The sequence below is a fragment of the Manacus vitellinus genome, unplaced genomic scaffold, assembly GCF_001715985.3.
Source record: "Manacus vitellinus isolate BGI_N305 unplaced genomic scaffold, ASM171598v3 scaffold_11_pilon, whole genome shotgun sequence".
In the NCBI taxonomy this organism is placed as follows: Eukaryota; Metazoa; Chordata; class Aves; order Passeriformes; family Pipridae; genus Manacus; species Manacus vitellinus.
The window spans coordinates 17,822,720-17,966,898 of NW_021938895.1; the positions used below are offsets into that span (position 1 = coordinate 17,822,720).

Sequence of the window (144,179 nt, forward strand, 5' to 3'; positions counted from 1 at the left end):
GCCCTACTCTCTCTCTCCAGCAGCCTGTGATGAGCAGGGAGAGGTGCTGGGAGCTGTACTCTTCTCTTCTCCCCCTCTTCTTCCTCAAGGCTTCATTTAACTGCCTAGAGGGCTGCTCCCATCTGTTCGCTCTACAACAGCACCAGTGGGCAGGGAGGCTGAGGGGAGCAGGCAGGGAGAGAGGGGAGTTTGTAGTAGCAGAGGCATTGCCTGTGTGAGCTTGTTCACCTGCATGGGAAAAGAGGGACTCACGGTCCTTGTTACAGCTCTACATCCTATTTACAGGACGGAGGACATCTCTGATGCCAAGCCTACTGGCTCTCAACACTGTTTCCACTCTCTGGGCTATATCTGAAGCAGATCAACTTTTATAGTCATGCCCAGAGCACCCAGTTCTGCAGAAGGCGGCAGCTCCTTGCTGCATGGGAAACCTCTGACACCCTGATTCCCTCATTCCCTCCCCACCACCTCTATCACTCCCACATTTCTTCATGCCAAATTCATGACCCTTATTAAGCACTTAAGGTAGTGTCCTTCCTAGAACTCTGATGCTTCATATTCGTATGGCTGGATTGTAACTTGTCCAGACTCATGATTTATGCAGAGGCAACATGGACATCTGTGAAGTACTGGGGCCTTCACACATAAGGCAGATGATTGTGGGAATGGCCTGGCATAGATGGAGTGAGTTAAGCTGGCAGAAGGTTTCTCTGCTTGTATGATTGATTGTGATGAGTGGAAAAGGTGCAATTCTATAATTAAGAAGGCAATGTTTTCTTCCAGGATAGGGTACGTTTCACTTAGGGAGGCTTTAGGGCAGAGCTAACTAGGAAAGATGGTGTGAGCAAAACCTTATAGTTAAAGTCATCAAAATGCTTGGATATGCCAGTACTTCAGGCTATTTTTAAATGATCCTGAAGGAGTTACTAATATCTAACTCCAATGTCTACTCTCCAAACTAGGCTATAGAGTTATTTCCCTGTTACGGTCTGTCAGATGTTTCATTATTTGATGCCATATGCAGCAGTTTGTTGAGAAAATACTGAGAAAAGCATTTAGAAAGACTTCTAGACTGCTGGTTGCATCAATGGGATGTGGTGATCAGAGTTCACATTTCCCTACACAGAGAAAAGGGATGAAACTGTTTTTCCTTGATTTACATTAGAGGTCTGACAAATTGCTTCTGATACACAGGACTAATATCTTTCCCTGCATTTTGTGCAGTTCCTGATCCCAAAAAGGAGGTTCTGAGAGGTCCATCTCGATGAGAGCTTGTTACTGTGATAGGCCTACTTGGTGGACTTGGAGGTGATGTAAATGTGAAGCTGTACAACAGTGCTGTACTTTTTCAGTTGTGCCCAAGGAGGCATTTAGGTTGCCCAGAATATTTAGACTCATTCTGTAATGCAGTGGACATGAATAGTTTGAATGTGCCTGAAAAAAAGGCTGATGTCGATGAATTAGTTTTACATAATCACTTAGACTGGACCCTTAAAATCCTTACAATGATTGGTATACTTACAGGGCTGGCCGTGAGCACAAAACTGAGTTTGTCACAAATCTTGTCTCTATCTGGAACAGAAGTGCTCCATTTCACTGAGATTTACTGTGCACGTTCATCCCTTGTATTAGCTGCAAAAGACTGTTTTCAATGCGATACTGCTGTTGTTTCTTCAAAATCTGTGGCAGTTGTTCTGCCATTCACTTTCTTAGTAGTGTTGTTGATAAAACCTCTCCTAGTGCCTTCCCTAATCTGGGCAGTTTAATGTCACATTGTCCTAGACCCTCCAAAGTGAAGACAGTCTCATCCTCTCATGTTATGACAGTGAGATGATGCTGAGAGATTTAGGGCATGAGAGCCAGGACATAAAAAGGTGCCGGACTCTGCATTTTGGTGCAGACATATTCAGACTCTGGTCCTTCTTGGTTACTTATGCAGCTGTTTTAATGTAAAAGGCGCAAGAGCACCAGGATCAGGAATAAAAAACAACATGGTTGATTCTTGCTTGGCTGTGGGCCGCAGTCACTGCAGGCAGTGGTGTTTCTTGTCATCTCTCTGATCTAAAGTTTGCAATCTTCTCAGCAGAGAAGCCCAGTTGCTGCCCAGTGCATCTGTCTTGATTTACAAGTGAAGCCAAAATGCAGCAGCAACACAGTGTGCTGTGTAGGATTAGGCTTATACTGAGCTTTGCCATGCTGGTTTTACTTCAGCTTTAATTCACACCATCTTCTCCACTGACTGCTGTGAGTTCCTCTGGCATCCCATACTGGGTCAGCAGTGTGGTGAATTGAGCTCATCACTGCAAAGTTGGTGCAATGATTAGAGCAGCAGCTATATCTGTTATTTCCTTACACGGCTCTCAGAGCTCTTCTCTGCCATGTCCTTTCACAGCAACTTCTCTTGCTGCGTCAGGTTTGCGGTAAGCGATATTGCTAATCTCCCAAGCTGGGGCCCTGCATGCAGGATGCTTCCTCCTTGCTGACAGCTTGCCTGTGAGCGACTCCGTGCTGCAGACCTTGAAAAAAAAATTAGAAAACCCAGAAAAGATAAATGTTGCCCTTCCTCCTTTGTCTGTGCGTGAAAGTGAGCATGTGGGATTCTGCCTCTGCTACCACACAAAAGAGCCTTTCTCCCTGCTCGTCCCCAGGGTGAGTTTTTTCACTGATCCCACTGTTCTTCCCTCTGGATACCATTCAAAGGACAAAATGGAGTAAATAAATGTCCTCTGCTCTTCAGAGAGGTCATTGCATTTTACATAAAACACACTGACCCTTTAAAACTATAACCAATTCATCAAAATCATTATTCTCTGTAACATTGGGGTTTTCTTCTGCATTTGAATAGCATTAACAATACTTAGAGAGTATTATATACTACCATACACGTGCATTATCTTTCTTCCTAAATACATATAAAATACCCTTGAACCTAAACTAGAGTAGCTGCTGTATCAGCAAATGCTTGTGCTTAGCTCACCTGCTTGTGGCAGCATAGTCTTACTGGTGAAATGTTGTACCCGGGTGAGTTAATGGAGAATAGGTATTTTTTTACTGTAATGAGATCCAGTTTCATCTGTGGGATTGAGTGGCATTATTTTGCATGGAAATTAAGCATGTGTCTGTGCCACATTGGTATCATATTTTCAAACAAGCACAGAAAGAGAAATAACTCATGAAGAAAATCTCATTTAATGACTGGTAGATATATTAAAAATGTGCCTTTTCTTGAGGACTTTGCTCTAACAGGTTAGAACTGAATAAAATGCCTTAGCTTTACCTTTCTTCTCTTTCAGAATGACTTTGAAAATGTATAGGAAATTGCAGGACAGACTTGAAGAAACCGATTGCAATGTTGTCAAAGGGAGATAACACGAAGATGGCAAATAGTAAAACATAGGTGGACAGGAAGGTGCACCAACAAGAGGAACGTGAAGTCTCTTAACTAGAGACCGTAATATATCCAAAACTGTAACAAATGGTGTGAATATTTTGGTAGATGCAGATCTTGGGTTTGCTAGCTCAGGTTATGACTACGGTTATTCAGTTTTCAGGGGAACTCACCTGAAGCTGTCTTGTGTCATACATGACATTCCAGGTGAGCAGCAAGTAACTCATTTGCCCCATTTGGCCCTGTAGGTGCCCAAAGTGAGCTCAGACTGTTGATCTGAAAGACTTTGGATTGTGAATTTTCTTCCCTGAGACCACCAGAACAAAGTTATTAGTCTCCTAGACATAACAAAAGGCTATTTTTCTACCATCCCGTTCCCAGACTGTTTAGGCAATGTGATACTTGAAATAATCTTTATTGTTTGTTTGTTTGCTTTGATTTTGTTTTGGGGGTTTGTGCATTTGTTTTTATTTTGTTGTTGGTTTTTTGTTTGCTTTTCAATTTCTTAATGCCGTATAATCTATTTTATCTCAGTTTCCTGGACAAGACCCTGGACACTTTCTATGTGCCTGGTTTAGCCATTTGGTCTTTTCATGTTTGTTCCTATCTTGTAGTAACAAGTGTACCAGTTTCCTCCTGTTTCCTCCATGTATTTTACCTTCTGCGTCACCCACATGGAGGCTGAGCGTGTCTTTTCTCCCATATGCCATGGCTGGCAATAAAAATGAGCTTCATGACAACAAGGAGGACTTCACTCTTTGGAAGTGCTTTATTACACAAAGTGTCCCAGCGTGCATCTTTTTCTGGGAATGGAGTCATGCTCTGATTAGATATCGCAAAAAGCAAGGGACCTGCAGTATGGCATGAAAACTGTGGGCTATTCCTAAGCAGAGTAAAACTCAGGGTATTCCCCTCACACCTTGATCAAAAGTAATGAATGACACTAAATATTTCTCTTGTGGATGTGAAATTAAATATGAAATGGAGGTAGGGAGCAGCTGACCAGGTGTCAGAATCCCACCAAGACCCTCAAGATGGTATTGGAAAACAAAGAACATTAGGTCACTCTCTGAGTCTGTTGTGTACCAAAGAGAAATTTACCATTTAGGTAAAAGTCTGAAAAACAGCATTATTTGTAAAATGAGGATTAGTTGAACTTCTTTTGTTATCATGGGTGAGACCATCTGAAATACTGCCCCTACTTTCAGGCATTGTCCTTGACTGGAAATGTGGACACACTGGAGAGAGCTGAGTTTTAGGAAATGAAGAATTTCAGAGCACTGGCTATGTTTGATTTAGAAAATGAAATTCTAAGTGGGGAACATGAAAAGTCTTTCATTAGTCTTATTAAAGAAAACAATCAGTTGATCTCCTTGTTCCTTTAAGAAGTGCAAGAAGAAATCAGATTAATTTTTGCTTACTCTGCAGCTAAAAATATTCAGGCTGGATACTGTGAAAAATTTGTTAAGGTAGTAATAATCCTTTTAGTCTACCTGAAGTTGCACAACATCCTCATTTCTTCATTATTTTATTACTAAAAATCTCAATACCTGAAACACATTACTCTGTATTTGGTAAGTTTTTCAAGCATCTTCAGTACTATTGAGTAATTTCAGGATAAATTGAACAGAGATTACATGTTTCTAACAATATATGCTTCTAATTATGTTGAAAGCACTGTCTGAGAGCTTATTGGCTTACCCACTCACATATAATCTTATGTTGAGCTTTGGAGAGAGCTAAGCATGCTGTAGTCTAATAAAGTACAGGAGAAAAGTAACTTGGAAAATTAAAAACTCTCAAAGAGGATAACATAAACATGGAAAATAATTGATTGATATAATGATTAATGAAAGGATTGTGAGGAGAAAGAAAAGTTGATGGCATGTGAGACAGTGACCTTGGCAAAACAAGGCGTGCAGGTGACATAGGAATATCTGACATAAAGCTGTAAAAGAGCCATGTGAAAGGGGGAGAGTGGGCAGATTGAAAGCAGTGGCAGATGAAGCGTAGGAGGCAGCAAAGAAAAGCTGCCACATACATGAGGATGAAGTAATGGATCTCCTTCCCCCTTCCTTATATTACTGAATGGGAGGAGGGTCTGGTTTGAAAGCACTGTAGAGAGAAGGCATTCTTTAGAATGGACCTACTCTGCATAGCTCCTGAAGAAGACTTGCTTGTCATCAGAAACTAATGGCTCTCCCATGCCTGTCTGTTCAGAAGCACTTTCCTATTTTGGTCACCACACATATTCAGTGTTATCTGGAGCTCATGTTCCTTCTCCTGTGCCAGCCTGCATGAACATAGAAAAGTCTTGTCCGTTTTAGTTTCTTTGCTCCAGTTAAACCCTGAATTTACACTTTAATGATTCCATTCCTTCATTTTAATTTTGTCAGTTCTCTTATGGCATGCTGTTCTCTCCTGCTACAATTACAGGCTTCCAAGATTGTTGGTGACTGTGCCATAATATGCACAAGCTGCTCCACCTCTGTACTGTTCCTGTGGTACTTATCTCTCACCCTACCTTCACTCCAATATTGCTTAGCAGTTTTTCATTCTCAGCAACTGCTCCCTTTTTAAGTCTACCAGGTTCTGTACTTACCAGCTCTCTCTCTCTCTCTCTCTCTCGATATATGTACTAAAAAAATGAACAGGGTTATGGCTGCCATGGTTGATCCCTAGAACTACCAGCATGACTATGTCTGCACTATAAAGCTATCTTAGCTAGCAGAGCAGGAAGATTGCACTCAAACCTCCATAGGCAATAGTGCCTTGCTCAGGCTGAATCCTGACTGTACTCAGGTTTTTGTTTGGGAAAGTGCCATGTGTTCTAGTCCAAAAGAGTATCAAGGGGCATTCAAATACTATTATGAGTGAATTATCATGCTTAGGAATCTCCTGTTAGATTAAGTATCCAATGTGTTCCGCCTTCAGAAGTTGCCCTCGGAGAAGGCTGGCTCTCCAGGGTCTGATCCAGGTAGACATAAACATGATAACAACTCAGCCAGCCTTGGCTTGGCTGTTACCCATTTTGGCATGAACAAGTCCAGGTTGTCTTCACCCAGCATGGTTGGTACCCATCACTGCACTTGTGCAGAGCTGATATGAAAAATTATTTTCCCAAATCTTGTAAACATCAGGAGCCTGATTTTTCATTAGAACAGAAACAGACCATAGAGTTGACAGAAATTTGCGTGGGACAGTTTGTGGCAATGTCTAACTATGATGTGGCTAACCTTTCCTGGAATAATTGACTTCAAAGTTTATGTTTCTCTTTCCTGAGATTTACCATGTTAGTAACCTCCCACCACATATTTTTTTAACTTTCAAACTAACTTTTGAATATTTTGCAATTAACACTTTCTGGCTTATCTTTGTAACTCTAGGCTTATACATCTAATCTAAAACCTGAAATTTTGTCACTTCAGCAGTGGGAAACTCCCAGAGAAGAGTGAAATGGTTTCAGTTAGATGCTTGTACAGTTGTTTTACAAATCTGATGAATCTGAGAGAAAAGTTCATGTTTTTATTCATAAGGCTATGTGTTGTTAAACACAAAACTAAGAAAAAGTGTCTCATATGAGAAGTAGATGCAGGGGCCTTTTTGCACACCTCTGAGACCTCTGCAACTTTGGCACCTATATCTGAACTGCTTACTCTAGGAGGACACATTTTAGTCGGCTGCTTTGGAATAGGATGAATTGTATTTGTGCAGTGACTTTCTCCACTGACAGTAAAGACAGTCCATGGTAAGGAGTTCAGGTACAAATGTAGGAATAAGCTATATAATAGCAGTCTGCATTCACATTGTAGGACGACTGTATACATGATGGTAAATCATCAGCTGAGAATTAACTTTGAATGGATTAAATGAGAAACAGTTGTGCATAAAGGTGAATAAAAATCAGAAAAATGTCCTAAATCAGTGATTATGTCTTTAGCTGTGAAGTGTAGAGATTTTTGTTTCTTGACCCTTTTTCTTATTAAATATGTGAAGAACAACATTTTCTATGGGTGTCTCTATGAACCAGAAAATGGGCAGGGAAGCTGATGCATTTCTGTGAGAGGCTGAATGCTCAGCAGACCGAGACAGAACTGAAAGGTCTCTGATGACTGTAGATTTTTGGAAATATATTTTCCTGAGGGATGATGGGATTACTGTTGTCTAGACCAACGGGTAGGAAACACATGATGCTACTTGTTTCGCATGATTTTGTGCTTGCTATCCTCTGTGAATAGGTGTAGCCATAGTTCTATGTAGTTAGACGCAGATGTGAAAAGTCTTCTGAATTTTTTTGGTGGAATGCAGGAAACTATTTTTCTTCTTTCTTGTAAGGATGTTGGATTAGGTAGCCAAGATTTTGAGGGATTGAGAGTCTGTGCTTGTCTTCTGGTGTAGATGCTAGGAGAATTCAAGTATACTTATGAAGTAAATTACAAATTCAGCTCGAGCTCTTAAACTCGGTTGTGGTTCTGATATTTCTGACCACTTTTTGCTCTTATTATAATTTTCTTCTGGAAATGCAGCTTTTCAGGGTAAACACGGCATTGTGAGCTGAGCATTTCTTGCCTTGGGGCCCCATCTAGTGGGTAATGGCTTCTACTGAGCAGCACCAAGAGCAACTTTTTGTTGCTGAGAAATGAAAAGCCGGAAAAGGAGCTGATATGAAAATTCATTACAGAGTTTAGTAAACACAAATGAAATAACTGTGTTCGTTCTTCTCCTGATGTCATTTTTGTTACTTTCTCTCTACAAAACATCCATTTCTTCTCTGTATCCCTGCATTTCTTGTTTTAATGGAATGGCTGTATTATTTCACTGAGTATGCAGCAGTCACTGGTATATGATACAAGGATATCAGTATTCCTCTATGAAGTTATCCATAAGGTAAGAGGCTTCTTAGGTAAACTTGAAAGTAGGAAGCATTGCAGCCAAACTAAAAGGTCTGTCTGTCAGAGCAAAACATTTAAAATCTGTATTTTGTCTTCACAGACTGCTTATATTCCAGATGTTAAAAGTAATCATGCTCAGACAGGAACTGTTTGCTATATGTATGTATTAGGAAAAGAAAACGTCTCGATAAATGGAAAAAAGGTTTTATGGCTATATCCAAGTTATTTTTACAAAAGACATTTTTCTAGTCCTTCTGTCAAGTGAATTTAGCAAGCCAAATTTGGATTTCAACTGCACTTAAGTCATCCAGTGTAACCCGAGGGAGTAAGATGGATAGCTAGACAGAATATATGGACCCAGCTGTTTAATAATTTGCTTTTTTGAAATAAAAAGAAAAAGAAAGAAGGAAATAACTAAACTATCTTGTAAGGATAAAGCTGTTTTCTCTGGCAAATGAATTGTACAGAACTAGCTGTTTTGAAGACAGTGTCTGTAACATAGATGGTAATTTTTCAATTTAAGATGAACCCTGATGAAAGCACTTTCTGAAGATTTTCTGTGCTATCTATATCTTCAGAGAGGATCCTAAGGGATAGAGACTGGATACTCCTAAATTTGTGTAGCGGAGTTATTTTGCAAAAAAAGTTATTTTATAAAGGATAGGTTGATTATTTTCATTAAGCTGCATAGCAGGGTTATTTAAAAACTCTGCATGAAACTCCCAAGGTAGAGATATTGAAAGACAAATGAAAGTCTGGCTGAAATGAAAAGTGCATTGTTGAGAAAAAAGCCTTTTTAAACTTTGACTGTTAACCTTGCGTACCTCTTTGCCTTAGATTTTTTCTTTTTTTTTTTTTCTCCTTTTAAATTTAGTATGTGTGTTGGGAAAAGACAAGTGAAGTTGCCTTTCCACATCATGAAAATCTGATTCTTCAGTTTACTGTTTATAAAGGAGGAAGAGTTTTAAAAGATGAGTGTGTGTGTGTTTCAATATAGAAGAATGATCAACAAATAATTTTTCTTTTTTTTTTCTTATTGTCATGATATCTACTTATATTATTTTCTATCAGTTTTCAGCCTTTCTTATTTGTTCTTTAGCCTCTGTAGCTGGCATCCCTTTTGCAACACACATCTCTCTATTTGATAGCCCATGCTGGTTTTATGCTGTCTCAGGCGTCATGTAGAGTAGGCAAGATCTTTAGCTCTGCAAATCCTGGAGAAGTTCTAAATTTTTTCCGCCATCACTGTGTTTCTCAGCCTGTCAGAACTAAAATAGTCTCTGAAATAAATGATTGTGGAAAAAATTACTTACAGAATAAATGATCTGAAACACAGTGCTGGAGTTACAGCACGTGGAATGGTCTCTTAAGTCCCATTACAGTGACCAACAACTGACCTAGCTCAGCCCCCCAGGAAGGCGTGAAGGTCTGACACAGGTGAAGGCTGATCAGGTTTTTAGGAAATAGATCATATTTGTGAGAGAAACTTTGTGTACAGATATATTCCACTCTAGACTAGATAGCAAATGCCTTTTTAACTATGATTTCTGAGTTTTAGAAAAAGTCCTTGTACTGAAACAGTACTGACACTAGTAACAAATAGAAGTCCTTCTCTTGCCTGTATTGAGTGTCACATCCCAGGTTTGTCCTATAAGTTCTGCTAGTCAAACTATTTCCATTTGATATTTCACTATTCATGTTTTAGAGACATTAGGCATGGGGTTAAAAACAGTCATTTGGAGAGGGAAGATTTAATCCCTTTTTATTCCATGCAGAAGTTAATACCAAAGAGGAGGAGTTGCAGTGGAGAAGCAGAGCCTCATGCCCCCTAAACAGCACAGGGACGAGGGCATGGGCAGGCGCAGGGCACAGTGCTAAATCTTGAGCTGCCTGGCCAAGGGCCACGTCTGTCTCTGGCTCAGAGGGCAGGCTGGGTCTGAGGATACCTTTGGAAAATGGTCTAATGCTTCTTTCATGCTGAGCAAGATCTTCTGACCTTGGTCTCAGGCTTGGTGAACCACCAGCAATAACAGCTACAAGGATGGTGGGAGCAGCCTCACATCCACCTGCTCTCCTGGGATGCACCTGCCCTCTCATCTATTCCTCAAATTACATAGGACAGGTGGGGCTGTACACCCATGGCTGATCTGCTGTCCTGCACTTTCCCAGTGTGAAAGGGAAGGCAGAAGCTTAGCCTAAGGATTCATAAACAATGTAAATACATCTTCATCATGGCCTGAAAGTCCTCCTTGGACCTGAGAAACCTTTCCATATCCACATATCCAATTCGATATCCCCATATTCAATTCCATATCCATGGATGTACTTATCTGAAGGCAATTTCTGTTCAGTGCAGGTTAATATTTCATATACTATAAATATGATATTTAATATGAATTTTGATATTTATTAAATATATTGCAGCATGAAGTTTAAATAATTTGCAATATTGAATTAATACTCACTCAAACTTGTCTATTTGAAACTGGAGTTTGTGAGTTATAATGTATTGCAGAAGTTGAATGAGGCTTTAAAGTAAAATCCTGCATCTTAATGGGTTGGTTGTATAAGTGCAAATACACTAAAATGGAAACCTCACTCTATTATTTTTGATTCCTTACTCATAAAAGGCTATATTCTGTGGTATAAGGAAGATAATAGACATTTCCCCATCAATCCAGTTTCACTAATGGCCAACACTGTGAAATGTGTTTGAAGAGAAGTCAGAGGTATAGAGGAGGCTTTTACCAACTTTCCTTTCCAAATCTGATTTTGGAGTTAATAAGAGACTCCCCCTGCCCTGCCCTACCCATGGCCCCCCAAGGCCCGTCTACAGGTCACCACATCCCTGGGCACCTTTAAGCAGAGCCTGGCTCTGTCTTCTTTGCACCCTCCCTTCGGGTGTTTATACACATTCATACAATCCCCTGAGATTTCTTTTCTCCAAGATGAACAGCCAAGCTCTCTCATCCTCTCCTGGTATATCAGTTGCCCTAATCTCTTAATTATCATCATTGCATCCCAGTGTAAATGCTTATGTATGCAAATTTTAATAATGCACAAAAAAATTATTTCAAGGATGGTAAATGAAATGCTAGTTAGTAATCTTGTAAATGGTGGCCAGAATTATTAAGTCAGGAGACTTCCTTGAATGTTTAAAGAAATCTGAGGTGATTCTAAATATTATCAATTTTAAACAATTTTTTTCAGGCAGACCTGTCTTTGGACAGTTACTATTTAAATTATTTCCTGGAGGAAGTTTTTGATCTTTGGTGTTGATCTTTAGCTGTAATTTTTCTACCTAGAAAGATGTAATCACATTTGGTTCCTCTTCTGATCTCTTTTATACACAATGATTTATCTTTTCTCCTTACTTGGTTGCTGTTCCCTAGTCTTTTCTTTCAACAGATTGCATTCAACAAGAAAATGTTCATTAGCTTCTGGAATGCAAATCAATTCTTCGACTTTTTTCTCTTAAAGATCAGTGGTGCATATTTTGTAAGTATTGTCTTAACATAAGAATGACTTTATTAGAGCAGGCCTTGAGGTACATTTAGTGTCTTCGCCAAATGGCAAATAGCAGGTCCCTAGGAAAGTTTTAAAACACTAAGCAAGTGTATATGTTGTGCTGCTCCCCAGAGTAGTTTCCATCCTTTTGCCCAAATTCAGGTCATGATTAGCAATGAGAATAAGTTACATGTTACCCTGCTTGTTATGTGTCTGTGGGTGGTAAGAGATGGTGGCATTGTTTCCTGCTTGTCGTCTCATCCCCTGGGCTGGCACTAGTAATGGCACATCTGGACATCTCCCTTTTCTTTCTTCTTGAAAATTGTTAAGGGGGGCATGGGTTGAAGGGGGAGGAATAGCAAAAAGTAATAATGAACAAGGCACACCGCAAATCAGAAGTCCAACTATTGAGACAGCTGCTCTATATTACCTGAGACTAGAGCTTTAATGGACTATTTCCATGTGGTTCTCTTGAGGCACAATTGTTTCCCAGAGCATGTGACACATGAGGAAATTTCTGTCATACTTCCTTTGGAAAGGGAGTGACACTACTCATATGTGTCTCTTCTGTTATTAGAGGGATACATGTGTAGTGGTCTGTTCTCTTTTCAGTGCCATATTTTTTAAAAATTGCAAATGGAGGCAGTATTTCTGTTCCAGGTGTATCATACATGAATTTAAAGTGTGTGATTGATCAAAGATGCACAGAAAAGCAGACACTGTTTTTTGTTGCCCATCTGAACTCACCAAGTCCAGAAGAGAGCTCTTACTTTCCCTTCAACAGGCCTCTGTTTGCTGGCTCCTTTCATGATTCCTGCAAAGACATAACCTTCCAATTTGTCAGGCAGCCTCTTCACCAGCAGCTATCACAATCAACTGTATACTCTGTACACCTTTATACTAATTCTACCAAAGATTAAACAGGAAAAAACATCTAGAAAGTATATTTGTCTTCTTGTAGGCACACAGCTGAAGTTCAAGTTGAAGCTTTTATATTACAGTATAGGAATGCAATGCAGGTTGCTCAATCAACATTTCCCAGAAAACTTCTGCAGAGATCATAATCCTAAGGTGTCTCTTTGGTAAGGTGCCTCTTTCTACACACTCCCTCTTCCTGGAAGATTCATTTTTTTGTAACAGAATCACAGAATCACAGAACAGGTAGAGTTGGAAGAGACCACTGTGGTGGTCTTGTCCAACCTCCCTGCTCAAGCAGGGTCATCCTAGAGCACATTGCAGAAGATTGTGTCAGACAGTTTTTCAATATCTCCTGTGAGGGAGACTCCACAACCTCTCTAGGTAACCTGTTCATGTGCATGATCACCTGCACAGTAAAGAGGTTTTTCCTCATTTTTAGGTGGAAATTCCTGTGCATCATTTTCTGTCTGTTGCTTCTTGTCATATTGCTTGGCACCACCAAGAAGAGCCTGTCCTCTTGGCACCCTGCCTACAGATACTTACAGGCATTGATCAAGTCCCTTCTCAGTCATCTCTTCTTCAGGCTATACAGGCCCAGCTCCCTCAGCCTTTCCTCACATGAGATGTTCCAGGCACTTAATCATTTTCATAGCCCTCTGCTGGACTTGTTCCAGGATCATCATGTCTCTGTTGTACTGAGGAGCCCAGAACTGGACACAGCACTCCAGATGAAGCCTCACCAGGGCTGAGCAGAGGCACAGGACCACCTCCCTCGACTTGCTGGAAATGCTCTTCCAAATGCATCCCAGGATTCTATTGACCCTCTGGACCAGAAGGGCACACTGCTGGCAAGTTCACATTGCTGCTATCATGTGAATGACTGCATTGAAAGTAATGATAGGCAAATTTCAACTCTAGAAAAAAACACCACAATTCTTTTACACTAAATATAATAAAGAGTTGGAGAAAAGTACAAGGGCACACTGCTGGTAACGCATCACTGCAAATTACTTCTTTCATTTCTTAATGTTTATCATGACCTATGTCTAACCCTCATCTCTGACTGACTATCCACTTTTATGTCAACACATAGTGCCAATTTCCTTGTTACTTCATTGCCTATTTGCAAGATTTTCTTAGCAATCACTCTCTTTTCTCCCAAATCTGGAAAATTACAATTATATAAACATCTAAAAACTAAACCTGTTTTATTTCTTTGGTTTTTCTACCTTCGTCACAGAAGTCCTGACTGCTTTGTGCTAGCAGGCTGCACCAACAGCACACAGTCAGAAAACAATATTCTATCAATTGCAGTGCAATTGCACTGGGAAGGTGAAGTTTGAGGGTTAGTGTGTGAGCATCTTCTGAGGAAGAAAATATGGTGGTTGATGAAATCTAAGAAGCCAGCAAGAACTACTACATGGAAGGTAAAGATAGGCAAATTTTAACTCTAGAAAAAAGGCATATTTTTTTACACTAAATATAATTAAGAGTTGGAGAAACATACAAGCAATAGGTAAGGATTAATTCCTGAATATGTCCAAATTAAGACAGATTTCCTTTTACAGTACAACTACTTCAGCCAGCTGGCATTTTGACCACATATTTTATCAAATACATGGTGTCACTGCACAAAAGTAGCCAACATGACTGAATAGACTGTGAGGTATAAATAAGGCAATGATTATTATGATTCTACTGGCTTCAAACTATATGTTTCCACTCAAGAGTTCCCATGCGTTGGGAACACTAAGCAGCTGATTTCAGTCCCCTTTTCAGGAGGGAACAACGATCTGTCACTCCCTGAAGTGTCCTAAGCAACCCCAATGGTTGCTGTGGTGTTACAATGCTGTTTTTGTCCTGTCGTAAATGCCGAGACATCTTGACGACCACACTCAGCTCAAGATTTTTTCCTCTCCTGTGGTGCTGTAGTATTTGTGTCACTTGAGAAACACTGCCAGTGGATGGGATTGGGTACAAGTGTAATCAGAAAGGCCACGGAGGCAGGGAGGGAGGACAGCTGTCCTAAGCATTCAAAGCTTTACATTCTGTGCCGCTCTGATATCTAAATATCTTGACGTGAGCCTCAAGATATTTATTAAGCTGGATGACAGCCTGCTTTGGTCTTGCAGCATTCTGAATCTGCCTAGCTGTTATTTAGAATATATTACAGAAGAATCCAGAATGGTACCTAATGCTACCTTATTGCAATAGAAAATCAGGATAAAAGAAACAGGCTCTATACTGTCTATGGTGTAAAAATATTACTGCTATCTCAAGCTATCTCTGTATCTGGAACACTTAACTTCCCCAAATAACATTTAAGAGTAACTGAAAAATTGTTTGATTCATATATCAGTAAGGTAGGAATCAAAGTATATATACATATATATGTAAGTTTTTCAGTCAGCAATGTAAATATTACCTTGTGATTAAAATACAGTTGCAGAGGAATACTCAGCAGGCACAGTATGTGAGACAAGACATAGGCTAGATGAATAATGAAAAAAATAAAAAGAACAAAATACGAATAACTTGTCTAAGTTGCATTTCAATATGAAGAGTGTTTGTGTGGGGAATCCTACAGTCTTTATTTGGGGAAAAGCACCTTTTGAAATCAAAAGAGTCTTTGACGCTCTAACATATACATCAAGGATGCTAGTGGGTGACTGATTTAGTGACAACTGAATGCCAAAGAGAGAGAAGGGTAAATAATCAGTTAAATGGCATGGATAAAGAATTCAGCAAAACCTCCCCATCAGGAACACTGGCAGCCATGCAGTAACTAGGAAGCAGTAGCAGGAATGGAGAGAACTGGTAACATCCAAATGTAGCTTGATTTGAAGGACCAGAATGTGGACCATGGACAGAAACAGCAGTTGGAGATTGGGATGAAATAATCAGGTAGGTCTCTTCAGTCTGTCTTTTGTAATGAAATATTGCTTTGTTTTATGCAGTATGGCATTGCTCTTGAAGACCTAGAGAAGAAACTATAGAGCAGTTGGAGAAGAATCAGGGTGGTTCATTAACATTTCTGGTTAACAGTTTTTATCTTGTTCTTACCAAATATGAAAATCTATTAAAACAATGCAAATTTGGGGCCTCCCTGAGATCATCAGTCTTAGCACACTTTTTATTATATCTACCTATAGTAAACTAATTCCTTTTGCTTATATCAACCAAAGAATCAAAGTTATCCAGCAGTACTGAGGAACAAGAATTAAGAGGTCCAGCTGACATAACTCCTAAAGAAAATTGTGCCTGTGCTGCATTTGCAGTAGTTTTTGCCCATTTACAGTGAAATCTTGTCAGATCTCTGCTGTGTCACTCCTTGAAGCTGTTGTGTATATAAGTCATTTGGCCCCGAAATCAAAAAATATAATTTTTCTAATGAGATTTACCTGCTTCCAGAAATAGAGTAAAAGTTCATTAGTCTAGAGTACAGTAATGATCATATATGTCAGACAGTATATCATTTGTGGCATGGGCCATACGCATCACAGCTATGTGCTTTCAGTGACATGAACTGTTGGATATGCCATACAAAGTTCAATGACCTTTAATAGTGGGATATGCCTGAAACCGATACCATTTGATGTTTTTACAGCAGCTCTCACATTAGACTCATCATGCAGGTGATCTGCAGTGTGATCTGTTAAGTATTCCTTTCCTTCTCCTTTTCCCTTGTGAAACAAGAGCAGATAATTTCCACATTATCTGTGTGAGGATATGTAGAGTGTGACATTTTTTTTTCTATAAGATTGTCTGACTGAGGTCCATGTTAAATGATGATAAGGAAAAGGAGAGAGATAAACACAGACACAAAAAATGTGACTGACTATTGATAATGAATTCACTAACCAGAAACAAACTTGTTTAGTGGTACTAATTGATAACCATAGTGGAGTGTGCGAATGTGTATTCCATCAAGATGATCTGATTGAGAAGCAACTAAAATCAGGTTGATAAGAAAGGGTAAAGGCAACAAACATACAAAGACACAGACCTGACAAACAATGATGGAGACTATGAGAAGAAACAAACCTTGCCAGTCACACTAATCGATGGGCAATTCTAGAAAAAACTAACTCGGACTTTGAAGTTGCTGAGATTTCACCTAGAGGTGTGAATGAAGACCCTGAATGCTGGACCAAAGGTGTGGGAATTGGTAGATCTGCATAAAGTGGTGAAGAAATATTTAGGGGAAGAAGTCAGGACCAAAGAGAAGTTCAGACAGAGGGAGCTATAAAAAATCATGTGTAAAACCGAGCCAGTCAGCACACAGCCCTGTGCCTGATCACCGCAGTCTGTCCTGTCTTCTTTTAAACCTTTCTTAACTATCTCTCTGTGTAATGTCACCCTTCATCCCATGTGTGTGAGTGCTGCATGGACTGACTACAATTTACTGGGGGGATTGCAAGAGTTGACTGGGTGCCAGCTACTGGAGTCAGACTGGGGGTGTAGGTGCCCCTACACTACATGAAGGTATTTGGGGGGAACCCACAGGTGTGGGGTGCCTCTGAGATGAGTGTATGAGTGTGTGCATTTGTTTGCAGTAAGCACTGACCTAGAACAGAGAGAGATTAGGCAACCAGACAGCAAATGGGTGTGTGCTTATGAACCTGGAGAATGTTGAGTGTGTACTTTCACTACACCGACATTCAGTTTCTGCCAGTCAAGAAGAGAAGGGGACAGAACCAGAGTCAATAGACACAAACTGAAACACAGAGGTTTTGAACATCAAAAAATATTTTTTTTTAACTATGTGGAGGGCCAAAAACTGTCACAGTTTGTCCAGAGAGCTTGTGCAGTTACTGTCGTGGTTTAACCCCAGCCAGCAACCAAGCCCCACACAGCTACTTGCTCACTCCCCCACCAGTAGGACTGGGAGAGAATCAGAAGGCTAAAAGCTAGAAAACTTGTGGGTTGAGATTAAGAGAGTTTAATAGGGAAAGCAAAAGCTGCGCACACAAACAAAGCAAAACAAGGAATTAGTTCACTGCTTCCCATGTGCAGGCAGGTGTTCAGCCATCTCCAGGAGAGCAGGGCCCCATCACGCGTAACTGTTACTTGGGAAGACAAACATCATCACTCCAGATGTCCCGCCTTTCCTTCTTCTTCCTCCCACTTTATATACTGACCACAAGGTTGTATGGTCTGGAAGATCCTTTTGGTCATTTTGGGTCACCTGTCCCAGCTGTGTCTCCTCCCATCCTCCCATGAACCCCCAACTTCCTTGCCAGCATGACAGTAAAAAAAGCAGAAAATGCCTTGGCTCTGTGTAAACCCTGCTCAACAATAACAAAAACATCTCTATATTATCAACTCTGTGTTCAGCACAAATCCAAAATACAACCACATGCCAGCCACTGTGAAGAAAATTAACTCTACCCCAGCCAAAACCAGCACAAGTCTCTGTCCCTGGAGATATTCAAAAGCCATCTGGACATGGTCCTGGACAAACAGCTCTAGGTGGCCTTGCTTGAGAGGGTGGGCTGGATAAGGCCTTCAGAGGTCCCTTCCAACCTCAAACATTCTGTGATTCTGTGCCTTAGTTGTCTGTGTTTGTCTGGTGTGAGTCCTGTATGTAAATGCTGTTATAAGCAGTTACCCCCACAGCCAACAGTTACTAAAATATGAAGACATTAAAATAGGCTTTGGATGGTGCTACTCAATGATGGACTCAGGACTGTAGCTGTTTTGCCTGCATTTCCCAGGGTGGTGAAGCCTGTGGACCACACCACTGCAGTGTAAGTAGTTCCTGTCTCTGCCTTCTTATAGGTTGTGGTTCTCTCAAGATCTAATCTGTTGTTGATGACATTGGGGTTAGTTGCAGAGATAACTGGTGTGAAACAAGGCTGTGTTCTCGCACCAACCCTATTCACAGTCTTTTTCAGCACGATGCTCCAAAGGGCCACTGCAGACCTCGATGATCAGGATGGTATCTACATCTGATACCGTACTGACGGAAGCCTTTTCAGCCTAAGGTGACTGAAGGCCCACACCAAGACCTTAAACCATCTTGTCCGGGAGCTGCTTTATGCTGATGATGCCGCCCTTGTCGCCCACACAGAAGCAGCTCTGCAGCGTTTAACATCCTGCTTTGCAGATGCTGCTGAGCTCTTTGGGCTGGAAGTCAGCTTAAAGGAGACAGAAGTTCTCCATCAACCGGCACCTTAGGAAGTCTTCCATCATCCCCATATCACCATTGGCCAATCAGAGCTCAAATCAGTCCAGCAGTTTAATTACCTAGGTAGCCTCATCTCCTCGCACAGTAAGATTGACGGAGAGAGAGACAACAGGTTAGCAAAGGCATATAGTGCTTTTGGAAAGCTTCATAAAAGAGTTTGGTGAAATACACACTTGAAGAAAAGTACAAAGATCAGTGTTTACAAAGCCATTGTGCTGTCTACTCTCTTATATGGATCCAAATCATGGGTCATCTACTGCCACCACCTGCATCTCCTAGAACACTTCCATCAACACTGTCTCTGTACAATCCTAAACATCCACTGGTCAGATTATGTGACCAATACATCTGTTCTAGAACAAGCAGCTGTCACAAGTATTGAGGCCATGTTGCTGAGAACACAGCTGCGATGGGCAGGGCATGTCTCCAGGATGAAGGACCACCGCCTCCCTAAGATCTTGCTTTATGGTGAACTTGCCACCGGCTGCTGCATGAGAGGAGCCCCGAAGAGAAGATTCAAGGACTCCCTGAAACAACATCTCAGCCTTGGCCATATTGGTCAACATAACTGGTCTACTCTGGCCTCCAATTGGGAGGTCTGGAGACACACCATCTATAACACTGCTGCTTCCTTTGAGAACGCACGCAGGATCACTCTAGAGAAGAAAAGACAATGCAAAAAGAATCATGCCTTGCTGAATATACCACCTAAGGAGTCTTTCTGCTGTGCCTTTTGCAACTGGACGTGCCTATTTTGTATTGGCCTTTTAGCCACCAGCATGCTTGTAACAATCGTGGGTAGAGCCCTCCTCAAATCTTCATTCATGAAGCCTAGCTATGAACTGTTGCTGTAGCAGGTATCTGCAGAGTGTATTGTGTGACACTGGAATAAATATACCAGGCTAAGGCAAGCATCTTTATGGTCCTTGTCTTTGCACTTGGTTGAAAAACAGATCTTATTGTAAAGGTAAGTGAAGAGATGCCACTAAGCTGATATACAGCCAGTATATATCCCTATGGCACGGTTTGTCTAATTAACTCAGCAAACTGCAGTAAGTGCTGCTGTTTTCATTAAGGTTTATCAGAAACACGTCCAAAAGATTTGATAGAATTACAACCCTTCCAATATTTAAAATCTGAGCTGTACCTTCATGTCACTGGCCAGACTGTAATTTGCTTAGCTCATCCTAAAATTTAGCAAAATATATTTAGCTAAAACATATTTAGCCATTCCCACTGGCTGAAACCCTAATTTTAAATAGAGTATCGCTGTCAGCTCATTACCAGCTCTAGAGTATTTTGTTTGGACTGCCGTCCAAAGCAATGGAGAATATACTCATCTCCACTTGCAATAACTCACGAAAGAAATTGTTGAAACATTCTGCTCCATCAGGCAACCACGTATTTTCTCTTTGCAGCTCAGCAACCCTCTGTCAACTTTTTAGAGAGACATTAAATCAAGCAGGATATGAATCCGAGCTTTTCTTAATCAGTAAAACCTTACCACTGACTCTGATGTGCTCCAGGGGGGGTCCTTGGACAACAGGATGACACATTACTGTTTAGATATCTTAAAAATAATTGACTCACTGTAACTCAGTCTGTGTTTGCCTTCTTAGACATAAATAAGGATACTTACTAAGATATTCACTTTATCTTATGTCGCAGGGGAAAAAATCCCAACATTTTTTATACTCAGGTATTTTAGTATTTGTCCAAAGGCTTGTGCTGAAGTGTTTGATGTCCTGGAAACAGTGCAGTCTAGCTCTGTCAAATTTCTGGTTGAAAATCCTTGTCTGGCTGTTTAAAATAGCTTCTAGCAAGTGTAAGTGTGTTTTTTGGTTTTGTTGTGGGGTTTTCTGTTGGGTTTTTTTGTGATTTTTTTTTTTCTTTTCCCCACAGCTGCTGTTGTCCTCTCTCTTTGGAGCTGCACAGTGTTCTCTTAGTTGCAAGTGTTTTCTTCTCCTTCTCCTCCAAATGACTTTGCTCTTCTCTGATCTGATCTCCACACGGCCTAGCCTCATTTCTGGGAAGGGTAGTTTTAGCTTTTGGCAGTTTTCAGCTGCATGTGGCTAGCTTTAAAATACTTGCAAGTTGGGTAGTGAAAAAGAAAATCAGGAAGCTTTAACAGAGGAAGAAAAAATACATCAAGAAAAAATAAAAATAAGCAGATAGAAGGAGGTAGAGAGAGAAGTGCTTAAGCTTCTTAGGAGTTCGTTATGCGTTTGTTCTCTCTGTGTCTGAAAGAGGCAGTAAGGTGTGTTTTACCTTGAGGATTTGTGCTCAGCTGCATGAACACATTTACAGTGCTGTCAGCAGTCAAGTGCATCTGTTACTGCTTTCTTGTTAGCTAATCTTCATAAGCAGATGCACTGCCTCCAAAACTGTTTTTAATTGTTTCTTTCAGGTGGTGGTATTCTCTTCTGAATGAGACTCATTCAATGTGGTTTGTATACGGAACCCATACTTGATAAACCCAAACTTCTGACCAAAGGCACTAACTCAGGAAAGAGCATGATTTATTTTTTGTGTGATTGAATTTGCATTCATTGCTTTGTCTTTCATTTGTAATGCCAAGAGAGATGCTAGGACTCAGGTAGCTGGGAAGGAAATCCAAGAGACTGCTCTTTGATCACCAGTGCACAGTATCCATTTTTCCAGCATAGCTTTAGAAACCTCACAATAGGGCTTTGTGAATAATTAGGGCTACCACGGAGATGAGGAACTTCATTGCTAGTTACCAATCTTTTACTTTATAGGAAACTATAAATATGCAACAAGCATTTGAAGAAATCAATAGCTAATATATTAACAAAGCTGGAATTTAGAAGCTGCCATACAAAGATGCATTGGGTTTTCTTGGAACAGGAGAAAGCTAAAAGTACAAGGCCACTATTAAGGCACCCTTACAGGCTAAAAAGTACCTCTTCTAACATCATTGCATTTCATTTCATTTTATGTTTTGCTGTTTAATCCAGTAACTAAAAAGCTAATACATCTTTTTTCTGATTTCTAGTTCAGTTCTTTTTCTTCCCCTTTGCAGGAGTAGTTGAGCCATTACTTACACCTGTATCAGCTAAACAACCCACATCAAGGGACAGGTATAACATAAAGAAGTAACTCTAAAATAACACATTCACAAAGGGATTTTAGCACATGCTCGATTTGAAGTGCTTGAATAATTCTTCTGATATTCTGCTAAAACTCTATTTTAAAAAACACCTCAAGGAATAACTTCTGTTTGGGAAGTGGAGGGATCAGGGGAAGGTGCCTTCTATGTTTGGGAGGAAGTTTGTTTGAGAACATAATGCAAATTATTTAATTATTAGAATGTTGGATAATTTTTGGTGCTCTGCTGCCTAAATTTCACCACCAATGAATAACAAAATATTTAAGTTTTCCTTTCTATCCTGTTTTGTGAATATCTATGAAGAGAAGAATAATTTATTTATTGACTTACCTGGAGACAACCTGAGACTGGCCCCAGTTCTTGCCTATGTCATATTTCCCACAACCCTCAGGATGCACTTTCACATCTTTGTCATCCAACCACACCTTGAAGAAAGAACTTAAAATATAGGAGAGCTCAAGTGTAAAGACAAACAGAACAGGCTGTAGAAGACTCCATTTCTTTAGAGATAATAAATATAGAACAAGAAATTAAATGCAGAGTGTAATGAGAACTTTAATGTTTTCCTGAAAACTGACCTTTTACCTCCCCCTGGAAAATGCAGTAGGAGAGAAGAGATGGAGCTGGGTAAGTAAAGTGAGTTTGCTCTGGATTATTACCTGCTAATTACTTTGACAGCTGCTTCTGAAGCAACATCTACATTTAGGGCATATGCCCTCATTCCACTGTGTCTGTCTCTGTAGATGTAATTCTGTCAAACTGAGTTATAATTCAAGAGCTATGGGAGGAAGAGAGAAATCTATTTCAAGCAAATGGTAGTCCTAGACAATACAAAGGTAGGAAAGATCCTTACCAGAGCTCCTTAGGGAACTTGGATGAATACTGCAGATGAGATAAGATTCAGTTATTTAAATGCTTTGCTACCTCTTGCACTGCTTCCCATAAATGAATATAAAAGAAGAAAGCATGACTTAAAAAGAACATTGTTCACGTATCAAAGTTTTCCATACCACTGGAAGAGATTGTCATTTAGTGACTTTGGCCTTGATCCCATTCCTATATAAGTAAATTGAAAATAGATCTTGTTATTTTCAAGTCATTTTAAGATCAATTAATTCCCTACCTTTTGTATATTGCTGACTCATTGACTATTTGAGTCATTATGGACCATCAGGAGGTGGGATTAGGTCTCGCATATAGACAGGTTTTCCCAGACATGTTGTCCTATTTCCAGATAGAATAAGAGGAATATCATTAATTATTCACACTTGCCACAAGGCCTTGTCAACCTTTTTACCTTTCCTTCCCTTCCTCCATATGGGTGCAATCCCCGTGGGGTTGTCTACCACCAGAATGGGAAAGAATGACTGAACCCAAACCTATCAGCTCTTCAGAGCCAGTGCTGCTACTCCGTTGTATCTGGACATGTCAGAAACACCACAGCAGTGCCTTGTAGCTTCTGGATAGAAATCTAGGAGCCCTACAGGCAGCAAACATCCATTTTAGTTGGTAATAATCAGGAAACATCAGGGACCATCAAGGTCTCACAGAATTGAACGCTTTGGCTATGTTTTTTTTCTCTGTTTGTTTATGCCTCTATGCATATTATTTCTTCCTGCTTTACTTACAAAACACAGAAAAATGTCTCTCAGGTTGACTGGTGACATTATAGAGATGGAAATATTAGGTTTTTTTATACTACTACTAGGCCTTCATATATTGCAGTTATATTCTCAAATTCATTGAGTTCTTGAGGAAGCAGTGGGGAGGCTCATTTTACAGCCTGAAGCACTAAGGGGATTTCATGTCTCTACTAATAATATTCTAGAGTTTACATCTCCTCACTGGTCTTCTAAGTTATTGATTATTTTAAAACTTCAAACATTTCTAAGTAAAAAATTTAAACTGTTTTCTGACATTAGGTTGTTTCCCATGTCCTTGGTGTTGCTGGGAAAAGAAACCCCAGTTTTAATATAAACAACTGTTTTTCAAGGAATGACACTTGTCTTTTACTAAAATACAGTATAAAACTGTGTAAAGGCTAGTGCTTTTCTTCTGCTTTTATACCACACCCTTACTGCCTATTAGGCTGACCCCAGTTTTGGGAGAATCATTTGGTTAGTTCTAAATATAGAACTGCATCGGCCCTTAAATGGGAGTGAAGGGGCAGTAGCCTTTAGAGAGGGGAATTATTTTTGTTTTCCTCAGGCAGAGTTTACTAGGCTGGGAAAGGCTGGTCTTCCTCTCTGCTTTGCAGTTTTTCTATATCCCTTGGTAAGTCCATTTTCAAACTAGGGTTTTCTTGTTCAGAACAAATGGGAGTGCTTGTAGGAGGGTGTTGGGTGCTTTTCTGTAAAAAAAAATAAATTAACTTCCTTAGGAAACAAGAAAAAAGCAGGACATAGATTGATTCATGAAAAGAAAAACAAAAAAATAAAGTAGAATTTTGTTCTGTTCATAGTCACCTTTATTTTATTGTGTCTTAACATTTCTTCTTTTTCTTGCTGCATATAAAGAACTACATTACAGAAATCTATAGCTCTATTTGAATATGTACTTTTCCAATTGCACAAATATTGGCAGTGCCACTTTCTTATGGGCTTATACTGTATGTTTTATCTAAAGTCTGTGTGTAAATAATTAAGTATAAAATCCTATAGTAGCTGGCAAAACTATTTGGCATGCTGAAGAGTAGAATGTAGCTAGGACAAAAAGAAATCTACTTCTGTTTTTTGTCTGCCATGCTTTCAAGTACATGCTTCCAGAAGATGTATTTCTGGTGTCCCTGTTGCTCTAGACTATGTGATGTGTTCTTTGCCATATGTTAATTCCAGCTAAATGGCACTGATAGAGTCCTGGGAAATCATATTCATCCTCTTGAAATTATGTCTGTGTGTTGATAATGGCTATGAGTCAACGAAAGTATCATAATGAAGGATACTGAATGTTGGGATGATGGGAAGTGACTTTCACCATCTCACTGTTCAACAGTCTTTGCTGTCCAGTTGGAGGGATGTAATACATTTGCCAAGTGAAGGGAAATTTTCAAACTTTATGAGAACATGTTGGAACTCTGTACATTTGGAATGTTAGAGTGGCAAGGTTTCTAGTCAATGTGGACAAATTCAACTTCATTTAATTTCCAGTCTAGTATGATCATGAATTCATAAAATATCATCCATATTAGTATCCTTTTTGGGATATATACTGTTTAGTTTCTAGTAGGGTTGTGGAAAGAAAGTCAGATTGGAAGCTTCCACTCCTTTCCTTCATGAGAGTAATAGAAAAGCCAGAATTACTTTTTTTTTTAGACTTACAAAAATGCAGGAACTGGTCCTCCCCTTCACAACGACCTTGCTGGAGGGAAGGGTACCCATGACTCTGCCTTCTTCCTACCTGCCAAAGAGCAAAGGTCTCTCATCAAGGGTTGGGGATATGACCATGACCATGACCATGACCATGACCGCCCATAGTATATTTCAAAATACTTCCACACTAACTGTTCTGGCTAGAGGGTGAAGCAAACCATTCAGGGATTATTACAAGGTTAAAGTGTGCATTCTAACTAATCATAGACATGCTATAGCATTACATTGATGAATCTACCTGTATGTCATTGAAAACAGTATCAATTGATGTTGTGAAATGTCAAAAGTCTACTCATTCAAGACATGAAATTATTAAGAATAGACACATCTATGATAGCTGGTATCATCAGCTGCTGGAAAATGTTACTTTGCTGGATATTCAGATGACTAGAAATAGAGGATAGAACTCTGTCTTTAGGTTTAATAACAAAAGTAATGCATGCACTTCTGGGGATGATTTGAACCAGGTTAAACTTGTTGTCCATGATTTCTGTTTTAAAACCAATTTTTGAAATGAGGAAAATACTATTCCCATACAAAGGAGGTGTGATCAGTAAAACATAAGACCAACTATGACATAGCTAAACACATCAGAAAAGAAAAAACAAGAAGCCTTAAAGCTTGCTAAGTAATGTCTGGAATTTGGTAGTTTTTAAACAAATGAGAATTCCATATGCTTTTTTTTTAAAAAAAGAATTTGATAAGCATTTGTATTCTGTTATCAAAAAAGTTAAATTGAATTCTTATGCAGAATGAAAAAGGTCTTCAGTGGGAAGGACAGAAACATCTTACAATAACTGTATATTTGAGTGGGTTTTTAAGTTCATCTTTTCTCATGCACAGAACATAAATTTCTATGTAAGATCTAAATATACACACATGTACAGAGATAAAAGACTGGAGAGACATATTGGAATTTTAGAAGTTTATTATCAAAAGGGAGAAGATTTTACCAGATCCTTTACATCCCATTCTATTTAGACTGCAGTATCTATGAGCTGCATAATGATTCATGATGGTTTTACAAGATTTCCGCCAAAGTCAGTTTCTGTGGGAAAATGCTACTGTGCTATTAAATCTACAATTTCTACAACATATATATATAATAAACTGGAAAGGATCATGTATTTTTTGAGGCAATACAGTAGTTCTTGAAACTGGTCATTAGGGGCAACCAATGAATAGAAGGTGTGGGTTTTTTGGTTGTTTTTTTTTTCGTCTTTCATTTTGGTATGTAAGTGATATGGTTTTAAATATATTTTTATGAGTTAAATATCATGGGCTTTAATGTACCACAGAAGTATAAGCTGGCAAAACATGGTTTCCTAAAAACACTTAGCCTTGAACAATGTAGAGAACAACAAGCAGAACTACAGACGGGTTGCGGAAACAATGCCTAAGTCATGGGAAAAACAAGACAACCCCTCCAGTAAGTACAAATGGCCAAAGGTGTTTAAGAAAGATGAGATACAGAGGAGTATCAAGAATGAGGATGTGCATGTAGGAGCAGGATGTACTGACCTTTCAGCTGGAATGAGGAGGATAGACTACATGAGGTCATGCAAGAACTCGTGAATTGTTTTTGGCTCTTCTGCAGATGGCCAAGAACAGAGATGAGCAAAGAAAGTGCATGTCGTATGTTATAGCATTGACAGGTCAGGCCAAGAAAGTACATGTTGCATGGTGCATTGCTCAGGGCAGGAGCCTGCTGAATCTGGGAATGCAAGTTGTCTATCTATGGTGAGCACAACCAGGTTCTTCCTATGGTATTTGTCAACCCATCCATCAATTTAGTTGGTGGTGTGCGTCCTCTCTGAGGCTGTGTAAATGATCATGCTAGAATTTACTACTTGTCCTTTAAATCTTAAATTAACTCACTTATCAAGCTAACAATGTTTATATCAGACCGTTGGCTCCTCTGCCCAAGAATGTGGCCCCTTGTCATGTGTCCTAGATTATTGCTTTCTATTCAGATCAGTATTACTGTGTCACGAAACTATGCGTATCCTGTCCTGGGAACTCTGCCTTTTACTCACAGTCCAGTATAAATTGTTATATATGTGCTACTAAGCATGAGGAATCGTATACTTATGTAAATAATCTGAATAACCTAACCTGTGTTTTCTATCATTAATTCTTAAGCACATTTTGGCTGACGTAATATTTTTCTTTGGGTTTAATAGTCTTCTGAGTGGTTTATAGAGCACACAGATTGGTGCACTTTAGGTCCTTCTGATGTCAGAACGAGACACTAAATGTTTCAGGACCATGTTGTCCTGTAACTCCAGGTCTTTTTCTTAAAATCCAGAGTTGTTAATAGAATCTACATGGAAGAAATTTAAGGATTTTTTGTAACACGTAGGCTATATATTTTAGCTAGGTCTCTGTAATTCTTGCAGTAGAACTTGGTCAATAACACATGAGATTTGCTTTTTCATTTGTTATAATTATTCAGATAATTAATTTATTTTTCTCTGGACCAATTTATGTAATTTTTTTGTTATTGAATTCTCCATTTTACACTGGGATGTTTTTCCCCCTAGTGCCTCTGCCAGACCACTACCTGCATCTTGCTTTTGAGACAGTTCCACCAACTGACGTGCCAGTATAACTAGGTCTTCAAGCACCGTCAGTAACAAAATTTTGGTTCACCTAAATCAATAAATTCAGTGCAGATTAGCTGTCATCTGCATAGCATGTTCTCTAACTGACTAAATATTAAAATACATTTCAAACATCTCATATAAATGTGTACCAGTGAAAAACTGGGAAAACAGTAAAAATATTATTCCTAGGAATAAAATAGACAGTTCTTTCATCAGGAACTCAATACCTGGTATCCTGCTTTTATAGTGGGACTGTAATTTTGCTCTTCTGATACTTGTCTGTGCAGCACTATTAAGTATTAAATACATACTTTGGAAGCATCATTGTAATTAACTGATGATTATTATTACATTTGGAATTGTTGCCAGGCAGCTCCCCTCTGTGTTAACCGAAGGCAAAATGAATCTGGTTCCTAACAAGCTCAGTTAATTACTTGTATGGAAGCTGAGCATGCATGACTAGCCTTGTTTCTATACTAAGGTGTTTGGATAAATGTGCAAAACATCTGAATCCAAATTTTGAGAAGTCCTGGGTGCTGACGAATAGACAAAGATATGATAATTAAAATGTAAGTTTTACATTTAATGGAAAAAGCTGAACTGTAAATGACAAAGATGTTTTCTCCTATCTCAAAGATGAAAACAACTCAGACTGTGATCTATCCAGATAAATGAGCATTGTTCTGCAATCCTTATACACTGAATCTCAGTGCAAGTTATACATTGCATGTTGATAAATTCACAGAATTATTTAACTTACCACATGTAGACATGTAAACATATAAACATGAGGGGCTCTTAACAGTGGAGTCAGCTTAATCTATGGGTTTGCCCTTTGCACCTTCATTTTGGCAAAAAGGCTAATTAAAAATAAAAAAGAAGGAACATGATACCATTAATTGTCTGGTTAATACGTGAACTAGGGAGGAAACAAAATGTCATATACACAGTAGCCACATGGTCAGATAGCAGGAAGAAGACCAGCATTTGATATCTGCAGGTGTAGCATCACATGATGTACAGATATCAAAACTAGGAGAAGCCAAGGCTGCTCGTGAGTCTATGCAACTCCGCTCATGTAACTAAGACATTGTGTTCTATAATGAGTTAATAGTTCTATGAGAGGTCTATGTCAGCTCAGCATTGTATGAGAGCACTTAACTAAGCTAGCGTCAATGTGATGTGCTGCACTAACTTGGGTCATGTTAACTTTCTTATTTCTCTAGAAATGTGTCAATATATTTCTTTAATGCCCCATAGTGATGTTGTAAACCTTTTTCATTTTTGTCTTGCAGTGTCTGGTGTTTTGTCTAAAGCTCTCATTCCCGAACGTGTCATTTGTCATTTTCATATCTCTTGAAAAAAGGGTTGAAAAGGTAATTATAAGTTATGCAGAAGATGCAGCTATGAGGTGATAAATTCTAAACATCCCTTTGATCTCAGAACTTTATAAGACAACATGCTTCTGTTATTAAGCATGTCTACTGTCTTCTCCTTACTTTTTCTTCAAAATGCAAAACTAGCTGATGTGAGAACATCAAAACTTGCGAGCATCTGACTCTATCCTTGACTACCTGAAAGTAACAGTCAGAGTTGAAGCTTATTACACTACTTGATCAATGACTAGCATTTCCTTTTCTTGGTAAATACTCTATGCTGGAAATACAGTATATACTGGTATTTTACCTTGTTAAATATTGTATCTAAATGAGTATCTAAATTTCTATTCAAATCCCTTTGAGCTTTCATTTTATATACATCATGAAACCACCTATTCATGTGTCTTTTTGTTACAAATGTGGACTTTTGGTGTGGGTATGAGGCAGGTTTTTCTTGGCAGGGTCCACGTATGGGCAGGGCCAGGCTGTGGGGACCTGGAGACTGGCCCTTCTGCATCATTACTGGGACAGGAGCTGATGGCCTAGGGTGCTGACATGGAGTCCTGGGCTGTGGGCAGGGTGGGAGGAGCCCTAGAGGAGGCTGGGCAGGGACAGTCAGGTCCATTGCTGTCCCCAGGACCCTGACACACTCTTAACATGGCCCCTGGGTGAGCTGGTGTTGCTTTGCTTCACTTGATGTGGGTACACATGGGTGGATCCTAGGCCATGCCTCCTCCACCTGTGCCCTGGCTACTGGAGCAGAGCTGGCAGTCTGCACCCTACAGGGAAGCATAGCAATGGGGACACTCCCTTTGGCTTTTAGTAGGAAATTAGATTTTACTGCAGTAATTTCCCAGACTAAATCTTCAGGATTGGGCTGAAGCTGGTTCATAGATTTTATAGAAAGAACTTGCTTCAGTTGTGGCTGAAGTGTAGCTGCCTCATGGGGTAGATATTGGCTGTTCAGTTGGGATCCTTCAACACTGATTGGACCAAATGGCCCAAGAGTAAAGACCCCCCTATTCAAGTCAGACTGTAGTTTCACAAGCTGGCATCAACTCAGGATATGGTTAGTGAAATTCCCCACTTTTGCAAGAAGTTGTCATCATATTTCTAATGAACACAAAGGGATGTAGGCACCTCCATGTTCTTTTAATGACATTGTTGGGAATCTGCTTAACTCTAACTCAGTGGGAAACATGCTCTTCTCACCTACACTGCTTCTTAGGAGCACCCTGAATGTTCCTGAGTACCTTCTGTCCAAATATTGATCAAACTATGCCATGCTTTGGAGAAAGTCCACAAAAAGGCAACAAGAATGATTGGTGGTCCAGAAAAAATATCACAAGACAAAAGATTGCATGAGAAATCTTTGTTGAGTTTAAACAAAAGAGATGAAAGCAGATGTAAAAAAAATCTTCAACAGGCTGCTGCAAAAGGGGGTGAACACAGTCTATTTTTGTTGTCATGGTGAATTGTTCAAGAGATAATGAGCATAAATTGCAAGAATGAAAAAAGTAAAATGTTTGAAGAGCAGAGAACTGAAATGCCTAACTATGCCCAAAAAACTGTCAAATTTCCATCCCTGTAAATTTCTATGTAGGTGTTAAATGACATCTGCAAAGAAGGGGAAAAACGATCTGACAAAATATCTTCTATTGCTGTCATCTATGATTCCATAGCTCACACTGTATGACTGATAAGATACAGCTCGAGGTACCCATGTGTACCATTGATGACTCTACTTGTCACAAATTGATGCAATTTTGTACATTTGTACATGTTCACACACTTCTACATATCAAAAAATGTCGAGCCAAAATGTCTGAAATATATGGATGAATGTGTGCATGGTTGAATATATGGCTAATTTCACTCTCTGCAGGAATTACTGGTTGTAACGCACTGAAATATGTCTTCAGTAGCAGTACCATTTTACCAGAGGAGGCACAAGCACTTTGATCAGTCCTATCGCAGCATTCAGACAAGATATGTACTTGAGGAATACGCAGCAAGAAAGTAAGTACCATGTATTTAAGCCTAGACAGGTTTCTATTTTGGGTAGTTAGTTCTTAGAATCAAGATACTTACCTTTCCCCTTCACCTACAAAAACTGTGATTTATTCAGAACAAGTTTTCCAGTTCCTTCCATTGGGATGCTCTTTATCTAGAGTCTCCCATCAACATAACTAAACTTTCTTATATGTTGTAACATAGCTACACAGACCTTTTAGCTTAGAATCTGTCTTGTTTGCTATCTCCAAATTGAAAATTCTTCCTTTTAGGCTCAAATTAAAGCTCTGACTTCAGAAAAATTGCCATGAAATCACAGAAACAGTTTTTTAACCATTCTTCCGTATGACATGATGATATTTCTTCATCTGAAGCTGTCTATTCCTAGTTATAGTTTTTGTCATTCAATTTCTTTTTTTAAACTTAAATGAAGGCTTAACCCTTGTCATGTGAAATCTTAGAGTTTTAGCCACTAAATAAACATTCTTTGTATTTCAGAGCCTGGGACTTTTTATCTTGGTTTCTTCAGAATCAATGTTCTCCCTCCTCAGTAATTAAGATGCCTATCTAGCTGTCTAGCTTGTCCAGCTTCCCTTATGAAAGAGTTTATGGAAGAGGTTTTGTGAAGTATAAAAAGGCATGACTATTTAGAAACAGACAATGCTATGGGAATTCTTCGTGATTAGTGTATTAGACAGGCTTGTACCTTCATGGTCCACTGAAGTGCACCTGAATGATTGAAGACTGAGATAAGTATAAATTTAATAGAATGAAATAGAACTCCTAATGATCCCAAGTGACAGATGTTGAGCAGTAAGCTCTTGAAGGAATAGTGAGAATCAGCACCTAGTGCAGTCAGTGAGGATGCAAATGTTTCTCACCGAACAGTGCTCAGTCATGGTATTCAGCTCATTCAGCTCAAAGTAATTTCTTTGACTTCTGTGTGTTCATTTTTTACCTGAATTGCTGGGTTATAACAAAGTTTTTTATATTTGAAGGGCTGCTTCCAGACAGGCTGCTTATTATGAATCATCTGGCTTGGGCAAAACAACGTGTAGACTCTGTGCCAGGAGGGCACGCACTTTGGCGCATGAAGCAATGCAAGAATCCAGGAAAAGGTAAAGCTCTGTTGGTCAAATCTGACCCGTGTAGTGGCTCTGGTCCCATTTAGAACTGCTTTTTTGTCAGGCCTCTTTTCACAGCTGACGGGACTGGAGGTTTCTCTATCGCTGTTCTTCATTAATCTGTTTTGGCTGGAACACTAAATGGCTGAGTGTCACTTTCAATCTCATATTTCTACCCAGAGTTGTTCCCCTAATCCCTACTCTGACCCTTGAAAACAGCTTTAAAACAAAAATAAATTAGAATCCACCTGGTATCCAAAACTCATTTTGGACAGAGCTACTCTACTATTCCTAAATCTCTAATTTAGATCAATTTAAACTGTTTGAGTCTTTTCCTTAATATCAAGAGGGCTTACTGTCATATCTCAGTTACAGCCCTGATATGAAGTGCCATAGGAAATGTGTTGATGACAATATTCCTGTTAGTGAATTTGACCATTTCTGCTCTGCTATGCTCTACAGTGACTGCACCAAAGACACAAAGAATTTATACTACAAGAAAGAATTCTGCCTTGTTTGTAGAAAATATGTTGTGAAAATCATATACGTCCATATGGTTCTGGTACTTTGATTGTTTTGAAATATATAACCTCAAAACAGAATGTTTTAGGAAAATCAAATATTTCTAAATAACAGACAAATAATATGTTGATCTACTGCTCACTGAATTTCATGGAAATTTTCTTATTTGGGTAATACTTTCAAAGTCTTGCCATATGTTGACTATGTTGATAGACATGTTAGAAATATCTGATATTCAGTACCTTCTTTTGTCCTCTTGGAAAAGAAAAGAGTAGCACAGGCTGTTTACTGAATCAGCATGAGCAAAGGAGATTGAGGCTAGCTCCTCCTAAAAACATTTATGAGTTAGGGTTCTTTTTACTAATTCTGAAGAATCTACGGAGTTAGGTTTTCAGGGAACAACCCACAATTTTTTTGCAAATGTTGTATTTTCCTGGTAATTTCTATAGTACTTTCTGCTCATCCTTGTTCAAGGACAGCTTTTTTCGCATGCAGCAGTTCATCAAATCCTTGTGAAAGCCTTGGTCTGTATCTTTCAGGTGAGGTCAGCTGATACAGCCATGGAGCTAGCAGAGCTGCCAGGTTCTAAAGCTAAGGGTACAACGTAAGCAAGGCACAACTTTTACCAGGTGTGAACAGGCACAGAATATGCCTTTACTCCTCTACCCTCTTGTGTCCATGGGAAGGAAAATTAGGAATCAGAAGGAGGCCAGGCAGGTTCTTGATCTTGATTACCAGAGAACTGAGACTATGGGATACTATGTCAGTGTGACCACAGCAGATTTCAAGTTCTGTAGCTGTGGCACCACAAATATAGGGGGAAAGAAAATGAAGAAAATTCATATTAATTTCAGATATTCGTTATTAGGATAGGCAGATAGATGCTAAGAATAATTCCTACATTAGATTTTATCCTCCTAATATGATTTCAGAGCCCTCAGTTGCTTACTATGCGCTAGTGACAAACTTAAAGCTTCATATTGGTTACTCTTACCTGATTTTTTTCTTGTCCTACAGGAGTCATGAGCAAAAGTCTCATTCAAGTGATGAGAAAAGAATCCGTTTTGCCAGTGAGTTGTCTGCTTTGGAAAAAGAGATTCACACAGCCAGGCACCGTGCTAGAGAACATCTGGATAAGCTTGCTGTTCAAAGGATGGTACCTGTTGAATCTTTTTGTTCCTGTCCAAACATAATTATAAGATATACTGAAATTTAGGCCTGTGCTTCACAGATGAGTAGTGATTTAGTATCTTTTTGTGGATTTAAGATTAGATCTTCTACCCCATTTGAGTGTGGTGCCAGATGCTTCTTTTATTTTCCTGTGTTTAATAGGTAGAAGAAAATATGGCACTGGAAAGACATATTTTAGAAGAAAGTATAAGTCGAGCACCTGAAATCCTAGTGCGCCTGAGGTCTCATACTGTCTGGGAAAAGATGTCTGTGAGCCTTTGCTTCACTGTACAAGGATTTCCAGCCCCTGTTGTACAATGGTAAGAGACTGGCCTTTCCTAGCCCTCTAAAAATGTTGCTAAGCTTTTTTCATTTGAAAGTTATGCCATAACTGATAAGTGTCACATGCATAATGGCTATGTTAAATCCCCTTTATAATCCTCAAAGATGTGCTGGATTGTAGCGGTTGATACTGCATGTGAAGGATTAGGAGGACAACGTGCTGAATGGCCCTGTGCAATGTGAGAAGCAAACTCAAGTATTTCAGAAGGCAGACAGTGGAAGGCATTCCAGTCTTTCTGGTCATTGAGTTCTCTGATGATGAAGTATCAAATGACAAAATACAAAGAGCTCACAGGCTGCTTGCTAAGCCTGGATAATTGTGCACAGCACCATTGTTGTCATCTATGGTCACTTTGTGTTAACTTCTGTTGAGGAGGACATAAAGGTAGTATCCTTGCAGCTACCATCCTCTCCAGACAAGTGCTGTCCTATGTATGTGAGAGCTGCAGGCAGAGTTCTGTTGCTGCTCACCTTATTGGTGCTGAAGTGCTGTGCTGTAATCCAAGAAAAAGTTTGCTTCCCATCTTGTGTCAGGGCTAGCGGACTCGAAATTCAAGTCACATGCCATCTTCCCTCTGCTCCTCTGCTCTTCTAGACCGGGTGCACGTCTTCTCTTTCCACTTCCTTGCTGCAATGATAGTCCCCCTTTGCCTTCATGGGCCAATATGTATCTATCCATACATCCTGGAAAATACTCTGTGCAAGTAGATAAGATTCATAGGGAGGGTTCAGATGATAGTAAATGATATCTGGATCCAAAGATCTACCAAATGAATGAATAGTTGCTGGTATTTATGAGTTTTATTTTTTCTTTGATTGTCAGGTACAAAAATGAGGAATTGATTACTCCTGCAAGTGATCCAACAAAGTACAGAATTGAAAGCAAATATGGAGTACATGTGTTGCATATAAACAGGTAAATCTTTCTGGGGACACAACAGGTTTTTTATGCTCTACACAAAATATTTTATATCAAATACAATTAAAAATTCACATAAAGACTGAAAGAGAATTGTTAAGTTCAACACTTCTCTGTTGGTACTCACGTTTAGGCTAGAGAAGGTTCACTGAGTAGCTGAATATTAGATTATGACAATGAAACTAAAAATTAGATATTTGTATTCATTAACGGCAGCAACCTAGAAGATACAAAAGAAGAGGCAAGTAGCTGAAAGTAGGTGAAAGAAAAAAAGTTCCTTTTTTTAATTAGAATTATATCTTAGCATGTTCTTGTCAAGATGAAACTTTTTAAGGCAAACAAAATTATTGCTGGTCAGGTCAGGGGTACACAGTTGTATTTGTTTTACTATTCTGTTTACTTTTTTTATCTCTTTTTTTTTCTTCCAAAAAGTAAGGAAGTGTAATTTTTTAAAAAGTTATAATGGAATTAATTTTATTTTTTTCAAAATGTTAACCTTGTGATATAGAACATGCCTGGGTAGAACAGCTTCCCCAAATTAATCCCATGCTTTCCTAAACAATTGAAATATTGCATGCTACATGTGAGTTGGTGCAAACTTTTTAAAAAAATATAAAAACCCAAAGAAAAATGAGGATATTACTATGGTATTTAAAAAGAAAATTAATATCTAGAGCAGAGACACAACCCCCTCCTTTTAATTTCTCCAGAACTTGAGCATCAGCTGTCCTGAAACAGCTTGAATATTTGTGGCTAACACTTGGCTGGCCAAACATTTAATCTTCTACCCTGTCTCCATCTGTCAACAGTGGAAGCAGCCATGAGTACAGCTTTGCGGTATTAGTTCAGAAAATAAGTGCATCATTCCTTCTGTTTTTGGGAAAGACTACTTGCCTTTGTCATCCTGCAGCCAAGTCCAGCCCAACTGTCAACCTCTTCATAGCTCAGGATGGGAGAAACATATCCATGTACAGAACCTGTCAGAAAGAATCACTATGTTGTTGCTTCCTAAGGGATACTTCTTAGAGACTCAGTCTTCTACCCCCAGGCTATGGCTAACTTGCTAACTGCTCTCTGCATACATGAAATGTGTCAACATTGTTGATTCTTCTCACCAACATTACTTTTGAAGATAAGAATAAGAGAAGATAAAAACAAATTGTCCTCTAGCAATCCTCTCCATTTCAGCAGGGAAAATGGAAAACACTCTCTTTTGTCTGGATATGTGTGAGTGCCAATCAGGAGATGAAGCTTTGGTCATTTCCTGATGGTGAGTGACTGTGACTGTTTGTGTCCCTTGGTTAGTATCCATAAGGAACTGCTTGGTAAGTCCAGATGCCATTATGTAGGTTCCTTTGTGACATTCTGGGAGGCAATAGCTTTTAGAAGAAATGAGAATTAGGGGTGATGGTTCTTTCTGTAACCATCAGGCTGAAGAGTACTAATGGCTTCCATCCTCTTGGTGCTTTTTATCTCTTTTCTCTGCTGGTTATCAATCATGTAGACACTATCGACAGTCAGCTTTGGAAGTATTCAGACCTAGCTATATTTTAGACATGTTCAGACATAGCACAGAGTCACTTCAAGTTCCCACATGCACCCATCATCAACCTCTGCTTAGTAATCCCAGACCCAGTATTCATGCAGACCCCTTCATATTCAGCCAAGCTCCCATCTTCAGAGACTCTTGCTTCATTTCTCTTTCATTCTGTCTGGCAGTGTGGTCTTTTTGTCACCTAAAGATTCCTGGCTGCTCTCCTCCAGGTTTCCCTTCTCCACTTAAAAGAATACCGGGGGATTGTTTTGTAGAGTTTATTAACTGAAATTTTCTAATGTAAATTTTTTTATTTATTGATATTTTATTGTATTTCAAAACTTGACCATCAGCTGTAATTTCTGTGTCAAAAAGACAAAATGAACATACAGGAAAGGGAAGAACATTTTGTTAGTGCATAATTAACATTAAGTGTATCTTGTATTGAAAACAGTGGATGTATAGGTAGTGGTTAAAATATATAAATTATTAATGTTTTTATATTAGTCTTTATCAATTAACTCTGGATCTTCTGTAAAAATCTTCATGCACTTATATTTTTTATTTTATGAATAATTTGCTCTTCTAAGAGGTGGAACCATTGGGATTTTCTTCCTATCCACGTCTGTGCTCTTCTCAGCTGTTCATACTAAATTGCTGAGCTGCATGACATCTGATCCACAGCCGCTCAGAACAGCCTTGGAATTTCTTGGCTACCTTTCTAGCACTTCAGCAAAGCTCAGGGAGTGAACTTTTTCCTTCTTATGCAAGTGTGATATTTATTCCAAAGAGTATTCCCTGATCCCAGTGGAAACATTCTTGAGGCACTGAAACCTTAACGTCACCTTGTTGTCTCAAAGTAGTAACAGGACACTATTTCATCCCACACTGTTTGCAGTCCTCCAGGGCCTATATGCCTATACATTAACCAGATAATTTTAATTTCTCTGTCTCATATTTTTATCATACTCTGTGCTCAATTTACCACATTTTCTGCATGCATTCAGTGCTATTATTATCATACAGTGTCTCTTTTTTGCTCCTTCTAGACTTGTTCAAAGGGGAGTTTGAGCTCAAGATGTCCCCCGAGTGGTAAAGAAAAGAGTTTTGGAGTTTAATTCTATTTTTGCACATCTCATAATTGTAGAAGAAATGACATGCATTGCGGTAGTGGTTCATCCTATCTTTCATCTCACATCTGATAGGTGATTAGGAGGAGACCGTGAAGAATCCTTGGACGGAAAGCTACTGGTAGTTGAAATGATTCATACATATCTGAGACTTCTCTATCCCACATAATTTAAGTATGGAGAAGCATATAATAAAAGAAAAGAGTAGTAGTCAAGATGAGAATGATCCGTTGTTTTATGGCATAGCTGAAAAATATTTTCTGCCTTAGTGTATATCTTAATAATTAAAAATCATAGCCTTTTAAAGTTCTTAGTTGCTGATACTTGCTTAGGACAGGTTTGGGCTTTTTTTTGTTTCTTTGTTTACTGTGATGCCTTCTTAAATCAATCACTTAGTCTTACTCAACTGTGAACGACTATGACTGTTTCCTGCTATATTGGCTGGCACACAGAGGGGAGAGCAGTATGCTCCTGCCTGGAGGTATTCCTGATCCCCACCCCTCACTGAGCAGGAGGGTGAGCTGAGCTGGACGGTAGAAGGAGCAGGGAAGGACATGACTTTTCAGAGCACTTTCAATGTGATATGGTTTCACAGTCTCATATATACAGGCATCAAGGTTTGTCAATATTTTGTCTTTTATTAGGGCCCGCTTCCTTTCCTGTTTAATAAAGGCACAGCTGAAGCAGCGCATATAATTGCAGCAGAAAATGTTTGTGGCTGCATCAGCAGAACTGTGTGGCAGAGCCAGCAGAGTGCAGTGTAACACCTGCTGGCAGCAGGCAGAGCCAGCCCTCAGACTCCAGTCCTCAGCACCACCAGAACTGCTTCAAAAAGAAAAGCTTAAAAATTGAATGAACCTTCTCTTCTAACTATTGTCATTTAACAAATGACACTGTGCGGTCAGTACAGTGCTATTTTAGTTTGATTAGGCACAAAAGGCTTGGGATGATTTAATCTGGAGAGGGAGAGAGCTAGGCTTGCCCTTTCTCCTGCTGGAGGTGGAAGCAGAATAGAGCAGAGACGCTGCAGCAAAGGCAGTCCCCCGGCGCGGCCAGCAGAGCCTTTGAACTGTGCAGAGTTGATGGGTGATTAACTGCAGCTCCGTGGGTTTTGCAGGTATGCAGTAGAAGTGAGTGTATAGGCAGCAGGAATGGCGTTCTGTTCTTTCCTTGCTGAAACGCAAACAGCCCCCAGATAAAATGGTCTGTGACCTGCTGTCCTGTCAGTCACTGCCCCCTACAAGCTGCAGTTGTTGGGAGCTTGAGGAAGTGGCTGCCTCATAACAAAGGTCCCGTCTTCCCCAAATACAAAATCCAAACAAAAAGAATCAGTCAGATTCAGCACATATGATGGCAATTCTGTAGAGTATATCAACATTTTGATGTCGTATAGCTTTAACATTGAAAATTTTGCCATTTGGATTCAAAGGAAGCATTTTTAACTCTACGATTTACTGCATACTGCCTCCTGTTCTTGACATGCACTAAATTGCGTTCTAATTCAAGCAAAAACGCTATTTCATCTTAACTCCCATGTTTAAATCTACACTAGGCAAATGGATGAATATATGCATTTTAAATAGATGTATCTGCCTGGGGAATATTACCCACATAAACATTAGCACTTCAGAACCACATGTGGATTCAGAGCAATTTAATTTTCACAAAAAGTATTAGCGTCTTGGGACAGATACAGCTCTAGACTCACACTTCATGCTACCTAAATTACTCTATGCATATTTTATCTGACCTTTGTAAAGGTTGGAAAACACGTTCTCTATCATGATGCAAGAGTAACTGTTAGAGAGACCACACCTTGCCTCCCCGTGCTCCAAATGTAGTTTCTACCTGGTCTTGACTCAATGCACTTTACAGTGCAATTTAGGAAATCTAGGGGGTTTATCATATAGGGAAATGGAAAATTTCTAGGATAATCCTCAATCTGAGCATTATCTGGCACAAAAGGAAAATCAGAACTTTATTTAAGTTACCATCCTGTCCAACTTTCTTCAGAGTGGGCACTAAACAAAAGTACTGTCTAGCTCTTACCCACAAACCCCCTTCCAATATAGGATTTAAAGGCATTTCAGTAAGTACTAGGCTAAGATGGTTTATGTCTTTCCTGGAGTGTCAGGTGAGTGATGATAGCAAAGAATTGTAAATTGCTTTCAAAGCAGTAACGTCTAGAAAATGGGTAGTGTTGTTACGACCTCTTAAATAGCAGAAAGTGCTTGACTTGTATGTTCATCATAACTGTAAGTACCTCATTTCTCTTTATAAAAAAACATGGACGTTGTAAGAGTGTGGTCAGATATTTGGTCAGTAACTTCTTTCTTATGTTCTCCCTGAGCAAATTAATTATAATTCTATCACTAACTTTTGTCAAATATTTCCTTTCAGATATTGAGTTTCTTTGGGTTAAAGATGTAACCCTTTTGTGAATCTCCTGTCTGTTCTAGAGATATTTAGGGGCATATTTTTTTTCTTTACCTTGGACACATCACAAACAGAAAGATCTCATGAAGAGATGTATTTTGCTGTTCCTTATGAGAGCAAATATATGGGGAGGGGATTAAGATGAGCAGAGATATATATCCATTTGAAAAGTAAGTCAAGTATCTGCCATTCTGCTTCTCTGTTTTAGGGAGACAACTTTTCAGTTATTATGCCTTTAAATTTCTGACACTTTGAGTGGTCTAGCATAGTCTGGGATCTCATGTTAGTTCATAATACCTGTTTTTCTAGTTTCTGGATTATTTTTATGACACCTTTTTTAACAATAATTTGCTTTTTAGATCCTAAATCCTGTGTAATTCTTACAGAAATGAGTTTTTTTATCAGTTGTTTTGATGGAAAATGAAGCCAACACTGAGAGCAGATGATGGTTGGTTTAAAGTGAAATTTAGTCAGTGCTAATCTCGGTCAAGCTATGTTGATTTTCTGTCTGTTGTCAATACTCTATGGCAACAACAAAATGTTAAGGAGTAGTTAATTTGGACTTGACAGAAGCAAATGCTTTGTTTATGTGAGGGAATGTTCTAATACAGCAATGATGGTGTAAAGTTCATCACTCAGTTATGATATGGGTGCTCTGTGCTATCTAATTCATTTACAGCCCAGGGATGGATCAGCACCTCATCAGCAAACACAAGAGGACACGTAGGTGGTAGGAAGACAGTGGGCACCTCCATAGGTCTTTAGCAGGATGGTGAGTGGGCTGAAGGGCAGGAAGCCTTTATAGGGCATTTATCTGGGGAGAAGGCCTGCAGAGCATGCTATAACCTGCCACCAGTGCCTAGGAAATGCACTCCTGGGCTCTGCCTGACAGAGTAAATCCTCTGCCACAGTGACCTACTGGCATGGGATAGACTACTTCTCTCATCCTTCAGGACAGGGCTGTTAGACATCCAGACTGCTTTCTGGAAAAGTTCCCTTACTATCTCCTGAGCTGTGTGTGGGAATCCTTTTGGCGAGCTGGAGCACACCAAGGCATGCCAAGGGCTGTTCTGACACATCAACGCTAGCGTGATCACGATCCGGTTTCTGGGGATGAATGATCTAATGCTGTTTAATTTGCTAATACATAATATATGTTATTAAATATACTATGGACTATATAGTATATTTATACATTATTTATTGTATATTCTATATATAGATCCTTAAACAGGGATATAGTGCAGAGTGATGACAATGTCTTACAGTTCTGAAACAGTTAATTCTGCAAGGCCCTGCTTGTAAGAAATGTTTGATCTGCTTCATTCGCTATTAACTTGGTATACTATAGCAAGACATTTTAGTGGGCTGTGGTAAATTCATGACCTATGTACATTTCAGTATAGAGACATTATAACATGCCTTAGGAAAAAAGCCTTGCTGCAGTTTTACATTGGTTTTTGGTATTTTTATTACACAAGTGTTAAATAGTGTGAAACTGGGATAGAAAAAAAATGTTCTTCTTTTAAAAAGTTAGTGCAAAGAAGTGCTGTCAAGTCTGACAGCTTTCAAACAAGTCCAGAATCAGTTAAGCTGTGAGCAGGTATTGTATATATTAAAAATTCTTCATAAAAACAAAAAAATAAAGAAAAAGTTAAATAACATCTAGCCCAGAGAGTGGTACTGAATGAGGTTACATCCAACTGGCATCTGGTCACAAGTGGTGTTGCCCAGTACTGGGGCCAGTTCTGTTTGGTATCTTTTTCAGTGACCTGGACAAGGGGATCAAGGGCACCCCCATTCAGTTTGCAGATGACACCAAGTTGGGTGGGAGTGTTGATCTGCTGGAGGGTAGGAAGATTCTGCAGACAATCTGGACAGGCTGGATCAATGGGTAGAGGTCAATTGTATGAGGTTCAGCAAGACCAAGTACCAGGTTCCTGTCTGTGGGTCACAACAACCCCATGCAGAGCTACAGGCTGGGGGAAGAGTGGCTGGAAAGCTGCCTGGCAGAAAAGGGCCTGGGAACACTGGTTGACAGGTGGCTGAAGGTGAGCCAGCAGTGTGCCCACGTGGCCAAGACAGCCAATGACATCCTGGCCTGTACTCCTGTACTTGGCACTGGTAATGCTGCACCTTGAAACCTTTGTCCAGTTCTGGGCTCCTCACTACAAGAAAGACATTGAGGTGCTGGAGCAGGTCCCGAGAAGGGCAATGGAGCTGGTGAAGGGTCTGGAGCACAAGTCTGATGAGGAGCTGTTGAGGGAGCTGGAGTTGTTTAGCCTGGAGAAAAGGTGGCTCAGGGGAGATGGTATCACTCTCTACAACTATGTGAAAGGAGATTGTAGCCAGGTGTGGGTCAGTTTCTTTTCCCAAGTAACAAGTGACAGAATGAGATGAAATGGCCTCAAGTTGCACCAGAGGAGGTTTGGTGTAGCTGTTAGGAAAAATTTCTTCACCAAAAAGGCTGCCAAACAGGTTTCCCAAGTGGAGTCACCATCCCTGGAAGTGTTCAAAAAATGTGTAGATATGGCCCATGAGGACATGGTTTAGTGGTCTAACATGGTGGTAGTGCTAGGTTATAGGTTGTGCTTGATGATCTAAGAGATCTTTTCTAACCTTAATCATTCTATGATTTCAATTCCTTTAAATTGATTTTCAGACTTACTATGCCTATCTGAACTGTAGTATGGATTCCTACCCAGCTGCAGGCTTTTTGGTAATGTGACCTAATCTTAGGCCTAACCACTAGGTCTTTGATAACTAATTGTGTCATAAACTTTGTATTTTATTGCTTTATTTTGTGAGATATGTGGCTGAAGGGTTGCCTTGAGGAGGAGCTGTTAGACCAGTAAATTTAGAGAGATAAATCTCAATGTAATAGCACTTCAATCAAGTTGTGTTTAAGGCATCACAGTATAGGTAGTATAATTTTTATTACATGATCCTGTCCAGAACATATGCAAGAATGCATATATTGGTGTCTGATGTGCCTGTTACAGGCACTACATACTCTAAAATTGACATCTTATTATGCAATTTACATAAAACACCTTTACATATTCCTTCTCCCGCACCTGGGGTATATGACCTCTTAGAAGACAAATGCAACCAGAATTTCATCCCTTTCATCTGGCAGTTGCCAAGAAGACACAAATTTGCTCTTCCGAGGGCAAGCTAAGTGCATGCATGCACAATATTGTGTCTCATAATTGAAAATTTTTGAGTGGCCTCCATCATATGTACTACTAAATAAACTGTTCCTGATGGACTCCATTTTAAATAAGAAAAGAACTGGGGCATCAAAGTTTGTACCTATATCTTAACATCTGGCCATATATCTGCTAATGTAACATCCTCTTCAAGGAAGGATGTAGTAAGTGAGACAATCAATCACTGGGTCCTAGTTTACATGAAGTAACTATTTTTTGCTTTGTATTTGTTTATGTTGTCCTTGCACAGTAAAGGTTTTGTTTTTTTTTCTGGCTAAAAAAATATAACAAACCAGATCATTTATGCACATAATTTTGGTCAGTGTTCCTGTTATTTTATCATTTCCATTGGACTAAGAGATATGAGAGACACAAAAAATACCAGTATCTGCCATCTGGGAACAGCCATAGAAGGAGGAATTTCTGCAAGCATCACATGTACTTTTCTTCCATGTGTCTTTCTTAAAATATGTGGCAGAAGGGCAAGATGGATTAAGGAAGAATGTTACACACAGAAAGGGAATAGCCAGAGTGGCATTCTCCAACTATCTCCTTTTGATCATTCTCTAAAGGTCATTTTCAGTTTGCTCAAGTTAATGCAGCCTGCACACTAAGCTGTGATAAAACTGCAGTTAAGAAGAGTAGCGGCTTTCTGATTGTCTTTCATCAGTGTCTTGCACTGTGTGACACTCACAGAGAGCTTTGTACACTTTCCTTACCGGTAAAGAGCTTTATACACTTTCCTTATATTGACCTAGCTTGGCTTGTAGTATCAATCATTCAGAGAATTTTTATTTGCTTAAATAGACATCTGGTTTCCTCCTTCCCTTTTTCAGAGCTGACTTTGATGATTCTGCTACCTATTCAGCAGTTGCAACAAATGTCCACGGTCAGGCATCAACTAATTGTGCTGTGATTGTGCGAAGTAAGTCCTACTTCATAATTAAAACAATAAAGGAATATAATGCTCATACCATTGAATGTTTATTGTATGTTTATTTATAGGGTTCAGAGAGGATGAAGAGCCTCACCCTGCTGCGATAATGCCCTTCCATTGTAAGCCTTTTTTTCTATTTGCTTAGACAATTTATGTACTCTTTTCAGAGTAAGGTTTTACAGATGAGAAAACTGGATATAACTTACTTCTTCTGACTTTGCCTTCTAAGCTTTCAGTTATATTAGGAGCTATTGCATGATGCTCTTGCATTTCTAGATGAGCATTGAGTCAACAGAAAGCTCCACCTACTGTTCAGATCTGACAGTAATCTCTTTGTGCCAAGTACAATTTACTTTTACTCAAGTGTGTTTTAATTTTCTCATTCATAGTGCCCCTCTCATATGAAGTTTGCTTCACCCACATTGATGTCGAGTTTCTGGAGAAATTTGGAGTCACCTTTGCAACTGAAGGTGAAACACTGACCTTGAAGTGTTCTATGTTGGTCACTCCAGAGCTGAAAAGACTACGACCTCGTGTTGAGTGGTATAGAGATGGTAAGTTAGTACATTGAATAGAAGCTACCCATAAAATGCTGGAGGAGTCACTGAGGACACAGGTCAAGCTTAGAACATCATATTCTAAGAATTAAGTTTAGAATAGAGCAAACAAATATGTCTAGCTAGAATTTATATATGTGCATTTTCAATTAAGTGACCAGGTCAACATTTCCTTGAGCATACATTTACAGCAACAGGGGGTAACCTCATATTATCTGAAAATACCAATATTTATCATATTTACTGACTAGGTGGAGATCCAAACTCAGTTCTCAGATTTGACTATGATTTATAGTAGAATACTCTGACCACTGAGCAGAAGGGTACTCATAGGGCAGTAAATTGCAGTCTGAAGTACTGAGTAAGGTTATGGGTCTCCACTTCCATCTTGCTCCAGTGTTTATTGTGAGTTTTTTATTAAAATCACATTAATATATAGTTAGGGAATACTTATAGAAGTCAGGCCTGATACACATGCTGTTTATGTGCCATGTTGGTAGGTTGCTTTCCTTGCCTCTGGTCAGTGAAAAACGATGTTACACCAAGTGAAACAGTCTTACCAGGAAGTGCTGAAAATAACGTCACTAAGCGTATTGTATGCTCGGGTGGATGGTACACAAACCCTGCATGAGTAATGTTTGTTCACTGCACCAGAAAAGGGTTTTAAAACATAAAACTAGCTACTTGGAGTTTAATGGATAGCAGCCTGTTGTAGATATTTAGCTTACTGCTTTTCACCATCTCTATGTAGGATTCTACAATAATTATTCTGTCTGAGGATTTAAGGAAAGATGTGGTTATTTGTGAATCATAGAATCAGCTGGGTTGGAAAAGACCTCTGAAATCATCAAGTCCAAACCTTGATCCAACACTGCTGTGGTTACTAGACCATGGCACTAAGTGCCATGTCCAGTCTCATCTTAAAAACCTCCAGGGATGGTAAATCCACCACTGTCTCACCAAATGGTGAGACTTTTTCCCAAAGGGACCACATTGGAAAATGATGGCCTGCCAAGACTGATATTTGGACTGTGATGAATAAACTAAGAAGTGACAGTAAGATTAGTAAGACAAGAAAAGACAAGAGAATTCAAGATTAGGAAAATCAGAAAAAGGATGCTTTTGTTCCTGCTTATTATGCCTTTTGTTTCATGTCCATTATAGTTTTACCTAGATTCACATGTGAACCTTCAGGAAGCAAACTGCTACTTACTCTTCCATTCCTATTTATCTATCTCTGTGGATACTTCACTGTGATGGAACTATTAAATATCAGTAAAAAAAATATATAAAATAATAAAAATGAATTTTTTTTTGGCTGGTGAATAACCTAAAATCTAAGGCTCATACTTGAATCCAAATTCTGTTCCCATTGAAGTGTACAGGGATTTCACTGTACATTTTAGGATATTTAATCACTACGAATAATCACTCACCTCACTGTGAGATGAGCCATCATTTTCAAGGGTATCTTTACTTTGTCTCCTACTGGGTGCAGTTTCTCAAGGTACCAAGCCTCTCAAATTTTGGGTTTGAAACTGCAGCTCTGAAGAACTGCTAATTTTCAAGGGATACCAAATATTGTTCCACTTTTCATCAAACATGGATTTTTCTTGCACTATGGATAGGTGAGCAAAACCTTCTGGCCCTTTATCTTTGCGTCTTCATAATGCCAAGGTAATTCCCTCTTGATATGTAAAAATATTACATGCTTTGTTTTCCCCCTTCTTTGCAGTCTCATGAAAACCTGAGATGAAAACTTGGTCTGTTTAAAGCCAATAGGTTTTCATCCCATTGTTCTACATCTCGTTATGTTACATGAAATTAGGCATTACAAAAAAGCTTAGATTTGTCCTTCATTACATGTGCATGGATCACAATATTTCAAAGAGGTGTACAGGTGTATTGACTGGCAGAACTTGTTCCCAAACACAGAAGGAATTCACGCACTATGAACCTTTGTTATATGCTACAGTTCCCTGTGTTGAGTTTCTTGAGAGCTGGAGACAATGTATACATGTAAGCAATGAGAAGGTTAATAATTTGTTTAATATCATGTGGCTTTAGGCATTTTGGTTCTTTTGAGAGACAATATTTAATTCTACTCTTGCATTAAGACAAACTGTATTTTTTCTGTATTTTTCAGTTAGTGTTAATCAAATAATAGCAGCTAAAGTCCTGAGATGGATATGAATGGTTTACTTCTAATAGTTATACACAGGAGAAATATGTGTTTATCTAGCATAAATAAGCTTCACGCTAGTGAGCCTTATTGGGGGTGTCTACTAGACTCCTAGGGACATATAAGTCGGCTGAATCAAACCCTCTAAAGTGATTTGGGATTTGACAAACATGAATATGATGTCTGTTATTCATGGCTCAGTTAGAACAATTTAAGATACTGAAACTAAGTCAAAATAATACTTCAGGAACTTTAATCTAGATATGAGTTCAGACATTAGCAGGAACTTTCTGTTATTGATCTCTATTGTAATATAAACACTATAAAGCTATATGCGCTAGCATTCTGCAGCCATTTATTCTGCAATCTAGAATAAAACAATTGACTTCAGAGGGAAAAAAGAAGTTTCAGTATATAGTAGTTCACCACTCATTGTATGAACTTTCATCAGAGTAATGTACTAGGGAAATTATCTCTTGTACTGAAAACCACATATCAGGCTTGAGACCCACTGCCTCTATGGATTAGTAGTCTCCTGCAGATCTGTCCTTTGGTAAATTCTGGGAGAAGTAACAGAGCACAACACATAAATAGACAGTGAATTTCAGTGCAGTAGTATTATTGTGAGGTCAGGTGTATGAATACTTTCTATTAGAACTTCTAAATATGCTTGTAGCCTCCAAAATTTATTGTCTTCCTAGAAAGTCATTCCTCCAGACTGTATTAAAAAAAAGAGAGCATCTACTGAGTTCTGGTGGGTCTTTGGCCTTATGTGAGGGAGGGAAGTTTTTCTGCTCTTACCAAACACAACTGCCTCCTCAGTTTCTGGTCTCAGGTACACATAAAGCACAGAAATGGATGATTCTGACCTTAATAGACATTACAGGCTTGCTTACAATTTCCTTACATTCAAACCAGGGTGGCTACCATTCCACTCAAGTTTGCAGTCTAAATAAGTGACCTGCTTTTCAGAAGTGCTTTTCAGTTTTTTTCTTCAGGGTTTTCCACAGAGCTCATGCATTGGTTAAAGGTTCTAGGGGAAGATCCTTTCTAATTTGGTTTAAAATATTTCATGTCTCTCTACACAAAGTCTAAGTACCATTGTGACATGCATGACAGAAAGGGGACACTCAAATTTTCTAGGTAAGGATCTCATGTTTAAGAATCTCATGGGAAGGAACGTGATTGAATTTACTTTGTGTGCTTCTCATAAAACAAACACATGCTTAGATGATTATGCAACTTACTGTTGTAAGTTTTAGCAGTGTGTCTTCCAGATACTTTATTATCTGAATATGTGCCATTTTTTATACCTTCTGATGCAGTTCAGTGTTAGTAGGTGGAAAAACTGATTCCTCTGCAATTGTTTGAGTGTCTGCTCCAAAATGTATTTAAGCAATAGAATAATAGGCATTCATAGATATTCAGCTCTTTTATATACAGTTCTCCTGCATCGATTACAATAAATTACTGTGTAATAGGTCTTAGGGAGTTAAAAATCAAAAATAATCCAATTAGTTATTAAAAAGCATGATGTGAGAAAGTCTCTTGGCGAACATAAAATTTTCTGTTCATTCTTTTGCTCTGGTTTCACTAAGCAATCAGATTAATTTGCATTAATCATGGGTCACCACCTCTCACCTTTGAGAGATTTAAATTTAATGTTATTCACTGCTCAACAGGCATGACTTCAAATTTTAAGTTTGGTATGTATTTATAACAGTCTTCAGATCAAACTGGAATCTAGTCTTTAAATTTGGAGGAAGAAATTGAATAATCTGACATCTGACCTGAACAGGAAGCCAAACTTATTAAAAATGAGACAAAGTACCACCCTGCATTCATTATAGGGTATGGCAGGTTTTCATGTTGTTGTTTCTAAATGTGGATAATATTTTTCTCTCTCAGTGTATTAAAAATTATAGTGATGGGAATTATGCTGTTGGCACTGCATGGGGTAGTCTTATGCCTCATGTTCTCTAAAGTTCATTGATCAAATAAGTTTAGAGAGATGTAACTTACTCTCTGTAAGAGTGTCAAAGCCCTATCACTGAATCAAACTGGCATAAATGTTAGTTTGTGTCCCTGATTAGCAGAGGACTGCACTAGGACGTAGGCTGTTCTGGCAGCACAGCAACGTGCCTGATGGGTCTTCTCTTCCAGACGTGCTGATAAAGGACTCCAAGTGGACAAAGCTGTATTTTGGAGAAGGCCAGGCAGCTCTTTCCTTTACTCATCTCAACAAAGATGATGAAGGTTTATACACCCTGCGCTTGGTTACAAGAGGTGGAGTCAGTGAATGCAGTGCATACCTGTTCGTAAAAGGTAAACTTTTAATCTGCTTCTTGAGGAGAAATGAAAAAGAACAGTATAAAGGTTAGTTTTATTAAACAATTCTGTGTAATGACTGAAGTACAAAAGAAATACATCTCTGTGGTATTTCATAGTCATTTGTATATAGTAGTCTGTACTAGAAAAAAAGAGTCACCTTACATGAATGGGGAACTTCAAGAGGAACATGCCCCTGAGGACATTTTACTTCCTTAGGAATGGGAAAAACCATTCTTGTGAAGAAACAACTTGTTTCTTTTCCTGCCATCTCCTTTTCTGGTAGGAAATAAACATCTTTGCATAACATCAGTGCTCACTGTGATGATTTTAGCTTTAGTGATTGGAAACTGGGAATGGGCATGTTGGGCATTCTCATACCCTGTGCCTGGCCTTAGGGGTATGTGCAGGAGAAAGCAAAAGAACTATTCCCACCACTATACTAGTTACAGTCATGTCAATAATGAGAGAAAAGAAGCAAAGTTAGAAATTAGCTCACTGACAAATACGGGTTTCACAAGGGGACATGGATAAAAGGAGATAAATCTATTAAAACATAATAAAGGTCAGAATTTTCCATCCTGTTTGCAAGCACAGCTCCAGTGAAGTGAGAATGAGCCTCCACATGGATCTGTGAGCAGAACTTAGTGTTCACTTTCATATTTTTTCACTGAAAGATGAAAATATCTCTGGTTGAGCAGCTCTTTCCTCTTTGATGGTGGCAAACTGGAACAGCCCAACTTGAGCCATTGTAACCACTGTAGCTGTATTAATTTTAGATCTTATTTTTCTTGGAAGTGCCATCCAGACTTGTGTGGGGTCGAGGGGCATGAATGTTTTATTCAGGATGTTGAGATCCAGCTTCCTCACAGGACTAGTGCAAGAGCTTCATCAGCTTTGCAGTGTGTCTTGAAGAAGCCACTCTTCTAAAGCTTTCTATTTTGAAGTTACCTTCTAAGAAACACAGTACCCTGGTGAAAAAAGACCCACTAATATATAATAACTTTCTTAAAAGTTTTTGTTGTAGTGATGGGTCAATTTTAGGTACCTCTATTGTCCATTTTATATTGTGTTTGATCCCTTTGCATGCACAGGTCCCTGGCCTTGAGCTATGTCCTCTGGAGTCTCTAGTGTTCTCTGTTGGCCATTCTTTTGACTTTTTTCATGTATGTTGTGATTTAATACTGACCACAAACCGCTTCACAAATAATTGTGATTAGACTTCAAAAATTTAGACTACATACAGGGTGTTTTTTTGTTATAGAAACCTTTTTTTGAAGGGAGAGAACTTTACCTGTTAGCATTTTCATTAGGAGTTGCGGGTCCACTTCAGTCAACATCTTTCAAAATGAAGCCACAGAAGGGTATCTTAAAAGTGGAAGATTGATTACTTATGCATGTTGGTATTGTAAACTATAAACAAAAATTATCATTTCAAAATGTCCCAGGAGTTTGCAAATTTTTTATTCTTTAAGAGAGTTATTTTCCTCAGCTACATGTTCTTTACTGAGGACCTTGGTCTCTTCAGTAACACACTGAGCCACAGCTTTCCGTGTGTCAGAGCATCAAAAACACGTGTGGGTTAGGATTTTAATTCTCATGAAATGTTATAGGTGTTTGATGCCTAAACAGCTTTTCTGTCCTCAAAAATATCCCTGAACATTTTTGTCTATCTGAGTATATATACATTATGGTCCTGAACTATTATTGCAGTGAACTAGTATGTCATGAAATCTTTGGGCTTCCATTTGTATAAACAAATAGCACAATGAAATGGAAATCTTCCCTTTGCCTTTATGATGTGTTTCAGAGAAGTCAGGGTCAAAACTGATTTTTTTGTTTTTGTTTTTTTTTGTCCAGATGCCGATGCATTGATCGCAGGAGCACCAGGGGCACCGATGGATGTTAAGTGCCATGATGCTAACAGAGACTATGTAATTGTTACCTGGAAACCACCGAACACAACCAGTGAGAGCCCAGTCATTGGATATTTTGTTGACAAGTATGTAAACATTAGGATTTATTTAATTTTGTTAGTTGCCAGAAACATGTGTACGCTGAAGAGAAAAAAATTACCATTATATCCTTCAATGCATGTGTTCTTTAGATATATTTTTGCAGATCCTTGGCACTGGAACTCAGTTACACACTGTGTTAAATTATTACATTGTTTCCCAGCAAACTTTTAGGCCAGATGATCTAATGCTTTCCCAGGCAATTCTGGGCACAGTCCAGGAGTTAGCAGGGGCCAGAGGCCATTACAAGTAATCATTTGCAGGCAGACACATTTTATCAGACACTTAAAATGTTCAATAGTATGGATGTGGGTGAATCAGGGAATGAGCCCTGACAGTATTTAATTTATAGAAGCTAGAATCCATGGGCATCTTGAATTAAATTTAGTCTCTTTAATCTGTATACTGCAAAAGCTGAAACCTAGGAGTTATTACATTATCTTTTTATTTCTATCTTAAATGTAGTACATCAGGAGCTCAAGGCCTGGGCTCCCAGAAGCTGATAGTTTAAATCAAAATGACAGTCTTCTCTCCTTCAGTCAGCTTTGCACTTTGCTGGGGTTTCAGCTCAGTGTGGGCACTGGGCAACAGGGGATCCAAACGCTGTTTTGCATGTCTCTTCCACTGAGGTGCATGCTTACTCCTTGTAGCCAGAGCAGAACATCTGACCCTTATGTCTGAAAACGTCAGCAAAAACATTGTTGAAATTATTCCATAATGTATACTACTCAAAGAAACATTTGCAGCCCATTGCTATTTGTTACCCTGCTAATTTGGTATAGTTCAGTGGTAACTGTCTGGAATTGCTGGAAAATGTTGGTTTATAAGTGGCAGCCAGTATGAGGAAATTAACTTGAGACCTGGGGACTCTACCATCTATATCCAATTTGTGTAATGCATAGATTATAAGAGTATTTCACCTATTTTTTTATGATTTAGTCAGATATGTCTTTTGACATGTTGCTTGGATTACTGTAGTGCCAAGGAACCTTTGATCATGACCCTTTTTTTTCCTGGTACTGTCAGGTGTTAGTCTTCTACACCAAAGTTTATAGTAGTAGGACACAAACCATATATGTACACACAAAGAAGCCAGTATAAGGACATCACTCTGCTTCTTGATGACTCTATGCTCTGTGGCCCAGTTATTTTGGGAGGAAAAGGCATGAAGAGGTTTGCTTGATAATATGACAAGGAAGAGATGGAAAAGATTAGGTGAATGTTGCAATTTCAGTATGTTCTGTGGAGATGCATGTTAAAAATAAAAGCCATTAATTTATTGCTTTTAGAACAAGGAAGAGAAGAAAACAGAAGGGAAGCAGAACGATTTGAAAAGACCAAAAACTGTGGAAGAAAAATGACCTCTGCATTATGAAAAAATAAGAAAAGGGTGGGAACTGATTGTCTGATCAGACAAGAGTGTAAAAAGTGTGTGACTTTCATTAATGAGGTTTATGGTTTAGTTTCTCAACTTACTGAGGATGACTTCTGTGGTGTAGGATGGTGCCTATTTATTGTGAGATGATACTGATAAATTCTGCCTTCTGCTATTCCAAGATGTGAAGTAGGTTTGGAAAACTGGGTCCAGTGCAATGATGCTCCTGTAAAAATCTGCAAGTATCCCGTGACTGGTCTTTACGAAGGACGGTCTTACATATTCCGTGTGAGAGCAGTGAACAGTGCTGGCATTAGCAGGCCTTCTCGAGCCTCTGAACCAGTTGCAGCACTTGACCCCGCTGATCTGGAGAGAACACAAAGTAGGTTATGCAAGGCTAAACAGATGCCGAATATTTGATCTTCATTTTTTTATATTTATTTAAGATTCTGTTTGCTTAGTTAACCTAAGGATAGAGTTTATTTCTTCCTTTGATTGAATATCTTTTTACAGACTGCAAAGTAGCCTTATGAGAGCCTCTCCATGAATAGAGTAAGCCGGCTTGCTCTGGGGAGTAGTTTTATTGATTTAGCCTTGTCCTAAAGGCCTATGCAGATTCTGTATATCACACCTTCTGTTTTGTGTGTTCCTTTTACTCAGAGGGGAATTAAAGTAGTTATGAAGACTTCAGAGCATTCCCACCATGTTTCCTGTGAAATCTGAGTTGAATATGCACTGTTTCCTTTATGTACGCTTTATGTATGTGTGTGTGCTTTCCTTTTCACATAACACAAGTCCAGCTCATGATACAATTTTTTACTAATCTGTCCCAGAATAAAACTGTCTACTGTTCCTATGAGTCTTGCTTTTTAGCACATCTTTAAATAGTACGGTCTTATCATGCTCTGTTTTCCTATGAAGGTTAATAAATCAATGTACAACTTTGAGTTTACTCCATCTGGAGAAAGATTTAAAAACGACAGTATAGAAAAGGAAGTTTACAGGCTTTTGAACAGATGGTGAACAGTAACTTGCAGAATTTGTAAATATATTGAACTAGTTCAGGAAACTAATTGAATATTTTGATTAACAGCTATTCATGTGGATGAAGGGCGAAAGATTGTGATCAGTAAGGATGACCTTGAAGGTACGTAGCATTTCTACAATTTCAATCCATCTGTTTATGCTCCAGGATTTTAGCATTATAATTAGAAACATAGCTTGAAAAAAATCCATCTAGTGAGCTAAGTCTTTATATTAATAAATAAAGACAGATATTCTGGCTTGCAAGGCTGAGAGAACACAAATAAAAGGTGAGGCTTGGAAGGACAGAGAACATCACACTCTCAACATCACAACTTTTATTATGTTTTGGCAGCATGTCCTCACCTTTTTGCTTTGACTAATGCTAAGATGAATTTAAAAGCATTTGATTGCCCAAATTTCCCTTCTTTGTATCCTTGTGGCAGCTAAATATAGGATTTTTTAGACTGATTTTGATGATCTGAGCAAGTTATTGCCATTTTCATAAAAACTTATGCATTGTTTAATTAATTCTTTAATTCTTTAATTAATATAGTTATCTGAATGCAAAGGTTGTTCTTAAGGTTAAGGTTATAGGTTAAATACTCTTCTTATTCAGGAGAACTGGAGACATCTCTGCCAACTTTTGAGATAAAGTCTGAATTTCTTCTGATTTTAGTTGTTTCCCTATGTGATGATTTGTCTTTTTAGGCTTGAATAATTATCTTCTTTATACTTAAACTGTCAAAAATGTTAACTATAATGGCTCAGCAGTAAAGAAAGAGTCTGTCTGCTCTCTTCCACAGAGGTTATAAAGGTTATAAAGCTGTAACTACAATAATAACATAGTAAAAGAGAAACCACCTGAGAACAGGTGTAGTTTTAAGGAGAATCAGACATTGAATGCTTTCCCCAGTACATGGAGAGGACAGATGAAGTTTCTCTATTTTTACAATGACACCCTAAATGATATGAGATGGGTATTATAGGATCAGAACCAAATTATAGGATCAGATTACAACTGTCTTAGTTCTTTGGCTTCACAGAATGTCCTCCTGCTCTCAGGATCACCTGAGAGTGATCAGAGGTAGTAAACGGTCAGTCTGGTGTAGGCATAAATAATAACAGTTGGATTTCTGTAGCATGAATGTGCGTATTTAATAAAGGAGTATGAATATTCAAATACCGCTGCTAATATAGATAATTACTTTCATCTGCAAGATTTGAGAGTATTTCTGAAAGAATGATCTCATAGATTACAAATGGTTTCACTATTTAGTGCAGGATGATGTTCTGTTCTGAGAGAGCACGCTGCGCCATCACGTTATATCATTACAAAGTATGGTAGCTTTGTTTTTTTCAAGGACGGAAGAAAATGTGTTGAGATTTAGTTATGTAAAACCACTTGGAAATCTTTTGACTTTATACTGTGAAGGATTATTGTAATTTTCTTGGCTGCATGTTAGCAATTTTGTCTTAAACTCAGCTGATTCATGTGCCTTTCTGAAAGAAAAAATATAGTTGTAGGAAATCAAATATAGAAAGCATTGACAGAAATAAATTTTCACTGAATAGGTCAGTTTGCTTTAAAAAAAGTCTGGTTTTGATTGGGAAATGTATATGATGAAATAACATCATAGAATCATAGAATCATAGAATCATAAAATGAACTGGGTTGGAAGGGACCTCCGAGATTGTCAAGTCCAACTCTTCATCCACTACCACCGTGTTTCCCAGACCATGGCACTGATGTCACATCCGGTCTCATCTTGGAAACCTGCAGGGACAGAGAATCCACCACCTCCCTGGGCAGCCCATTGCAATGCCTGATTACCTTCTCTGTAAAGAATTTCTTCCTAATGCCTAACCTAAACCTCCCCTGGCAGAGCTTAAGACCATACCCTCTTGTCTTGCTGATAGTTGCCTGGGAGAAGAGACCACCCCCCACCCGGCTACAACCTCCTTTCAGGGAGTTGTAGAGAGTGATGAGGTCTCCCCTGAGCCTCCTCTTCTCCAGGCTAAACAACCCCAGCCCTCAGCCTCTCCTCATAGGACTTGTACTCGAGTCCCTTCACCAGCCTCGTTGCTCTTCTCTGGACCTGCTCCAGCACCTCAATATCCTTCCTGAACTGAGGGACCCAGAACTGGACACAGTACTCCAGCTGTGGTCTCACCAGCGCTGAGTACAGGGGAAGAATCACCTCCCTGGACCTGCTGCCACACTGTTCCTGATCCAGGCCAGGATGCCATTGGCCTTCTGGGCCACCTGGGCACATGGCTGGCTCACGTCCAGCTTCCTGTCGATCCAAACTCCCAGGTCCCTCTATGCCTGGTTGCTCTCCAGCCACTCTGTGCCCAGCCTGTAGCACTGCATGGGGTTGTTGTGGCCAAAGTGCAGGACCTGGCACTTGGCCTTGTTGAACCTCATCCTGTTGGAATCGGTCCAAGTCTCCAGGCTGTCCAGGTCCCTCTGCAGAGCCCTCCTGCCTTCCAGCTGATCGACACTCCCCCCCAACTTAGTGTTATCTGCAAATTTGCTAATGGTGTACATTTTGAGCCTGATTCATTCTACAGATGTTTATAAACTGTTAAAAAATTACTTTCACAATTTAGAGGTTATTATTAAAACATTTTTTCTCTTTTTTAATGCCAAATCTTGAGCATTTAAAGGGTATATGCTCTTTGCTAGCCTGAGAATTAGAAAAATGTACCTTCAAAGAACAAAACTTTTTGCTTTCTCTGTCACAAACCATAAAAATAAAATATTTTGAGGTGTCTGCTGAGTTGCTATTTCTGACCTGTTACCAAGAGGAAGCTTCTTCAGGGCTGTATAGCTATGCCTGTGTAGTGGTCCTTCACAGGTCTGAGCCCCTCCTATCTAGTGCTGTTTCACCATTGTAATTCCTTCGATTATGGAATTGACTTTTTCTCACAGTGCGGTGGGTGAGCGGGACCACAAAGGACCATGCAGAATTCCTCCTGCCTGGCCCAGGGCAGACAAGTTCTGTCTGACATTCCCAGTAACCCTGCAGAGTGAGTGGGAAGACGAGTCTGATTAGACCACATTACCTGTTGGAACCACCAGAGGGCTGGTGACATATTTTTATGTCTCTGATTTCATAGATTTTACAAGTGCTTTAGACTATACAACTGGTAATACCACCATGTTACAGGATACATCGCTAATAGGTTCTGCTCCTTTTTCTAATTTCCTCTTTGTTTTAAAAGTGTTTTTCTCCTTATAGTTCTTCTCTTCTAGATATTTTTTCTATTCTAATTTCTGATAATAACACTTTGGATTTTTGTTTTTGATCCAAAAATCTGGTGTTTGCATATAGGGAGTAGGTTTTTTACCAGAAAATCAAAGTAATTCAGTTTTGATCAAAGAAAAAAGTGTGACAAATGCACAGATTTTCAGGGGGCATATTTAACTTTTATTGGAAAAGTAACTAGCTGTTAATACTGGAGTTATTATTTATCAAAATTTAATCAAAGTGGTCAAGTGAACTGCACAGATGGTATCACAGGCCCTAATATCTGAGCATTGCACTGCAGAGCAGGAGTTCAGAAAGATAGCTGTGGCATGAAGTGCTGACCCTGGGGGTTAATCTGCTGTTTAACACTTGCTTCATTTCTTACTCTTACAGGGCATGTTCAGATTCCAAGCCCTCCCACCAATGTACATGCTTCAGAAATCAGCAAAACATATGTTGTACTCAGTTGGGATCCACCTGTTCCCCGTGGCAGGGAGCCACTCACGTATTTCATTGAGAAGGTACTGTACTGTGCAGTGGCATTCTGCTGTAAGGTGCTTCATTGCTGTGTGCAATTACATTCAACCCATTTTCAGAACTGCAGAATGAACAATAAAACTAACACTTTCTGTGGCTTTTCAGGATTTGGAAATGGGATATTAGACAAGCATGGATAATCAAATATCTTATGGCATGATTTAATGAGCATTGAAATTCAAGGTCCAGGGAAAAGGATGCCCCTGTGCTATTTGCTTACTGTTGTCTAAAATGGGAACAAACTAATAGTGTAAGGTAGCAGTTTAAAAAAAATGGAAAAGAAACATCTTAAGTTTCTTACAGGCAAGATTGTAAGTTTTCAGTCAGTCTGTATTAAAAGAAAGTTGGCAGAGCAAGGAATAAAAGTGATTCCTAATTTGATCTTCACTTTGAATTGAAAGGGGACTTTCATGATCACAGTAGGAGAGGTTTGTTCTTCACCCACCTAAGTGACTAAAATTTAGATAAATCTAGCCATGAGCCAGGATTTTAAGTTATATTGGATTGCAGCAACTTGTTACAAAGTTTTCCCAGTAGATAAAATGGACCTTGTACCTGACCTCTAAAACTCTTACGTGCCAAACTATACTTAATTTTTATGAATTATGCTTCTACCATATGCCCCCTATTAACTATCCACAAACACTTAACCTGTCCATAAAACTGCCATACATTCAATTTACATCTTGAATATTGTGTCAGGCTTTTCTCAGTCCATTACTTTACAAGTTGTTTTCTTCTCACATCTGAAATTCCGCACATTCCTCCACAGTTCATTTCCTAGCCTTCCTCTTCACGTCACTCATATCTTTGCAGCCCCCATCTTGTCTTTTCCCTCTCAGACAAATGAAAAATCTGCACTTCAAAAGACTTTTATAGCCCATTTCTACATTTTTCATCTTCCATTTCCTGTTGGATATTGAACAATTGTCATAAAGTGAAGACCAGACACTAGTAAAATTTTCCAGCATGCATGCCCATGATTTCTCCTGCTCAACCTTTCACATTCAAAAGAAGTAACGAAAACTTCCATAGAAATAAGTATCTTGTTATTCTTTCTATGCAATAAAATAGCATATCTTCCTTGCACTTATTCCCAGCTACACACGTCTGTTCTTATCTATACATTTCAAGCATATTGACACTTAAGGATTTTGAAGCTCTTGCCATGGAAATACCTTGTTATTTCCAGAATATGCAGAAATAGTTCAGATCAAAAACTCAGAGGTAGATTTCCACTGAGTGGACACCCACACTTGGTTACTGAAGGGAAGTGAGAATGAGGACTAAAAGGCTATTATTAGGGGGAAAAAAAGGTCTGTTATACTAATTAATACCTGAATCTAAAAATCTTTCTGCATATAAATAATTAATATATATGAATAGATTAGTCAGTTCATACATGAAGTTTGTTTTTTACTTTCCACAGTCATCTGTTAGCACAGTCTTCTGGAAAAGCACAGTTTCTAATTATTTTATTTCAGACAAAGAAGACTCAGTCCTGAATAATAAAAATGTATTTGTAGAGACTTCAAGAAACTCAAAATGGAAATGAGTTCTCTATGTTATAAAACCACGTTCTCTTAAAATCATTAATTTAACAGATAAATCAAATCAAACTGCAGATCAAAATGTGATGATTAGTCTTTCCTCTGTGAAAATGAAATGCAACAATTAATGTTTTTCATGTCATGCAGTAAAATATAAGGCAAAATAATGTTTATTTCATATTTTCCAGCTTTTTATGATCAAGAAAATGTATGTTATATTTTTTTTTTCTGTTGAGAACATAAGGTGGGTTCAGTATCTATGAAAAAGATCTCAGTATATGGACTCTAGCTGTTTATATTTTTATTATTTATCTATGGTAAGCTTCATTATAACAAGGTAGTTTCCAAGCACCCATGAAACACTGTTTCTCTTCTAAGAAGATCACAGTCTATCAGGTTTTGTTCCCAGACTCTCTGTTCTGAAATTTAATAAACACATAAGGTGTATGCACCTTTCTGTGAATCAAAGAAATTTTCTTTAAGCTGTTTATTGGGCACTCGGGTTTTACTAAACTTTCTGAAAGATTCCATGACTAATTTTTGGTTGGAGTAAAGAGTTTATGAGGGAAATCTAAGGGACAGCAGACTTCTGTCAGAGTGCCGGTTTACTGGCTCTCCTCCATGTGCGGTTGTGGTGATGATAAGCTCAGCTACTGCACTGAGAATATTCAAAAGTAATTACTTCATTTGATAAATGCTTTTTGGGGCTTGGCATTGCTCAGTGGAATACATAAAGTGGTGAGTAAAGTAACATTTCCTTTCCTACCTTTCTGCAGAATTTGGATTAGGACTTGCTTGCTTGATACCAAATCTTTGGGTGTTCAAGTGAGTTTTGCAGGAAATGAGAATAATTCTTTTGGGATCAATCACGGTTGACAGTCGTGGCCCTGACCGAAGGCTGGTTGTATGTACAAGTGTGCATGTACTGAAGCTGAGACAGGCAGGGAGACAGTGAGGCATTCAGATCTTTTTGAAGAGTAATGGAATGCATGAGCTATGGGAATTTGCATGTGTTTAAGGGAGGCATTTGAGAGCGATCCTTCTCTCACAGCTCTTAATAAATTCATGACAGAATGCAATACAGCAATATGTTCATTTTTTGACAGTTCACAGAAATTATTCACAGCTTTTTTTTTTCTTGTAGTCCATGGTTGGCAGTGGAAGTTGGCAAAGAGTCAATGCACAGGTTGCAGTAAAATCTCCTCGCTATGCAGTGTTTGACCTTGCAGAAGGAAAACCTTATGTTTTCCGAGTGTTGTCAGCAAACAAACATGGCATCAGTGATCCATCTGAAATCACAGAACCTATTCAACCACAAGATACTGTTGGTAAGGTGTTAATTGTAAGACATTAATATTAAAAACAATAGATATTTTACAAAATGGAAATAGATAACTCATTATAATTAGATTAATATAACTACAGTAATAATAATTGACTTTATTTGTGTTCAATTCCGTGAAGGATTTCAAAAAGATCAAAATTTTAGAAACTTTCTAAAATTTTCCTAATGATCACAAGTCCCCTTACTGAAAACAATAATCATTAAAAAGTTAAATTATTTTTAGTTATTCACTCTTCAGTGCTCTATTAATGTGACTTTTCAAAAAAATAGGGTAATGCAGGTTAATTGCTAACTTAGATAATTATATTGTCTGGTTTGGGTAATTATATACTACCTAACTCCCTACAGTTTCAGCTAGATAAGGTAGCCTTTAATTTCTTTCTTAGTATTCTAAGTTGCAAATTACTGCTGGTGCAGAATTCCTGTGGCAGGAAGTTGAGTAGATTTCAGAAATAGGGGAACATACAATTACATGTTCAGTGGTAATTTCCCAAATGAAAATGAAATGTTTATCCTGGGGCCAAATTCAAAAACACAAATGAAAATTTAGGGAGTGTCTATTAATTTTATTTTTCAAATATTTGTTTTGCTTTTGCAATTTTGCAGAGGTCACATACAACAGCTCTATGTATTGATAGCTGTTACCTTAAGTGCACATAAGTTACTAGTACACTTGTTACTAATATAAAAATATTTACAATATCTGATATACAATTGTTAAAAAATATAATCCATATCTTCAGCTTGTAACTGCACATGATAAAATAAAAGCAGCTTTTGCTTTTATACATTCTTGATTTGATGTCTCATTAATGCATATAACATTCAATATTTCCCAAGGTAGCAAAAAACCCACTGCATTTATTTCACTTAGTACATAAAATAGGATATCCCTTAGGGGTTAATGCAAATCATTCTGAATAAATTACAGCTTTAAATAAAGCATAAAGCAAAAGATTCTGTTTTAAAGAGAATCTGCAGGAGTATTTTCAGAGATGAACTTTAGCATCTGAGCTAAAATATGTTAGAAACACATCGCTCCTTTTAGTTGCCTTCATGTAGTGTCATTTGATATTCTTGAGAGTAGCTGAGACAACTTCATGGGGTGGCAATAATTACACAGAAATTATGGGTAGATTTTAAGCAGAACTTAGGGAATGGATTTGGTATCTTTGGCCATCCAAAATGATGTTTAAAATTATGCAACTGAATTGAGTGGTAAAAGACTATTCAGTCTGAGATTAAAATCTAAATTTAGGTGCTTCCATGTAGGTATCTACAGGTCCACTAGGTGCCTCTGCTCTCGCTGTGGCAGTTGGAGCCTGGAAAATAAGTTGGTTGATGTGGCCATAAGTTGCCCCATAGTACCCAGCTGTGGAGTGTCTGCATCGGGGTGAGATGAATTGTTTTTAGGACTCTACCAAGCACTGAGCAGAGGCTCAGTTTGACTGCTAAGAAGACATCTAGTACCTTTGCAAATGGTTTCAGTTTACCATTTCAGAGGACTGTAGGTATTATCTCCTGAGTCATATAAAACAGCTCAATGAAGAAGTGTCAGATGGTCTAAAATGGCTCTAAGTGATTTTGTTTGGGTAACTGAATTAAGCCCTAGGTCTTGGACTATAATGGCAGCTTAAGAACATATGCTTTTAGACACTAACACTTAAAGGCCTAAATGGAGAGATGTTTATCTAAAACTGAATCCATTTGATCTTACAGATTTATTGCATAAAGTACGTTAGTCTGTAAGTATTAATTTTTATTTTAATATTGAAGGACTAAGTGGAAAAAATCGCTGCCTTTCATTTCATGCTGCTTCTAGTTCTCTGCAATATATCAGTCTGAGAAAACTAAAATGCTTTAAATAGGCAAGTAGTGGATGACTTTCTTAACCTGTCATGCTAGGCTGAGACATTGCCTTAGTTTCTTACATTATGAAAGCTCAGATAGATATTTCATAGTGTACAGACTGTGTGTTGGTTCTTACCAAGATCTTTTTTTCTATTTAGATCTCAATATGTCTGATTCTATTTATGCATGTTCAGATGTTTAGATAATATAAACCAACAATGAACTTTCATTGCTTGTAAAGTGAAATGCGTACTCTGCTACCTTGGGAGAACTGTAGTCAACAGATGAAAGGAAGCTTTATCCACTTCTGCTTGGTGCTGCTGAGGTTGGTCCTGGAGTATTGGTTCCAGTTTTGGCTTCCTTATTCTAGAGGAATGGTTATGGAGGAGCTGGAGAAGTCCTCTAAATAGCAACCAAGATGGCCAGGGGCTTAGAGATCGAGACCTCTGAAGAGAGGTGGAGGTACCCGGGCTTGTTTAGTTTGGTGTCTTACAAAGATAATGGTGCCAAACTGTTCTCAGCAATGCCAGATGACAAAAGAAACAGGTAACAGCCAAAAATTGTTACACTGGACATACTCTTTTAATGAAAGAAGTGCAAGAGTGAAGTGATGGAAGAGGTTGTGCAGGAAAGCTGTGAAATCTCAATTGTCAGAGGTTTTCAAGACTTAGGCAAATCCATGACTGACAATCGAGTTTAGTGTTGGTGGTAATCCCACTCTCTGTGATAGGATGAACTAGATGATCCCCAGAAATCCCTTCTAACCAATGTTCCTATGCTTCTGGAAATTCATTTAGCTATGTTTAGCTAAAGCCTTTGCATTCAAATATATGCTAAAGTTGTCCTAAAAAGCCCATATTTTCTAAATTGGTATTGTCATTAGTTGACTGGAAGGGAGCATTTCTTAACACTCATGATATACCTTTATAGTTTATGTACATGTCTTACTAATGCAGTAGTGCTACAGGGACATGAGTTTTTCATCAACCTCTTATTGAGAGAGTACATTTGAGGGAGGAATTTTGAGAGTTATCATTTTCATATCTGAATGCCTTCATCCACATCAGTATTTGGAAATATGTTCTCCTATAATTGACTTCTCAGAAAATCTGTATAAAATCAGATTTGTAAGGAGCCTCATAGCTTAGAGTATTCTGAGTAAACAAATAGAAAAATAAATATATTTTTACACACATATATGTAAGTATGCAGACTTAGAGTGAAAGAAATACACTAAAATATGTGTCATATAATGATATTAACCTCGTAGATGTCATAGCTCTAGTGATTAAATATGATCAAAGTATACAGTGTTTCATCTAGCTCAAATTACTTTTGTCTTTACGTGTTTCCTAATAGTGTACATTTTGTCTCTTTTTTCCTAGTTGTTTCATCTGCACCTGGTCAGGTGGTGGCCACAAGGAATACAAAGACATCAGTTGTAGTTCAGTGGGATAAACCAAAACATGAAGAAGATTTATATGGCTACTACATTGACTATTCTGTGGTGGGATCAAATCACTGGGAACCTAGTAACCATAAACCTATTAAATATAACAGGTATTGACAATATATCTATATTTTTGGGAGATTTGAAAAATATAGGATAGTTTTAAGTCAACTTACATACTAAGCCATAGTGTTATAATGGAAGGAGAATATTGAATGAATGTGAAGGAAAACAGTCTGCAGACTCTTAGAGCTAAGTTTTCCAAACTGCAGGGCAGATGACAGACTTTGTCCCACCTCCCTTTTTTTTTCCTCCAAAAAGAAGCATCCTTTTTTTTCCCCCCATGACTTTGTGTCATAAAAGCTGGTTCTAGAGATATGTTTCTGAGTGTCTTGGACATGAGTAAGCATAAAATAAATACCTTTCTTAAAGTATAAATTATGTTGTGGCGTAAACACACCTGATTCACATAAATATGAGAAGGAGAGAAAAGTCAAAAGTTTTATCATAATCCATGGAAAAGAGGGCAAAAGGTTAGGCCATTTCAGCTATAAATATGGTGGGAAAAGTGCTTTGGCTGCTGACACCACTGTGCAGGAAATCCAGGTGTCCCATTCCAGAAATGTCAGAGCTCCCTGATCTGTTACATCTGTGGATAAAGGATGGCAGCCCCTGTCCCTAGTTCCCTTGTCATGACACTAGCCCTGTCTGTATTTCTAATGATTTCTGACTCCCTCCCGAAAATATCACACTTCATTATGGGATTCTTTAATTAATTTCCTCTGTGACAATCATGCTTACTTTTATTGGAATCACTCACCAAACGCAAAGTTTAGACGTGTAGATTGTATTTTCTATAACGAGCATATCATGTTGTTTAGTGTATTTTTTTCAGTTATTAATTGGTTTTGAGTGACTTTGTATTCTGCTGAATCCTTTTTTCAAGTAGTCAAGGAATTTGATCAAAGAAAAAGTAGAGACTAATTCTTGGTCAAAGGGATTGGGACAGAATAAAAATAACAAAAAGCATTTATTTGTTCATACATGAGCATACTCTACAATAGGATAGTTCTGACTTTTCTATCCAGTACAATAATTACCTAGAACCTCAGATCAAAACTAAAACCTATTTTGGATAGGGACTACAAAAGTACAGTGAAAAATACAGTCCCTTCTCAGAATAGATTAGAATTTAGCAAGCCAAAGTTCAGGGGGAATATATTATATTTTATCTGACTTTACCTGCTAGATCAGCATTAGCAGTCTAATGAGTGACTTTCCTTCCAGTGTCCCATTCTATTTTATTGTACAACAGCATGTCACTGTATTACAGTTTCCCTCATGGAAATATTTTCCTTTGTGAAACACTCATGAAGTTGAGCTTTTTAAGTGTTACAACAATTTCATCTTACAGCACAGAATGGTTCCTGTAAAATAATAATATGCAATGCTATTTTTTTAACCCAGGTTTGTTGTTCATGGTTTGGAGACTGGAGAGCAGTACATCTTCCGTGTGAAGGCTGCAAATGCTGTAGGATTGAGTGAAAACTCACAGGAGTCAGAGGCTGTAACAGTACAGGCAGCCCTTAGTAAGTGTGATTCTGTGCAACTCAGCTTCTTGTTTCTTGAATGAATCACATATTTTCAGCAATCACGTCCTTTGGTCTGATTTGCTGTAATAGTATATCATGTAGCCATCCAGCACATCTGCTTAATGATGTCTGTGTTCTGGCATGTGGCTGTTCTAAAGAAAATACTGTATAAAATTCTTTTATAAAAAAAGCTATTCATAATGGCTGTTAGAAATATTGGGCAAGATGCACTGTAATAAAAAGGTTGCCTTCTACTCATAGGCTGTATCAAAGAAACTTAAATTTTTATTAAATTAGACAAATAGTTTCTGAGTGACTTGAAGTAGTGCAAAACATTGCTCCATTTAGAAGAGTCTTGGCAAACTTTATTACTGTGTGGCTGAACCAAACAGAAAATTCTCTTTGTCTGCTCCAGTTTGGAGCACAATGTATTTATAAATAAAATTTCTGTGTAAGATCAACTATGCAACCTTCAATGGGAATGATACCTGTTGAGTGAAAGGCTGGATAATTAGTTAGAGAAAAAAGCACACAAATCTGGGCTACTATAGTCCAATTTTTATTTCTGTACAGTTTAAATTTCATACTGAAAAATTTAAAATAGAACACCTTTTCCCCAGTTGAGTGACCTCTGCCTCTTGGAGAAGACCAATAGACACACTTGTCAGAAATAAACCTTTAGAAGATTTATAATTCAGAATGGCTAATAAATTTGGATAAATGGCTGATAAATTTGGATGTTGCTGACAAAGTTACTCTATTTGATTGTTTTAGGACGAAGTGTGTCTCATATGGGTAGGTGGTGCATGAACACTTGTACACCTATCACCACTGTGTTGTAAATGCACTCGTACCTATTACTTTGTCACTGTTTGTTTTGAAGATAAAGGTTGCATGGGGTATGTCACCAAACACAGAGCACATGGATCTTACACACCCTTGCAGGATGTGGATGGCTTTTGTCCATTTTGGTAGCCTTAACAGGAATTTAGCTGGACTATTTATAGGTGACTTACATGGCTAGAATCTTTCTGTAGTATTATTTTAAGGGTATTTGTAGGAGTTTGCTCTGTTCATTCTTATTTACGAAGAAATGGTAATAAATGCAAAGGCCACATTTCATGGCCTTTGAGAAGACCTGTCAGAAAAAACATTAGCAAAAGGCCAGTTCTGCTGATTACTCTCTGTTTTTATGCTGATCACTAGTATAGCTGCAAGATCAGGAACTGTAATAAGGGCCTTTGCTAATGTATTCTTTTCTGGAGGTAGGTTACGTTCTCTCAAGTTATACTGGTAATTCAACTGAAAATATCATATGAGCTTTAGGGCTGGGTGCTTAACCTGCACAGACAGCAGCACATCAATGTCAAGAAAGGGGTATCTTTGGGCAAACTTTCAAGCATGGATGGCAAATCCAAAACTGCTTGCTAGAAGGGGTGCTTGCTAGTAGTAGGGGAATAAAAGACCCAGAAAAAGACTTTTCTTCATCTCTAGGAAGATGACTTTATGGCACTTCTGCTTGTGATACATATGGGAGTAAATCCATGCAGGAAAACTCATGAAGGAAATTACTTTTCTCTCTCAACATAAGTTAAGTTACTGAAAGTCTAAATATTTGCTATTCCTTATAGGACAAGTCTGAAGAAAGCATATAATATCAGGATAGGAGAGGAAAATCATGAGAGCCGTAGTCAGTCCTATGACTTAATTTCTTTCAAGTTCATACCCTTTTTTTTTTTTTAATTGGATGATTTTTACTGTATTCCAGAAGTACTTGAGTGGCTTATTTGTTTCTTAGCAGTAAAAGACCTTCTGATCCTTTTCCATCTACTAGCATAATATTTGGTCTGGAGAGACTTGTTGTCATTATAATTTCAATATCAAAGATCACCTATTCCTTCTTGCTATATCCTGAGAGGGCAGAACATTAGTCAGATGTTTCAAAAGCTTTCACATTTATATCTGGTGATAAAATGAATGCTGATTAGCAACTTTACAGCTGCTTTGCTACCAGCATGCAGCTGACAGCAGTATGCTGCAGAAAACAGAATCAATACCAAAAATGCTAAACAACTTCTACACTGCAGTGTTTTAGACTCTGTCCTAACTCAGGTTGCTTATTTCCTTATAGCTTGTCCATCATATCCTCATGGTATCACACTTCTGAACTGTGATGGTCATTCAATGACCCTTGGTTGGAAAGCACCAACATACAGTGGAGGTTCACCAATCCTTGGTTATTATATGGATAAACGGGAAGCTAACCATCAAAACTGGCATGAAGTCAATTCTTCCCTTATTACTCAGACAATTTATACGGTTGGTATTTTTTAGTCCTTATGTTTTTGGAGTTGATTTATACTGTTTCTTTGGTTTTTTTTTTTTACACAGAAGTTCTTTAGATACTACAACAAAACTAGGCACCATATGGAGTGCAACTGGAGTAGAGAATCAATGCCATCCCCTGCTATGAAATTCTGAGACAAATAAGGCCATTCAAATGAGAAAATTTTTGAGGGAAAAGCATGAAGTACATTCTTCACAAGGGAAGAGATGAGCTATAAAATGCTTCACAGACTATTTTCATTAATGATCACTCTATGTAGCACCACTGTAATGACATACAGAGAGAGGATGGAAGCGTTTATCAGGACCAATAACTGTGCTGTCTGTAGAACTGGAGACGTAAATGAAATGGAGTTGGGTTGAGAAAAAATATAACTGTTCTTGTTCTTACTCTCAAAATCTGCCTTCAGCTGAAAAAAGATGTATATTAATGAACCTAACTTTATATTTCCTCTTCTCCTTTACAGAGTACCAGTTTTGAAATAAATTACTTCTCATTGCACTTACAATGTATTAAAAGTTTCTTAAAAAAGGAAGATTTGGATGTGAACTTCCTTGAGAAAAAGTTAGGGAGATAGGATGTAGCAAGCAATTGATCAATCTGATGCTTGTTAAATTAAGTTAAACAATGAGATTTTATTCACAAATACTTAAAATTTTATTTCTGCAAGTCAGCAACCTTCCTATAAACCTCAGGGCAGAAGTAAATCTTACTGTTGTTTGACACTAAAGTAGAAAATAATGTTGCAGATGAGCTGAGGAAGGAGGTTTTATGCACAGAAGGCAGTTGGCAATACTCAGGTGTATATGTGCTTGTGCCTGATTTTATAACTGCCATCTCTGACATAGCAGATGGAGCAGGAGCGTTGAGAAATGAAAAACAGAGCATAGGATAGGCATCAAAGGCCAATACTAAGCAATGCTTTCAAGTTATTTTTAGTTTTAATGCGTTTGTAAACAAATGAGTAATGTAAAGTAGGGGCCACCATTCAGAGTTTAATTGGATATTTAAGTGTCAGTCCTGACAGTAACTGTATTTGTGCCTGAAGGTACCTCTTCGTATATTAGTTTGAATGACTGGAATCTGAAATACTGATGGGGAAATAAAACCAAGACAGCTTTTAGTAGCACAAAATATTTTATGACATACTGCAAGCAGAGAATGCCCCAAGATATACAGTGCAGCACCGGCAAATCACTAAAGGTTTAACCTTCTCTGATTAAATAATTCCATGGGAACCCCACAAATATTCTTTCCCTTAATAACCTGGTATTTCAAAATAATTTTTACAGACTGAGCTGTTATTCTGTCTTGTGGGTCACATATATAACACTCTGGCTTCAGGAAATTACATCTAAATTATTTTAGTGCCTGACCTTTCTATTTTACCTTCTTAGCTTTGGTCTTGTGTTTGATGCTACTGCATCATATGTTTGTTACCATCCCATCACCTGTTTTTTACCATTAAAAAAAAATTACACAAAAATCCTTTTTTAGCTCACATTTTCGCAGAGAATCTAGCCATAGTTTATTTATTAATGAAAACCTAAAACTCTTTGCTATCTCCAGTAGAAGTTCTACCCTCAGCTGCCTGCTTCTCTTGAGACATATGATTAAATATAAGTGGGAAAATTATGCAGAGGAACGAGGTGTAGAAGACTTGGATTTTTGTATTTAGGTGGTCTGGAAGAAAGAAGGTTGCTACCATGAGGTGCTCAGGGTATCAAGACATTCATGCCTTTTAGTCCTCTACTTTGATCTCAAAACCTGAGATGCTGATGTGGGGATGGGCTCATTAGATAAGTCAGGATTAATTTACCAGGAATGTTTGCAGAGGAGTGACATGGATTCTGCTCATCCTATTTCCCGTGCTTACTTTCTCACTTTGTAATGGTAGGTAACATTAGGAACAAGATGCATACAAGCCAGAAAGAAATTACTGAGGGGCTCTTTCCCAGAGTTATATCAGCACAGTATGGAAATGACTGGATTGTTTTTACTTTAAATTTCCTGTTGGTTTCCTTTCTTCCTTGGTCAGTCCACTGCAACCTCTTTAAACCAAAACACTATTTTGACCCTTGCTTAAGTGAATGGTCTATGAATAGCCATTCATACACAATGCAAGAAGGTATTTCACCTTAGAACACTCACCCATAAGTATCTGCTAGTGGTCATTCATTGATTGGGCTCCCTGGACCTTTCCTCTAACCTTTGACAGCCTTTTATGCCAATATATGAATGCTGTTCTTCCTAGGATAATGTCACCAAAACATGAACGTATAATATAGAAATATGCAGTGTGTTTGGTTTAAGAGTAAAATCTTGAAATTAGATCCTCCAGCACAGCAGTGAGGCCTAATAATTAATTAATCAATGCTTATTTTCAAGTATTTATTAAATGAATATAAGCCATGACTTTTGATATATTGAATTGTTTTCTCAAAATAAAAAAGGTAGAGGATTTGACAGAAGATGCCTTCTATGAATTCAAAGTTGCTGCTGCAAATCTGGTTGGAATAGGTCAACCTTCAGATCCCAGTGAGCATTTTAAGTGCAAAGCCTGGACTATGCCAGAACCTGGTAAGTCTATTAGTTCTTCATGAATCTCAATGCAATATAAACTCCTTAAAACACAGCTAGTGTAATGTTCCAGCCAAACTGCTGGATGTCTTTTGCTTAATTTCTTCCATATTACCTCTTGAGACTGCCCCTGCTTTTGAGATCTCCTGCTAAAAGCTACCTCTACATCCCCATTGATGACACTGAACCTCCTGGGAAATAGCTGACCTTTACTCACCTTGCTGACAGTCCCTTTCTTTCACTGCCCACATCAGCTCAGAGCAGAAAGTCTTGAGCATTTAATCTGTGTTTGTATCTCTATCAGCTCTTCAAGCCCTACAAGCTCCACTTCACACTCACCACCTGTAGAATATATAGGCATGTCTGCACCATAAATGCAGCTCAGAATATTCCTGGAGTTTCAGACTCCAAAACTATGTTAGTTTTTAGTCATAAATAACACATAAAAGGGACCTGTTTCTTGACATAGGGACAAGCAGCATAGCTAATGTCTCCCAGTCTCAACTAGTGTGCCCACATAAGTTTGTTTGCCCTACACTGTACCTAGGTGTTACCTGAGAGATTATTATTAGCCAGGTGTTAGAACAAATGTCTAACAAACATACAGTAGGCATGACTATGTGCTAGTGCTCAAAACCTGTGTTTAAGTTGTCTGTAGTTTAGCAGTGTGGGTAGAGCTGAAGACTGTCAATTGCAATACTGAGTATTGTAAATTTGGGAGTCCCATGAAAATGAAGTTCAACTGTAATCTACCTCATGTAAGGATATAAATTGTGCCTACATGTTAGACATCTAAGGAATTAGTCCACCTCAGCAATGCTTAAATAAGCTATGAAAGGGTTTTTGAAGGCCTATTCTGCTTATTTTATAACACTGTAACACCCTCACTCATGCCGAGCAACACATTTGCTGAATGTTAGTCTAGACCTGATGTCTGGACTAATTTGCTTTAAAAAAGTGTGTTACAAGTACAGTCCATAATGAAAACACAGGCACCTACCACTTTAAAACATTTCTACCTTTTTTTCCCCAAAATGCTGTAAAATACTACTGTATTGTTATATCAAATTCTATTTATGACATTGAGCTTTTGTGTGCAATTAAAGATCCATTCTAATATCTGTTTTTGTCATCAGGAGCTATTTGACACCTACAAGCATCTGTTCTGTGCCTAAATGTTCACACGGTTATTTTCTCAGTAAATTAAAAACCCACACATCCTGTAAATCTGGATTTGTAAGACTATCAAAATGATTAGTGAGGTGGCATAAGCTGGCAGGGAAGTTTCAGTTTTCTTTTCTTTGCTATATGTAAAATATAATTCTTACCTGGAACAAGAAAAAAATTCAGTAAGGTCATGGAATTGTTTATGAGGACAAACTCTCAAATGTTGTCTAAATCAGCTGCTTGCCCACTTGCAGGTCAGCTATACCTATCTCATTGACAGAGGCTTGTCTAATCCACCCTTAAAGATTTCTCATGAAAAGGTCCAGATTCTTTGGACAAGATCTGTTCCTAATATTACTATGCTTACAGTTTATGTGTTTCTCTAATGTTCCTGAATCTTTCTTTCTGCAGCCTTCTCCATAGAGTATGTATTCCTTTTGCTAAATAAACAATTTTTTTGCTCTTCTTCTAACTTTTTCTAGTTGGTTCATTTATTTCTTGAATGGCAGCGCAAAAACTGGAGACACTATTTCAAATGAAGATTTTTTAATGCTGAGCATGGAAATTCCACCTCCTACAATTCATTTGTCTGCTTACATATCCTCTTCCATTTACCCTTTAAATAAAATTTATGTTGGTTTGCTAAATTGCAAGTTTAATTCTTTTTAATGCCCAGGTTCTTTTCTGCAAAACTGTTTGTCAGAGAGTTACCCTCTACCTTTTATAGCTAAATTCTTCTGAGTTCATAAATCTTACTGTATGGATTTAACAATATGACAAAGCTGTCAACAGCAAAATGTTTAATTTCCTGACCTTAACTGACTTTCTGTTAATTACATTTTCATATCATCTTGTAATATTTAGTATATATGCATCATCAGTTGAACAATTGTATTTCTTAAAGAAAAGATCTGTGATTTATGCTCTCTACAGTGTTTTCAAAACATTAGTGAAATTTCCTAGTGTGTAAGCAAGTGAAGACTATCCTTCATTTTAAATGATAGAGAAAGAAATCAAATAAAAGGCACTTTCAGGAAATGAGGAGAGTGAAATTTCCATTTTCATAATGAACAATCTGACCTTTTTAATCTTTGGCTGATTACATTGTTCTCATTATTAAATGAGATGAACGGACACTATTGGATTCCTCCTACTTAAAAAAAAAACACCAAAAACCAACAGCATTACTCTCACCCCCTCCCCTCAAAAATAAATCTCCAAACCTTCTATAATATTTCACAAGTTTTTTAAAATACATTTTAAAACAATGTCTTAGAAGTAATGAAAAGAAATAATTGAGATTTAAGACTGCGAGAAAGAACCTGAATCTCTTCCCTGACTTACAAAAGATACTGAAGACTAATGTAATGTGACTGCAATATACTCCCAGTGTCAACAAAATAGTCTTTCACCTTTTGATATGGAAGGAAGATTTCCTTTGAAAGGCCAAAGCCCTTTGCAGGATTTCCAGCATAAGTAACGGATTCCTTGCCCAGAGTTCATAATTATTTCATCCTTCTGCAGAACTCGTCTTAGGTATCTCTGTGAGTTTCTGTGAGTTAGCAATGATAATTAATGGATTATTTTATATTACTTTAAATAAAATGAAATATCTGGGGTCTCAGAATCCTCAGAATAAAGCATACATCATTACAGTTTTCCTTCTACTGTCTAGATTTCTAGCAGGTGTATTTGACAGAGGAAATTTTAGTTATCTGTGTATATACAGACATTTAGATTGGGATTATTAAGGACCCCCAAGGGAAGGCTTTAGGTTCCTTGAAAATTGCAGTCTTCCCATGAGAAATATGGTATTTACCCTTATAAGGACTGCAACAGTTATTTAATGTTTCTTTTCTGAAATGTGTTTATCCACTTTGGAGAAACACTTTCCTAATATTTTCTTTTTTTCCTTTATATTTACTGAATATCATCCTTTACAAAATTTATGTTCATTCATCGCTGGTTAACATCATGTAGGCTGGAATGGCAGTTAGATTTATTTTAAAGGTTTTTCCACTCTTTTCTTTTCTATTTTTTTTTAATTTATTTTAAATAGTGAGATGTGCTGTAGGGAAAAGTAATACCTTGAAAACAGAGAAAATCCCTAAGTCTCAAGCCCTTTCAGCTTTCCTTACTCTAAATCTAAAGCTAAGAAGCAAGTTATGCTATTTGGCCGAATATGAGTATTCCATCATGGGTGTTTTGAACATTGTAGGAAACTGTTGTGATTATGCCTTTACTCTTGATATTTTTTACTGATACAAATAAATTTCGAGAGTATAGTAAAAAACAATTACTATAAGTTAAACTGAATGGCATTGGAACAGTTACGTGAAGGAGAGAGAAAGTATAGTAGGGAGAACATAACCTGGTAGCTGTAAGTGTATAAACTTTCATTTGTAGAGCATCATGATGGTTTTGGTGTAAATTTTTCTCCTAACAGATATAATCTTGAGAAGTTCCTCCTGGCTATAGCTATCCAACTCATAATAAAAAAAATCTTCTGTCATGGAATGAGAAGCCTAAAGTCCTGAGACTTTAGAATGAGGATCTAAAGTCCCCTGGTGCCACTGGGTTTTGGACTACTCTGAAAGATCAAAGCTCATGTATAGCAACAAAACAAAATAAAATCCCAATGTTAAATTATGAACCTGAATCAGACTCAGTGAAGTATCTTTGATGTAGGGATGGTGAATTAAATAATAGACAAGAAACCTCTCTTACTTGTTGGAAAATCTTAATCTGCATGGATCTTCCACAAGCTTAACTTTCCCTTAAAATAGAGTTACTGAGATCTAGCTAAGCATACTAATGTCAGTCACTATATAAAGCAGATATTGCTGTATACAGATGTGAGAGAAAAATGACCTAAATACCACGTGTACCAGGGTTTATTGGAGAGGATGAGATTTTTGAAAGCAAACACATTCAAAATTAAAGAGGTACACTTTGGCCTTTACAGGAGCAGTTTGAAAAACTTCATTATATTAAGTGAAGTTCCAATATTTGAAATATCCTAGGTCCTGCCTATGATCTCATGATATGTGAAGTTAGAAATACATCACTGGTTCTTCTGTGGAAAGCTCCTGTTTATGAAGGCAAAAGCCCTATAACTGGATATTTAGTGGACTATAAGGAAGTAGATGCAGAAGACTGGATCACTGCTAATGAAAAACCTACTTCAAAGCACTATCTTAAGGTAACATTTTCATTACTTACTATTAATTCAAAACTGAGTTCTAAAAACTTCTGACTGAGTGCAGAAAAGATATATATTTGAACTTAGGCTTCTGCTAACATCTTCATATAAGTAAACAAAATAGTTTGTATTGTTTTTTAAATTGTCTTTGCCCTTTTTCTTGTTCAAGGTCACTGATTTACATGAGGGTCATACCTACGTTTTCAAAGTTCGTGCAGTGAATGATGCTGGGATAGGCAAGTCATCTGAGATATCTGAACCAGTGCTTGTTGAGGCACGGCCAGGTAAAATGAACTGTTTAATCTCCTCTGCTTCTAAAATGCTAAAATATTTAGAATTGAATTTAATCAATCTGATCTGATATTCTATCACAGATAAGTATTTCAGGAGTTAAGCTCTTAGCCTTAAAACTTAAAGAAAAAATCATGTAGATACAAAGACAGTGATAAGAATTTTTACTTACTACAGAGATTATTTGATAATCAGTTATTTTAGTTTTTGTTCTAACAAAGGTGCTGCTTGCTGTGACTGAAAAAACGTATGAACAAAACATTTATTAAAGCTTCAAGAGTAGTAATAGATTTGGTTTATTTAAATTTTTAATATCTTCTCATATTCAGTTACATCTTATTGATGTGTTTATCAACAGGTATTTATTAGTTTTAGCATTCTTTATTTTGTGTGTAGAGTAAGAAACATGATAGTATATGTTACTGAGTCAGAATGTGATATAAACCTGCTTTAAAACCTGTTAATAAAATCAGTATCTGTTAGAGAAGATGGACAAAATTTGCATGGACTTTAGTAATTTATGAATTGCATCTTGAAAGAAAAGTACAGCCTTAGGCTTAGAGTTGATTCCTATTTTGCAGGAACAAAAGAAATCTATTCAGGTGTGGATGACGAAGGTAATATTTACCTGGCTTTTGAGTGTAAAGAAGCTACAGATGCATCTCATTTTGCATGGGGTAAATCTTATGAAGAGATTTATGATTCTGATAAGTTTAAGATTGAAACAGAAGGAAATCAGTAAGTCACACCAATCTATCAAATTATTAGAAATTTGTCATGTTAAAAAGCTCAATAACGTGAAATCCAACTAATTATGTTCTTTTTTGGTGATTTTAGTTCTAAGCTGTACTTCAAAAATCCTGATAAATCAGACTTGGGAACTTACTCTATCTCAGTTAGTGACACAGATGGGATTTCATCTAGCTTTGTTATGGATGAGAAAGGTAAGGTCCTTAAAATCTGAAGTCTTACTTCATTGTATCACCTCAAGTGCACTAAAAAATGCCCAAGAAAAAGAAAAAGAAACCTACAACTCTCACATTCTTTCTTACACATTAAGGAAAAACAAAAAAGACTGCAAAACAGGTTTCATGAGATTACTTATTTTTCTGATTATCATAATGATGAAAGCAGGGATAACTTCAGGCAATATATATTTTTTTTTTAATATAAAGAATAAACCAAATCAAAATTGTTTTCTTTATGCTGGGATTATAACGATGTTTTTAAATGTCTGTTACACTTTCAGTTGGGCTTGGGGCTCTACATGCAGTTTCATACAACCGAGATGCAGGAAATTAGTGAGAAAAAGAATGATACTTTAACAAGATCTGAATACATTGGGTCAAATTATAATTTGTCCTACATTTATATTAGTTTTACTTTATTTCATTGTAGCTATTTTGTTTCATTGGAGTTGCAATGAATTTGCTTGAGTCTGACTTTGTTGTGTCACTGAGAGGTGCTAACATAAAAAGCAAAGAGGAGAGTTTACTATTTTATGCAGCACAAAAATTACTGTGGTACTTTCCCAGTCCTCAGGCTGTAATTGCTATGCCCAATTCCTTAAGTGTGAAAATTCCTCTGCTTACCATCTTTCTAAGTCATTTAAGGAGAGTAGATGAGACTAAGTGTGAGTCTTACAGTAGGCAGGACTTTTATTACCATGAGAAACTTGTCAAACCACCCTTTCCAAATAGGTGTTGAGAATAAATCCATGTGCAGGCAAAAAAACAAAACCAAAAGGTTCTCCAGGACCTGGATGATTTCCAAGGACTCTTAGTCATTACCAATATCTGCTTCTTCTAAGGAAGATAAACTTGCAATTTTTTTAATTTTCCAATGCATTTTATCAGGAGAACTGCCCTCTGGCTTAGTTTTGAAGCATCGCTCTTGAAATGTCTCCATAGATCTTGTCACCATCAGTTCTACCTTTGAAGGATTTTTTGTTAAGAACACTGAAGGTGTTTCCCATCCCCCACTTAGCCCATGTCTAACTTGGTCATATCTCTCACTCAAAATTACAATTTTGTTTGTACTGGATCCCTGCACAAGTTTCAGATTTTGTATCTTAATACTGAAACCTATTATTCTACTGTTCATTTGCTCCCTAAAATGCTATAAATTCTCCTGTAATTTTGATAGATTCTTGACTATGTCATAAATCCATGTTAACTTTCTCTGGTCTTTACATTATCTGTCAATTTGAAATTGGCAGTAATATTAATTTTCCAAATCTTTATTGGTAACTAATATGATAAATAGGATTAGTATGAAAATCTGACCAAGTGATTTCTGGATTCTCACATAGCCTTCCTGAGGATCTAGTACATCAAAAAGAACTTTCTGTACTGTTTTCAGACTATCCTGCACTCAATCTTGTGTAAAACAGTAAAACAAACTTTTCAGGGACAATATGAGAAAGGAAGTCAGCAGATAAAGGAACCTCATACACTGCTTAGAAGCTATTGTTTCCCATCTTTCTTTTATATTACTGTTTTTTAAGTTTAAAGTAGGTTTTGGCCCTTGTTAAATTTTCTCGCATAAGAAAGTATGCCTGAAAATGCATGGAATAGGAAGACTTGCTAAATCCATGTATGAGAATTTTAAGTTTTCTAAATTTTATTTTTTAGTCATCAGTTTCTGAAGAGAATGAGGTATTTCACATATTAAGGTGAACACTTTGCTTATGCTGATATGTGCCTTCCTTGACACTCATTTGACTGCATTTTGTAGATTTGACATACTTCAGGTTTTTCAGAATAAATTAAAACATGAATATCTTTCTTATTTTCAGAGCTTGAACATTTGATGGAGTTAAGCTATGAAATAAGGAATCCAAGTAAGTTGAAGATCTGAATCTGTGTGGTATTCTAGAAGAAATATAATAACATACTAATGACTGGAGTTCCAACAATATTTTTCCTGTCACAATGGCAAATGCATTTTTCATGGCAGCTGCATTTTTTATGGAACAACTTACTTCCTTATCTTTCAGTTTGTTTAGAAGAATATTAGTTGACATTGAATAAAATCATCATTCCTAAATGTCTTTGAAGTTTAACTTTCACAAATCCTTACACAATGTGTAAGCTGTAAATTCTTTTCTCTCTTGAGAAATCAATTTAAAAATCAGCCAAAGACTGCATTAGAGGCCTTTCCCTGTATAAGATTTATTTGATATCCATAAATAGAAGAGAGTTGCTAGTATTTTACTACAGTATTTGCATTTCTCACAAGGTTTCATGTGTTATTGACTTTTGATCCTTTTCTTTCTGTAGCAATACCTCTGAAATCAGAATTAGCTTATGAGGTTCTTGAGAAAGGAGAAGTTCGCTTCTGGATTCAGGCTGAAAGCTTATCTCCAGATTCTACCTTCAGATTTGTTATTAATGATAAAGAAATTGAAAACAGTGATGTAAGTACATATTGCGTATTATGTATGTGATTTCGTTTAATAAACCTTTATGCAATAATAGGTATTCTATTGTTATCATAGAATCATAGACTCATTTAAGTTAGAAAAGACCTTTAAGATCATGGATTCCAACAGTGAACCTAACACTGTCAAGTCTGCCACTAAACCATGTCCTTAAGTGCCACGTCTACATGTCTTTGAAATGTTTCCAGGGATGGTAAGTCAACCCCTATCCTGGACAGCTTTTCCAATGCTTGACAACCTTTGCAATGAAGGAATTTTTCCTAATATCCAATCTAAACTCTCCCGGTGCAACTTGAAGCCGTTTCCTCTTGTCCTATTGCTTGTTATTTGGGAGGAGAGAACGACCCCCACCTCACTACAATCTCCTTTCAGGTAGTTGTAGAGAGTGATAAGGTCTTTCCTAAGTCTCCTTTTCTCCAGCTCCCTCAGCCACTCCTCATAAGACTTGTGCTGCAGACCCTTCACCAGCTCTGTTGATCTCTAGACACGCTTCAGCACTCGATGTCTTGTAGTGAGGGGCCTGAAACTGAGCCTAGGATTAGAGGTGTGGCCTCACCAGTGCTAAGTACAGTGGGATGGCACTGCCTTGGTCCTGCTGACCACACTATTTCTGATACAGGCCAGGATGCCTTTGGCCTTCCTGACCACCTTGGGCACACTGCTGGCTCATGTTCAGCAGCTGTTGACCAGCAGCATCCCCTGCTCCTTTTCCACTAGGCAGATTTCCAGCCACTCTTCTCCCAACCTGTAGCACTCCATGGGGTTGTTGTGACCCAAGTGTAGGACCTGGCATTTGGCCTTGTTGAACCTCATACCTTTGGCCTCAACCCACCTATTCAACTTGTCCAGATCCCTCTGCAGAGCCTTCCTACCCTCCAGCAGGTCAATATTCCCACCCAACTTGATCCCCTCATCCAGATCATTGATAAAGACATTAAAAAGGACTGACCCCAGTATTGAGCCCTGAGGAACACCACTTGTGACTGACCACCAGCCAGATGTAACCTCATTCACCATCACTCTGGGCCCAGCCATTCAACCAGGAATCAGTGCATCCATCCAAGCAATGAGCAGCCAGTTTCTCCAGGAGAATGCTGTGGGAAACAGTGTCAAGGGCTTTACTTAATTCCAGGTAAACATCAACAGCCTTTCCCGCAACCAGTAAGTGGATCACCTTGTCATAGAAGATCAGGTCAGTCAAACAGGACTTACCTTTCACAAGGCCACGCTGGCTGGGCCTGATCCCCTGGTTGTCCTGTGCATATTGCATGATGGCTTACAAGATTTCCTTCTTAACCTTCCCTAGCACCGAGGCCAGGCTGATAGGCCAGTAGTTTCCTGGATATTATAGTTGCTTATTACCATGTTATTAAGATGTGATAATACCTGAAAAGAATACCAATATTTAACTTGAATCTTTTTTGTGGTATAGAATTCCTGTTACACAGTGAGCCTACTCATACCAGAAAAAAAGAGCAAGGTTTAACTCTCAGAAATCTGTGTTTATTTTGGGTAACTAGATGACCAACAGTCAAAGAGAGGAGAATTTAAACACAGAGTACAAATATTTTAGAAACGTAGCTCAAGAAAAAGGCTGCTTCAAGTACAGCTTTGGACTCCACACCAGCAAGACATCAGTCGTAGAGGTTCACGCTCTCTGAGGCTCAAGCTACTAGTTTTACATAGAATGTGGGAGGCACTTGACAATGAAGGAATGTTCATAAACTTAAAACTTTTATATGGTATCACTTTCTATTTTTTTTTTTTTTAAATTTTGGCTTAGAAACTGAATGGGCATTAGAGCTATGGAGAAGAAAGGGCAGGCCACCATCTTGCATTTTTTTTAGCTCTAGGAAGACCTTTCATACAAATGGGCACAAACAAGCTCTCAAATTGGGCTGAGAAGCAAACAAGGTCATGCCTTTGCAGGGCAGGAGCATGGTTCATCTACAGGTCATAAAACGCAGCAGTGGGAATACATATTCCTGGGAGGAATCCATCTCCAGTGCAACTGTTTGAAAGATTCAGTTTATTCCTGAGAATGCAATTCCTGGTTTGGGTCAGAGACGCTTATCAGCATTTTTATACCATAGAAAAGCAAAGAGCATTTACTTTAATTACATATTGACAAGTGGAAGAAGTATTTCTGAGTAAAATACTTCTCTGTTCTTCTTGCTTTAAGAAGTAATAAAATACAGCACTAAACCCCTGAATATTAGTGCCTAGGATGTATTGAAATGACAATACTTTGTCTTGGCAATATTTGTGGAACAGAATGAGCTATTTTTAGTTTGCATATGTTTTGGAAGTGTTGACAACAGAGAATCTTGAAGTGAAGCTGCATTATTTCACCTCTTTAATTAGTAACCCACAGATGACATTTACGTTTGGAGACTGATGATATTTTTGTGGAAAGTCGCATAAAAGTCTAATATTTATGGTGCCCATAAAATCATTGAACTTCATCTTGCTGCATAATGGCAATAGTTAGAAGCCTAATTGCACTCTAAAACCTGTCTGGAGACTGGGCTACAGTCACTGAACATGTTCAATAGACCATTATGCTGGTGAATTGTGGCCTGATTCTTGGCGTTGGCTGAAGTGATGAATTTTTCCTGCTAGGTCCTAAAAGGGAACGTTTTTGCTAAGATTTCAAAATAAGCTGAAACCAGAATGAACTGAGCCCCATTTACTCAGTTGTCTTTTAAATATTTTAATATTTGGTTTCCTTTATCCAAAAATAAGAGAGTAAAAAAAAAGAAAAAGAAGCTTATAAAGGATCAGAGTAAAACATACATCTTGTTTCCCTCCCCCTCCCCTTCTACTACTGGTAAATTTAAATTTAACATTTGCCCTGAGATCTCATGAAGTAAATGCCAGTGCAGTCCTTGACCTCTGTGGGCAAGAGATTGTAACCTGGAATTTTAATTTGCATTTTTTGATAGTTTGGGTAAGTTTATAAATGCTCTTTTTAACCTACCTGGCCTATCTCATTAACTCTTAAAGATGAACTCTTACATAAGTAGATTTTGTACTTAATTTTCTGATTAGTTCTATCTTGTCTTATTCTTTGATATTTTCCTTTGCACTATGTATCGGAAATCGCGTATCCAAATTATATGAACATTTCTCCCTGTTATTTTCTATAAATATTATACCTCTGATTTTTCCTTCTAAGCCATTTATTTAATAAATTATTATCTCAATCTATCTGTTGATTACTGTTTTGTTAATTCCATATACTTATCTTCATCCTTCATCCTTCACTAAGATTTAGAAGATTTGTATATTTGAGAATACCGGTACTGAATGCTAAACATCTTGACTATGTCTATGCTGTTCTTCCAGACTTGTTATCCATACAAGAGTGAATCTGTTTTTGAGGCTGGCCAAGATGTGTCACTCAAAGCTAAAGCAGATATATCTGTGGTGTCATTCCTACTATTTTTGTATCGGGACTTAGAAGTTCTTCCACTTAAGGAAGGTCCTAGAGAGTTTAATAAGTGGCATTTTTATGAGTGTTTTTTTTGCCTTTCTTCTTTCTTCTCCCTTCCTAAACTTTATCTATCTGTGGCTTTAGTACCATTTTTTACATTTGGAATCCAATAAACAGGTCAATAAAAATATTCTATTTATAAGGCATCATGTCTCCTTTTAACAGTATCTATAATAAATTTATCAGTAATGGGGTCTATAATAATTCACTGCATATAACTCCATCTAGATGGTGACATTTACTGCTTCGTGCCATCACAAATAGAAGTTGGTGTGTAATATCCTTGGCCACACTGGTTACCTAAATGTAATCACCAAGTAACTTCTGTGGGTTATTCTCACTTAGCTTTAGAAATTTGTTAGTTGAGATTCATAAAACATCACTGGTAGTGGGGGACACAATCCTCATGGTTGGAACTCACTGAATAAAAGAGAATATTACTTAGTAAAAAGTGCCTATATCTAAAAGAGTATTTAAAATGTATTTTGCAAGGATTGTTCAATATTTGCTTGTAATTTTGTGTTTCTTGATGATGTCTGCCAATAATTTATCTTTCTGGAATATTTAATAGAAAGCAAACACATAAAGGACACAAACAGTGAAAAGTGCATTTAACTTTGAATTCAAGTCAATATTTGGTATTTTGAGTATTCTGCAAACAGTTTAGTGGGTAGCTATATGTTCTGACAGAATTCTACCACTCTTTTACTGGACTTGGTTCACCCTTTTTGGTTCCCAAAAGCTTTACTGGTTTTGCTCTAGTTACTTTTCTCATGGTCTTTCACTTTGTTGTTCTTTGAAAATCACACCTAACTTTAAATGAGAAAATTGTTATACTCTTCCTAAATAATATTTTTTTTTTTTTAGTGAGAAAATAAGATCCCCTATTGAGCTGCTATGTATGTCTTGGATATTTAGTAGTAATGAATTTTTGGATTTGTTGTGGTGGATTTATTTGAAGACCCACATTTGTGTCAACAAACATAATATTTCCAGTTATTTCTGGACTCTCTTAGGAATAGTACTTCAGCCTAGCAAATCCCCTTGTTGAACTGGAAGCTGTAATGCAGCTAAAGGCTGGCTGTGTAGGTTCTTCTTCAAACATGCATAGTGCCATAAACTATTGTTTTCAAATCCAAACCAGCTGCATTATGATGACTCCAGGATTCAAAATGCAGCTGCACACAGAGATTTGTGTTACCACTGGGATCTTGTTGTACAACAGTAAATACAAGCACACCCCTGTTTCCACAGTTTACAATTAAAAGGACACAGAAAAGCTTGAGTGTGGAGGCAGGAATATGAAACATAATGAATTCGATGGGGATCATAAGTAATTTACACTGTACTAAAAAGTTATTATTTGTTTATTTCAGAGGCATAAAATAAATTGTGACCGTTCAAATGGTATTATAGAAATGATGATGGAAACATTTACAATTGACAATGAAGGTACCTACACAGTACAGATTCAAGATGGAAAGGCCAAGAACCAGTCCTCATTAGTTCTCATTGGAGATGGTATGTTCACTGAAACATTAAAACTTTGATGAAGTGAACTTCAAATATTCTTTGAGTAATTTTGTGACTCACTCATTTTTCATTCACCTCTTCTAAAATTTAGCATTCAAGGCAGTATTGGCTGAGTCTGAGCTCCAACGAAAGGAATTTCTCAGAAAACAAGGTAAGACAGAGTAGATTGGTGACTCTAAGACCGGTTTGCAGCTAATGATTAATCACTGGTGAGTAATAAGTGCTTACAGCTTCCATTCTTCATTAGAAGGTGAGTCCATTGTACAGTTTAAGAAGATGTTTGAACCCTTAGTGGATCTTATTTTCCAGTATTGTCAATTTGTGACAGAACCTTAACTAAGTAGAGAAATAGAGTGGGAGCCTTCAAAAGAGGTTATTTTTGCTCAATATTCATGAGAAGTGTGCCTACTATAGGCTCTGATCCAACCAAACATTTAATCACCTTTAGTTTTAAGCATACAAATTATCTGTTCAATATAATTGACAGAAGAGTAGACAGCCAAGAAAAGTAGCACCACACAAGGAAGATTAAAAACTTGACCATGCGGTTTCTGTCCAGGCAAAATTCCAGGAATTAAATATGTATTGGTTGCATAGTTGTTATTCAGTTGTAGGCTTTGTTATATATTTGTTATCAATATAGTTTGCGGCTGAATGAAAGAATTACTATTGGATACCTAATTCAGAATTCTATCACTGTGAAATCCTTAAAAAATTGAGCTCTAGTTTGTAATTTTCACTTGTAAGCAAATGGCGATAAGGATGAAAGTAATAATGAAAATTAAAAACATTTATTCTAAATAACTTAAGTAAGATTTTCTATAGAACAAATGTAATTTTTTTTTGAGGGCTGTTTGAAATTGATTTAGGAAAGAAATTATACCACTTGCAGCATAAACTCACAAGATCTTTCAGTTTTCAATGATTTAGGTGAAAGCTGGAGTCTTTGCTACTTCCCAGATCTGGATATTGCAATTATGGGCCCTGATCCTGCAGACATTAAAACATTGACATTTACTGAGATGAGTAAACACAATAACTTCAAAAAGAATATGTATGTCAGCAAATTTTCATCAGGATGTATTTCTTTGCAGGATTAGAACCCTAGTGGGGAAAAGAAATATTTCCTGTTTTGCTTGTAATATATAATATATTTTTAAACTTTATGTTATTTGAACAAATAACATCTGGCATGGGATTTTTGCTTTGAGCATTTAATAGGGTGTTTGGATACTTTTGTTTAATCTCCAGTTGCTTTTGCATTAGGTAAATTGTACACTTGTTTGTAGCCACTTTGTTTCTTTCCTCTACCTACTTGGCAATTTGGAACAAACACATCTAGTAAACTAACTTGTCTCACTCACCATTTTACATTTTGGAATACTATATGACATACAAACAGAGATGACACTCAGCTTTCTAAGCTGTAGTGTAGACACCTGGGTCAGCATGATAAAAACTTACTGCAGGATTTTCCTTCAAGTGCATGAGTAGTTCAGGAATTTGCTCTTTTTCTGGTGTAAGGATGTTATAATTGTCATAATTTTTCTTCCTTTCACCAGATCTCTCTGATACTCTTCGTTCTATAACATTGTTTTAAAACAATTTTGTTTCTTAGGTCCTCACTTCTCAGAGTTTTTGTATTGGGAGGTTACAGAGGAGTGTGAAGTTTTGCTTTCTTGTAAGGTAAGGAAGTATACTTGAAATTATTTGTTAGAATATGTTGATTAAAAAATGAAGTAGGAAAATGTGAGGAAAGAGTTAGATATTTTTAAAATTAGAAGTTTCCTAAGAAAACTTTTTTAATTATTTAGAAATTTTTAAAATGAAAATTTCTGACTGACTATTCTTCAGCAAGTGTTCATTAAACAAACAAATAAAAAAAATAGGACATTTCTAAATGTATTATTAGGTGATCCAATTCTTAATAATAATTGTGAGCCATAAAAATAATTTACACAAAATACGTATCCTTTATTGGTCCTTCTTCCTTCCTCAAAAAATAGCCACGTAAAACCAGATCAAAATCTTTCCTTATCATTTTCTGATTTAGAGGTTTCTCTAACAAAGCATCTGTTATTTAATCAACTGTAACCAAATATGCAACAAAGGCTTCTAGAATTAAAGTTATACAGAATGATTTTTTATTATATTTGGCTAATGACTTTTGAATCTTAACTAACGATAATGTGTATTGAATTCAACATAACTTTTGCTATAAACACCTTTATATGCCTTTCTGAACTGATATATTTTCATTTTTGTTGCTCTTCTATTGTGACTAATTAGAGGTCTGAATAACTAAGTTAATTGAATTCAACAGCCATCAAATTCTTCTTCATTCTCTTTTCCTGTAATATGGACTCTTAAATTATTTTTCTCCTCTTCTTTTGAATAACTTTTGGCTTTTAATTAGACTAACTTGAATCATTTATTATGAGCAATTTACATGCACATTTGTGGGATTTTTTTTTCCACTCACTAATTAGGAGACCTTTAACCTCAAGTTATTCCCATCAGAACTGACCGGAGAGGTGAAGCTGCCATTCTGTGTGCCCACATTTTAGGGCTCAACACTCATTAGTTAACATGATACCTTTGCTGGTACTGAGCTGCATAGCTGGAGTACTTTGTAATCTCCACATGCATTTGCCTCAGGCATGAACCCTGCTTATCCTTTCATTTGCATGGGGAATTAAATGTTGCTGAACCAGTTATACTAGTGTTAATTCTCTACAAATTAATCTGAAATTGTCCTTCATTTCATTGACTATTGAGCCTGTTTATACCACTGAAGCTGGGAAAGGCTGAGCATCTGATTATTTGCTTTTCACCAGTGTGCTTTTTCTTTGCAAGGTCAGAACATTTTATGTAAATTAAATCTAGGATATGGGATGTTTGCACACTCATCACTTTAACTATGCTATTGACCTTATAATGTTTGTTGCTGTTAGTATGTGACTGGCCATTAGGTTCACATGATACTGTTGTTTATGGCTGTTTACCTGATATTTGTACACAGGAAGAGTTTGAACAACAAAGCATGGATTTGTCCTTCAAACTTCAGATACCTGACATAAAAGTTTGAAGTGTGGCCATGCTGGGCTATTTCTGTGGTAATAAAAACAATTAAGGAACCATCTCTGCCTCCCCAAGCCATATCACAGCACTTGGCCCAGGTGTCTTCCAGACTCTGTTTAGTACTCCTCTGCAAAAGCTATTGTCAAGGGTGTTTCTACCTCTTGTAAGGGCCTGGGATAATGTGAAGGAAGTACCTGTAAGAGAGGGCATTTTGCCTTGGCTTTCTTAAAGGCATGACATAGGGCAGTTAGGAAACCTCGTCAACTGGAAGCTTGCGTAGGGCGGAGGACTAACTGAATGATCCAGGCCCATAACAATAACAATGAATAAATGTGGATTGTGTTATAAAAGAGTATATCAAATGTTACCTCACATCCCACTTATTTTCTATGTGATTGGACCTGATTGACTTTTAATTGACTTAGTATTTAATTCCAAATTAGCTGGGATGGATGACCACATTCTTCATATTGTAGTCCCTCAATGCCAGTGGGACATGATTGTCCATTTGAATGACAAATTAATGGTGTTTGCTTTTTCCTTTTTACTTTATCTTTATTTTTCTTTATATGCCAGCAACTACTGTTAGTTTTCTTCTAGTAATTCTAAATTTCAGAACATTTAGAAGCTACCTGCTCTTGCATAATTTTGACCCTTATTTGTACTGTGTCTGTTAAAAGCAAGACTTTTGGTGTGTGGCTAAACAGAGAAAAAGTAACTTTTCATAGTAAATGTCAACATGAAGTAACAACAGTACTGCAAATTGCATGTGTCTAAAACTCAGTCTATTTATTGTCAGATTGAGTGCTAACGGTCTTTGATGAAAAATTGTTGAAAAATATTAAAGGCTTGTTCCTTCAGGCTTTGTTCAAATAAAATTACCACTCATGTCATAGGACTACAGGAACACTTTGTAGTCACTGGTAAATGTGAAATGCTGCTCACTTTTCTCAAGCAAGTCATTGCTTTGGGACAGGTTGTGATCTCAAATACTCTGTCAGAGATCCATAGCAACCACAGTGGTAATTAAGCAGCAATAGACGTGATTAATTTGAGCATGTTTCATAGAGATATCTAGGAATCAGTATAGGAGACCCTCCTATTTATTTAGTCACCTCTAAGACTCTGACTCTTAAGAGTCACTTTCATAGAGCTGTTCATCTATGGAATGACTTCTCAAACGTGAAAGGGTTGGAACCTGGCACATATTTTTCCCTCCAAGCAAACCAGTTGAAAACTACTGCAGATCTATATTAACTTCTAGGCTACCCTCTATCCATTTGTTCAGTTTTTTACTTTTTTTTTAAGGAGCCTTTTTAAAGCAACTGCCTGGGGACTGAGAAATATCTTGCCATCTCTGTCCTTCTACCAAAGCCACGCTGACTGGGAATTCAGGCTACACATGAAAATACCAATGCACTTTGTGACTTTTAGAAGGGTATGGGTATAGTGATGTCAAATAAACCACAGTGTTTTTGAAAGTGAGGGAAAAAAATAATATATATATATATTGCCAGGGTTTCTAAAAAGATCTGCTTTTTTAGCTTCTTTAAATTCAAAGTTTGAGGCAATTTATCCAGTGATATTTAAGGCTTATCCAATACACAATTTTTGTTTCAAAATTAGAACAATACTTGAGGTATAGCTGTAGTGTATTTATGCATTGTTTAGATGAGCTGCTGCTACTACAGCAAAATTCTGCCTTTCAGGCATTTGTACTATGTTAAGCCCCTTTGTGTGGGGCAGACTGCAATTTGTAGGATTCCTTGGATCTTTGTACATCCCATAGGACACAGTGAAGTAAGTAAAAAAAAAAGGATTCTTGCTGCAGCCTGTAATTTTGAAGACTCAGATACTCTCGGAATAGTAATTTCAGTTGCTATCTGCAATTTAACCATGAGAGACATTGCTTAGGCAGCTGGGATAAATCTCCAAATTGGCCAAAGACTGTCTAAGATAGGGCCCAAGTTCTGTATTACAGCTCTCTGGAGTCACATGGCAAATACAAAATGATAAAGGAGAGTTCAACAGATCTAATTTCAAAGATGCTTGTCACGGCTATCTCTAGACGAACTACAACCACAGAGCAAGGGTGCAAAACCTTTTAAGGGAAGAGATTGACAGGATTTTCTTTAAGGATTTTACAGGGCTCTGAAGCTGTAAACTGTATACCGTGATGCAAAGAAATACCATAGGACTAAGATTTGCTTAGTAGGACTTGGTTGAAAATGTTTTTTTACTTATCTTTATTTGACACGTGTTATAAAACAATGACTTCCTAAATTGAAAGTACTTGTGTGACTGCCTGCAGTGTGATACCTTTCCTCAGGACATAGACAGGCTTATGTGCCTTTTCTGTTGTACAGGTTGCAAACATTAAGAAGGAGACTGATTTCAAGTGGTATAAGGATGGTTCTGGGGTTGATGTTGAGGAACTGCCTGACCTGCAGAAGGGAGAATGTCACCTCAGTATTCCCAAGGTACAGTATCTCCCACTGATTAGAAATGACAGTTTCTGCTTGACATATTATAGATTTGCCAGGCAAAGCAGTAAACCAGCTATCATGAGTTCTGTGAACAGTTTAAAAAGCCCTCATATTTGCTACCTTTCAATTAGCTGGTGAATAACTAATGCTTGTAAAACGTATCTATTTTTGTTATCAGCTCAGACAGTTCATGGTTAAGTTGCTTCAGAGTCCTTAGGTGAACTCTATCTTGTTCTTTCTTATTGCTCCTTAATTTTTCAATTTGTTCAAGCACCTCATTTTTGACAGTGTTTCAGTTTTATTGCCTGAAATGAATAAGTTTGAAGTATATTGCTTCTTAAAATTTATCTTTATGCAAACAGGATAACCCAGTTTGTGTCTGAAACCTTAGCTTACATAGCCACTGCCTTTGTCAAGTGACAAAACCTCTGCAGACTGAAATTTTCTGCTTTCAGCATAATGTTCATTCCACCTAATTGATTTAATAATTTTATTTAATGGCTTCATATTCTTCTAATTTCCTTCCTTCATTTCACTTGCAAGAAGATACTGACTTTCCAGTGGCTTCATTTTTCTTGAGTAAACTTTGTTTTGGGGAGAGTGGTTTCTGCTTGTCTTGGATTGCTCCTGTCATTCAATATGTTACTTGTGCTATGGTTTACTTGCTTGTGGATTTGTGTAAGTCCAAGAATTAAGTAATCTCCAATATATAACTGTTTATATATTTTCCTTCACGTTTTACAATAAACTAAAATAAAAACATCAAAACCCCTGACTGCCTTTAATGCAGTATCACTGTGGTAGATTTTAGAATGAAAACTCTCCAAGAGTAATGAATTAATTATTTACTTAGCATAGATATAATTTGATTACATTTGCTGTTTGAATGAAAGCAGCATGAATGAGTTGATATTTGGACAATTATAAGATATAGATCTGTTGTTATTGTTTACATAATTTAAAAAAGTATTCATTTTGGTAGAAGAAAAATTACATTTCTGAAGTTTGTGTGGGTTGAAGTCATGCTCTGTTACATTTTACTATGCTGTTTGTAATTTCTACTGACCATTATCAATCCTGGTTGTCATTTTGGAACCAAAAAACCCAACATGGTTTCTTGAGGAAATTGAAAAGAAATCTGAATATGTTTTAGGTTTAAGAACTAAATACAGCAACATAAAAAAAAGCATGAGCAGGTTTCCATCTCATCTCTCTAAGATTATTTATCCAGAAGGCAGTAAAATGTGTGTTGTTTTACTAAGAAAATTATGCAAGACTGAGCAAATCTAGTACTACTATCAAGTTTGTCAGTAAACATTTTGTGTTTTCCCCGTAGCTGTCTCGCAAAGATGAAGGAGTTTATAAGGCAACACTATCAGATGATAGAGGTCATGATGTATCTTCTCTTGAATTGTCAGGAAAAGGTAATATTCAATTTACTATAATGATCTCCACATGTTTTCAAGACCTATCCTTGAAAATGCCATGTTAACAAATTTTTTTTGTGTTCTTTGCATTTAATTTCTCTTTTTAAGTTACAGAGACCTGAACTGCAGATCATCAGTCTAGGAGGGGTGACACTGGGCATTGTAGTGATTAATCTCTAGCACTCTGACAGGCAAGAGATGAAGTATGTTTCTAATCAGAAAAACACTCTATTTTATGTGCGATAGCTCTCTCAAATTTGTTAAGCTTTAGTACCTACAAAAAACCCTAAGGCAACAAAGTGCTGAATATGTTGATGTGGGACTGTCAATGGGGAATGAGAGTGATTTTGATTCTAAAATCATAAAGCTGTTTTGTGGGTTTATGTCAGCTGGCAACTCTGCCCCATGCAGCCTCTCACTCACTCACCTTCAGTGAGATGGGGGAGAGAACTGGAAGGGGAAAAGTGAGAGAACTCCTGGGTTGAGCTAAAGACAGTTTAATAAGTAAAGCAAAAGCTGTGTATGCAGGCAAACAAAACAAGGACTGCTTCCCATAGGCAGGCAGGTGTTCAGGCATTGTCGCTAAAGCTGGGCTCCATTACACGTAACGGTGACTTGGGAAGAAAAATGGCATCACTCCGAATGTTCCCCACTTTGTTCCTCTTCCCCCAGCTTTATATACGGAATTTAATGTCATATGGTATGAAATATCCCTTGGATCAGTTGGGGTCAGCTGTCTTGGCTGTGTCCCCTTCTGAGTTCTTATGCACCCCCAGCCTCCTCCTGGTGAGGCAGTCTGAGGAGAAGAAATGAAAGGCTTTCACACTGTGCAAGCACCGCTCAGCAATTGCTGAAACATCCCTGTGTTATCAATACTGGTTTAGTTACTAATCCAAACAGCACAGTACAAGCTCCTATGATGAAAATTAACTCTATCCCAGCCAAAACCAGTACAATTTCCACCCATTATTCCATACCTTTTATGTCGTGCTCCGGTCCCACACTACGTATTGTGTTCTCATTAATCAACTTCTCCCTTCCTGCCCTTTGATATACAGACAGATATCATTCCCTTAGTCTATGGATTTGTGTGTGCATGTGTGTGTATCCTGATCACTGGAATAAGCAAAAGATACAGTAGGGCTCCATCATGTGGTCAGGGCTTCCAGTGACTATACTTCAGGTATGGGAAAACTATGCTGTTTGGAAATGTGCAGTGAAACACCTATTTAGAACACTCACAGTATCACAATATCCTGGACGTCTGTGAGTCCAGGAGGCTTTGAAAATGTCAACCAGCAAAAACAAACAATGGGTCTCCTAAATGGTGGAAACAGAAAGGATAAACAGGGAAGTTTAGCGTGAGTGGGGAAGACTGCATATTGTGTGGGGCAGGTAACTTCAAGCTCAATGTGCACTACATTCAAGTGAAGATAAATGCAAATAAGAGTAAGAGAATCTAGTCTAAAATGCACCCACGATGGACATTTAAAAAAGGTTTTGTATGATATCAGACATCATATTGATATACTGTAATTCTATGTATATTTAATTTTTTTAATGTAAAAAAAAGATTAGCTCGGTAGGATAGAGCATGATGCTAATAATGTCAAAGTTGTGAGTTTGATCCCTGTAGGGGCCATTCACTTAAGGTTTGGACTTGATGATATCTGTGGGTCCCTTCCAACTCAGAATATATTCAGTGATTCTGAGTCTATAGCAAAGACTGATCTGTTGCCAGCATGAGTGAATTTTACTTGACTTTGGTAGAAAGAGCTTGCCTAGATTTCTTTGCTTAGATCCCAGCAACCAGGCCTAAGTGAACCTGGATTCATCCCATCTGCATGTAGGCATTTGACCTAAATAATGAATGTATTTTCAGGCTCCCAATAGAAGAAGAAAGACATGTTAAAAAATTAACTCAGTTTGCCAAAGATCTTAACATTCTTTTTCAGCAGATCGAGGAACTACCTGAAATAAGAGGAAAAGATGAATATCAGGCTGGATTATTAGGGTGTTTTTTGCCATAAAATGCTGTATTATCAGTTGATAATCTCCCAGGCATTTTTCCTCTGCATAAATTCTTTGCCCATTAATCTAATTGATGTAATTAATTCTTTCAGAAAAAATAAAAAAACAAATCTCATTTAAACAGTATGCTTAGCATAACCCTGCCTTCTCAGACACCCATAATGTAATGTGTATGTAGTATGAAATTCATGTCCTCATGTCAACGTGTCAGTAGAAGCACACTGGAGATTGCAAAGAGTTTTGGAACTAAATCACGATTTATTTTAACAGACAAAAATGTGTATATACAGATCAATATAGAACAAATATATAAGTAGTATTTTCTGAACTCCATACATTTCTTTATCTTCCTTATTCGTAAAAATTCCTCAGCCTAGAATATGCATTCTTCAGTCTTGACTATACATTCTTCAGATTATGGTGTGTCTTTCTCTTTTCCGTCTTACATACTGTCACTGAATGTGATTCCTCTGCTATGAAAGACTTCCCCACTTTTCTACACTTGTCTCCAGGGTTCTCTCCTGCACACCCGTCAGCTCTGTGATATTTCAAAAGCTTGATATGATACCTAGTTTATTTCACCTGTTGTTAAAGGACTTTGCATTTGTCAAATGCCATCATAAAGGGAGCAGGTGAAACCTGTTTCACCTAGAATGGGATAATTCATTTTTCCCCCGCACTTTTCTTTCAGTGTGAACTACCCAGTTTTAATGATTCTTTTTTTCCTGGCCTAAGGGGTACAGAGACAAAGATTTGGCAGCAGACAGTTGACTCTACAAAAGGCAGAGATACTGAGTGACACAGCACAGAATTTACATGCTGTACACAGTTTCCAATTTGTGCTGCACACCTGTTGCAATTTTAATGGTTTTCTTTGCTTAAGGATATGAAGATTTCCCATACTACTTTAATTATACCGAACATAACAAAGCTATATTCTGATTGAATTTGATGGTATATTTTCTTCTTTTTCTTTTCCTCTCTGCAGTTTATGATGATATAATTCTGGCATTGAGCGAAGCAAGTGGTAAGTAAATGCTGCCTTGAATTTTCATGTAGGCTTTTTGTGTTGAAGTCATCTGAGGCAGAGGCAGAATGTTTTTATTTTAAGTAGTAAATCTGTGAGAGTCATGATGGTTATATTATTAAGGACATGCTATTAAGTTTCTGAATAGGCAGTTGACCTTGCTAATGGACACTATTAAAAGGGAACAAAGTATTATTCCACCTGACTTGTTTGGTTTAGATACTGTGAAAGTGTTGCAGCAATAATTTTCTACCTAATTCCCATTAGTAAGTAACCTTAATATAGAGAGAATGAGACTGATCGTGTTCCCAGTGAGAAGCTGGAAATCATTTTACTGAAAGAACAGGGTTTGCACAAGTATAAAATTTTTATGCAATTAAAATAATCACACTACACAATTATATGACTAGATTATTATTACTTCACATTGGGTCTTGCTATTCATAATGCCTTTATATGACAATAAAACCATAAATTCATACTGAACTTTCACCTCATATAAATCAGCAGATGTCCCTTGAGAGGTATGACAGTTGTCTCTGTGGTAGTTGAGAATCATGGCCCAGATCCTGGCAGTACAAATAGTCCATTAGACTGTTTCCTCCTTTTCATTCCACTATCTCTTCTGTTTGATCCACATATATTCTATCATGTGTAGGTAAGTCAGCCTCTCCACTGAAGATCCTTTGCAATGAGGAAGGAATAAGGCTCCAGTGTTTCTTGAAATACTACAATGAGGAAATGAAAGTCAGCTGGTGTCACAGGTAGATAAGAATTTTTTTCAATTTTATTTGAGAAAAAATGCTGTCTTTATGATTCACTATTTATTATTCCTTGGCATTATTTAGTAACTGGACCACATTAATCAATTTCTCTTTCCAGCACATTATATTCTTTTTTAACATGGATAGTACATTTGATAAAAGAAATATTAACAGACTTGTCCAACAACAATCAAGAGGGTTGTAACAGACAGGAAAAAGGTATCTACAGTATTGTGTTCTCTTATTCAACATGAGACTGTTTGTCTTTCATTGGTTGACTAAAAGATAGCAAAATATTTGGGCATAGTTTCCTTTTTAGGGCTGCTCTTTTCTTAAAGTGAATAAAACTCTCCTCCAGTACTAGGTGAATACCAAGGATCTGCTCTCATGGTGTAATAAAAGCCTGTATTAAGAAATTATTTTTTTTCAAACTGATACAGTCATAAGTAGTCCAAAATATTTTAATGTTGATAGTCCTCTCTGAAAAATTATTCAATGGGGTACACAATACTTTAAGTATAGTCCTCAGAGATAAGAATATAGCCAAAAAGGAGCTGTAAAGTTCCTTACAGTTTTCCACTCTCAATCTTCACATTAATCTTTGACTTTGGAGACAGTCTAATCATCTACACATCGACACATTTAAACTGTGCATTTACAGTTAAATTTGTGTCCACATGTTTCACTATATCAGGTCCTTGCTTGTTTGAAGCTGCAGGTAATGTTTGAAAGGATTTTAAAACTTCAGGTGATTTCAACTATCATATTCTTCTATGGCCTACATAGATGACATACAGTGAAATGCTCTGACTTGGACAGGAAAGGCTGGTTTATCAGTATGGTATCCTAGATTTGCAATGTTGTCCAGCCCTTGCTTTCTATGTGGACAGGAACAAAAAGTGTCAATGATTATCAGGTTCAAGGAGCTGAAGAATACTTTTGCAGGGATGTGAAACTGTATTTATACCTCAAGCTTTTTATTTATTAAGTTCTATTCCTTCTTTCATAAGTATGATACTAATATGATGGAAAGGAAAAGAAAAAAAAAATTTGCCTCTACCTTTTACTATATCTGCTTGAATTTTAAAAGTGACTTAGTCCATTCCACCATCTATTTCATAGAAATATAAAACTAATGTGGCCAATATGGAAATATCAGTGTGTGTATTTATATTTACATAGACTCCCTCTCTTCCCCAAATATTTCAGATTTTATATTGTCTTACTCCTAGATTTTCTTGAAGATCATTGAACACAGATTCTGAACAAATAGAATTTAAATTCTTCAGTGAATGCAATGATTATAATCAGAGCTGTTAAAGCTAAAACAAAGACTAAACCAACTAACCAACCTTTCTCAGCCTCTCCAAACTTCCCTGCTCCTTTAAATGTAATTTTAGCAAATTTTTTCCTGGAAAAATTGAAAGGCTACAAGAACCATGATTTTTTTTTTCATGGGAATTTCTGACTAGCTTTGAATTACTCACTGTCTTGCACAGCAGAGAATACAATAAAAATCCCCGAGCTAGGATGCGTCATCCACTCGTGGCATACTGGGGAATGTTATATGCGATATTTTCTAATATATAGCAGTTTCTATCCAGGAATCTAATTTGATAGGCTGAACTCAATGTAGTTGTCTTACAGAAAGGGAAATCATAAAAATACCTTTTTCCCATCAAAGTGACTCTCTCTAGCTATGAATCCAAATCAGCTCTGTCTGGGCAAATAAAATGGATGATCAAGGAGAAGCTAAAACTGAATTCATCTTTTAAAAATTCCAGCTAAAAATGTTTGGGGAGGAAGAATGAAAAGAAGTATTTCTTTAGTTAATGAGTGAAAGAGGAAAGTTTCTCTTTAAGCCATTGAAAGGGGTTTGGTTTTCATGCTCTCATTAAGTATTGTGTTCTGTTTCACTCTTCATGACAGATTGTGAATCAGAAGACCCCCTGATCTGAATCCATAGGGCATTTCTTTTATTCTTAACTAGGAAGTGATGATAAGTCAATATAATGCCACTGTTTTTAAAGAGCTTTTTATTACTTATCAAGAGTTAAGAAATTTTCTTGTCTTGTTTTTAAAGACCCAAAGGTATATTCTGACTTATGTAAGAGGAATTCTAGACAAATCTTTTATTCTTTTTTTTTAATCAAGTTTTTGAAGTTATTGTAAGACAAAAGATGTTTTTCCATTATCAGAAAAGGTGATCTGCCTCAGGTTTGCTCTTCTGATCTATTCTATGTTATTGTGTATGAAGTGTACAGAACTCTAAACATTTTCACATAGAGTCATGTATGTCCATTTAGATGTAAAAACAGCTGTGTATGTGGAGAGAAGCAGAATGAGAAGAGGGTGAACAAATAAATCTTTGAAATGAGAACTCAAGCTAATGGTTTCAAAGTGTTTCCTGCCCCCAGTAGGAAGCAAAGAGTCTTCTGGGAAATTTCTCCCATTAGTTACAATCTACCTGTAGTTCTGGAATAGTATGTTATCCTTTGTAACTTTTTATAGGTGATTTCCTATGGCGAATATACAGGAAAAGAACGTTTAAACTCATCTCTATTCTTCTTTTTTTCCAGGGAATCTAAGATTTCTTCTGGTGAAAAGATGAAGATTGGAGGTGGAGAGGATATTGCATGGCTGCAGATACAGGAACCCACAGAAAAGGATAAGGGAAACTACACCTTTGAAATCTTTGGTGTCAAGGAATCCCACAAAAGGACACTTGATCTGTCTGGACAAGGTATATTTATAATGTCAGATTTATATGGTGCCTTTTCATAGATTATGCAGATTTTACTGGCAGTAGTCAGAGGAATGACATTAAAAACAGATAGTTTTTGATCAGAACCAGTTGTAGTTCAGTCTTATAAATGTTAGGATCTTTTTAGTCTTGTATCTGGTTTCAGCATCAGTTGTATTGGGTTTCAGGGACCTAGTTTTCCCATTGCACTACTGTGTCACTCTGTATGGGTTTTAAGAGAGCTGTAACATGGGCATGTGTTTAAAAGTTTGTACTGAGCCCCAAGTGCTAGTTATGTTGATAGACGATAACCCTCTCAATTGTTTTGTTACAGCTTTTGATGATGCACTTGCAGAATTCCAGCGACTCAAGTAAGTGCTACATCTTTTGCATTTTAATGCTGCAACAACAGCGTCTTTACTTACAAAAAATATTTCATTACTAATTTCATCAGTAACATTATATATTTCTCTTTCTTCCTCAAAAACTTTAGGGCAGCTGCTTTTGCTGAGAAGAGTAAGTTTATTTTACATTATATCATAGGTGTTCTATGATGTAGTCTACTGTTCTTTTTAAGGCATCCGTCATGATATGCTGTCACAACTTACTGAGTTCTGTGACTGTAGAAATCCTCTACTAGCACAAAATACTGCAATAGCAACAGTAATTTGTGGATTTAGTTGTCTTCAATTCCAATGGAAACCCACTGAAAGCTTTGCATATTTTGCAAGTCTCCACTGTATCTTCCTGCATCTGCAGAGATTTGATGAAATGTGATTTGTGTGTCACACAAGGAGGTGTTGACTCTGAAAGCTGCTGATAATACTGAATATTGGTAACTATCTATTAAGTAAAAAATTGCCTGCTGATACCTATTGTGCATTACTTGCTGAGACCTAGATAGTGGGGAAGCTTGTTACTGATAGGGACTGTAGGAGTGCTGGAAATGATATCAATTCCCCTGATAATGACAGGATGCTTCTGCCCACAAAGACAGCGGCAGAACAAATTTTCCTTAGATCTTAGATACCACCAAGATGCTAAAAGCATCCTCCTTGCTTTGCTCTGGGCCCAAAGCACAAACTGTCAAGGTCAGCAGTAGCTTCAAGGTTGTTACATGTGTAAGTTTAGAATGGTATAGCACAATCTCTGCTAAAAAAAATAAATCTGTGGGGATCTTACAATACATAAAACCCCCACCACAAAATAACACAAAAGTTGTATTATGTTTTTTGGAAGATAACTCAAAAAAAAAAGGCAAAAAAAAGCTGTGACGCACTAAGTTGTAAAATCATTAAAAAATTAGTATTTTTGAGGGCTAAACTTCTCACAGTCCTCATATTTTTCTTTAACTCCTAGATCGTGGTAAAGTCATTGGTGGTTTGCCTGATGTCGTTACTATAATGGATGGGAAGGTAAGGACAGTTTTTGTCAATGAGTCGATGTTGAGTGGTGGGAGGTTTACTTTGATGGCAAAAGGGGAGGGAATGCAGCTGATTTTATAGAAGCTGAAAGCAGTAGGACAGTAATTTGATTTTAGGTCAGATCTAAAATTTAATAGATTACAACAGATCCAAATTATCTAAAATTATTGTGGAATATATCTGTTCTCTGCTAAGTTTTTAATATTAACTTATTAAGTCTTGATTAATTATTATGAGTTAATTAGTAATTGCTCTTAAATGAGGTAAATTTTCAAAGCAATAGTAATTAAATATTGTCCATGTTACAGAAAGGACAGAAAAAATTAAACTCGCACTAGTAGATAGTAGGTTATTTTCCCAAAATTTTATTTTTACATTTGTATCATTACTCCTTTAAATATTTTATAGTAAGGCTGATTCCTATATGATATTAATTAACTTTACCTCCTACATGATACTATTTCTTCAAAAATATTCACAGATTTAGCTTGTCACTAGGTTGTACCCTGAGTGTGTAAATCTTCCTTCAACATTCTTTCTGACTTTGGAGGCATGTAGTATGCAAGACTTCCTTCTATTAGTGAACATATGGTGGTTTTGATCACTTAAAATTTCTTCCTGTTTTATTTTTACTCTGAATTATATCACACCTATTCAGTCATCACCAGTCAAGAAAAACATTGCTCAAAGCATGCACATGTGAACTCAGGTGGAATTTCTCAGCTCCCTCAGGATTTGGTGAAGCCTGAAGGGGAATATGGAGGGAATATAAGGAAGAGTTCTGGTAGAAATTATTAGTTTTGAGTTGTTGTGCATTTTTGTTTGTTTATTTTTTTGGTTTTTTTCTAACACAATGTTGCATATGTGAAATTCTTAAGGTGACTTAATTATCTAGGGTAGAATTTTGAGCAGAATGAGTTTCCAGCAAAAATGGACAAAGTAGGCACTAAAGTAATCAGTGCAACTTCTTAAATGATTCTTTCATTTGTTATGTGATCACTATACCTAAGTACATGAAGTTTACATACATATCCAGAGGGGTGGTCAAAAAGGGTTTGAGCAGTAAACCTATAAAAATTCGGAAGATTGACCATGAAAATTTTATGACCTCCTTCAACCTCAGTTCAGTCTTTGAAAAATACCTAAGCTACCAGAAATATCTATTAAGTAATTTTGGCTATTTTCTGAATATGCTGTACATACATGTAACACATGGTAAGGTTGGATAGGACTTTGAACAACCCTATGTAGTGGAATGTGTCCCTGCCTGTAGAGTGTTTCCCTCCCATGGCAAGGGGATTGGAACTAGATGATCTTTAAGGTCCCTTCCAACCCAGACCATTCTATGATTATAAGAGCACTTTACCAACATTTATGTATTATTTATTCTTCATGAAATGTTTCCTCTTACTAGTCAACAGTGCCTGGAATCGATGTCCAGTGATTCATGTTATATATTCTATTTTTAAGCAATTTTTTTTTTAAATAATCTCAAGCAATAACCTCGGGAGGCTTTGGTCAGAAAAGATTTGCTTAGTCTTGCTCCCTGTTGTGTACAGGGAAGCTTTAAGGATGTTTTTAAAGCTATCGTTGCCTGAACCTCATGTCAGACTAATAGGTTGTCAGGAGTCTCCTGCAAGCAGGACTGCAATGACTGTCCAACTTACCATCTTCAGATACTTTAACCCTGAGGCTAGTACTGTATCACAGTCACTGGTGAGATGATGGAAAGTCTGAATCAAGGAAAAAAGAAATATTAGGAACATTACTTTCAGTCTTCAAGAACATGATACCATGTTATAGTTTAATTAAATAGAAATAAAAAGTGTCTGAATATTCTGGTTAGACAATCTGACTGACTGATCTCAAAATTACTTCTGTTTTCTTCTCTCAGACACTGAATCTGACCTGCACTGTATTTGGAAATCCTGACCCTGAAGTTATTTGGTTCAAGAATGACAAGGCCTTTGAAATTGATGAGCACTATTCATTTAAACTGGAACAAGGGAAATATGCCAGTTTAACAATCAAGGGAGTGACCTCAGAAGACTCAGGCAAATACAGCATCCATGTCAAAAACAAATATGGTGGGGAAACAGTGGATGTCACTGTAAGTGTGTACAGACATGGTGAAAAAATGCCTGAAATTAAACCTGGCCAACTTGCTAAACCCAGGCCAATACCACCATCAGAAGAAGTCCTCAAACCTGAGGACGAGTGAAAATCTAATAACAAGTGAAGCTTGCCACTGTGTTTGACAAACCAAATGGAATACATGAGCTGTAGTTGAGCTATTCCCACACAGAATTCATTGGTAATGTCCAAAGGGAAACTGAGCTTTTAAGAGTTTGCTTTAGGGGGGTAGCTGTGCTATGGTGCTGTATGCATCTGCAGCAATCTCATTTTTGAATACATGTAATAGTCTGGGACTTGCAAATAACAAAAAGCCAAATTCCTACCAGAGGTTCCCATATGCAATGGCAAGTTTCACAAACCTACAAACTTACAGTAAACCTCCATTTTCACACTTCTCAACCATTTGCAAAGCAACTCAGCAACCCTCTGAGAACAAATGTGCCATTAGTAAAGGTAGTTAACTGCAGTTAGATAGATATTCAGAGATGGTCCCTTTGACTTTGAAACCTCTGGTCTCGTAAGTCTAGTGAATAGTCTTCATTTAGTAGTGCTACTGTTGTTCTATCAATAGTGTGACTTTGGTAGACTTTTACAGATGTTCACTGTCTACTCACTCAACCATAGGTCACATGGTTGTATTTTGTTTTTCTTGCTTTGTGCTAATAAAACTTTAAAAGTCGCCTTTACTACTCACTGATCTGAAACACACCTAACTAGTTCTGTTTATTCTTTTTCATTGTTTAATTATTACTTATTGATCAATTTCACAGCTGGTAGCATGAAGACTATTGACTTTCAATAAAGAATGCAAAATATGGTTAATCACAGTCACTTGGTGGCACTTGCGACATTAATTTTACTTTTTACTATACAGATCAAGCTTAAACTGATACTGAAAGATATGTATACAACTCAGTCATTCCAGATAATTATGTCTTTGATTCTCCTCTAACTAAAAAAACCAAGAGAACTCTTCTGTGTTTTCTGCTAGGCAAAAATTTCAATATATGCTTATCATGAAAAGTTCAAATAAGATGGAATTCAGTGCAATTGCTTACCTGTCTGTCATGCAATACATGATTGAGTGTCTGCAGTTATGGCTTTTTGCAGATCAGGCTCCCTGTTCAATAAAAGTCCACTTATCTACCTAGATGAAACTTTGTTATTTGCTAAGAAGCTTCCAGCAAACAGTTGTAATAGTAACAGTAGTGATGCAAACATATTGAATGTAGCCCTCCTCTCTCGTGACTTCTCCCTGTCTCTAGGATAAATGAGAGGAAAAGGGAGCATTGTGGGAGACAGGGGAGCTTGAATGAGAGTAGCATGGAGAAATGGTGCTCTGCAAAATCTTCATTGGAGAAATTGGATGAAAATGTTTGGCACAAGTATTGGTTCTGTAATTTGTATTTGGGGTCATGACTGAAAGCTGGTGCTGAGTCTCAGCTTCCGAATTTAAGTGTGGGAAATACAGCTCTGAATTCCACCCTCTCTCCGCAGCAAACTGAAAAACCCCAGGAAAATGGGCAGTTTCAGAACAAATGTAATCTCAGTTCTTTTTTCTTTTTTTTTTTCTCTTAAATTTCATCTAAGTGACACAGACCTTTCATTGTTTTGTTTGGCAAACAATTCACTTGATTCTATTTTTTTTGTTGTTGTTATTTTGTTTTGGGGAAAGATGAAAAGCAGACTAAATAATAAACCTATTTACAACCTGTCAGATATAGTAGGTTGGAGCACTCATCTCAGAGACAGGAGAGCAGCAATCCCCTTCCTACTCCTCATCTGTGGAGATTTGAACCTGTATCTCTGACCACCAAGGGTAGTACAGTAATGCTGAGTTTGGCTTGTGTTTGGAAGTGCTGCTTCTACTTATCTTATCTTTTTTTTTAACTTTGTCTGACTGTGTAAACAAACTGAAAAAGAGACTAGATCTAGATATCCTGACTCTCTTATGAGCTTGTTAAATGCTAGATTTGAGAGGTTTTCTCCCTTTCTTGTAATTTATCTTAATTTTCAGTAGTGAAGGAAGGATTTAGGGAATGGTAGTTAGTATAAACTATTTAGAAACCTCATAGTCTGAACAGGTAATGATGAGGATGGATTCTCTGCAGTTTCAAATTTCTCAAATAAGAAAGACTGCAAGTCTCCTTTGCAACTCATTGATATCTGTGAGTAGTCATGATAAAAAACAACAGACCAGCTCTGGAAAGGAAATAGTCTTTAATCACATTTTATTAAAAGATGTTTGATTTAAAATAAAAAGCTTTTTGAAAGGTTTTCATAGCTTAAAGCAAATGAACAGTGAGTTTATATTTAAGTATAATATAAACAGCCAGGAATTACATTGAACAGTGATGAAAAGTGCTTCTTTTGGGTGAAAACTTATGGCTATAGAACCACGTTCTGCAGCTAGTTGTTGAATGAAAGCATCCAAGAGGGTTAAAGACAGAAGAACATATTGCCACAAAGTAGTTTAGTTAGGAGATTTTAGAACTCAAAGAAAAGCAAGGATTTAACCCCCAAATATCTATCAAAATAAAAAATATTTTTATGTGAGTCTGTCATCATAGAACTTCAGCAAGTATCTCAACAAAATAAACCAAATTTTCTTCTTTTTTTTTTTTTTTTATTTCTATTTTCTTATTAAAAGCCTTTAAGAGTTTCAAAATCTTACTATGGCAGGCTCACAAAACATGAGAGCCAGTCTCTGTAGCATACAAAATGAGTACTAGTAGGAATTTAATATTATTCTTATCTCCTTCTACAGTACACAAGTTAATTTTACCTGACACTATCAAATTATTGCATGTTATGGCAGCCTTTCAGAGGTATCCTTGGGCACAGGAGACAAGGTTAGTCTCATCTCTGCTGTACCTTTAGCTGGCCTTCTTAGTTAAGCAAGCTTCACTTATTTCCTTCCAGGCAAACAGAAATAATTTATTATGACAGTTAATCCTCTGCTGAAGTACAGAAATTATCATTCACAGAAACATTGTATTCAAAAGGCTAAGGATTTCCTAGAAACTCACATTTTTAGTGTTCAGTGCACCTCTAGTTCCTTTGTACACATTTTAAAATCTTGTTACCAGTGCTAGAAAATGAATTGGGTCAACTCTATTTAAAAGGGACTATCTTTTCAGAGTGAATGTGCATCTAGTTGCCTGGAGGGGCAATACAGTTGGATGGATATTAGAAGGACAAACACAATGCTCTGGTAATCAATTTAGATGGAATACACAGTGAGGCATATTAGCATTTGCACACACCCTCCATAGACCTGGTGCTAGCATTAGCTTAATTAATAAACGTTTCGAAGGGGGAAAACAAGAAGGTAAGATTTGCTGGAGAAGGTCTGATGCCAAATCAGACTGTTCACCCCAAGGTCAAGGGAATTGACTCATTTATACCAGAAGTGAATCTAGTCTATTATTTCTATAAAACTAGGAGCCCATTACAGTAAATTAGCTGTTTCTGTTATTTTTAAGAAGAAATGTTTCTATTAGAATGATTTTCTGTCACACTGTTGAGTTTTGTGTTGTCTGAACTTCATGTGGTACTTTTCTAGGCAATGCTAGAGTGAAATGGAGCACCGCTGACTTGTCATGGGAGGCAGATAAGATGTCAGCCAGTTGTGCTGATGGGCCAAAGTCGTGGCTGTGCTTGTCATGTTGGCATTCTGCTACAGGACTGGCAAGGCTGCTTTTTCTCCAAGCATCTGCTGCCTTTGAAGCTGCTTTGATATGTTGCTGTTTATTTTCTGGAAAACAAGTTCTATGAAAATTCCTCCTAAGGCAAATTTACAGGTGCTTTTTATGAGGAAAAGATTTTTTTTTATGACAGTATTCGCCTCTAGTGTAAATCTTTCTCCAACCCATAAGGCTCACTTGCACCTCACAGCTCAAAAACTTGTACTCACTTCATTAATCTGCTCTTGTATGGAGATGGAGGTTCAGTGACACCCTAAGTGATGTTAACTCACAGATGGTTTTTAAAGGAAACTTTGAAATATAATAAAGCACTTTATTTTCTGTTTTGTAAATCCAAGAATAAAACCTCTAGATGGCACCAGAAGAACAAGATAGAAATAAGAAGATCTTAAAAAATTCTTCCAGCTATAGTATATCCATCATTTTGATGCAACCACATCATTAGGTAATGGGAGATTATTAAAAGCATTATACTTATGCTAGTGACAAGGACAGATCCAGCAGATGACTGTTTCCCGGAAATAGCAGGTGATTTTGCAAGTAATAACACTGCCTCTTAATCTTTGCATGGCACACATTAAGAGGTTAAGCATGCCTTGTAAAATATTGCAAGGCTCATGTTACATCAGGTTTCTCCTTAGGATATGAAAACACCAGTGTATTGGCTATATTTATGAAGGAAGATTTGAGTTCAAGCTCTAAATGCAAATTTCTCAGACTTAGCAGTTTCCACAAGTTTTTAAAACCCTGTTTCCCATGCTGCAAGGCCCATGCCCTACAATTTTTATTCAGCCTTTACTGAGGGAAGATTCCATCTGAAATTATCATGAGGTCTGTAAGCAAAAAGCACAGGGTCTGGCTCTTAGCACTGCCGCTGCAAGATTCAGTGATGTCAAGACCTGTAAGAAACTACCACTAGCCTTCTATATTAATATTTAATTCCTCACTGGAACATGCAGTAACTCAGTACCAGCTTTGTCCTTAGGTATTAGCTCAAGGTTTATCAGTCTGTTATATTTTAAAAATAGCACACTTGACTTCACACCATTTCAGTTGTGAACATTTGAACTTGGTGTGGGTGTAGTAAAGGACTGTTAACTTGTAATACACTTGTCTCATTTTTTAGGTTAATGTAACTTCATTTTCTGTTATTGTTGCTCCTCTGTTTTATTAATATTGTACAGCTGACAATCTGTTAGGAAAAAGAGACTTAGACACCCTACTGCAGTTAGAACTGATATTCTCAACAGCTGAAGCTAAAGCCTTTCCTGTGGTATCCTAAACTATCCAGCAAGGTTGTCCCATGCAGATTTCACCAGTACCAGTGCATTCCAAGAGTGAATTTGCACTACATCCTGCTGAGGGCCTCTGTGGGAAGCCATTATCCATCCTATGACAGTGAACACAGCATGTAGAAGAGAGGCAGATGGAAAGAACTACAATTTCTATTAAAGACAGAGCCAGTGCAGCTCTTTTCCATTTTAAATCATGGTACAAATCATGATCAAAATTTTAGTCTGCTGGCTTAGTGACCTCCACTTGACCATTTTGAATGAAGAAGTTACACTAAAAGGCAATTCAACTGTTGTAAATCAACCCAAAGCCAGCCCTCCTGATTGCATGACTATGTGAAAAAGAACTCCATATAGTTGTATGCCACTTTAGCTGTCTGGGAAAAAATGCCTTCCACATATGAAAACGGCAATCAACCTCCTGCATGGTGCTTAATGGGAGGTAAAACACAAGACGACTCCCTGGCTGGGAGTTATGAGGCCACATGCAGATGTCTCCATCTGAGCTAATCACTGAAACTCCCTTCTTGGAAATGGAGAGACCAGTAGGGCACAAGTCATGTCGTTCTAAAGCAGGTGTCTCAAATAAGTGAGGTGAATCATGTATATTCTTTCTAGCTACTGTAAAGGGAGCTTAGTAAAACCTGGTTGGATGGGAGACATCTTCAAGGCTGATATATGAAGTCATATATCAGAAGGTGTGATAAATTTTGCACCATATTTCTCTAATTTATCTCTTTAGTTGAAAAATCTATTTATAGACATGCTTCATAACAGCTGAATTTTTTGCTGTGTTTTTACAGGCTGGCTTCCTCTGCTGAACTCTTGTAATTTTCTGCCTTCTCTGTGATATCCAGGTTATTTTGAAATATCTCTGCAAGTATTTGCTGACTTCCAGCAGTCACTTAGTCCCGGCTCATAGTTGACTATTGTCATTTGGCCTTTACAGATTGTTTTAGGCCTTCTACCCATTTAAATATGTAGGTCTTCATCCCAGTTTTTGATTGGCTGTGATGCTGCTGTTTTTGGGGGGGATTTATTTCTGCCTTTGCTTCTCTCAGTGCCATCTCTCTATGGCAACATCTCAACCAATAGATGCCATAAGCTTTTCATGGTTTATTAGTGTCTTTTTGCTAAGCCCACAAGATATGCCTTGTGCAGTTTCTCTGTTGTGCTGGCCAAGCACAGCCTTTGGCTGGAGAAGCACCATTCTGTGGTTCTCCTAAGTCCAATTTCTTCTGCCTAAGGCAGTTCAGCGTCTGGCAAAAGCTCTGAATCCTCCTGCTCCTGGGCTGGAATCTGTCTGCTTTAGTCTTCTGTTTTTCTCTGACTAGTTACAGTTGTCTTTCTGTTCAGCTCAGTTACTCTCTAGGTTTTTTGGTTTCTTGGTATGATCTGTCTTCCTCTGTCATTCCATCTGCTGTCTTTCGATCCTGCTTTAATGGCAGAATCTGTCTCAATAAATAAAACAGCACAGGGCTTACTTATCTAGTCCCTAGGCCAACACGCTGTATACATCACATTAAACTCTTCTAGTGCCCACCACAAAGTGTAATGTCACCTGAACTGCCCCCTAGAGACAGTACTTATCCACCCTAACCTCAGATCAGGAGGTGTTTAGGGATGTGTGAGCTGACCTGCACTAAAACTTTGCTAAGGTCAGTCCAAACAAATAAAAGTACTAGGTAATTAAGTTTGGTGCTGATGCCTTAGCACTGGTTAATTTACTAGAAGAGGTTGTAGCTGAAGTGTCCAAGCACCAGTAGTCACATGAAACGTGTATTTGATAGAATCAAGACTTAGTGACTTATTAGTAAGTAAATAATTGAGGCTACGTGGACTACTGTTCTAATAACCTCTTTCAGCAAGCAAACCTATCCTAATGAAAATGAAATGTTTGGTTCAGCCACCTGTGAGTTTTTGTACTGTTGGTAACTGAACCCAGCATGTACGGATGTTGACCCTCTCCTGTTCATGATGCCTTTTTCTCATCATCCTCCACTGATTGTCTTCCTACTAATTTTTGGATAACTTAGGGAAAAAATGGGTTATGATTAACTGGCACATTTGTACTTCAGCTCCTCTTCAATGTATATAGCACTTTGCAGGCTTAAACTTGCAAAGTTTAAGAAAACTTCCTGGTTTTCTTCTTAGCTTTTGAATAGACCTCCAGGTCACATACAGTAAACACCTGTGGCAGCTTTTGCTATTAAAGGTTATGTTCTGACCTTTCAGGAACAGGTTGGGCTCTTGAGAGACCTTTTTCCTTATCTTGGTGCATACCCCTTGCTTCTGCAGTCTGTTTGGCATTCATGTCTGCTCAGTGGGCTTCCAGGTTTTCTTGGATGTGTCTTTTTTTCTCTGAGCATGACAAGCAAACCTGTTACATTTTTTGGGGGGGTCTTAAGCCTGTTTTGTGTTCTCTTTAAGCACAATCATGTTTTATATGCACAACTTTCCCTTTAGAGAGGCAGCTAAATTCCTATGGATCTTACTCTTTTCAGTCTTACTCATAGAAGTAAGTCTGTGTCCTAACCTGTTGTGACTGCCTGAAAGGTCCCACTGCAAATCAGAGAGTATCTCTTGCAGACCTCTGTTTTCTGCATCATCAAGGGTCACAGTTTAGCACTATCTGGCAGCTAAGCACCATACAACTGCTTGCTCACTCTGCCCAGCTTCCCCCACCACGGCAGGGAGAAGAAGGGGTAAGAAAAGGTAAACTTTGTGGGTTGAGATACTTACAGTTTAATAATTTAAAAAAAAAATACTACTACTTCTACTCCTAATTGTAATGAAAAGAAGAGAGAGAGAGAGAGGGGAATAAACCCCAAGAAAAACAAGTGATGCACAATACAATTAGTCACAGCGTGCTGATAAATGCCTAGACCATTCCTAGGTAGCATTAACAACCCCCAGCCAACTCCCCTCCCAGTTTATGTGCTGAGTATGACATTCCCTGGTATGGAATATCCCTTTGGCCAGTTCAGGTATTTTGGTTATGCTCCCTCCCATCTTCTTGTGCATCTGCTTGCCGGCAGAGCATGAGACACTGGAAAGTCCTTAATTTAGAGTAAGTACTTCTAGCAACAATAAAATATCAGTATGTTATTGACATCATTCTCATATTAAATCCAAACTGCAGCATTTTGCAAGCTACTAAGAAGAAAATTAACTTTATCTCAGCTTCAACCAGGATATCAAATCACCCATATTTTAGGCCATTTAATTAACTGTGATTTCCCTTCTTGGAACCTTATCCTTACCTTGTACCAAAGATTTGGAAACATAATTTCCATCACTTTCAGAGCTCTGAATGATACATTCTGATGGGTTCTGATCAGGCCTTATGTCCATCCCATGCCAAAATGTGTGATTATTTCATTCCAAAGAACATAGCTAGTAATTCCCCTTCCATCTGAGCACGTCTTGTTGGGCTTGACAAGCTTTAATTGAAAATGCCATGGGCCAATGACTTTGCAGTAACTGTGCTCCCAAGTCTCCTCCTGAGGCCTCAGGCTGTAATTAAAGATGCTCCACAGGCATTTCAGGATTGGCAGCTTGCTTATATTTGTCTTTATTCTTTCAGATGATCTTGTATTTTGGTGTTAAAGAGACAGAACTGAGATATACTGAGTGGCAAAAGGGACTTTAGTCTTTAGTCTGAGCAGTTAAACAAGTTGATCCTCTAAGGGGGTAGCCCATGCAGAAAAACGTAGCCGAAACTTGCAGTGTTTTCCGTTTCAGGAATGATACTGAGAAGGATACCAGCACACCTGCTCTAGAGACTGGGTTAACCTTTGAAGGATTGTTTATCCTTCTTGCAGCAGCAATCATTGCCAGCATAAGCCAAATCCAATTCACACATCTAGAAGTTTGACCCACAGGGTGGAGACCCTCACATAAATATGACAACCTAAGTGAGCCTTCTTTGAGCAATCCCTGCTGGGCAGTGTGGCTGCATGGCAGTGATTTTGACCTTGACCTGAGGTTCCTCAAGGTTCCTCCTTGAGATAGTGAGACCTTTTGCCAGTAACCGCTCTTTGGTAAGAAACCAATACTGTGTATGACCTTGCAGTATGGTAACTTTGATTTAAGACTTGATAGCATTGATTTGACTTAGTAACTTTGATTTGTGTCTTGATAAGTGCTGAATCAGAGTTCAAATGGTTGTGCTGTCCTGTAATAAACTGGATCTTGTCATGGAAGTTTGTTACGACACAGTTTCACAGCATCATATTAAAACTGCTTTTGCTGATACCTTTGACAGCTGCTCTTTAAGCAACCTAAATTCATGACAGACTGAACAGAGAGGAACAGGAAAGGGGATATGCAGAAGATAGTTGTCTTTTCCTCTTCAAAACCTGTCTCAGTTGGACTAAGTCAGTAAATTTTAGTTTGCACATGAATAGACGTTTCTTAGAGGTAAAAGTCTCTGATAGTTCTGTGCACATAGGTCAAGCTCCAGCCAGCAGCAGCTTACCCTTTCCTTGAGATGACCCCTCTGGGATGCCAGAGGCAGTGTCTTTGCTCCTAACTAGATGCTGCAGTGAAGAGTGTCTCTTTTCTTCCTCCTACTTCCCTGTGGGATTCAGGCAGGGTAGGAATAGAGAGCTGGCTGATGCTGTTGCAGAGCAGATGAGGATAGATTGCGGGAAGCCTGGGATTTCAGGGAGTCTGGGGAGGAGACAGAAAGGGGGACCACGGATGTGCCAGGAGGCAGCTGATAGAGCAAGTGACAAGCTCAGAGAGCATCTGATCATGGGGATACTGGCCTGGCTGTGAAAACAGACAGCAAGGAGCAAGAAGAGTTTTAAAAGTACAAGGGAGAGCACGAGGTAGAGGGGAAGGAGACTGCAGTGAAGGAGATGAGCAGTGAGGCTGAGTACCCAGATACACGTGTGGACAAGGCAATAATGAAACAGAATACAGCTGGATATGAAGGCCCAACAGCAGTAAGGACAAAAACCTGGGCTCATGGGTTGGATGATGTGTTTCTTTCCACAGCCTGAGATCTGTGTATCTTAGAACAGTATTTTGAGAAATCTGCTGTTGATTAGACAAAATTATTACTAGTGGCAGTTTCTAAGGGAGTAGAGCATGGCTAGTGAGTGGGGTAAACAAGGGTGAAACTCAGAAGAATCAAAAGATCTAAGCAGTAGGAAAGAGTGACAGGAAGAAAGAGACTGCTGAGAAACTGAAGGATACATACTGCTGTAACTGGGGAAGACCATGTCAGACCACAAGCCACAGTAATATTGAAAGCTTTATCAAATATTCAAATACTAAGAGTCAGATACTAAAGGAAGACTCAGCAATAACACCAACCATAATATGAAGGGAGAAAAAAGACTTCAAACATTCAATGAGATTTGCAAGCTGAGAAGGAGACTGACAGTGGGTACCTTCAGGGCGGTATGAGGATATTCGCAGTGGGAGAGTCAGAACTTCAGTTCAGAAACAATGTTAGGTGGCAGAAGACAGTGATATCAGATGAAGAGATATGTGATTGAGCTGCACAAGAAAGTTCAATCTAGTCAGGTGAACGTAGCAGTTGTTCTTTTAATTATGATAGATATATCCCTGCACATCTCTGTTATTCTAAATGTAAAGACCACCAAGCTTACTAAGGGACTCAGATACATGATTCTAAATAAACAAATGGAAGTCTGTGACCAGATCCTCAAGATAAACTTGCAAAATGTCTACCTGAAACTTTTGTAGCTAAACCTGTCCCCTTCTCAGGATCTCTGTACAGCGTTGGACCTCATAAAGAATACATAGGGTGACCTGAATGTTATTCATGGTAAGTGGGACACCCTCTTCTATCTGAGGAGGTGCTAGATGTGAATGCTTTAGTTTGGAGAGTTTCTTCTCCTTACCAGCTGTTAAAATACTAATAACAGAACCACCAACAAAAGAAAGCTTATGTTTGGGCTACATAACCTGATTAAATGTTCTTTTCTGGTTGACTAGCAGTGGGTTGAATCTCAAATGGAACAGAGCAGGAGCTGTACAACTATCAGTATTCTCTCTGCAGTGATTTCATCTGTCAAGTTGCACACAGATTTTTTTCTTTGGTTTTATAAAACCAAAATCTTTAATAGAAAAAATAATAAGGGACACTGTGACCTTCCAGTTTCACTGAAGTGTCCCTGGTTCTATGTACCCAGCTCCAGTGACGCATTGTGGCCATAACCTCAGTGTTTATGACTTTCTTGCTCTTCTGGCATGGTACAAAATAACCACCAAGAATCTAGCATATATTTTTCTCATCTGTAGAAGTTCTTTGTTTTCAAGGTTTTCTTTTATTTTCATTACCTTGCCACCAGGGCCATGAGCTATTTTGTGAAGAATTGCAGCACTGCCTTGGCAGAAAAAAAAGTTGTATATTTTAACTGCCATTTGCTGATAGTTTAAGCTCTGCTCTGTTAGTTTTCTTTATTTTCCTGAATTATAATAAAGGATTCAATGATGAACCTACACCTAATTTGAAAGACAAAGACAAGGTAGTTTATGTAGCTCTTATTTTCCTTTTTAAAAATTGTATTTTATTTTGATGGCTAATCCCAGATGGGACATGAGTATCACATCCTTTTTTTACAGGGATTTGATTGAATGCATAAACTCTTACAAAGTATGAATCACATTTGAGAAGCTTGATAACAACTGCTGCAGTATTCCTATTCAACTCAGAATGGCAACACCTTAGTTATCATTTACTGGAAGTACATTTTATAGTTAAAAGCTTTAATATACCAGTGTTTAAAGTCTTCTCAGAAAAATGAAATGATGAGGGTAGGATAGTAGAGAAAAGGTAGCACACTATCATAGGCAAGTGAGACTCTAGAAAAAATTGAAGTTGTGAGCTGGAGTAAAATTAGCAAGTCAAAATATAGAAAACTCTGACAACAAAAACTTAAAAAAAATAGATGTTTTGTAATTTATCTCGCCAGTTGCTCTCTACAACTACCTGAAAGGAGATTGTAACAAGGTGGAGTTAAGAGAAAATGGCCTCAAACTGCATCAGGGGAGGTTTAGGTTGGACATCAGGAAGAATTTCTTCACAGAAAGGGTTGTTAAGCATTGGAATGGGCTGCCCCGGGAGATGGTGGAGTCACCATCCCTGGAAGTGTTCAAGAAGTGACTGAATGTGGCACTTGGTGCTCTGGTCTAGTTGACAAGGTGGTAATTGATGAAAGGCTGAACTTGATGATCTTGGAGATCTCTTCCAACCTGATTGATTCTGTGATTCTGTTAAAATTTAAAGAAGAAATTAAAGAAAAAAAAATTAAAAAATTGAGCACTACTACACAGTGTCTAATCCACCATAAAATCTTGGTTTCTCTCAGAGATATCCTTCCCTAGAGAGACAGGTTTTTCATATGGGCTAAAGCACATATACCTCTAGAGACAAATACATGATTCTGTGTCTTGTATGATGCACTATGCATGAAAGCATGTGAAAAAAGCAATGTATGAAAATAAGGGTAGTACTAAAGTCCCGTCATTCTTCTGTTGCTTGAAAAATGACTAACTGATAAGCATTCAACCCCAGGTATTAGTAGGAAATAACCCTCCTTGAGTCTAGCAGAATTCAAATTGGAAGCAAGTAACTAACTTTCAACAGTGAGAATCAATTAACATATGGGACATAGCTTTCAATAGCAATTGAGAGAGAGTGTCTTTCTGAATAGATACAGTTTAGTTAAATTACAAGTTATTTAACACTTGCTGCTCAACTTCATTTGTGGGTTTGTTTTGTTTTTTATTTGGTTGGGTGTTTTTTCTAGGGGGTGAGGCAGTGGTTGTTTTTATGGTCAGGCTGGTCAATTATTTTCTTTCTGCCTTAAAATTCTACAAAGTTATTGCAGTAGTCCCATATAATCTTGTCATATTAAGTGAAACTTTTATTCTTTCTTCAGCTCACAGATTTAGGGACAAGATCTTGAACAAAAGAATGAGACCCTGTCATGATGAAGGGTGTACAACTCAACAGCAATGAGAATTAACTGAAAGGGGAAGTTCAGCTAGATGTTTCGGTGAGAGATCTCTTCCCTTACTGGGGGGGTGAGAAGAAGCTTTTCTTACTGTAAAAGATGTATGACAAATACAGCTGTCTTTGCATTCAGAGATGGGGATCATTAAAGACCTTGAGCTGGGTGCAACTCCTTGTATATCACCAGGCTGAAATTTTGAGTCCCAGACTTGTCATATTATTAAAATAAATGGGGTTATACTAAGTGACACGTTCTTGGGAACTGAGAAGATTTGGTCCCCAAGGACTTTATTCACTTGTCTTAATTCTGCTTATCAATCAGCTGGTAGTTCACATTTAATCCTGGCACTAAAATACTCTTGCAGGTGAATCTTAATTTGTAAACTCTTTGAATTCTCTTGTGAGTCAAGAATTTAAACTAATTTGATATTACACTCCTTTGATAATGAAAAAGGCTGATGAGAATAAGAGAGAGTTTACAGTAGTGTGTCTCATTAAATCATTTTGCATTTCAGTTTGCATTTGTTTCAGTAGTAGGATGGTTTATCTTAAAAGTGGTGTTTGTGATACAGGACAGATAAAAACTGCCTGACAGTCATATGAAAAATGCAAATGTTCGTATTTTTAATTACAATAAAATTTACATTCCTGCTAAAAAGAATAGCTAAATGGTGCTAGAAGATGTATAAAGAGCCCTAGATCCATCAATAAGATGTAATGTTGACAGTGGCTGGAATTTCTACTGCATCACCTCATAATTTAAGCTCTAAGTCCTAGACTGATGTGAGTATGCCAGTTTTAATTTAAAACATAAGAATGCAATTCTAATCTGGTGATGATTGTGCAGAAAAGCTTAAGAACCTGAACTAGAAAAGGTTAGAAAAATGAAAAAGGAGCAAATAGGAAAATTTACCCTTCAGGGGCAGGGGGAACTCAAGTGCATTTAACACTTCCCAGGAGAACTGGGCTTATTCTGTCCTCTTCAACCACATCATTCACAAGTGCGGTCTCCTCAGACGTACCCAAAGAAAAATGTCCAGGAGTGGGCTGCTGTCACTGGAGCAAACTGGCAAGCTATTTGCTATGGAGCCTCTTTCCTTGGAATTATCATGGAGTAGGGAAAGATCTCCTCTGGCTACATGAACTACCCTTGTTACAACTGCGACCTGCTCCTCATCACCATTTTTCCTTTTGATCCTTCCCTCATGACACAACAGAAGCAAATCAATTTGTTAGAATTAACCCCTGCTTCTTGGTAGCTGCTGAACTGGCTGAAGAGAAAAGGGTTCTGAAATCAGCTGTACACTGGATTTTTTTTCTGATGGGCTGCAGGAAACCTCACTGGGTGTGAGGTGAGCATCCCTGGGTTATAATTTTGTCATAAACCTGAAGACTGATAGCTAATAATGTATGAAAACAGAGATAAATTTTACTTCACTTGTAATTAAAATGGTGTGAGGATCAAGATTTATCAGAAAAGAACCTGCTTAAAACCAAGCCCCAAATTTTTCTTCATAGAGGAGTCTGATTTCCAGGCACAGTAATGCACTTATCTGTGCCAGAAGCCTTCTTGATCATAGTCGCGTATTAGCCTACTTACCGCAATACACAATAATGCAATGTAAGATTCTCATGACAGAACTGTTATCTTTAGCTGTAAACACATAAATAAACTTTTTTATGCAACCAAATGTGCTGTCCTTTTCATTGTTGTAGCTTGCTACTCTAAAGCAAAATTTTATATGCTTGTTAGCATAATTGTCATATAATATCTCTGCTCCTGACAAGAGAAATACAAGCCATTATTTTTCATAGTTTTTGAATTAAATAATATATTCTAGAAGTACTTTTATAAAAATGAAGATTATCCTGAATTCAATTCACATTGATCTTCATCATTTACTGTTTAGAGGAGAAAACTAGGATCTAGGACATACTTAGTTCTGGATGTGCTCATTAATGGTGCATAAATCAGGTTGTTTAATTCATATTTACAGGTAAAAAAATCCCAACTTAGCAACATCTAAAATGATCATTTACAACTTCATGAAACAAATGTTCTTTTAGTTTTAGGGTGAAGACGAAGAGGAGAAAAAGGAGCTGATTTCTTATCAGAATATGAGTAGTAACACTCTCATGATTCCAAAGAGATGTGTTAAAGGTTCCAAACAATGATGAGAATAAGGCACATATACAGGTGCCTAAATCCAGGCTAATGAATATTTGGCCATGTGTATCCTCTGTGCACTGCTGCAGTGTTCATGAATCAAAGAACAGCTGCATCTTTCCAAAGTGCTAAATCCCAGAAATGTTAATGAGGCAGTATGCAGAAGTCATAACTGTTGCCACTGTCAAGTGGCCATGAAAATGATTATCTGTTAAGATATTGGAGGCAGAGCTACTATCCCCTAAATTCTCATGGAACTCATCTGATTTACTAACTTCTGGTTGCATCAAGATTTTTAGTTTGTCATGGCAACCTGGGAACAGAGGAGTAGGATGCCATTAGGCAGCAGTCATAATGCAAGCATAAGTTAAACGCCTCTAAAGTTAATGATCCAACTCTTCACTGCAGCCGCGAGGCACACGGTGTGACTTGGGGGATGTGCACAGATGTTGTAAATTACTTTAGATGCCAGTACCACGACCCTGGGCCAGCTGTGTATCAGACCAGACTGGTGGCACAAGTTACAATACTATAACTGCTGCTGTGAGAGATCCCGAATGGCTGTGATGGCAGATGGGATGTCAGTGTCATGCTGAATCACAGTTCCTTTTTTTTCCCTTTCCTTCCTTACTCTGGCTATAGGGTTGAGGGCAACATGGGAACTACTACATTTTTTTCTGCCCCGCTAGGAAGTTATCCCACCCTGAATAATCCTTCCATTGCTGCTGGCTCTTTTAATTCAGTAAAATGCTGTAAATCATCTTGAATGCACAGCACAAGCTAAGGCAATATACTTTCCCTTGATTTGCATATTTTTCTGTTTTACATTCTATTCTATCATAATACCAATGACACTAATTTTGCTTTAATTGTAAAGCTTGGATCCAAGAAAGTGCCCTAATGGTATCAAATAACTATTTACCTGGGTAAAAACGATAACCGAAAAGCAATATTATTGACAAAATTATCTGTCAGTGCAACAGCATCCTCTCTACAGCTTTCACAGTATGATATTATTAGTGCATGTGAAAGCTGCCTGCTCTGCTGCCTGCTTTTTTAGTGATAAGTATTATCTGTTATATTGCAAGGACTTTTGGTCAGAGCCATGTATATTTTGCAGTTTTCTAAATATATTTCAAGATCGTCAGGTTTTATCATCTGCAGATAATTGTTAAAGACAAACTAATGGAAGAACAGGAAGAAATATCTGCAGCCAGGAACATTGACAAACAGAAGTTTGGAGGTAGTAATTGAATTATGTGAAACTAGGGCAGACCTAGCAGGGAACAGCCAGTGTTCATCTGTGCAATAAAACCCACTCAGTTTAAGCCGCAGCTGTAAAATTAATGGAGTTTTGGTGAGCTGCTTCTCCCTGGGGATAATAGTAAGCTTACATTTCTAGATTTCTTACATTCTCCTTTCCTTACCCTGGTAACCAAGGCTGCTGAAGTCCCTTTTACACTGCCCTCTTCTCTTTTTTTTTTAACCGTGGAATATGCCAAGACTTCTCATAAAGCAGTCACTGTATCAGAAGGCAGAAACTCTCAAAGCCTGGGTAAATGTCAGTGCTGTGGAACAACTTTCACCCCTGAAAGGTCACAGACTGAAGTCCCAGCCCATCGTGGTCCGGTCAGCAAGCAACCAGTCAAGCATATCAGTTCAACATAATACCACATTATAACATTTATCTGGCCAGCATTAAATGTGCTGCAGAACCATGCTTTCTTTTCCTTGATTTTGAATGAACACAGTAGCTTTTGTAAGCCATCCTAAAGCTGATCATTCAAAGATTAGAAAAAGGCCATGGTGTCTGATGGGGGATTTAGACTGAATGGAAACACCCAACAACAAACCCATGATTCTCAAACTCTCATCCAGCTTCTCTCTAAAATCCTCACCATTTATCTTTGACAAGTACCTAGTACAGAACATTACAGTTATGTGGCAGCACCTTAGCTGTGGAGGGACAAGGGAGCTCCTGGGACAAGCTTGAATCTGTTGGAGTCTGCATCTTCCCCCTGTGTCCTCAAAGTATTTGTAGAGACCTGAGTCTTGTCTTAGCGAAATCCTCCTATAAAAAGCTGTACCCTGAAAGAATTGGTTTGATTGGTTTGTTTTGAGGGTAGAAGGAAAGAAGCACTAAGAACTTTCTTAGGTCCAAATCCCAAATGGAAGACTGTGTTGCCTGGTACTGCTGAAGCACTAACACAGTGCAAACCCTTTCTTCAGGACTTCCCTTTAGGCTGCTCTGTGCTTGATATACTGCTTTTTGTGTGTCTAGTTGTCCTGCACTGGGATACCTGAAGGCTAGGTACAACACTTCTTAACATTTTGATTCCTAAATTCTTGTGGAATCTTATATTTCATTGGTTATGACTGGTTGCTGTGCATATGGGGAATATTTTGGAAGTTAGAATTTTCTTATCCATTTATCAATTTTGTCAATTTTTCAATTGAATTTTAAAAAGTATGCCAGGAACAGGAGTTTAATTTGCTTAAATTTATATATATATATATATATATACATACACATACATATTTTTTTTAACCAAGTAGCAGCACTAGGGAGACAGCAGGGGTGTATGTTACTAGACCTTTCATGCTCTTAATGATTATACACTGCATTACAGTAGAGATTATATATTGATTCCATAATGTTTTTAATGAACTTTTCATAACTAACATGACTGATTATTTAGAAGACTAGTGATAAATCACTCGTCTGATGATTGGTCATTGCTAATGACTTATTTTCCTTGGATGATGATTCTGACAGAGGTTATTGCACAGCCTATAAACGTTTCTAAAGCTGTGTTTTGTGTGGATGGGCCAACACTTCATTGAAGGGCTCTGCATGTTACAACTTTGCTGTTTCCTAGGGCACACTGCCGATCTCTGCCTTCAGTTTTCTGAACATTATCCGAACATCTAATTTCTATTCCGCCTTAGGGTCATGTTAAGTTACCAATTTAAAACAGTTGGTCTGATGTTGACAATTTTAATTTGTTCCACTTGATATGCTAGTAGGCCTATTGTTCGTTCAAAGTAGATTTTTGTGGTTCTGAAAGAGACGGTTTCTGTATTTTTTCAATGCAATACAATTTGTACCCACATTGCAGCTCCAGACATCTCCTTGAGGGCAAGTCTAATTGAAGTTGCTTGATTTCTGTTACCAATCAGAGTTTTTTCAAACTAGGTTTCTTTTCATCTGTAATACTTTAAGCTTCTCTTGTGCTAACAGGCTTACTCAGGTGTAACATTTTCTCTGAATCTCTCTGCTTGACCACAGCCCTCTGGATGGCTATAGTCAGTCTCCCAGCTAACATTCAAAAAGCACCTGATGAGCTCTGAGGCTGATTAATACTTATGAGAATTTGCTTGTCCTTTCTTAAAATGATTGCTCCTAATTTAAGCCAGCTATCTAGCTCTGACTCACCTTTCAGCAAGTTATACTTGCTGAAACTTCAGCAAGTTATGCTGGAGAAGAAGAATTTGTTGTCCGTTTCAACTATGTAGTGGGTTATGCAGGGGTAAATGTATTTTTGTATGTACTTGAATTGGAACGAATAGTTTGTAAAAGAGAGGGAGAAGGTGTAAATTTCCATGGTGTGTATTACTTGAGGGTTTTACTTATATCTTTGATTTCAGCAAGATGGTAATTGGTTGACATCCACGTATCTCTTCTATACCAAACTTTGTCATGATCTGAGGCCTTTTGGACCCAAGTGTAATTTGCATTTTAAATATCTTTGGTTTTGAATTTCCATTAGCCTTGCATTGTAAGGATATATAAAAACTCCTTTTTATTTTTCTTTCCAAGTAAAAACTAATCATACAAAGCTTTTTTTTTTTTTTTTCTCAGCAATCAATAAGTTGTTTTTTCCATTTGGATTTTCAGCTACACACTAGACTTATACTCCATCCATTTCCTCTTTCAACATTTGATTTTTTTGTATTTTAGAAACATGTAGTTGAGTTTGGATGTGTCTTTACCGAATACCTGTCAGGAAGAGAGACCATGAAGGTGGAGAAGTGAGAGAGTATGACAGGAGACCCAGAGCTAACACAGACCCATATAATTCCATTGAAATCACACTCCCTGAGCAAGTTCAGCATTGCAATATTTCCCTAAGTAATAATATATACTAGGTAGAGTATTTCAGAAATTACAGTATGGCTATTATGAACAAAACTGCCATGTATAAATCAATATTTTTAGTTCTTAATAAAATATTATATGCACAAGAGTCCAACTGTACACCATAAAGAATGTTGAAAGTATTTTTAGTGTGCAGTATTTTCATCCCATATATAACATTATAAAATTTTCCAATTAAATAAAATTATGTATAAAGAAAATATCATTTTTTTACAAGATTTAAACTTAAAGTAATAAAAAGATGCAGACTGAGAAAAACTACTATTTTTATTGCTTGTAAATATAAAATTATGTAAGGAAAGCTTTTCCCTGCAGGGTTGATGAACTTCAAAATATTATTATGGGAAAGTGAATTCTCAATAGAAAATTAGCACTCAAGATCCTGAAATGCATTTGGATTCTGGTAAATATTTGTTGATAAAATTCTGTCTATCACATTTTTACCCATAACAATGCTTTGTTTTGATTTCTAAGTTGTACACTAAATCATTATGCTCTAGGAATGCATAGATCATTGCAGTTCACTAAATCTTGCTATGAAAGATTAGAATTGTTCTGCGTAAGCCTCAGGAGACTTGGGGTCGTCCATGAAGCTCTCATTAAGCATTTTCTTTTGAATTTGTCATGGCACTAGCTGATAAACTAGAGGTACCAACAGACTACTGGTGATGTTAGAACCTCCCAAATCCAGAAAGATGTGAGGCAAAACAGTTGTATGCTTATCTCCTTGACAGAAAAGTTTTCAGAAGCTTCAGCTTTCTCATTTACATTAACTTCTAGCAAAGAAGAATACTTCCATAATGAGTATTTTATACTTTCAATACGTGGTAGCTGTACTACTTCTGCCAATGTCATGGACAGTGAGAATAACGAGTATCATTCATCAAATTGCACTGGAAAGGACAGACATTTTTTCTTCCATTTAGCAGAACTTACTAAATTATTTCTAGAAAGCGTCTTTGCCATTAATACATAGTTTAAATATACTACAGCTGTTTTAAACCAATGATAGTATTTATGATACATATATTCTTTACTGTGTGGTAATCAGCATGCCTGTATTGGGTCAGCACACCAAATTACAATATATATTAGTTTGTTTGCTTTTAAGAGAGATGGAAATGGAGATTTTATAGTCAGAGATACTACTAATAATATAATTTATTAGCCTTTACATCAGATGTTGATATTTTAAATCCATAGTCCAAATTTATTAATTGAGCTCAGCAGCAAAGCATCATAATCAGCTTACTGTCAACTCCTACAATTTATGGAAAAATGATCTTGCTTCACCTTATATGTCAGAATCAGCTTGCAGAGAGGTTTTCTGTTGCAGAGATATCTATATGAAATTTGTACCACAGATTAAAAGAGAAAGAAACGTTTAAAATGCCATTAACATTGAGCAGTAAATCTTTCACCTTAAATATGAGAGGAGGTAGATAACTCATTTCTCATCAAAGGTAGGCAACTAATTAATCCCACTCAAATTAATACTTGGATTTTATAAAAGATGATTGATTCTGTCTAGATTTTTATCCTTTGAACATATGACAACAAGGAGCATGGAAAGTTTTCATCTGTCATATTTGTGCTTGTACCTTAAAGTCTGAATATACGCACTATGTGCAGGCAGTAGTTTAGTGTTTTGGCTGCAAAGATAAGTGCATGCTATTCAATCACTTTTATTTCCACTGTTTGCAGCTGATAAAGAACAGATCTGGGCCATGTCGAAAGCATGTTGACTGCCTATATGGTCTACAGATGGCTTTTGAAAGCATATTCAGACTGGTGATTCCAGAGAAGGGAATATAACAATAATGGTAACATGTAAAATTTAGGCTCACAGTAAGATGCAGTCTGGACACAAAATGACCTTCCAAAAAAATCAACTAGTCATTCTGAATTCCCATAAGTCTGCCCTCTACCCCCCAGCCCTCCCCCCCCTCCCCCCCGATCCTGCTTGTTCCCCTTGTTTTGAGTCTGTTATTTGAATTTCCACTCCCACGTACAAGCAGACACTGACACAGGCTCAGCCAGGGAAGGTTTTGGTGCTCTAACCCGATTCCTGAAATAGGAACAGCTTCCATGTGCTCTGCAGAAATTGCTTGCCCAATATTAGTTTGTCTGGAGTTATATAAAAGCAGACCTGGGGTAAATCGGTTGAACAAAACCACTTTCTGAAGACGGCATGTGGTATGATGGAGGAGAAGGGTAATGCTCCAGCCCAGGAACATGGGCTTTTGTGCAATCTCTTGGACTGCTCATTCCTAAAACTGGGCCTGCCAATGGTAGGAGGGGGGCCAGGGAGAGTTGTGCAGTAAAGTTGTTTCTTCTGCTGTTTCTAACAGCCTAGTTACTAGTCTCTCAATTCTGGGGAAATTTTACTCCGGTTTTCATCCCCTCAGCCCCTCATTTGAGAGATGGTGATTTAGAAAAAGAGTTTGCCAACCTGAATGTTAATTTACCTTAGGAAAAGTTAAATATGACTAGCTTGAACAGGTGGATATTTTAAGCTCTGTCGTGCTCATTATAGGTTAGAATTTCTCCTGCCTTCAGAGAAAATTTTGCTGGGAATAGAGGGCAAATCTCTGACAAGAAGGATCCACAGTTAAGTTCCCTAAGTAAATGAACGCTGATCTTAGTATACTGTCCTATCTCAAATACTTTCTATGAGCTCTCTACCTTGGTCTTTCTCTGTATCCTTTAGGCATTTTTTTTTCCCTAAACAAAAAAGGGGAGCTGAGACTGGTTGCCAAGCAATTGGCTAGATCAAGTGCAAATTCTTATATATGAAAGGACTAGAAGGTGAGGTGTTGCAGGCATATGCAAGTTTCTCAGTGTCACCGAACATTGGTCCACTGCAGGCTGCTACAAACACCAGGTAACCCACCTCAGCGGTTTTCTGCATTTCTGCTGTTCAGAAATGTTTCTTGGCACAGATCACAGCAGCACACACTGCAGCTCTTCGCTAACTGCCTCTACTGGCCTGCTGTAAAGGGTAAGTATTCCTGAAATGTGGACTTACCACAGCCAGACTTCTTTGCTATTATGCATATTTTCCCCTTCCACCATGTACATGACATGTGGAGGTGGTATAAAGGTAGGCTGTTACTTAAATATAGCTGTGCCTTGAGCCAGCAAAACTGCTGTTAGGCAATAACACTGACTTGTCATCCCCTGCTCAATGCCATCTTTCCAAAATCTAACTGTCTCGAAATCTCCTTTCTAGCATGCATTAGGCCCATGATGCTTAAGAACGCACAGAAAATGAGGCAAAGCAAATTCATCCTGAAAAAATAATAAACTGCATAATTTGAGAAATATATAATTGATCAATGTTACTTCTGTAAGCATTTTGTGGCCCTTGCTTGTAAATGAAATAAATTCCTGATGAAGAAGTAGGTAGAAATCCAATATCATTACTTTAGTTGTTCATATACTTTACTAGAAAATTATTTTTTTCTGTAACAAAGCATATTTTCTGCACTGCTGAACAACATTTGTCTTAATGAGATCTGCCTCTTCTGGGTTTATGTGTTTACTTGACTGGGTGGCTTGTCTGCTTGAGAAAGGGAGTTTCTTGAATTATGAAAACAACAAAATCTCATATCCAAAACCTGCTCTCTTCAATTTTTTATTACATGATATTAATGTTATCAAAAGAGTTATTAATTTTCAAATATAATCGTCTAGTAACTATTCAGGTTTTTGCTTCCTCAGTAGTTTATTGGCAATAAATCTTAGATCGTTTTGATCATTCACCTGAATCTGGGAAGAGAATATTTCAGTGAACTGGACATGAAACCACTGTCCTTTCTATATTTCCACTATTTCCAAAGTACTTCTGCTTTTGCAAACTGCACCTCGAATGGCACCAACTGTGAGCAGTTTGCTGCTTTGTGATGAGGCACTTTGCTTTCTTGGACTGAAAGGGAGCTTCAGGAGCCAGATCCTCAGCTGGTGTGAATATATGAATTGTGGAGAAGTAAATACGCTGCAATTTAGGCTGCCTGCTGATGTTCCCTTTCATTCCCTTGGAGTGATGTGTGTCATCCTAACCGCATAAACCTAGCATGGCTGACATTATTCAAGATGTCATTTGCAAAGCAGAAGGGTTTTTCACCCTGTAATGGTAAAGAAGCAGTGGTCCTCCATCCAATTCATTCTCCCTTCTGCTAAAAAGCTGTTCACAGGCTATTGGCTCAAGAAAATCAGCACAAGGTATTTACTTCCAAAGTAAATAAGCAGCAATAAGCTGCTACTCAAGGGCACATCAGTAATTTGAAGACAATGGAATTATGTTCGTTTACTCTAGTTTTTAAATGTACATTTTTAACACTTGACTAAGACTCAATTTTTCTTACATGGCTTTCTGTTGCAAACAACTTATCTTCCTGGTGCCCACCAATTAAGTTCAGGCTTCATTATGCACCATAATAACACTGTACTGGCCCTTGGACCAGAACTTCGAAGTATACGAAGTTACTTAGTAATTTAGGATGACACTAAACTGAGAGGAGCTGTTGATTCCCTGGAAGGCAGAGGGGCCCTGGGCAACTGGCTCCACTTGCACTCTGGGTGATCTCCTAAGGCCCCTTCCAACCTCAAATATTCTGTGTTTGTAAATAATACATTCAATAATGGGGAATTAACAAATGTGTGAAACCATTTTACCAGACAAAGCACCACCACCTAAGTATCTTTGTTGGTAGGGATGTAGAAATGTTCCAAAGACTGAAGTGACAGCTGTCATGACTTGTGTTTCTATCACAGCTATAGAAAGAAACGTCTACAATCAATTATATTTTCCTGTCTGAAGGACAAATTAAAAGAATATCCTGTATAATAAAAAAGCCTTTGGTCACATTTACTGATTGCACATAAATGTGGTCAGAATAAAACCAGCTTTTTCACTTCTTTCTTTTTCTTTTCAGCCTTTGAATTATGTAGCTAATAACACATTCAAAATATATTAAAAGTTTAATGGAGTTTACTATAAGTTACATTTAGATTTTTTTATTCCTAAAGGATAATTACAATTATTTCAATTCTTCTCTTCACTAAACATGTCTAAAATGAAGTTAAAGAAAGCACATGAACATTCTTCTAAGGCTCCATTCAGATATGAATACAGCATTGCTGCCTTGGAAATATTTGTTTAATGAAACAGAACCCTTGGTTTAAAAAAAAAAAAGATAATTCCTCTGTTCTTTATTGAATTATGCATTTTTTACATTATGCAATATCTGTATTGATGTGGTTAGGGGAATAATTGCTGAAGTTTAATTTTTTAAAGATTGGTATGTATTTTTCATCTCTGTCAATTGCTCAGAGGAGAATACCCCCTGGAGCTAATTAGGAGAGGTAAAATAAACCTACAAGCAGCCTGGTTTAATCTCAATTATTATAAAAGGATTTAGACTCTTTTACAAAGACAGAGTAAAAATCTACCACACAAACCTACTACATACATCTACCACACAAAAAGTAGGTGTTGGTAAACCAGAACTTGTAACAATATCAAATGTAAATTTTTAGATTTGTAGAGGTATAGAAAATACAGTCATGAATAAACAAAATCCCATATCAATGTCTACCTTCTATGATTCTCTTTACAGAAGAAAATCTTTGTGATATGCCATATTATAAAAAGAAAGAATAGTTTTGTACTGTAATGCATTCATATTGTAATATAGAGGAATCAAATGCATGAAACAGATGTTATGTGAAAATAGGGCACAGAACAGTTGACCTTAAACTACAAAATTGACAATCAGAGTCAGCAGAGAGACAGGAAAAGCTGAGTGTGTGGAAGACAATGAGAGAATCCCAGCTAGCCCTGCACATCAATAGGTGTCATGTAGCTTAGGCTTCTTGTCACCATTGTGGCAAATCAAAACTTTAAAGAATATGTGAAGGAAGATAATATAGGAACAAGGATGACTTTTACATCATTTTCAATACTGATTCTGATCAATCATGGCAAACTAAACTCTCAGTCCTGTGCTTTCCTCTCTCCTAGCACTGTGAGCTCTCATCATACTAAATGCTGCCTGTGCTTCTCAGTATTTCATGCCATTGTCCCAAAGTCATGTGATTGCCAGGCATACTCACAGAGCACTGATTTTCCTGAGGTTTTAATTTCAGAAATATATTTGTTCCTGTGTATTTGTGTATCTGTATTCACCAATGCGTACTGCACATTATTATGCCTGCCAGTTTATCCTTCACAGAACCTGGCAGATTTGTTTAAAAGTTGTAAGCCCCAGATTTCTGACATGAACAAATCTACTATGATTGAATCTCCATGTGGAGGACTGTTATGGTTCCTATGGTCCATGTGGGCTCCTTAACTTTACCTTTCTTTGGTCTCACTGTCATGGTCAGTAGGCTCCAATCTGGTCTTCTCAGCACTCCAGTTTTGAGATCCAGCTAGCCTCTTACTGCCTGGTGCCAATGCTCACCTTGGCTTCTTTGTGGGTATCTGTCATCAAACAAATCTTTTCATGGTCCATTTGAAGTACAACAACAAAACAGAAGGACTGCCAAAAGGTTTTTAGGACAACTGCTTTTTAATTTTGATGGTATAAATTACGCGTAGGTCCAGACCATGAAACAAACTACCTACAAATATTGCTTTTTATACCTAACACCTAGAAATAATCTCTGGCATATGGTCCAAGCCTTCTGGAGTATTTTTCTCAAATATGCTCTCTTTTCTGTCTTTTTTTTCTTTTTTTTTGTGTGTGTTTGTCTGCTTATGTTTGTTCATTCATAGCAATTTCTCTCTTCCACAAGAGCATGACCTTACAGTTCCTTTCCGAGTTCTGTGGTTTCAAAGTCTGCACTCATATTTAGTTTCTATGGGATGTCTAAATTGTAGGATTAAGTAGAGATAAAACAAACTGCTTGGAAGCAGTTTGGCAGCACAACACATTGCTAAATGAAGGCTAATTTACTGAAATGAGAAATAGAGTATGTTAGTACACAGATGCAATATGGACCGTGGATCATATCTGAGCTTAATTTTACCACATCTCATCTGCTTTTAATTTTTCGATCAAGTTTAGACAAGAACAGTAGAATTGCCTTTACTCATATATATACTAGTTTTACACAGATAGGCGTATTCAGCAATGTGCAGGTCCTCACACTCTGCTCAGCCTAAACAGATATGATATGATATTGTAACATATCACAAAATATGTGCACTTGCAGGGCGTGTCTGTTGTAACAAATTATTTACTTACATTAACTTGCCCCACTGCATTAAATTAAACAGGTAAACCATACCTCACAGATGCAATACAGAACTACATGGTACTTTCACAATGCTTTTGAATGTATGACATCTCATGGATCATTTTGTTTGCTCTAAGCAACAACAGAGATTCAGTGATATTTTTTGTGGTAGAATGTATTGTTTTCATAGGAGTCTTTTGGATAAACGTATTCTGTCTTTTTAGCTTTCCAAAGAAGGTTAAACAGGTCTGATTATAAAATATTTATTCTCTAGCACTTTTAGTTTATAGTCATTATTTCAGTTCTATATTGCGCTCTATGCACTTAACTGCTTTTGTGTTTTTGCCTTGTGACAAAGCCTTGTGAAATACTTTTGTTGACATTAATTACAGAAAAAGCCGAGGAAGTTTGGATGTTTATGATAAAATATTCAAAAGACAATGGGAACTCGGCCTTAAGTGCTGTTGTTTTTACTCCATCTCTTAGGATGACCAGATGTTCTCATTCCTAATGGAGTGTTCATTACTTGTTATTGCGACTTTCTTGAGTTGACTAGATGTTTTATTGAATATATTTCTGAATCAGCAGCTGTCAATTAACCTTGAAAGAGTGGTTTCTGTGCAAGAGTTCTTAACACTTTTGAAGACAGTAAGTCTTCTTGGGACTTTTGGGACCTCTTTGATTTTTGCAGTAATATTTCTGTCCTTAGAAACACTGTGTAAGATCGAGGACTAGATTATTATACTTCTTCCAGAAGCCAATAAAATACAGTGACTTCCCTGTAAATGCACTGCAAAACAAAGAAGTCTAACTTTTACATTCACAGTACTTCAATAAAAAATATCTTCAAAAAGTTTTTGAGCATTTACCAAGGCTTCAATGCACACTAATTTTTGCATTCAAACTAAAGGTCAGCTTTAAGCCCAGACCCACAGGCAATCTCCAGTAAGAACTTCTGAGTTTAACTCATGCCTGCAGTTCAAGGAGATGATGTGAAGTTCACGGTCAAGGGCAAAGCTTTGCCTCCAAGTCATCCAGCCCCACTTCTTAAACTCTAAGCAGTCCAGCACTAAGCGACCATCAACAGACCTCTTGTTCCTGGTTTTCTGCCCTTTACAGCCCATGATTATTTTCTTGGCTGAAGGTAGAAGGCTGATCCTTTGAATAGTATTGTGGGAAGAAAAGAAGCCAACGTTTATAGATAAAATATACATATATATATATATATATAAATTAAGATATAACTTGAGAAAGTTCATTGAACCTTCCTCCACTGTTTCTATTTAGCAGGGTAAGCTAGGCACCTAACATCCCAGGCCTTTCTTCTTGGTTGTTTGTGCTAGCATGCACTTGGCTGTCAAAAGGCAATATCAACTGGAATTTTTATACACTTTTCAGAACAAATTTCTTATGCTGAGAAAGAAACCAAAAATTACTTAGCAGAAAATAGTAGTGTCTCCTAAGTGTTACTGATACTATCGCCAAGAAATTCTGTTTTCAGTGACCACACAAAGTCAAATCACTGATCATGTGTGCCCTTATCGCAGCCGTGGGAGATCTGAGGTTTCAACAATCTGTATGCTTATCAGAAGCCTCTGTTCTGTGGCAGGTTGGCCTCTGCTGGCAGCCAAGGCCCTATGTAGCCACTCCCTCCCTTCTTCCCTCCCTCTCCTCAATGGGGTACAGGAGGAAATAAGAAAGATTGAGAAAACCCATGGGTTGAGATAACAGCAGGGAGATAATTTACCAATTACTCATGTGGGAAAAACAGGCTCGACTTGGGGAAATTAACTTAATTTATTGCCAATTAATATGAGTACTTTATTACTAATTTGGATATCGGAAAATAGCAACAAAACCAAGAAATGAACATTAAAGCAAATAGGGGAAACACACAACTCCCCCAGGCTCAAAAGACTCCTCTCCTTCCCTGGTTATTGCAGCAGGATGGAATGGGTGTTCCAGGGTGGGCTCTGGTCTGGACATTTTGGTTTTTTTCTGCCACGTTGTCATCCTTCTCACATTTTTTCTCTGCTCCTTCTCAGGTCTTCCATGGCTGCAGTCCCTTTTGCAATGCCTGTGGCTGGAGCACCTCCTTCCCTCCTTCTCCTCCTGCCTCCAGCTCACAGGGTGGTTTATCTCACTTTTTCACCTTGCTCCTTACTACCTGTGTAATTTTTTGCCTTTTCTTACCTACATTTTGCTGGAAGTGCTCCCGTCTCAGCCATGGGGCTCAGCTGTGTCCTGCAGCAGATGGGTTGGAGTCAACTGGAGTGGGCTCTGTCTGGCACATGGTAGTTGTAGCCTCTGCTCACAGAGCCCTCCTGCATCCCCTGCTGCTGTCAGCATCTGGGCATGCATACATACAAAGTTATCTTAAAAAGTTAGTCTGAGGGTTTCTTGTTTGCATTTCAGTTGAGGACATTGAGATGCTGGGTACTGTATGAATGAACTTCTACTCCAGTTTTAAAAGTAGAAATGGGTAGAAGTTGAATGCTTTGGTGTTTGCCATCCTCTTGAAATCAATGTAATACAGTTGCAGGTGAAGGTGTGTTTGGATGCACCAAGATCAGAGCTGAATTTCAGAGTAAATGCATCATATGGCATCAGTGTATTGCATGCTTGAAATCAGGGCTTTAAAAGTGTATTAAACTGGAACAAGGTACATTTTAAACATAGGGAAATTCAGATATGTTGGGTAACCCTGATTAAACAGAAAGTTTAGAAAGCTTAGAAAGCTTAGAAAGTTGTTTCCTACTCATTGTGTAATTTCTTGACAAATTCCTTCCTCTAGTCTTTCCAGTCTAGTTTTTATCAGTGGCTTTCTTGAAAAAAAATGCCAAGAACTATCCTGTGGATTTTCAAGAAAATATTCTTACCATCACCTCAGAGCCTTGGATGTTGCACCCTGCTGCTTGCAGGTCCCTGCTCAGTATTCAGTCAGGCAATGTGTCAGGTTCTGTAAAAATTGAACAGATAATAATTCAGGAAATTTATGTATTTTTGTTCTTATTGACTTAAAAGAGAAACTGAAAGACTCAAGGAAATATTAGAGAGTGATAGACTAAACACTACTGAAATTATATGACATGTTTGTGGAAGCACAGAAGCACAGAACAATTGAGGTTTGAAAAGAACTGCTGGAGACCATCAACTCCAAGCTCAAAAAGGGCCAAAGCAGGTTATCCAGGACCACGTCCAGTTGGACTTAGGAATCGACACTCTACAGCCTCCTTGGCCAATCTGTTCTGGTGTTTGACAATCCTTACAGTAAAAAGGAATTTTGCTGTTCTCAGATGTAATCTCAGGTGTTTCAGTTTGTGCCCATTACCTCTCTTTCTGCCAGTGGCCACTACTGAGAAGAGTCTTTGCTCCCTCCCATCAGGTATTTATGCACAATGATAAGATCCTTACTGAGCCTTAACTTGACATTTGCAGATCTCAGCATCTGTCTATATTTCAGGTGCTCCTTGTATATCAGATACCTCAATCATATAATCACCTTCAGGGCTATGTGCTGGACTTAGTCCATCATATCCATACCTTTCTTGTTTGCTTTTCTAACCCCACCCCTGCACAATCAGACAACATTTCAATATTCCATGCAGACCTTCTGCTGTCTTTTCCTGATTTCCTATTTGTTTGGATGGATCATCTTGAGTTTGGAGAAGGTGGTACAGTTTCTGAACATTGATCCTCAGAAAAAATGACTGGGATTTAGAACTTAGTGAAGAATTTTAATGCTTAAAATATTATTGTAACCACATAGTAAGAACTGCTTTTGGATGGATTGTGCTTAATTATATTGATAATTGTGTGGTATAATATGCTATCCAATGCCAAACTAATTAAAAAATTTGACCTTAGAAATTACAGGAACTCTATCAGATGAATTAAGGGCTTGTCCACTGGACTATCATTTTGGTATTTATTTATATGGCAATTTTCTTTTTGATGATGAAGCAATTTACCAGACAAATCCAGCCATGACATGACTATTGATGGAAAAATAAGCAATGAGGACTGCATATTCTCATGCAGGGGTATAAATTCCCCAGGTAAGTGCTCAGATGCCTCAAAAATGCACTTAAATGCTGAAAAATAAGTTAGTTTAGGTAAGAAACGATGGCAGTCTACAGGGGAGAATGTGAATCTTAGATAAGAGGGCTTCAAAATAGGAGGAATAGTCAGCTCCCCATGTCCTCAACATGTAATGCTGGGGGCAAGAAGAGTTAATGTGATCCTTGTATAGGTAGAGAGTAGAAATAGGGTCATGAGCTTGCCTCTGGCTGCATTACTGTTAAGGTTGAAATGATTGCATTGCATTTCATTGCATATGCCTCTGTAATTTATTGGAGATGTATGGAGACAGCTTGAAGGAAGACACTCAAAATGATCAATGAATTGCAAAACATTGTGAGACTTATGGCGCTCAACCTATTGAGCTTATTGAAAATGAGTCTGTAAGATCATTTCACACCCAAGTGAATCTGATGTGTGGAAACTTTCTAAAATTCCTAGAAAAAGTCAAAGCAGTATTCAATGACTGGTGGTTAATGTTAGAAAAAATCAGCCTTAAGGTAAGGGGAATTTTACTTGCAGTGCAGGTAATTAAACACTGGGGAGGTGATGGACTCATCATAGTTCAGAGAAATATAAGTTTGGTTAGTAAAAAAAAAAAAAGAATAAAAGAAAGAAAAAAAGCTTTGCTTCCCCTTCTGAGAGCATTCATATTGCCCAAAGAAGTGCAGCTCAGTGTCAGGACAAATGGGATTAGAAAGCACCATTTCTAGTATTTTCTCTGAGATCTGCGGTGGAGTTTTCCTCTGGGCACAATCAGGAAGGTTTTTGCTTTTGTTTTGTTTTTTCTTTTTATTTTGTTTTCCTCACTTTCACCTCAGAGGTGACAAAGACAGTGTAAGGCAGTGCCTTGAGGTCAACTGTGTCATCTCTCCGGGGAATAAAACAATTGCTTGTGTTCAACAAAATACAGCCTAAGCGACTGTCAGTGCTATAGAGGAGAAAGAAATATTCTTACCATTCAGATTCTCAAGGCTGCAGAATTCCTCCTCCATTTTTCCTCCTTGGCAAACTGAAGTAGAGAGTACCTGTAAGATTATTGAGGTGTATATCTTCTATTTTGTTCTGTGCTATTTTGGGGCCCTGAAGTGAAACTGTACCCTGAGCTTCCCTGCTTCTCCACTGTGCTATGCAAGAGTCCAGATTCTGCAAAGTGAAATGCTTTAACATAAAACATTTGGATTTTTTTTTTTAACTAATAAAAGGGTTGCTCGGTGAAAACAAATGGTCTGTGTTATTCAGGAAATCAGCCTAGATGATCTGAAGCTCCCTGAAGCCTCAAATTCCATGAAGCGATGGAAGGTTAATCAAAGCACTACATAAAAGCACAATAAGGCCTATTCGTTTAAAAAGGTTATGACCCATGGGATCCAAATATAAATTCTGAGTAGCTCTTGTTCCTCCTCTCCCATTAGAGGGCAATGTTTATGTAGACAAAATTTCCATTAAAGTCATCATCATCCATTTGAATGTATTCACAGGATTAAAAACTGGGGTCTAGATTATCCGTTTAAACCATCAATCCATGTCTGCTTAATGGTTCTTCAAATTACATTGAAATAAAGATGTTTGTATAAGAAAAGATGATCAATGATATTAATAAAGACTTCTCCCATACCAGTAGATACAAGTGTATAGAAAGTTGTGCTGTTTGAGTGCTCGTCAGTGAGCAGGGAGTTCACTGTAAGGCAAAAATACCAATAAGTTTAGAAACTGAGGTTTCTAATTAAATGTTAACTTTGTTCGCCTTGGGCTTGGAAAAGAGATAAGAAGCTGCTTCCTGATGATAAACAAATATGCATGCAATACAATGAGACAATGAGATCACTAACTTTGCTTTGCAATATGCGGAATTATAACTTTTCCACTTAATTTAAATAAGAATTATAACATTTAAAACAATGTCTGTTTATACAGGTCTAGGGTATGCTCAAGGTGACACTGATGAAAATGGAAATCAAACTTGATACGATGGTGTGTTTTTTGGTTGGCAAAGTGGTGACAGATAATCACTACCATATTTTCAAATGTATGACCTGTAAATTATTTGTAAATTCCTGTTTCATGAGTGCTACAGGTGATGTATGTGTATAAATTATGTAAAGACCTTAGCTGAGAAGTCCTTCCTTTTAAAAACTTGCTCCTCTTCATTAGTATTACCCTTGCATCTGAATTTCCTCATTATCATCTTCCTTATTATTGCAGTCTTGTATGGATTGTTTTGAAGATCTATTTGCAAGGTGCAGACTTTATGTCTATATGCTAAAGTTTGTATTTCCTTTACAGCAGAATCAAAAATGGGAAACATTCTAGTACTTCTAAGTGCTTTATCTTTCTATTTGTGTTTTTTGACTGTATTTGGTATAGATTTTGGAGAACTAAAGCTTACAGTTCTCAAGTGAAATTATGTAAGTGACTTGCAAACATCCAGTGTCTTTTTTGTTGAGAAGTGTGGTTCAGTAATGGAAAAGAAAACAACAAAAGTCAAACACTGAATAAAACCCATTACTTTGTTCTTTTATTTATGTTGCTTTAGGCAATCACCAATTTTTTTCAGCTCAGTTTGATCCAAGAAACTATTTCACTTGAATAGTTTGCACATTATAAAACTACACAGAAAACAGAATATGTAAGTGGAGCAAATTATTTTGTTTCCTATTCTTCTCTATGCTTATAGATTACCTGTTTTGGGAGGGGAGTTTTAAAGCATGTGAGTTTTATGTATAAGGCTGCTAATTGAACTTTAGAAAAAAGAATCACTTCATTTGTTTCCTTTTTTTCTCTAGTCAAAGGTTATGGTATCAAATTATGATGAAAGAATGTATAAAATAAAGTGTAAAAGAAGTGGAATTTGATGCTACTCCTCTACTCCACTCTAGTGAGACCCCACCTGAGATGGTGTGTCCTGCTCTAGGGCCCCCAGCATAAGAAAAGCATGGACCTGTTAAACTGGGTCCAGGGGAGGCCACAAAAATGGTCAGAAGGCTGAACCACCTCTCATGTGAAGACAGGCAGATAGAATTGGGGCTGTTCAACCTGGGGAAGAGAAGGTTCCAAGGAGACTTTAGAGCAGCCTGTCAGTAACTAAAGGTTGCCTACAAGAGGTGGAGAGGGACTTTTTAGAAAGACGTAGTGAAAGAACAAGGAGAAAAGGCCTAAACTGAAAGAAGGCAGGTTTAGATTGGGTATTAGGAAAAATTCTTTACTGTGAGGGTGATGAGGCACTGGAAGCTGCCCAGAGAAGCTGTGAATGCCTCATCCCTGTAAGTGTGTAAGGCCAGTTTGGATGGGGCTCCAAGAAACCTGGTCTAGTGGAAGGTGTACTGTCCATGGCAGGGGGGGTTGGAACTAGATGATTTTTAGGTCCCTTCCAACCCAAATGATTCTGTGATTATATGATATCCCAGAGAGAGATCCAGGTTGACTAAGCAGCCTACCCCTGTATCTGTAAAGGCAATGAAGATGTAGAGATAAGTGATTTTTTACAAACGAGTCTATAGAAACTTGGTTCAGGCTGAATTTTCAGTGTATCCCAACTCACACCAGTAGTATCTGGTACCTCACAACTTGCAGTCAGCTACCTTGCATTGGAGAATAATTTAATAGAATAGATGAAACCTGGTTTTCCTTCACGGGTCTTTCTTAAAGTTGTTACTTGGCACATCTTGTGTATTAGTAAAGTCATGGTCTCAAATGTTCTCTGCTGGTGAAACCCTGATATTTACAAAGACCACTCATAGCCAGGAAACTTTCTGGGCTCTACTATTCCTCTTCCAAGATTAATTCTGATTCAGTGAAAGAGAAGACAAATAGACAATCATTAAGTATCTGGAACCTCCAAATAGCACAGAATATAACAACAGACTCCACTAAGCAGAGTAAATCTGACTGCTAGTCTTTATACTGCCTTCCTCTAGACGAGACTCAAAGCACTTCGTTGCCTCTCTGTTGATCTTTTCTTTGCTCAACTCAGATGAATGAAATGAAGTTCCTGTTTTATCCTGCAAACATAAAAGCAGTGAATTTTTTAATGGTTTCCTCCTTATTTCAGTTCCTTTGTTATAGATACACATCTGGTACCAAGAAAACTTGGACATATCTGAATTTAAAAATAATTTTGCTTAGTTTACACATAGACTTTTTTACCAAGACTTTTATTGTCAAATATCAAGGCTTTATTGCAAACTACAGGTATTAAATTTATTCTAAAATGTTTAAATAATGGCAATGGAATATTTGTTTTTCTCACTGTACTTAAAAGTTGTTGACTGTTTTCACCCATGTCACACAGAAATGCCTCTGGCAGAAAGCAGAGTCATGAAAGTTTGAAATTTGGTAATTTTGAGTGTAAGTATAAACAAACAATTTTCTAACATAAACCCATGTGGTTGTAGCTACTGAGGTTGCTACATAATGCTGTTTCAGTAAGTTTAACTTTTCAAAGAGGTATTATTTTGCTAATTTTTAAGCTAATCTTAGACCAGATGAATCCTAAACAACAGGGGCTCATATCTGTTTTATGACACTGCAAACAGAATAAGGAGAAGGTGCATTTATTGTTAGCAGGATGACTAGAAGCAATCATTGTGATCTAATTGTAAAAGAAATAAATGTTGTCATGGGCATTGTCAGGTGATGTTTTTTCAGGAAAGATAAAGAAATATTAATAATATAAAAGGCACTGGTAAAATGCACTCAATAAAGATAATTCAAAGATTCAGAGACGGTAAAAGATGAAAAATACATTTTATGAGAGGAAGGGAAAAAAGAAAAAGTACTCGTGCTTCAACAATATTGTTATTGAACAAAGAAGTTTAAAGGAGCTATGAATACCTTTAGGCTGGGAATTAGAAGAAGTCTTATCACCACAGGATGATGGTTCAGGGAAGTGACATTATGAATAGAGAGAGGAATCTGAGCGAGCAACATCTTAGTCAGTTTATCAATTTATCACAGTTATTATTATCTTTGGTAATGGAAGAATAGATTTGGTCCAGGAGATCTCTTTCAGTTCTATACATCTTTAAACTGGTGTACAGAGAAAATATTCCTTGCAGACCCCCAGTATGTACATGCTATGAAATAAAACCAAGCTGTAACAAGAGCTTTCTCTTGTTTCCTTCATGTATTTTCTTAAAGGAACCCCTTTCACCCCAGCTGATATGTTGACTTCTAAATACAATAGCACATGCATCCATTGCTAGAAAGTATTGTTAAGCATCTCTGATTTTTCCCTCCAGACCTCAAAGAGGTGGCAGTAATTTAGCTCAGTCAGTATCCTCAGCATTCATCATCTGTGAAGAAGGATTAAAGGACCCATGAGGAGTAGAAACTCTCCCAAACAACTCTTCTTACACAAGCTGCTTACTAAGTGCAGGTTTTCTAACATGAAAAAGACTATTGGTGTTGAGTGAATGTCGGAATAGAAATCACAACTTGTAAACAGTGTATACACACGCATACACATATATATACACACACATATAAAAGAAACGGGTAACTACACAAGAAAGATGAGGACCAGTTGGAACATGTCCAGAGGAGAGACACTAAACTGCTCAGAGTGGAGCATCCTCTCCTTTGAAGAGTGAGAGAGTTTCGGTTGTTCAGCCTGGAGAAGGAAAGGCTCTGGGTAGACCTTATAGCACCTTCCAGTACCTGAAAGCAGCCTGAAAGAGACCTGGAGAGGAATTTTTCACAAGGGCATGTAGTGATAGGGCAAAGGGGAACGGCCTTCAGCTGAAGGAGAGTAGGTTTAGATTAAGAAGCAATTTTTTACTGAGTGAGTCCTGAGGCACTAAAACAGGTTTCCCACACAGGTTGTAGACTCTCCATCCCTGGATGTTTTCAAGACCAGGCTGGATAGGGCTCTGAGTAGCCTGGTCTAATGGAAGGTTTCCCACCTATGACAGGGTGGTTGGAAAGTCCCTTCCAACCTAAACCATTCTATGATTCTACAAACTACAGGAAACTGGGAAATGATGAATATTCAGAACTGAGGTATTTCCTCAGTAATTTTTCTCTTCAGAGCGAAAGATGATCCTACCCCGTACACCTAAATGCTGGTAAGCCAGAAACACTTCCCTTAGAATGTACAGTCTCTCCTCTCTCCATGGAACCAGCATTGCTGGTCAAGGCTGGGGAAGATCTGAAAAAAGAGAGTCTGATTTGGACTTCTGGACTCTGAATGTGCAGTACAGATGTTCAAAAGGCAGAGTGCATGGCAACTCCTCCATTGCATGGAGGGAAAAGAAACGTGTAGGAGGCATCGGATGTCATGTGTGGTAGATGCAGTGAGTCAAACGGGACACTACAATGCGTATGATACTGTCTATCTGCACACAATTTTTTTCCACCTGCCGCATCAAAGACTTTCAACGCTAGAAAAATTGATTTTGTCCAGAAAACTAAAAGCAGACATTTAATCTGCAACATCAAGCATGCTTTCTGGATACTAGCCTGGAGCATCAATCTGCCTGGAGCCCTTCCCACTCTTAACAATGCGGGAAAGGCTTCCTTCAGTGAAATTATTGGGATTCCTGTGAAGTTTAATGAGCTTTTTAAATTTTTCTCAGCTGTGTGCCTTTCCTTTTGGCAAGACCTCAGGTGCTTTTTGTTGTAACCTGATGGTCTAGGTAAATGACAGGACTAGTTATCTTATTACATGAAGGTAAACAAACGCTGATGTGTGATCTACAGACACAGAACGTTTGATTTTTTAATGACTATGAGCCTGTTCCTGCCTGAGAATGGTCTAGGAGGCGAGTTTAAGGCTGGGTATCGCTGAGTTTGGCTCATCTGCAGCATAAATGCTATCGTGCTGATCTTGAGAACAGGCAAAAACTGTGGCAGTTAGGGAATTAAAGTTCTGGAGCACAGCTGAGACTGTCCTTATGAGCAAGTCTGGGTGCAACTTGCAAGGCTGATAAACACTTTTGCAAAGCTGCAGAGAATGCCAGCAAGATCTCCTCACTGCATCATAGCCTTTCCTCAGCTAAGGTCAAGTAGCAGAACCTAAAGCATGCAGGGTTTTTTTTAAAGCCTGCTGCTTTCATTCCTCCAAATAAATAAATAAATGAATAAATGCATCTAAAGCTGGTTACAAGTAAAACAATTTAATCTCATTTGAAAGAGAAACTGTTTAATGATGTTTTCGGGGACTTGTAAAATTAATTAAATATATGTGAAGTTTGTCCTTAAATTCTGTTTTTCAAATGAAAAAAATGGTAGCATCTATTTTTTACCAAAATAAAAAGTTTAATGTGCTCTTTCTCTCAAAATTATATATATTCTTTAAAAGTTCTGCTTCCTAACTGTGGTATACCTTTATAGCTGTTAGCCACCAATTTCTGATTTTTGTTCTAACCTCTGGTAAAGATAGTATCTTTATTAAAGATAATCTTTGCAGACATCAAGAACATAAATCATCTGCTTTTGCATGAGAATATCTGGCTCCTGAAATCCTTCTTCTCACTTCTTCTTGTCATTAAATACAAGAGAGTACTCAGTTCCAGTCCCAAACTGTAAGAACAGGTAATATTTGCTGTTTCAATAGCTGTGCAATTTCTATATGCTGTTTACAGTTAGGTACACACATTTAGAATCAGAAATAGCAGTAATAGCTGAAGGTAAAACTGTAAATTGACTGCAGATACATATTTATTTTAATTATATTTACTGAAATTATTGTAATGACAGGAAATTAACATATTTGTTTACAACATACAGGACTTAAAACTGATTACAAGGTGCTGAATGTTGACATTTGTCATTCTGAAAATAGCCTGGGATCTTTTTATTTTTTTTCTTCTTTGCACAGAAAGCATAAATTACAGACTGAGCCAGAGTGCTCGGTATGACGGAGTAGCATATGACCATTTCATCAATAATTTCTATATCACTTGTTCAATAGGGAGAGAAGAGAAAAAAATCAATCATATACAGTATGGGTAGATTGGAATATTACTAATTCAATGGTATTTCAGCCGTAAACTCGCTGTCAAAACTATCTGAGAGAGAAGTGGAAACTCCACTGCAGGATTCTGCTGGAGATTGTTCTGAAACACACTGTAATAATCTAGAAAATAAATAAAGCCCATTAAATTAAATTTGTGAATCAGTTAGATTATTTTTTTAATTTTGGAAATGATCTCTCAATTTTACCTATTCACTATAATTAATTAAAAAAAAAACCCAAACAAGAAAAAAAACCAACAAAATCAACCTCTGAACAATGCAACCAAGTCTACTAAAAATGTAAAATTGCTTGCTGTGTAATTCAGTTAATGTTGTGGCACTCTATTTTGCACTTGGGAGAGATTTTTATTAGTTCATGTGATTGGAGACAATGGTGATTACTGATTATCAAGTAATCAGAACATAAAAGTTGAATGTTGATTAGGTTTCCCTTCTTTTAAAATCCTTAATGAACCATAAGACTATTTTCAAATTTTAGTATTCTTTTGCAACCACTTCATTCTTTTATACCTTGACAACCTCTATTAAAATGATGGAAAATAAATTAAAATATAAGTGAGAAAATATTATTTTTTATAATAGCATCCATTTTCTCCTTAAAAATTTTCTATTAGGAAGTGATACTGTTTTTAGGTACCAAGAACTTTGCATATTAAAATAATCACAAGATATTTTAACTGTCAGATTATTGTATAATATGTGTGGGGATGGAATTCTCATTTCCAGCAGTTGTCTAACAGCGTGACAGGTAAGATGCATCAGACCCCCTGCCCATCATTGAGAAGCAGGGATCTGTGGGTCACTGAATCAGAAAACAGTTTGGGTTGGAAGGCCACAGTGTTGGACACAACTTATATGTCTAAGATTAATGTTAAAACATAAATAATAACACGGAATAATGTAGTGAAATCTAATTAAGTTAGAGTGAAAAAAAAAAATCTTAAGTGCCAGCAATATTTGTTATTTGAACCTAATGGGAAGAGATCTAAAACATTTTATGTCTTATAACACCTATTTATTAACAAATTCTTCTACAGCAGACAAGTGGCATACTGCTACTTAAGGTCTAATCCTTAAAATGCTGGAAATTATATTCTTGTTCTTGTTAGCTATTGAACTAAATGTATTTGTTTATAGTAACTTTTGAATTACGGTATCAGTTTGTAGTTGTTGGGAGCTTTCTTTCTAGGTCACATATCTATTCATCTGAATCAATTTTTAATTAAGGTTAGATCTCCTTGATTTCAATTCCACTTTGATAATTTTAGCAGAGAATCATGTCCCATTGTGTGACTTAAATGTATTTACTTATACTGTGTTATCAAATATTTCTTTTATATTAACATAAAATTAACATTTGACAGGATATTTTTATTTGCAGAAACACTTCTAGGAAGTTTATATTTATATTTAATTGTAAAGGTTATTTAAATGTGCCTTTTAATGTTTCTCTCCTTTGAGATATTACCTAGGATATAGAGCAGTATGTGAGTTTCTGGCTGGCCTTATAATAGGTAAAATAAACTAATTAATAATAATAATAATAATAATAATAATAATAATAATAATAATAATAATAATAATAAAATCTCCACAAATTAAAAATCTCTATCTTAAAAAATCCAGCAATGTAGAATTAAATTTAATGTTATGTGGCATAGCTAAAAAAAAAAAAAGAAAATAGAAGGTCCAAACATTTCATAAGAAATTTATTTAAGTATAGCAACTTGTATCACTACTAAAGATAGGAACTGAAAAATAATCAAATGCTGCAAAAATCCGAAGGTCAGACATTATTTCATCTTCTTCAGGATTTTTATAAAAATTGGCCCCAGTTCTTCAGCTACTCAAATCCTGAGATCTCAGAAGACAACTCTTTCAACTGCCAGCCAGGAATTTTTGGTGTTAAATGGTAAAGAACAGGAATGAGAACTGACTGCAAACTGTACTGACATGGTATGTTTAATCAGTATTGCTGTTCAGATAAAATTACATGCCCTTATCTGCAAGATTTTATAATACAGTTATAGATCTTGCTGCTACATTGAAATGCTCCACAAAGCATAATATGGGTGTATTTGCTTTAATTGAAGATGTGTAAATGTACTGGTCAGTGACCTGATTTAAAAGCCATTGGACTAAAATTAAAATTAGATGCAAATCAAATTGCATACCCAAATTTTGAGTAACAGTATAGTCTCATTAAACTGAAGTTAATAGTCCAAGTTATTATTTACAAGAATTACATCTTATTTTTCCCCCTATCTAACGATAGCCAAAGTATTTAAGATTGAATAAAAGCAAAGTTAAAAAGATAACATAGAGAGATGTACTGTTTGTGAGGCATGCACCTGAGTAGTGTTTAATATTTTGCACTGATAGTAGATATTGATGTTCTTCTATTTCTTAATATTTTCCATCAGATTATTACTGCCCGCTCAGGGGTTCTCAGGCAGCTAACACCTACAGACTGAGAAGATAAGTATTTAAATACCTCCAAGGTTCCATGCTTTGATCCCAACATTGGTTTCAGGAGATCTCTATCTATTTTAAGCACGTTGTGTGATGCAATCAGAGGACAGATACAATCAAATAACTGGTGCTGAGGACCTGACATTCCCACTGCTCTTTGTGAATTTTTTTCTGGAGCAACTCAAGAGTGTTCCTGTAGACAGCATACCCATTAGCAATTGGAAAATGTTCTGTGCACTCATGAAGTTTAGTTTCATCCAAAAGTAATTGAGATTATATGCTCCAGGACTTCTCAGAGCATAAAACAAAGTGTAGCAAGTAGAGGAAGTGGAAAATTGGGTTTGAAAGCTTGTTCAGTCTTCTAGATAAAAAATACATCTTATAGATGATGATGATTACTATAATGGTGATTCTCTCTTGGAGATATGATGAGGTGAGTTTTTCAGGGCTCACAAAGCTTGTTTTCTCTCAATCAATTTTATTTCTTTTAGTCTTTATTATACATGAAGCTGACTGGAAAGTCAAAAATCATTATTCAGAAAAATACTTTTGAAATTTCTTTCTGTTAACCACATTTTTGCTGAAAATATGAAACAAAATGTCACACTTGGAAAAACCTCAAAAGTCTGCTGTTTTCATTACTTGATTCTGGATTCTTACTGCTGTGAAGTGTCATCACAAAATAGTTGGGAATTATGAAAATCAACATTTTAACTTTTAAAAGGTTTGATTTTATCTTCCGCATCCAATGGGCTAAAACATACTTGAATGTATTTATCACTCAGCCTCTTACAGTGTCCTCTCTCTTTTAGTCTTTGGGATTTTTTACTCTTTTTGATTGAACCAGAACCTTTGATTTATGAAATATATATATTAAAATAGCCAATGCGTTAGCAAAGTTCCCACTGGAATGCACAGACTGGCAACATAACTTTACAGAAGGATATAAATTTTCAGTATCAGATAATATGCTGAAAGTATTTTATAAAGTTAATGTCAACCTTTTTGTCACTTTATGCCAGATTTCTGCGTGTACTGTGGAAGAAGTAGTACCTTTTCTTGGCAGAAAAGTTGAGCCAGTGAAACTATCTTCCCATCATAAAAATGGAAGTTTTGCCAAATTCTGCAAATTCTGTTTCTTATCTGCTCCTACTTCACATTTGGTTATGTCTTCTCTACATATTTCTTTAAAATCATTTCACAGGATAATACCTTTTCCCCTGTCATTCCTGAAATAGGACAGAAATATCTTCTTAAATATTGGTGAATGGGTGTTGTTGCTTTTGGAACGTTACAGGTTGTGCTCTCTTGTAACTCATGCACGTGGGCACTTAATCCTCTTTCCTTGCCTTAATTAAAAATAATTCATTAAACTCTAGGAACTAAAAACAAATGTTGATTTATCCAGGTCTTATTATCCTGTATACTATAGTGTCATAGGTTTCCATGACATAGCTCCCCAAATAAAGGTCTAATTCAGAAGCAAGGACATTCGGCCTGACCCCAGAGGGGCAGAAGATAATGTAAGTCTGTTCCTACTTATCCTGTAGAGGTGTCAGTAAAAATATTTTTGATTCAAAGTATCTCTCTGATCATCCATAAACTGCAAATGTTGAAGGAAAAAAGGAGAAGGGGTATACACAGACCTTCTGTCATAGCCAAGTCAGGTCACACAGAGCCCTCAGCACAGGAAAATGAAATGGTAGGAGTGGGGATCTGGGAGCAAAAGGCAAAGGTGGTATAAAGGGGCCTGTGAGGAGAAGTGGTGCTTATGAAAGAAAGGAAAATGTGGAACTCCTGAATAAGATGCCTCTGGGGACAAGAAAGTCAGTAGAAAGAAGGGGTGAGAACTTGCAAACTGCACTGCTAATGTAACAAGCCAGAGACCATCCTTTGATCCTGAGACCAAGTGATACAGTCCAGCTTGTGTTTGTTGCCTAAAAGAAAACTCAAGGAGAAAAAAACTCCAGGGTGACTTAATTGGGAGGTAAGGTGAGGGAAGGTTTTAATGATGCCTCTCAGACATTGGGGTTACAAGTTACGTGCGCTCTGCTCTGATCCAGCATTACAATTTTTATAATAATGTCCATCCAATCTCTGAATCATCCACTCCCTGGCCTTTACCCCATTC

General features: G+C 37.5%; 1 protein-coding gene across 2 annotated transcripts; it reads left to right on the forward strand.

The window, feature by feature from the left end:
• The first annotated feature begins 24,212 nt into the window (after positions 1-24,212).
• Positions 24,213-101,784, forward strand: MYOM2 (myomesin 2). 2 transcript variants are annotated; one of them, XM_018088899.1, is made up of 38 exons: positions 24,213-24,299; positions 29,295-29,375; positions 31,264-31,397; positions 32,390-32,509; positions 34,055-34,193; positions 34,370-34,527; positions 35,373-35,465; positions 44,617-44,705; positions 44,786-44,836; positions 45,107-45,271; positions 49,620-49,781; positions 51,645-51,786; positions 53,357-53,556; positions 54,268-54,321; positions 57,845-57,972; positions 60,683-60,866; positions 64,120-64,294; positions 65,652-65,773; positions 67,908-68,095; positions 70,577-70,703; positions 74,894-75,072; positions 75,242-75,356; positions 75,945-76,101; positions 76,201-76,307; positions 78,161-78,205; positions 78,645-78,781; positions 83,678-83,822; positions 83,926-83,985; positions 85,453-85,520; positions 89,282-89,395; positions 90,738-90,825; positions 93,848-93,886; positions 94,545-94,650; positions 97,230-97,393; positions 97,728-97,764; positions 97,887-97,909; positions 98,753-98,808; positions 100,712-101,784. In XM_018088899.1, exons 3-38 carry the CDS (start codon positions 31,291-31,293, stop codon positions 101,036-101,038), a joined length of 4,371 nt encoding a protein of 1,456 aa, XP_017944388.1. In that variant the 5' UTR covers positions 24,213-24,299; positions 29,295-29,375; positions 31,264-31,290; the 3' UTR covers positions 101,039-101,784. The 2 variants fall into 2 exon arrangements, with proteins under 2 accessions (XP_017944388.1, XP_017944389.1); XM_018088900.1 differs by lacking the exon at positions 24,213-24,299 and adding an exon at positions 27,115-27,133.
• Positions 101,785-144,179: the final 42,395 nt, after the last annotated feature.

Coding starts and splice junctions, on each gene's coding strand:
- MYOM2 (XM_018088899.1), top strand. CDS start 31,291: ATGTCTTCAGTAGCAGTACCATTTTACCAGAGGAGGCACAAGCACTTT. Junction 32,510..34,054: donor ATGCAAGAATCCAGGAAAAG/GTAAAGCTCTGT, acceptor CTTGTCCTACAG/GAGTCATGAGCAAAAGTCTC. Junction 64,295..65,651: donor AAACCTATTAAATATAACAG/GTATTGACAATA, acceptor TTTTTAACCCAG/GTTTGTTGTTCATGGTTTGG.